The sequence below is a fragment of the Arvicanthis niloticus genome, chromosome 1, assembly GCF_011762505.2.
Source record: "Arvicanthis niloticus isolate mArvNil1 chromosome 1, mArvNil1.pat.X, whole genome shotgun sequence".
Taxonomy (NCBI): domain Eukaryota; kingdom Metazoa; phylum Chordata; class Mammalia; order Rodentia; family Muridae; genus Arvicanthis; species Arvicanthis niloticus.
In genome coordinates, this window is record NC_047658.1 from 143,067,557 (window position 1) to 143,199,532 (window position 131,976).

Sequence of the window (131,976 nt, forward strand, 5' to 3'; positions counted from 1 at the left end):
GATCCCAAGGTGTCAAAAACCATGCCTTATGGGTCCTGCAGGGTTTCAGAGTCCATCATTTTCATACTCATATAAGCCATTCTGAATCATTCTTTTCATGTGCCTACCATTTTTATGAAAATTAGGACAGACATTTCAGGAGTTCTGTCCAAGACAGAGCAGGCAAGTGCACTCTGCAGGGTTAAAGTCACACTGTCTCCACTCAAACAAACAGCTGACTTTCTTGTTTCTTGGATATATATATATATATATATATATATATATATATATGTATGTATGTATATGTGTATATATACACACATATATACACACATATATATGTGTGTATGTATATATATACATACATACATATATATATGTATATTATATATATATATATATATATATATATATATATATATATAGTCTTTGGGATGGGACTCCCAAACTCTGCATTTTGATTGATTGTGGTTTCTGTAAGGCTCTGTCTGCTACAAAGAGAAGCTTCCTGGACAAGGGATGAGATGACACTTATCCGTGGTCATAAGGACAAATACCTAGAATGTAGTTAGGGATTAGGCTGATTTAATAAACAAAAAAACTAATTTTTAAGTAAAAAATGAATGATAGAGGTAATTTCAAAATGTGGGTCCACCATCTTCATCATTTTCTGGCTGTATGGTTTGATCAAGTTGCTTAAATGTTTCTCCAAATGCCAGGTGTCATGTCGAGCACTAAGGGCTGGATTGGGAGGCCGCTAGCTTTGGGAATTTCTTTAAAAATAAACCTATAGTGGAAAGGCAGTACAGGTGGGAGCTAAACAAAACTTCCAGCTCTGGCTCAACTTCCCAGGCAATGTTCCTTAAGTTCCCCTCATTTCCCTATGTGTAAAGCAGAAACACTACAACACTTTATAAGACTATGGTGATGATTACGTGGAAAGTTACACATAAGCTATTAGCACATGTGGTCTACAGGACGCACTTAAGAAGAGCTAGTTGTCATTGTTGTAGTTAATTAACTTTTAAAAAAAAAAAGTCTGCAGTGAGCTAAAGAGATTGAGAACTGTGCATCACATGTGTGGGGCCAATCTTAAATAGCCTATGACTTCTCTGATGGAGAAATTCCAAGCCAGGAAATAATAGCATCTAAGTTCTAAAAAGATAACTGAGGAGAAGAGACACAGTCTCATTCATTGCACAGAAGAAGAAGGGGGAAAAAAAATCCTTGGGCCAAGTATCTTATCATCTGGAACAGTTAGTTTTAGAACAAACTGAGTATATGTGATTTGTCTAATCAAAATCTAAAAAATGACACTTCCCAAGATGGTTCTATATTACACAGATCCTTTGGAAACACAGTGAATAGATACTGACGTAAGGTCAAATGCGTTCATGTGATTGATGGCCACTAGCTCTCTGTCAGTACAGAATTAACAACAGAATGCCCAGAGACAAACCTTCACACAGTGTACCTCAACATTTATGTTCTTCCCACTTACAAACATGCAGGGTCCACATCAGTATTTTCAACATTGAGAATTCTTCCAGAAGCAAGGCAAATCAACCCTAAAACATGTGATTTTGTTTTGTTTGATATTTTCTAAACTATTTGATGAAAGAACCACTGCATCTTTTATACAATAACTGGTAAAATCTAGAAACACACTTCCTCAGGTTTTGAAGGGTTTCACGGTACTTATCTGTGCCTGTGCCTGCATTGGAGAGTCCAGATTTCCATCTGACGTCATTTTAAGTCATCATCATTGTGACCATAGATGGCAGTTACTAAATCCCCACTCCATGTCTCATAAAGAGCCCCAGTCTAGACTCACCATTCTGAAAACCTTGAAACTTGGAAATAGCCAGGATTATAAAAACAAAACAGCAGGAAAGGCCTGAGAACATAGAAATATGAGACCCTAACTCACCATCACGGCCATCAACACTGAGACTGTACTGAGCAGTAGACACTGAAGTGAGTACCACTGGGAAGGAAAGATGATCAAAGAGAGATACAGACCCAGTTCTTTATAACTCTTATCTGCTTGACCATGATTTTCTTTCCATTCTTGACATTCCTAGCCTCTGGAAATACATTTTTTAAAAAAGGCTAATATGAGAACTTAATCATTTGGGAGAAGATACTTGTAAATTCTAAGAACTAGTATTTTCAAGTGTCCTAGCCCAGTTCATAAGTAAGAAATGAAGGCTTTGCCTTTGGGTTGCCTCAGGCTTCTTCTTGCTATAGGTCATGTAGTATTTCATGTGGCTTCTCTGGGTCTTAGTTCCTCATATAAAAGGAATGTGTGAGCCTCTGTTATCTACCAAAGTCCTTCTGGCTTTAACATTTTATGATTCTAGGATCTATAAAAATCTCATTATTAGAAGGCCAAGGTCAATTTTTGCTATTAATCAAAAAGGCCAGATGTCCAAATATAAATGACCAGATGCTCGGGAGAACACACGCACGCGCGCGCGCGCGCGCGCACACACACACACACACACACACACACACACACACACACACACACACGCAAGAGAGTAGGGAAGGCACAGAAAGCTATGTACAGTGCAGAAATACAAGGCCAAAGAAGAATTTATGGACCATCTGAAAAGGACTGTAAGGCCAGCAATAGGATATTTTGTTCCTTTTTAGCATCATTAAAGGACAAAAGAAAATCAAGTGGGACCATTTGATGACTACAATGTACAACATACCCTAAAGTAATGAAAAAATTTCAAAGACCAAAGGAGTAATCTTCTGGGAAGCTACTGGGGGGATTCCATTTCCTAAATTATCTTCCAGAGTAGAAGAATGGAGTTAAACATGGAAAGTGTTCTGGCCCTAAAGGAAGTACCAGGAATAACCACAGAACAGAGACTACTGGGGAAGGCAGAATGAAGTAGGGGATCAGGGAAATGTGAGCGACCAGACAGCACAGGGTAACCATCCTTCGAACCCCTCTTTGAGAAGCAGGGACTGACTGCTGTGCTGAGTACACTTAACTGTGAAATATTCACCTCTCCTTGGAGTGGTGCTGAGACCCGATTTCAGGAAGCGGAAAGGAAAGCTGGAGAACTGTTTCCTTCTCTGTAAAGCATTACTAGTGATAATAAATAAAGAATATAAAAGAACTGCCATCTATAAGTTCTTTACAAGAATCAGACTGTAGGATGCCTGGATTGAAAGCCTAGTTCAGCCACCTCTTAGCTAGATGATCTTGGGCAAGTTTTATAATTATTCCAGGCCTGAGTTTTCTTATCCAATAACAGTGATGATATTTTTGTCATGAGCTTGATATAAGATTATTCATCTCAAGACTTCAAAATTTTTTATTGGACATTTTATTTATTTACATTTCAGATGCCTTCCACTTTCCCCATTTCCCCTCCCTAGAAACCCCCTATCCCATTCCCCCTCCTCTTTTTTGTTTGTATACCACTTTAATTACATGGAGGATTAAGGTCAGTTCTAGGTTGAGGAACTAGCAATACAATAGATGCAAATAGTCAAGGAACAAGCAAGACAATAAACACAAATAGTCAAAGAACAAGCAAGGCTTTAAACAAAATTCCATGAACACTCTCATGATCATTGTTTCTAGGGGCTTATCAGGATGACTAAACTATCTGAGCCTACTTCCTTGTCCTAGCCCAAAGTCATTTTCATGTCTGAAGCCTACTTCCTTGTTCTAGCCTAAGATTTAGATTCCTGCCTGAAATAACTTGTTATAGACTAATGTGAGATTTCTGCCTGAAGCCCACTTCTTTGTTCTTGACCAATGTCATATTCCTGCCAAGCAGCCCATTTCCTTGTCCTTGGCCCATGTCAGATTCTTGCCTAGCAAGCCCAAAAGCTCTCCTCCTCTCCCCTTTTTTATTTCATAAACAAGATTGAGCTTGTCTTGGGTTGTTCTGCCAAGAATGCCTTCCTTACCCATCATGGAATATGCATTATCAAAAGCAATGCATTTCTGTCTTAAGTTGGTAAGGCTCTGTGCAGAATCTTACCCATCCTTGGCTTGGCAGCCTGTTAATTTAATAACTCTGTCTGGGGGTCCATTTTCAGGTTCAAGCCATGTACTTTGGCTGCCAACATGTTGATGTGTTAAAGACAAACTTTAACATGATGGGCAGGAATAAAATTATTCCCAGGACAAAATGGGCTAACATGATCAAGCTGTATATGTCATTCTTGAAGCTTAACAAAAATAGAAATACTGACCTCAGGCCATGGGTAATTTTATCAGCAGTATCTGCCACATCAACACTCAGCAAAGCAGCATTCTTTAAATTCAGAATCACACTATGCAAAGTTAAAACATCCAGAGAGGTGTTAGAATTATGCCAAATACACTGCAAGTGTCTTTAAACTTTTTCCTAATTACAATGACTACCACTGTAAATTTTAGAACTAATATGTATTTGGCATGACACTTGAGATGGCTTCTTACTCTTAAACCCTGAACCTCCTTCCCATAATTTGAATAGGATAAAGAGCATCAACCCATTGTTCCAAATGCCTATCTAAATCCTCTTGTATATTCAACACATTAGTAACATTTTTTTTTGCTAAATGATTAACAAAAGCAGCTGTCTTAACTTCTTGTATCAAAGCAATTGCAGAAGCAGTGGTGCTAGCAATTAATGTAATTAATGTAATTAAAGCTGTTATACCAGCAATAATCAAACCAACCAACTACCCCCTTGCTTCTGCTTAATGCCTGACTTACATCTTTCAGTACTTGCAAGCTTTTTTTTCAAAATACCAAGGTTCTGTGATACTCAGGGCAACAAAGCAAAAGCTGGTTGATAGACCTTCGTAACTGACACGCCAGATTTCAACACACTAACACTATTAGAAAGTGTACAATCAATGCAACTTACATTAAATACTGTAGAAGAAATAAAAGTAATTTTAACTTGACAATTAAAAGAGCCTTAACACATGTACTAACACTTGTTTAAAATATAGATCCTGTCCCAACTTTATCTCTTGCTAACATAACATCATAGGGAACTGCAGCTAACTTCCAAATATGTCTCTGAAAATGTACAGAACCAGACTTCCAAATGAAGATTGTTATTTCCAGTATTGGATTGATTTTTAGACCAGTACATGATTGAGTCCAAATAACTGGCCACATTTAAGAAAAATACAAGAGTCATTATAACTTCTCTTTTTGATTCTCTGTTCCACAAGGTCTAAAAACTTGAGGCAAGGCAGCTTGTCCCATCAGGGGTATAGGTAAGCAAAGGTGGATCAAGAACGTATGTACAATACAGCTTCCCAGTCACCACTGTCAGGGCACTCAGGGAGCTCACAGGTCAGCATCATTCTTTGTCTGAGCATCAGCATGTCTCACCCATTGCTCTGGCAGCCACCATGCTCCTTCAGCATCCTACAAAACTGGGCATGTTAAAGCTCCTGGGAGTACATCCTCTTCTGGGTTTTAGGGGATTGGGTGCAGAGCTGGCTCCCTAGGACTGCTCAGTTCACTCACACAGACTGGAAGGGTCAACTTCAAATTCTTCAAAAGACCATAATAAATACCACTGGACTAGTGCAACTATTATTTCAAGCATTTTACATTCATTTTCCCATTATTTGATTCTCAAATAATCTTAAGATTATTTGTATATTAGTATATTAATATATACTTATATATATATTAATATCACCAGTCACCATCTAAAGATACTTCAGTTCATGGAAGTTAAATATGCCCAAGGTCACACATCTAGTTACTAATATATCTCAGGACTGGAATAGTTTAACAATCATAAATGCATATTTGATTGAAGGTAATAAATTCATGTTGAATTTTAGTTTATATGTAAAATATTGCTATTTTATTGTTAGTGTATAAGGCTGAGTTGCATTCAAATGGTTCTGCTAGACTCACTATGTAAGAGACAGGTAAGAGAAAGCAAAGCCATTACTATTGAACTAATATGACTATAAAGTGAAGAGGTCTTGAATTACAGGGTCTAGGTCAGACCAAAAGGGTAATAGCCGAGGGAGACAAACTGAAGTGGATGCACATGTATAAAGAGAAGGAGGAGTCAGAGATTGACCATTTTCATTCAAAAGTGCCCAGTGGGTTTGTAGTGACAGGGAGAAATGGGGGGTTGGGGGAATGTGGCTCATTACCAGGTATGTTTCAAAGAAAGTAGATGGAGCAGTGGATGTGTGCTTAGAGGATGCAAGATCTAGCCAGTTTGTTCTCTCTCTCTCTCTCTCTCTCTCTCTCTCTCTCTCTCTCTCTCTCTCTCTCTCTCTCTGCATATGGAAGTTAGCGGACCTCTTGTGGGAATTCTCTCCTTCCACACGGGGTTGAGCTGGGCTCGTCCTGCCTGTCGGGAAAGCATTTTTGCCCACTGAGCCCTCGTGCCACCATCATGTTGTTTCTCGGTTTCCTATCTAATGAAACAAAGAGTTGATCTAGAACTTTCTGCTTCCTTCTCACTTCCTAGAAAAGGCAAGTGAGTGAAGTGCAGAAATAGAAGGTAGATTTTAGAGATCGAGTATTGAATTATAAACTCGGCTTGAAGTAAGACGGAAAAGTGAAATAATTACTGACTTTTTAAGATTAAGGAAAAATGTGTCTTTTAAGAACTGACTTTGACAGGATAATATAGCCCACATCCTCCTGGAATTTCATAGTATGCCAGTGTAGCCAGGAAACAGACAGAAATTGAAACTAGAAAGACAACTAAGATTTTTCTTAGTCTTTTCCTTTTTGGGGGAGGTAGGGGTGCATCGACACAAGGTCTCACTACATAGCTCTAGCTGTACTGTAACTCATATGTAGACCAGATTTTTCTTGAACTGACAGCGATCCACCTGCCTCTTTCTGCCTTCCAAGCACTGGAACTAAAAGTGTGTGCCACCAAGCCTGACTGAGACTGTCTTTACACAGTAAATTACTGGAGTGCCATGTTCCCACAGGTGGCATCAAATGTATATACTACACTAGAACTGCACATATCAGGCATTCTCAATGAGGGTTTTAAAAGCTTGAGAGACTCATTATTCCGGCTCTGGGATCTTCTAGGTTGATGGCATGGGAAGGAAGCATGATCATATGTACCCATATTTGTTGAGTCCTACCTCTTTCCACTGCCAGGAGGCAAGGACTTGGCAGTTTGCACAGCTGAAAAGAAGAGTATTCTCATAGAACTCTGAACACATAAGCACCTGGTGCAGACTTCTGCCTCTAAAACGGGGAGGAAGAAATATTTGTTGTTTAAGCTCCTTGCTCTATGGTTGTCTATGTTGTCAAAACTGACTAGAGAGTATTTTATTTATACTAACTTTCACAAAAGCCACTGGAGTAGATGATATTATTTTTGCTGATATGTTGAAGAAGAAAGGATATGTTAGTTCAAGGTTATAACAACCCAACATTTGTCAAAGAAGGGATCTGAATATGGGTAGACTCTAATGGCCATGCTCAATCACCTCGGTGTCCAAGTACCCAAACCTTGCAGCCATGGATCTCTTACTTTAAAACATTTTGGGCTAGACAGTGTTAGCACTTCTTTGTGGCCATAAAACAAGATGGTTCAAATAATACGGACTCTATACATATTTAGGATTTAATACAGGTTTCTGAACACAGTGTTTCAGAGAAACGTGATGAAACATTCTCTAATTTGTTCTCTTCCCCTCGTATTTCAGCCGAGTTGGATCATATTATTTACTGTTCCACCAAAAATGCTCTCCATGATCAATTTCTGGCTTTTCAATCTTGCTCACCCTTCACAAAACTGATGAGATGCTCCCTCCGCCGGTTGGAGATATAAAATGATGAACTGGACTGTTGGAATTTGAGGTCTGGGGAGGCATTTCTGATAATGAGAAAGTATAGGATGAGAAAATGAGGAGGGAGCCCTAACTCGAAGACTTGGTGGATGTCAGCAGTGTCATCAGTGACCTGCAGAAGCAGAGTCTCCTTTGGGACAGACAATAGGCAAGCCACTAAATTATATCCAGTGGTCCTCAACCAGGGAGTGTATGGAGAAGACTGAAGGAGGTAACACACACAGCTGTCTAGCACTGTGTGCGGATGGGCCACAGCATGGTGACAGCATGGTGATGTCTAAACCTGAAGGCCTGGATGGGAAGGGGGGGGCTCTTCACACAAGTGCCTGCAGCTGACACAGGGGCGGTGTGACCAGAACCCAGAGAGGGAGAATCGGGAGGAGAGAAGAAGAAAGCACAAACAGAAAGGTGAGAAAGGGCAGCTTAAGGAGGAAGTCATAGAGGAAAAGAGAAGGAGAAAAAGCAGAGACGTGGGGAAGACAAGGTGCCAGAGCAGGGGAGGGGGAACTGGGCAGGGTGTTTGTCTACACTGAAGAAACTGACCTGGAGGACGAGTCTCAGAGGCAATCAGGTGCTACACCCAAGCCTGGGTCACCTGTCACTATGCTCTGGGCTGCATTCTCCTTTCCCTAACACCAGTCATGTGTTAGTCAGTACATGTGCGCTGGCTTCTCCTGCTGTTTCCATGTGCTGCTGACTAGGCGGTTGAGAAGGAAGGGTAGGAAGAAGGACCCATTTGCTTTGAAGGGATCTCCAGAAGCTCCACTCTGTGATATCTGCCCCACGGCTCTGGGTATCTCCTCCCCACAGCTCCCCTGCTCCCACCCCAAGCTGGAGTCTTGGGAAAGAGTTGCTTCTATTGGCAGCTAATCTTAGGATAGCCTTACCCTCCCCTGGTTGCAACTGCAGTTCCTTCCATGTGTTTGTAGCTTATTTTGAATTATCTGAGACAGAAACAGTTCATTTGATGCTCCTACAGAGTTCAGATGTTTTCCCAATGGGACTATATGAAAGAAATCCAGCCATCCCAGCAGTCATGAAGGACCAGGGTCCATCTCATGACAGATCAGAAGTAGTATTTGATCAGCACAGATGAATCCACCTATGCTATCAGGACTGACGGCTCTTAGTACCCTAATCATCTGTAAAATGACTGAGTTTGTGCCTGTTGCTTTATGACTTTCTTCATTCACTTAGCAGAAGTCAGTCACATTCCCTCTAGGGCTGATTGCCCATTTTGAGTACTGAGGCACATAGATGTAGGGATTGAAACAGAGACAGGGAATACGGAGGTCACACTTGGGTGTCAAAAGCGATCGCTTTTGACAAGATGGGGGTCTGTGCTCTCAGTTCTTCGGAGATTCAATGTTCCCTGGGCCCAGCAGAAGGTCAGACACTGAGACAACACAGGATTGTTTTCAGTTTCATTTCTCCCAGGCTCCCTGTTGAAACCTGGCCACTTTCTTTAAGAAATTTACTGAATGAGTGGGGAGGTATGTTCGGGATAGAGACTGTTTCCTAAGTCAGCCTGATGTCAGTCGTAAGGGAGTCCAGAAGACTACACACTACTATGGTAGGAGGAAGCTGAGACTGGGAGCTCATGAACAGGTAGAGGGAAACCCAGTGCTCTCTGGCAGAGAACAGGATCCAGTCCACGCAAATCTGCCAAAGCACTGAGGCGTGGTATTTAGCCTCAGGTTCGGAGGACAGACAGTTGGGCAGTAGAAAGAAGGCTGAAGATGTGGAAGTCCAGCTGTGAAGGAAGCTGAGACCATGGGAAGTCTCAGAGGACGCTCAGCATCAGGGCGAAGAGGTCACTTCTGGGAGGGACAACTTTCGAATGGCATGTGGAAGCCACGAGATTAAAAGCAGGGAAGCGGGGAGGCAGAGAAGTACTGTGAGCGCCCACGATCACCTTCGACAAGAAACCTCGACTTAACCAAAGGCATATTAATATTTGAGCTGTTTTTTCTGTCTGCTCAAGGCAAGCTTCCTGGTGGGGGTTGGGGTGGAGGGGATGGAGTGGGCTATCTAGTCAGCCCCTGGAGCATAGGTAGTCTCAAAGTCAGAGAAGTTTCAAGTTTCTCCTTGCCAAGGTCGCTCCACTACAGGTGGGCTGCTCCAAGCTCCAGGAGCCTGCTTAGCTCCACGCCCACCCTGCCGGCCACCCCTGCCATTCCCCTCCTAGCCCAGGCACCGCGGTGGGCTGTGACCGGCAGGCGCTCCGGGAGCTACGCAGCGGCGGCGGTGGCTGCTCCAGAAGGCCTGGCGGGCGGCGGCGAGAGGCTGTGCCCCAGTTTGTGTCCAATCAGGGAGTGCGGGCTGTGCCCCGAGCCGGGCAGCAATGCGTAAACAAACCCTCTGGCAACTCCTCCGCCCCCTTGGCGCGCTCGCCCCGCGCCCATCGCCGTCGCCTCCGCCGCCACCGTCACGGTCACCGCCGGCTCCGCTGCCGTCGCCCTTTCTCCCGCCCCCTCGCGGCCGGGCCACCCGGACCCCCCGCCCGCGCTGCTCGCGCTTCGCCACCCGGTCCTGCTCCGCCCCGCCCGCGCGGGCTGCTCACCTACCGCCCCACGCGCGCGCGCTCGTGCACCACGCGCCCCGTGCGGCCCGCCCGGAACGTGGCCTCCTGAGAGCTAGGTAAGAGCGATGCTCGGGGACCCGGGAGGCTTCCCGGCTTTGGGAAGTTTTTTTAGCGTGGCCGATCTTCCGCTGGGCCCCGGGCGAGATCCCCGCGGGCGCCGTGTGAGCTCGGCGGGTAGCAAGGGTCGCACGCAGCCGGGGGTCCCAAGTTGATCACGCTGGGGCACGGGTGCTGGCGGTGCGGCTGGGCCGGGCGGGCGACGGGAGGGTCCCCGGGAACTTTCTCCTCCCCCGAGGCGCGCTTGCCAGCGCGGCCCGCGGCCCCGGCCCGGCGGCGGCGGCGGCTCCCGGGCTGGAGGGAGACAGGGCACGGTGTTTGAAGAAGCTGACGCAGTTGGTGACGCTCGCGGCTTCCTGAAGGGGACCGGCCACGATCGAGCGCCTTCGCGAGGGAACGCGCGGGGCGGGCGCTCGGGGCCTTTCCCCTTCTCCTGGAAGCTGCGTGGGGAGCCCCTCGAGCTCCGGGAGTGAACACCTCTGCCTGGCGGCCCCGGCAGCGCGCTCCCCGCTTCCGTTTGGATCGGCTGGGGCTATTATATAAGATGCCTCGGAGAGCAGAGGGGCGATCGGGAGCGCGGCGGCGAGGGCGGCGGGGACCCACCTGTGCGCCACCACACGCCTCGGGGGGTCGGGTAGGAGCCAACCCTGCCCTCAGCGCCCCTGCCTGCCCCGGGACGCTCGCTCCCCGCCACCTCGCCTGGATCTCTGCGTCTCTCGCTGCAGGCGTCTGTACTTTGAAACATTTGTTTAATATTAAGGAAGCTGTGTGTGCGGCCGTCATAGTACGCCGGGAACGTGTGGCCGGGAGCTCCGGAGCGGTGAATGAATCATCGCCCCGGTGGACCGCACTCGGATGATTCACGCGGGCTCCACACGCGCGCGCGTACTCGCAGTGGGCCGCCCTTCTGCGAGGGATGACGCCCGGAGGGGCGGGGGGAGTTCATGCGAGAGGGCGGCGAGGGTTTTTTTGTTTGTTTGTTTGTTTTTTGTTTTTTAATTTAAACCTGCCACAGTAACTTAGGGCTAACCCACCTTCCCCAGCCTTGCTTTGGGTTTTCTGGAAGGGTAACTGATTCCACCTGGCTAGGTTAATGAGGCAGAGAAGGCGCTGATTCGCTGCAGGGCCGGGTCCAGTCCCATTCAGAATTTGAATGGTGTCAAGTGAGGGAGGTCTGTAGCTTGGTTGGAATTCTAGTAATTGCGTCTACTTCAGCAGTTGCCAAGTAATTAGCAGAATCCTTAAAAGTAAGTAGATCTTAAACAACTGGTCCCTCAAGCAGATGATAGAAAGATTGGCTTTTTTTTTCTTTAAGTTTTAAAAGGCCACCTTGTTTTTTTCATTCATGAATACAGAATGTTTCCTACTGTCGTTATTCTTGAAAGATAACTTGAAGTCCCCATCCCATCCCACACCTGAAGGACTACAGAGCAAAGTTTTCTCATCATCTGGGCCTCACATCCAGTGTCAGGGTCCCACAAATACTCTTGAGCACCGTACTTAGGTACTTAGTTCTTTGTCTTCCCCCCCCCCCAACTACTTTAGAGCACTCCTATTTTCTTAATAGCTCATAATCGCTAAGAATATTTTGTAGAGGCATTAGGTAAGTCCGCTCTCCCCCTAAAGAATGTAAATGTTATAGAGGAGAAAGTGGGAGACTTTGCCTGTTTAGTCATTTATACACTAGAATTGACAGAAGCCTCATATATATTTGGGGCACTCTATGTTTGTTGACATGCTGAATGAATAAATTCTTTCCCTCAGACTTGGCAGGGCCATCTTCAACAGTTGCAATTCATTGCCTTTGGTGAGCAAGTTACCAGTAGGGCACAGTTCTGGTTTTCTCTTTACTGGTGTAATTTTCTCTCGATCGTTTGATTTTCTCCTCTGTGCTATTAAGGGCACACGATGACAACCCTTTAAGCGTTCTGTTGTAAGATGCTTAGTATGAAGAAGGATGTGGAGCTTTGACGCCACGGTACATTACTGAGTAAATATTAAGGATATAGGTACTAGTTTAAAAGAGGACAAAAATGCTAAAGTGAAATCAGCGAAATGGAGTCGTCGCTGGCCTATGTGTTTCCATTCATTTGGATCACTGGTTTTTCTCCATTCCTCTTTCCTCTTACCTGTAAACCAAACTCATACTCACTGGTGGTGAAGACTGCCATAGTAATATGGTGTAGTATTAATTTAAACAAACCTGAAGCTTTCTTCCTCTGTCAGAGGCCCTAACGCTAATGTTAATCTTGGTAACAGAATAGTAACCAAAAGATGTTGCTTAAAATTATCCTTTGAACGTCTTGATTGAATAATACAAGGATTAAAGCCACAAGTCAGCAGTAGCATGGGAGGAGGATTTGGGTGTAGTACTCACTACTCAGAAGACTACCTCGATAAAGTACATTATTATGAAGAATAATCTTGGGGGCATATTACTCAGCCTCAGTCCCGTAGCAGCACTGTGTTCTACGGTCCGCTGCTGGATAGGAGTGGCCACCCTACTGTGTCCTAGTCATTTCTGGAGGTGTAACTTCAAGACCAAATTCAGAGAACACAGCATTTTAGAACTAGCTACAAGGGACCTTGAAGCTGCAGGCTGCATTCTTTCAGGACCCTCTCTGAAAAGACCAAGGCGGTAAAGAGATTCACTCAAGATTCAGAGCTGGGATTAGAACCAAGAATCTGGAGTTTGTATTGTTGTGGAAGCCCCTGCCTTAGTCCAAGTACCAAAGGTTGGGAGGAATTGCTCCTCCCACTAACAGGTTGTCTGCCTCTTGCTGGTGAACACTTTACAGGGGGTAAAAATCATGCCTTGCTTGGATTTGTACGCTCCCATGTCTCCCATCTGAGGGATTTGACAAATACTTGCTGAATATGGTTGGACAAATGGCCTTTCAGTTGAGAACATATTTAAGAAATAAAAAGTAGGAAAGGCGTTTTTCTCTCAAATAAGAACAGGGCTTTGCAGTTTTGTGGCGATAAAGATATCATATAATTTTAATGTCTCTAAGCTTTAATGAAAGTGCCCTGGAGCTTTTCATGTGCATTCCGTCTTAGTTGGCATAGTGGTATCTGGAGACACGGCGGAAGACAGAAGTTTGGCCATGTAGTTGGTCTTATGTCTGTAACAATAGTTAGTAGGAAAAAAAAAAGCCTGGACTTCAGTTCTGTGTCTAGCAGGAAACCCTCTCTATAATAAGATACTTGACTTTGGGAGAAATTCTATCTCTGTCGTTCAGGGGGGCTGCGGTGGCTTCGGTGGCAGCAGCATTGATTCTGTGTACACGGAAGGATTGTGTGATCCCGGCCTAATGTAGAAGGACCTAGTGTAGACAAGGCTCTTGAGTTCTGTCTAAAAGCTGGGTGTGGTTGCGCACACACCTGTAATCCCAGTACTTGGGAAGTTGAGGCAGGAGGATCGGGAGTTCAGGGTCATCCTGGGCTACCTAATGAGTTCAAAGCCAGCCTTTACTAGATGAAACCTGGTCTCAAAAGCAAACAAACAAATAAGAAATAGAGTAAATACTAAGTGTTCCACACTGCACACAAACACATCCATGGGGCTGACACAGGGGGATTAAATAACCCCCATAACCCCTGAGGTCTGGCCCAACTCTTTGGTTTTAGGAACTGGTTACATTTATACTGTTCTACATTTTTAACTAAAGTGATTCCTATATCTTAACTAAGAAATGCAAAAACAAAAAATGCTGAGTGTCTAGGCCTCCTAAGAATGTGTTTTAATAAACATGGATAAATTAACTGCATTTTTATTCTATACACTATGTAGATTAACTTGAACGTTCTTTCTTAGTTTACTCGGAAAGGCAGTATGATAAGTGTGTGGGATAATCAGAGGCTGTGAGAGCCTTACATGTTAGAGAGTATATGACAGATAACCAAAGGCTGTGTTACATGGAGCTGATAGAAAATCATAAAGAAAATACATGGCGATTTTAGAAAAAGAAAAGCAAATCTACTATTAGCCAGAAAATTAGGAAAAGAATTGAGGGATTTTTCCACAAGACTTTAAAATTTCCATAGGAGTAGAACTGGCAGAAATTTGGAGACCAGACTGCATTGAAACTTGAAGAAAAGAATATGCAACTGTATCGAGAAATGGAAGAAATGTTGAGTTGAAGGTTGAAGGGCTAGAAGAGAGTTTAATGGGAAAGGGGGATACATGGAAATATTAGGGTCACATTATAAAGCATCATCTATGCTGAGCTAAGGGGCCTGTTGGGTTTGTCGTGGCATCAAAGACATATGAAGTGTGGGATGATGTCATCAAATTTACATTTTAAGGCTAGACTACATGGGGAACAATGGTAGCTCCAGTAGGGGCAGAAGAGCAGCAATGCAAACCTGTGTCAGAGTGGGGGTGGGGGTGAGCTGCCTTAGAAGGACATGCAATGCCACTTCCTGTGTAATCAGATGAGGGAGATGGGAAGACAGAAGCAGGAGAATAACCTGATAGGAAGGGGAGGTATTAAAAACGCAGGAAGAGCGGCTGGCAGAGCATTTCCAGGTCGTGTGCAGTCCACCACTATGGGTCAGATGGATGGAGGATATCATTATGAGACGAAGTATATGCTTGAGAATGTTGGAGACAGTGGATGAAAAGTCCCTGGCAACAGAATCATGGGTTTGGGATTGCCGTAGCAGTAGGTGTTTGCTTACAGTGTCCAAGGCCCTGACTTCAGTCCATAGCACTGTTTCAAACAAGCAAACGTCAGAAGGATGGTGTCTGCCTGTCTGTGGGTGCAGCGGCTTCCGGTGAAGCAGGGAGTAGGAAGGTCATTAATGCACAGGACATTTCTCATGCTGAAGGGGCAGGAGCAGACAAAGGTAGCTACCTCAGGATCGACACTCGGCATGTACTTGTTATGCCGACTCATTTATGGGATAGTATTTGGACACATGAAGCCCGTTCTTTTATACATTTTAAATTCTATATTTATTTGTGTGTGTGTTTTGAGGGTGTGATACCTGTGTGCCATGGTTTGTGACTGAGGTCAGAGGAGAGCTCAGGAGTCTCTTCTACAATATGGATCCTAGGGATCAAACTTAAGGTTGTCCATCCGTAGGCACATTTACTGGCTGAGCTATATCTCCAGGACCCTTCTTGAAAAAAAAATTTTTTTTTTTTTTGGTTTTTTGGAGACAGGGTTTCTCTGTGTAGTTCTGGCTGTCCTGGAACTCACTCTGTAGACCAGGCTGGCCTTGAACTCAGAAATCCGCCTGCCTCTGCCTCTCAAGGGCTGGGATTAAAGGTGTGCGCCACCACTGCCCAGCCAAAAAATTTTTAAGTTAAATTTTTATTTATTTACATATGGGAGATGGCCGTTTCCATTCCAAAGGAAGTGCTCCCTTTCAGCAGTGAATTATATAATCACCTTGATTATGATGAAGTTACTTCTGGATAATCATGCCAATAAGGCAAGAACAAAAGTAAGTCAAAAGATATATTGGTTTTGAAGGAGGAAATAAAGCTGCCGTCGAAGGTAACAATTACCTGTATGAAAAATTAGAACGAATCAGAAGAAGATGGCCTGGAACTGACAAACAATGACAGCAGAATCCACGAAAGGTTAACATACAAACACTGATTTTCAGGAGGGTGGTTTGCACTGAAGAATACTGTCCTTAGCTAGGTTTCTGTTGCTGTGGTTAGACACCATGACTGAAAGCTACTTGAGACAAAAGGGTTCATTTCATCCTGCACTTCTAGATCACGCTCCATCACTGAAAGAACACTGGGCAGGAACTTGAGCAGGAATCTGGAGGCAGGAACTGAAGCAGAGGCCATAGAGGAATGCTGATTGCTGGCTTGCTCTCTGCAGTCTGCTCAGCTACCATTCTTATGTAGCCCAGGACTGCCTGCCCAAGGATGGCACCTCCTACAGTGGGTTAGGCTCCCCAAAGCCAATCATCAATCACGAAAATGTCCCACAGACATTTTCTGTGACATTCTGTGAATGTGTCAGACATTCCTGTCAGAATGGCTGACGGGCCATTCTGTTGGAAGAGTTTTCTCACCTGAAGTTCCTCTTTGCCAGATGACCCTAACTTGTTGATAAAACACTAACCAACACAAATGTGTTTCTATTTCCATTAGCACATCAAAAGGACCATTGAGTTCTGAGTCTAATGAAGTATGTGTAAGGTCTCCGTGATGACAGTATAAAATTGGAAGAAATCGAGGAAAAGTTAGGTAGAAATTCTGTGTTCGTGAGGAGAGAGAGTCAGTATTGTCAGGACTTCTGAATTTGATTGATGAATTCAATGGTGTCTCAGATCGAAATTCCATTAGTTATTTTATAGATACTGATAATTCAAATTTGCAGTTTATATAGGAAAGCAAGCACGATATTAAAGAATGGAGTTGCATTAAGTCTTCTAGAGAGAAGTAATGATCAAGTGTGGCCCTGGCAAGAGATTAGACAAGCAAGCAGGTTAGTGGAGCAGAACTGACATTAGGGGCTTCTGAGGTCCCACAGATTTGATCAACACATCTTTGACAAAGAGTAAGGGAAACGTGATGGGGTTTTTACCTTTTCGGCAAGTGATGTCAGGACAACTGGGCTCCATGTGAAAATTTAACAAGATAGAATGGTCCCTAAGCATGTATTTAATCTATAAAACTGTTAGAAAATAGTGCGGGAGAATGCAGATAACTTTAGGTTTGGACATATTTTACAAACAGGACAGCAGGCATAGTTCACAGAAGAAAGCTATCAGAAGTCATGCCTATCAAATTTTACTTTTTAAAACGCTCCTTGCAAAATGACAGTATCAAGAGAAAAAAAAAAGATGAGACACGAGCCAGGAGAAAATATTTTCAAAAGGTGTGTTTCAAATATGCAAAGAGCTCCTACAACTCAATAAAAACTCTTATGTTAAAAATGGGCTAAATCCCTTACAGTCACCTAAGAAACTAGGAAAATAGCAAGATAATTCTATGAATGGATGATGCACGTTAGAGACATCAGAAGAATGCAGATCAGAATAACAGATATCACTTAGCACTGCTTTGAATGGCCAGAATCCGTTACACAGAAAACACCAAGTGCTGGCCAGGATGTACGTCAACAGGAACCCTCATTCATTTGCCAGAAGGAGCAGCCATCTTGGAAAATGTAAAACCAAACACCTTTACCAGGCAGTGTAGCAGTTGCATTCCTTGGAGTTCCCCTTGAGGTAGCTGGTAATTTACATCCAAAAAAATCCCTCCATGGGGGTTCTTATGACCACTTTGTTTATAATTACCAAACTTGGAAGCAATAAAGATACCCTTTATTCTTCGGAATAAATGAAGAAGATTCTTAGGCAATGGAATGTTATTTTGCGATGAAAAGACGTGGATAGGACTAGGGAGACAATTGAGGTATTAAAGAGCCTTACAAGCAGGGAAATCTGAATCCAAACCTCAGAACCCACATTTAAAAAAAGAAAAACAAACAAAAACCCAGGTGAGCCACATTTGCTTATCGTCCCAGCTCCGACATAGCAGAAACAGGGGCTCTCTAAGCGCTCCAGACTAACATGTTTGGTGAGCCCTGGGCCATTGAGAGACCTTGTCTATTTAAAAAAAAAAAAAAGTAAAACAAATGAACGAAAATCCCAGGATGGACAATGGCTGAGGAGTGACACCTGAAGGTGTCCTCAAGGCCCTCCCACAAAAAGCTCGGGTAAGACTTCGGTACCCACATATTATTAGGTGAGGGAAGCTGAACTACATGGCTTTGATTAAATGTCATTCTGCCAAAGGAACCACCGTAGAGCCAAAATGGTACCTGGTTACCTGCACATACCAGGTATGTGCAAAAAAAATGTGCGTGGAGGGATGGTCTGGAACAACATAGAGGGTCTGAAGGCATTGGGAACATGCTATCATCTTACTATCATGATAGATACACACCATTATATTGTATAAAACTGTAGACTATATAAACTAAGAGATTAGAGAAAGGCAAAGATGAATTCTGAATTTTAGGGTGTTTTGTAGATGAAGTGAAATGGCTTGGCCGTCTTTGGTCGATCAGTTGAAAAGTGAAGAGAAGGGTGCGACACTGAGGTGGTGTAGACGATGTTTGGAAAGTTGGTGGCCTGCATCCACTGGAGATCCAAAGGCAACGAGAGCTAGGGAAGTCTCTCTCTTTGTGCTCCTGGAGGACACATCACTCCTGGATTGATGGCTTTCCCCAGGAGTGCCCAGAACACTAGAAGTAGAGATGGCTTGTGTCTCTCTAAAACTACCAACTCCATATGGGCAACTCAGTCCAGTAAAAAGACCAGTGTCGTGAAGATGGCTGAGAGAGAGAGCAGGTAACTGAACAGCTGCTTCAGCAGCAGTGAAGAGGTAGGAGAAAGGGAGAATCTGGAGGGGCAGATCATGAAAGGCACAAGGAACTTTCAGGTTTTTATAATGATGATGTGATCAGCTGTTAAGTTATGATTAAACACTCAGAAGTGAAGCCGAGCTACAGGATTGGGAAGGTATCTAGGCTGCTGGAAGTAGAAAGCCGGTAATCTTCGAGAACTGTGAGGTCAGAGTATCAACTCAATATCTATCAATGTAAATATCCCAGCAGGAGTGGAATATACGCAGAAAAACTGCTCTTAGCATTTAGCCCACAGGACGAGAAAGATAGGTAAGGAAGCGATAAGGACGTTATTATGGCAAGTTCTAAGGTCTTCTAAACACTTGTACAAACGTGAGTGTTACTCAGGATCCCAGGCATGCAGGGCCAGACTGGAACTGATACAAACCTGGGGCTTCTGAATCTCAGAATTGCTGGCAACGTAACAGATCCACTGGCAGAGTCTTAGAAAGCTCCCTCAACATGCAGCTCCGCTAGTGCTGTGGAAGAGAGGCTCTGGGCTGTAAGTCGGATGAGTGCACCAGCATCTGCTTAGCATTGGCGAATTGGTGAGGAAACAAAGCATGAGTCTTTACTAATAAAGGAGAAGTTGGGAAAGATGGCTCGGTGCCAAGCTGAGGGTGACTGTGCGTGCACAACTTTGCCTACTCTGGATTGTGGATAGAAAGCTTCACAGGAAAAAAAAAATGCTTACCCAAGTGTCTTCACTGCCTAGATAGAAATAAATACCACCCCCATCCCCCAAATCCTACTATCTGAGAACTGGGACCCACGGAAGTCACACACCAAATAAATTGTTGTACTTCCATGAGGAGGGATGTAATGTAGACGATAGAAGCTCCTGGAGTATATTGGGGGGTGCCTCTTATTTTGAAACCTTGCAGGGGAAAAAAGGGTATATTTTCATTTATCATTATTGTTGTATTTATGATTATTGACTGTTCATGCCTTACTTGCATCTGAGTTTGACCCCTGATGTAATATTGCTGTGTCAACTAGGTGAGAATGGAGTGATGAGATAGCCTGTGGGTCCTTGGTTATCACATCCATGGCCATACTTAGTGGATCTCATCTTGCTCTCCTCTCTGGGAATCTCAGGAAACTCAAAAAAATGTCTGGACCACCTTTGAAAGCCTGCGTTTGAAGTCAGAACTTCAGAAATGTAGAAAGTATCCCCGTAAAATGTTTAAGAAGCCCCTCACTTGCTTGCTCATGCGTGTGTGCATGTGTTCATGGCACCGCCCACCCTAACTAGCATCCTCTCTCCCGATTCTTTTAACTATTTGTAATCTTTGCCGCTGCCCACATGGGGCTCAAACCGAGGGCCTTTAGTGTAAGGGAAGACTCTTACATGAAGGTACACTGACAGCCCACTATTTCTAATTCCACAAACTGGTTATTAAGCTTTTCAGTTTCCTCACCAGTTTTCTCAAATGCTAACATTTGATGTATCGTCTATGGATGTGATGTCAAAACTCTTTGTAAAAATATGGTTATGCAGATGTCAAGGTATCAGTGTTACATAGGAAGTGCATGTCAACTGAGCCTAAGATCATTTTTTTTTTTCAGGCAGATATTTTGAACGAAACGACACGACACAGACAACTGTTGAAATTTGGCAGAGCGCTGGTTTAGACTTTTATGTTAGTCATGGCAGCTTTCCGCCCTTATTCATGCCAGACTGGCTCTGTGAGCCTGAAGCAGTCTATTTCCTGACAAGTGAAATTTCTGCCTTATGTATTCTTCTTTTGACTTCTCAAGATTTCTTTTTTTTTATTGTATAAAATGCAGTACATGTACAGAAACGTTTGAAGTGTAAATGTACACACTAACAAACTGTGAAAAGTGAGCAACCATGTAATTACCACCCAGCTTAAGAACTGGACTCATTTAATTTCTCCCACATGGGGGACCTTCTCTCCGGTTATGTGCTTGGTTTGTTGTTCTTTAAGGAAGTCACAAGGAAGAGCAGAAGGCAGAAGGAAGGTATCACGTTTTCTACAGGTCAGAATAGACCGATTTTGAGTAGACTCCAATCAAAGGTGTAATACTAGTGTTTTGCTCTCTAGTCATTCTTGGGCTTGGTTTGTCCAGGTAGCTGTGAACTTAGTGTTTAGGACAAGTGCTTGGATTGTATCCTTAAATATTGAAATCTTCAGGCTAAGTGTCTTCAGTTTGTGTTTGCTAGGTGAGCCTGGAAGTGTTGTAATCCTTTGGATGTGAGAAAGGCCCTCATGCTTGATTCTGTTTGAAAGTTCTCATCCTCCATCTTTTCCTCTCTCTAGAAGCAGTCAAGCAGAGATTTCAGAATTGACAGCTATTTGGAAAATACTCAACACTATCAAGGCAAGTGCCTTTCAGGTCAGGCTGTGTAGGGAGAGAAGGGCCCAACACAGAAGCTTTATTGCACAAAAAGCCACATACTATCTTTAATTATAACCTAGGGCCACAAATGCTCTGTCAGGGCATACTTTCTTAATTTTTAAATAATAAACTATTGTTTTTTTTTTTCAAGACAGGGTCTTTCTGCGTAGTTCTGGCTGTACTGGAACTCATTCTGTATACTAGGATGGCCTCAAAATCAGAGATTCGCCTGCCTCCGTGAACTGGGACTAAAGGCCTATCCTGCCATTCCCTCAGCTAGGGTATTTAAAAAAGATCTTGCAGATTCTTTGCATATATATTATGGCTTCCAGTTTAGTGTTTTTATGGGATTCCTGCTTGTATACGTGTGTGTGTCTCTGTGTCTGTACATGGTTCTTGTGCTTTCTGGTTGGCTCTTGTTTTGCTCTATTTCAGTTTGTTTGGTTTTGCTATCTTTTATTTTATTATTATTTTTGAGGTAACTTAAGTTTTCTAAGGACAGACAGAATGGTTGTGGATTCAGATTGAAGGGGATGTGGGAGGATCTGGGGGCAGTTGTGGGAGGAGAACTGTCATCAGAAAATATTATATGGAAAAATCTATCTCCAACACAAGAAAAATAGAGGACAAATGATTTTGTGTCTCTCTCAAGTCATATTATAAGAGTAAATAGATGGATTAACAGACTAAAAGTCTTTTTGCTATCTAGAAAAGAATTCTTAACTTGCTTCAGGCAACTACCTGCTGAAGCTGAAGCCCCACAGGCCTTCTTATATTTACCTTCCTCTTCCTCCAGTCCCCTGAGAGCTGGAATTACCGGTGTGAGCCACCGCGCCTGACTTAAGATTCACTTGAATACTCTGTGTGTGTGTGTGTGTGTGTGTGTGTGTGTGTGTGTGTGTGTGTGTGTGAGAGAGAGAGAGAGAGAGAGAGAGAGAGAGAGAGAGAGAGAGACCTTTTCTACATCTTAAAAAATAGTAAGATAACAGTCTATTAGCTAGTTGGATAGCCTACAAGTCAGGACAACTAGAAGAGTTGAAAAACAAAGAAAGATCCATTTTGGGGGCAATTCCTGTGTCTATGAAGTCGGGTTAGTGAGACATCATGTGAGAATTGTCCTGCCAGCCCTTCCTGAGATGCTCTGCTAGTTTTGTGCCCCTGTGATAACATACCTGAGATAAACCTAGAGAAAGAGAAGCTTCATTCGGCTCATCCTGTCGGAGGTTTCCATGCGTTTAGTCAGCCATGCTGCCTCTGGGCCTGGTTCAAGGCAGGACAACATGGCAGGCAGGGAACAGATCTGTCATGACCAACGGCATACCTAAAACAAAAACAAAAATAGGGCAGAAAAATTAGAATTAAAGTATTATTCAATATACATAATATACTAATAAGAATTCTAGAAAGACTATAGAGAAAAGTAAAGAGGAAGAAACTACCAAAGATATAATATAAGAAAACTTTCTAGAACTGGAAGAAATTCATTTTAGGATTATCTGGAGGAGTCAAATAATACCACACACACACACACTACCTAATACATAAATCATCACACTAAAATTTCACTATACTAAGAACATGAATATATAAATCATATACTGGAAACAGCTCCTGTGCAAAAGAACTGGAAATGGGATGGCATTCGATTTAACATCAACACTGGATTCCTACATACCTTTAGCGTTAGCAGTCAGGAGGCAGAGGCAGGCAGAAATCTATGAGTCTTGTGTAAGTAGTAAGTTCTAGGACCACCAGAGCTATACAATAGAGAAACACTGTCTCAAGATAAATAAACAAACAAATAAGACAAAAAAGAACTCTGGATTACTTCCTTAAAAATTCAGATAGATATTATTTTCAATCTAAAAATAAAAAAAAATCCATGCAAAATATGTATGAAGTAGACGAAAGAATTTAGACCATTTAATTGATATATATTACTGGGTGGTATTTTTATATTAAAATGTGTGAATAAGTCAAGGAAAAACAATATACGGGATTCCAGAAGCATGTAACTAAACAGAAGTAAAAGACCAAAGGAAACTTGAGAAAGAACAGTTTAAAAAGCAGTCTAGCAGCCTAGGAGCCAGTCCAGTCAGAGAAACAGCGGGGTGGCTTCAGGAAAGAAGCTTACATGAATTTCTAAATAAAAGCAAAACTGTTGTGCAATCTTACCCTTCAGACCTAGTGTAAAATGCTCTTCAGAGGGGCTTTCCAGGGCGTTATCAGTTAAGAAAAACTGTCAAATGGGGTTGGTGGAATGCCCTACCAGAAAGTCCCAATAGCTGGGCAAAGTGGTACACTGTGTTAATCCCAGCACTTGGAGGCAGAGTGAGGAGGAACTTGGATCTCTGAGTGCAGAGCAAGCCTGGTCCACACAGGGAGTTCCAGGACATCCAAGGCTATGTAGTAAGACCTTGTCTTAAACTAAAAGGAAAAAGTAAAATCTATACAGCTGTAATATAATAGAAACTTTCCAAATTGTAACTTAAAGGAGAACTTAGTCACTTTTTATTCCACGATCCAGTTCAGGGTGAGCATTTGAAGTGAATGATGTCACCACTCCCTCTCCTCACTATCCATGAAGGCTTGCCCTCAGCTCTAGAGTTAGAACCTGGTCAGTCCGTGTTATGCTCTTGATTGTAAGAACAAGGACATGTTTGGAAGTGCGTCACTTTCCCTTACATTCGGATAGCAAGTAATGAATCACGTGCTCATACCTACAGGCGATATTCAGAATATTTAACAACCAACTGGTAGCCAGGCCACTGACAAGTCAGAACAGGGAACTTCTGTGGAGTAAAGGCAAGTTTTGAATAATCTGTCGCTGCTGGAGCGGATGTTAACTCTTTATTTGCTGAATCGCTGGGAATACTGGATTGGAGGTCAAAACACCAGCTACCATCAGCTGTTATGGTAGTACGGTAATAACAATGGGCGCAGCTATATTAAGATACACTGACCAAACACCATCCCTGGACATACTTGACTGCAGAAAAGATTGACTATTATAGATGAACGGGGGGTGGGGGGCAAGCTAGTATGTAATGGGGTACCTGGAAATATATTAATAAAGGTCTAGAATTAATATATCAATAAATTTTAAACAACACATATTGTTTTATAATGTAAAATGAAATATTAGAAGAAGCAGGTAAAATGTTTATATCTGGTTTGCCTTTGGGAGCAAGTGGTAGCACACTTTAAATTTCTAAATAATTTCCATGGGCTAGTGTAGTGGAAAACTAAAATCAGTTAGAAAAAGGTAATGCAGTGTTCAGAAGGGGATTGGAGATTCACCTGGATCCAAAGCTCTAGAATTGTGTAGATTAAAAGACAAGACTCACGTTTGCGTTGAAGTTAGAATTCTCTGCGCAGCTCTGATTCCAGTGTGGCTCATTCCTGCTAAGAACCTTTTGGGTGAGGTTTTCAAATCTCAAACAATGTCCCCAGCTTCAAACTCTGATGTGTTTGGCTTTGAGCTGATACCAAGGAACCAGTTATTTTAAAAAGCTTCCCATTCCTCATTTGCTGGAAGCAACTAGTCTTTAAATATTTTTGCTTTCCACAACATCTGTACCTGGCCCTGCCTCTTCCCACTTTGAATATGCAGAGAGCCAATGGTCATTTGTGCAAAAGCTTCTTAATTTGACGGCCTTCTCTCAGAGTTTCTGTGGAGAGATTTTAGGACTCAAATTTAAATAGGTCTGATCTTACTGTAATTTCCTCATGTCTTAACCTTTGGTGCAGCCGCTTGGGAGTTCGTGGGCTGCACCTTCAGGTTTCCTTCCAGCTTTGTCTCCCTTGTGTGTCTGGGTCTCTCAGCTAAGGTCTACTAGGAATTCACCAAGAACAGCAATTTGAACTATAGCTGGTGTCACCAGAAACCGCCAAAGGAACCCTAAGAAAGATGATAAATATTCAAGAAAGGACATAAGAACTATGCTTTCCTAATGTTAGAGGCCTTGGCGCGTTAGACTCTTGGCTAAAGAAATTGTGAAAAAGAAGAAATTTTTGTGGAATAGGTAAATATTCTGAACATGAAAAAAACCTTTAGTGGCAAGTTATAGACAAAAGTTTTCTCCATGGATCCATTCAGTAAGACAAAGAGTCACCTCCTGAGACAGATGTGTAAGGGATCTATTGGGGCTTGCTTCTAATACTCTGTCCATGGTCAGGGAAAGTTCAGGCTGGTCGCTGGGATATTATTTTATGTTTATACATATTTAATATGAGTCGGCTGGTGTCATCTTGAAGCGGTGGTTCTTAACCTTCCTAACATTTAATAATACATATTATGGTGAACCACAACCATAAAGTTATTTCACTGCTACTTCATAACTAATCTTGCTACTGTTTTGAATCATAATGTAAATATCTGTGTGTTTTTCAATGGTCTTAGGCTACCCCTGTGAAAGGGTCATTGGATTCTGGCCACCAAGAGGTTGCAACCCACAGGTTGAGAAACACTGCTTTAATGACCCTGACATACACAGTTCAGTTTGCCCACTTGATACAAGAGATGTCTGGGCCAGTGCTTTTCACAGTTCATTGTGTTCCACAGTCATTACAATGGCAGAATATCTTGGAGAGGGGGGATTGACTATATTGATTAGTGTCTGATTCTTAGCCTTGCATTCACTTCAGGATCCTCTTGAGGGCTTTTGAAAATGCTGGTGCCTGGGCCTATCTATAGTGACTGTGATTGAATTGGGAAGGGCCAAGGCCTGAAGTGTGTGATAGATATGAGTCACCTATAGATGCCTCTGATTTATGCAACGAGGGTTACAAACCACTGCCACGAGATGGGCACGCTTTTACTCTGAGTCATGGCTAAAAATCTTCCTGTGTGGATTCTGTAGCAATCCAGGAGGTACCTTAGATAACCTTCTAAGAAGTAAACATAGTCACTTCATGGATGTCATGGATGTCGTCTGTGAAGAAGAGATTCTTCCTAGTAGGACACTGGAGATGAGATGAGTGTGGCTACCATGGGAACAAACCCAAGAAGAAAAATGGTCCTTTTTTTTTTTTTTTTTTTTTTTTTTTTTTTTCCCAGAGGATGCCTCATGATAGGAAGGAGATGTGAAGTGAGGAGTGAATATTAATTAGGCATCTCTCAGCTCAGGAGACCCTTGGTTCTCTGTGTTCTTGCACCATGAGATCAGGCAGACCATGAATTGTGAACACAACTTGGATGCTTTGAGGTTTCTTTAGAAATGCCTATGTTTCCATTGTTCTCTCTCTCTGTCTGCTCACATGGAAGTGTATGCAGTGCTGAAATTTGTATAGTGCTACAGTTCTAACATTCATATGCTTTCTTTGCCAAATACTTAGGAAGTTTTAGAATACTTTCTGTACATTTACTTGTCCCTCTTCCCCAAACTGAGTGAGTTAACATCCCGATAGGAGGACAGTTGTCAGTCTCAGGAACTTCCAGTGCTCCTGACGGAAGGCTGATTCAGCTTGCTCAAAACCATAGGCCTAGGTTCAAAAGTTAGCTATTCTGTTATCGTTGCAAAAACAGTCTTAGGAAAAGAGGAAACCATTAACATTATATTAATGACAACTTGTTGGATCTCTCAGCACCTCAAGGTTCATGAGTTAAAATTGAATATGGTTGTGCTGTTAATAAATTGGAATTTATTGAGGCCAGCAGTGTGGCTCGGCAAGTCAAGGTGCTTCGTCTAAGCATGATGGCCTGAGTTTGAGTCTCAGAACCCACATGATGGAAGGATAGAACCGACTTCCTTCTGACCTCAGCACACGAGTACACAAGCTTATGTGTGCATGCACACACATTTTCACCCCTCCCTCGTCTGTCTGTCTATTAAAGGCCTGATGACCTGGGGGACTGTGTAAAGTGAGACCCTTGAGCACATGGCCTCTGGGGTAGGAGTGCAGGGCGAGGGAACAGCACATTCCTTGCATTCTGTGACACCTGACTAAGCCATTCCATTTCTGGTGACTTTGTGCATACAGGAACCTCCCTGTGAAACCTATTATCTTTGCTTGCCAAAATTACTTTTTCATTTAAGACTTCGATTGACATTTCCCCTTATCCACCCGATACTTGGCCACCTCCCTTCATTCTTTTCCCACTATCAGTGCATTTACTGTGCCACAACTGTGGCCTGTTACAACACCTGTCTCTCCCATATCGTGCAGTCTGCAGTGGTTAAGTTTGTAACCTGTAGCCCAACACACAGCTATGTAGCGTGTGTAGTAAATGTCGGGTAAATGAGTAAGATTTCTCGATAGAGTGTTGAGAATCTGCACATGTCTGCTTGGGGTTTAAGATCAATTCCACTTAGAAATATATAGCTAAAGTTACATTGATTTAATTTTTATTCTGTCTTTTCCTACCAAGTACAAGTCAATAAAAATTTCTTCCGAAATATTTACAGATACACACACACACACACACACACACACACACCTCTTTAAACACTCAGGAGGCAGAGATGGACGCCTCTCTGAGTTTGAGACCACCCACTTCTACAAAGTGAATTTCAGGACAGCCAGGACTACACAGAGAAACCCTGTCTTAGGGGAAAAAAAGAAATTCAAAAATCTTCATAGAGGTCTGCATAGTCCACATGGTTTATCTGCTGTGTTTCATAAAGTCTGTTTGGTTAAAAACAAATAGTCTAAAGCCCTAGAGTCACATGAGGCAGTATGGAACCCACCTATATTCAGGTAACACTGAAATTTTAACTATAAAAAAATTAGTTTGAGAGGGGATTTTTCCTAATCGTGTGGAAACACATGAAAATTTTAACTACCTAAACAATTTTTTATAGTTTACAGATAAAATTGTAATTATTATGTACCTTTTTGCCTCTGCCATGATTTCTTAGCTCAATCAGGCTTCTGTAACAAAATGTCATAAGCTAGGTAGATTAACAAACAACAAAAGTTTATTCTCGTGGTGAGGAAGCTTAAATCAAGACAAGAGCAGATTGATACCTGGTTGGGGCAGAGATCCTGGTTTCTCTGCTGTGTGTCTCCTGGGAGGATGGACTAGTTTCTGGGCTCTCTTTGGTAAAGGTGTGAATTTCAGCCATAACCAATCTCATGGTCCTGATTTCATGATGTAACTGCCTTCAGAAGGCCTCATCTGCAGGGTCACCTTGGAGGTTACGATTCCAGTGTATGGGTTTTAGGGGTGCAGACATTGTAGTCATAAAGTGTACTGAGTCCACATTGGTCTTGGGAGTGAGGAGACTTAGCGTGCCCTTCCTCTTTATGCTTCAGGCTCTCTGAGTATAAAATAGGAGATTCGGTTCAAATTACTACCAAGGTCATTTTGACTCAAGTGTGATTCTGGACAGTTATGAAACACAGCCTGTAACCATGGTGAGGCTAGATGATTGGTGGATTCAAAAATACATATTTTTTTTTCTTCTAACAGTGATGCTTTCCCATTGAATAAGTCACTCATGTATATTCCCTTATTAAACCAATTTCTTGATTTTCTTTTTAAAAGAAAATACCAGCGGCTCAGTAGTGAATGAAAGGCTGTGGAGAAATACCAAACAAGCAGTCTCTGGCCTCTTGGATTAAGCAGAGATCAGCATTAGTATGCCGTTTCTCTTTCCTACCGTAGGAATCCAGAAAGCAGTGGATGATGGCTTGATAAATTTAGAAATTATTTCACAGCAATTCCCGTTGCCTTTTGTGTTTAGTTGAGAATCTCATTAAAGGTTTATTCTCTTAAAATGTGATTTCCTTCATCTTTGTCTTTCTATGGCCAGCAAGCTTGTGTCTATAAATTCAAGTTCTGTCAAGATCTTTGCATTGGTCATCTTTCCCCCCCCCCCGTTAGCGTCTAGATAATCTATTTAGACAATACCGAACTGGCCCTCTTGGCTTCCTGATGGGTGGTCACATCAGTTTGTGCCCTTGGGTCCTAAGCAACCCTCCAAGCGCCAATGTGATGTTGCAAGACTTATGGCCGTGCTCCTTGGAGACTGTCCCCTGTCAAGAGCACTGAAGTGAAACATCCTGACCGAGAGTCGGGACAAGTATGAGATTCTCAGACAGTGTCTCACTGTTTACTAACGTCTGGTTCAGATAGATGTAGCCCTCTAAAGTAGAGAATCAGATCTTTAAATGAACATTGCCAAAGGGGAGATAGCAGGAAGCCAGGTGTGGTGGTGCCCACCTGTAATCCTATCACTTGGGAGGTAGAGACGGAAGGGTCAAGAATTCCAGACCAAGCCTGGGCTGCATAAGACCCTGAGACAAAACTAACCAACCAAAACTATCAGTAACAACAAAACAACAAAGGGATAGAGATTAATTTTTCTCACTGTTTTATTCAGTAACAGCATGAATCTGACATGTCACATTCCAGCCAGCTGTGTGAGGTGAGGTGGCTATTCACCCTCTCTGAGCTTCAGTTCTTTGTTCTATAAAGTTTGGGTTTTATTTCTAAAACGCCTTTGGTTCTAAAATCCACCTGTGTTCATCTCATGTCTCTTTTCCCCCAACGCTCTCTCCCTCCCCATTCTCTCTAGTCTCATCAGCTCGCTGAGGGGGTGAGAGGCGAGGGAGGGGGATCTGTGCTTGAAGCTTAAGCAGATTTCCCTCCTTTCTCATGGCCCTTTAAATGAGTAAGGTTCAGGGGTTTTAAATGCATTTATTACTAATTTATAATAAATTACCATTTGTTTTCTAGAGACGTTGAGACACGATTAACTTGAGAACTCAATTTGTTTTGCTTTTGTATCTGGATAATGGTCTGAAAAGAAAACATTCTCTCTCTTTTTGTTAACTTATTCTCTCGTATGTTGCAACCAATCACAGTTTCCCCTCCCTTCCTCCACCCCATCTCCTCCATCCCCTGAAAGAAACCATTATTTTCAGAGAAATTATGATTAGCTATATTTCTCCCAGCAGGCATTTCTGTACACTTTTCTCCATGAGGGTCAAGCCTAGTAGATTGCCAATAGTTACAGGATATACGTAGAGGAAAAGTGTTTGCCCTTCACTCACCTTCCTCACCACCAGTGTCGAATCTGTTCTGCTTGGTGTTTCCAAACTGTTAAAACCAAGAGAAGCACTGACAACAGTAAAGCCCTATAGACACGGGATCAGAACTAGTCTAGGATAGGGACACCCCTTGAAGAACTAAGTATCGAGTTGTGTGATGGGTAGTCTTTGGCATACTGTCATGAACAACAGACACTCTTAATTGTATGGAACTTTCTCGGCCGGCAGAAAACAAGTCTCAGTAAGCAGAGTAAGTATTATTATGTTTTTCAAAAGGCGATAAAGGCTATGGAAATACGAGAACTGGAAAAGGAGGGATCCAAGGTAAATGAGGAGCAGAGAGCTAGGTGCAATCAAAATTATCTTAAAGTAGAAAAAAATCACACTGGTTAGTGTGTGGAAAGTGTCTAGAGGTTAGAGTGGTTCGATTCCAAATCAGAGTGAAGGGGTCCATGGAGAAGCATAAGAAGGACAGGGAACAACAGTCTTGAGGAAATGGATCAGCTTCCCACTCTCTGCCACCAGGGACCCAGCAGAGACTGTGTCCAGCCAAAAACCAGAGCAGCTGGAGGAAGACTCACCCACTGGGATTAAAAATGGTCCCACTTGAGAATGTAAGGAAAAGACCCACTGTGCATCAACACACAAACAAACAAACAAACAAACAAACAAAAAACAATCTCACTGGCTGTTCTGTAAATAGACTCCAGGGGAGAAGCAGGAAGAACAATTAGAAATGATTGCAGGATTCTCCTTGCAAGGCGACAGCGACTCGAACCAGTAGTAATAGAGATGCTCCAGTGTCCAGAGATGGTCTGTTCTTTGTGACTTGAATGTGGAATGTGTGTGTCTGGGAGAGAAGCTGAAGATGAGAGTACAGGTTCAGACCTGAACTCCTAGAGGATGGAGCTGGTATCAACCAAGATGAAGGAACAGGTGGTGCACACCCTTAATCCCAGTGGATCACTGAGTTCAAGGGTAGCCTGGTCTACAAAGCAAGTTCCAGGACACCCAGGGCTACACAGAAAAACTATCGAGAGGGGAGAGGGAAGGAGGAAGGAGGAGGAAGAGGGAGGAGGTGGTATGTTAAGGAGAGGAGTGAGGTCAATTTGGACATACTGAGTAAGAGAAGCCTGTCAACCATCCAGCAAGGGACACAGTGTGCTTCTCAAGTGTTTCTAATCCTAGTCTCGGTAACACGTGTCTGTGTCATTGCAGGTGGCGGGAGGGTCTTTGCAAATGTCAGTGAATTAACCTTGAAAGTTAACTTTCAAGGTTAACTGCTTGGCCTCTCCCATTTCCACCCGTTCCTGAAAGCTGAGAACTTTCCTGCAATGGTGAGACACTGAGTCAGCTATGGAAGAATGGCTGTCGCAGACTGAAGATGTGGGAAGGAGGGCCTGGGCCTGAGGGTGTGAGTGTCCTCCAGCAAAGAGACATGGCAAGGATCGGCCAACACCTGACCATAAAACTATAAAATAATAAAATTTAACTTGGGTAATTCATTACAGTAGCCAAAGAAAATCTGTAAACAGTTGGATACAAGAGTCTGTGAGAAGAGAAGGGTTTGAAAGCACAGAAGTGGAGCTGGAAGCCCTGACTGAAGGGGGCCACCGCAATGGTGGAGAGAAGATGGAGAGATATTCCTTATCTGTATACCTCTCTGCTCCTATTCCCTGCTGGCCCGGCGCTCCTTGTGAAGTCTTAAGTCTGTCGCAAGACCGCACATGTGACTGAATGGCTCAGTAGGCGTCTCCAGGTGATCCATGTGGTGGCTGAGTAAGACCGGCATGGACACTGAGGAGACAGGAAAGCTGAAGTGAGATACTGATCAAGGCTGGAACGGAACAGTGACCAGAGATTCAGGGGAGCGAAGAGTGTCCAGTGCAGAGATGCACTAATTCTAAAACCTTCTGCTGAACTCTGAACAAAACATAATCAGTCCTGCATTCAATATTTAAAGGTTTTTTTTTTTATTTTTATGTGTATCAGTGTTCTGCCTGCATGTCTTTTCACCATGCGCATGCCTGGTGACCCTGGGGGCAGAAGAAGATATCCAGGTTCCAGGAACTGGAGTTAAAGGTTGTCATGAGCCACTACTTGGTTGCTGGGAAGGAAGCCTAGGTCGTTTGCAAGAGCGAAAAGTGCTCTGAACCATTGAGCCATTGCCCCAGCCCCGAGTCGTGCACCCTGCATTATAAAGTTCAAGTTTTGGTATAGTCAGTTTTTTATGTTTGTTTTGATTGTGTGTGCGTGTTGGGTGTGTGTGTGTGTTGAGGATAAAACCTGGGACCTATAACTTGTTCAGCAAACTCTCTACCTCTGACCCGAACCCCAGGCTTGATAGCTTTGATTTTCTAAGCAATGTCCATGCATACTATGTATGTATGTATGTATGTATGTATGTATGTATGTATCAAAGGAGCTGAGCACCCATGACATGTGGAAACTCAGAGTAGAGTTCCATGTCTCCTCCCATCCAGGCCCTTCATGTTTATTGTGATATCTTATTTCTTGTTGTCTCGAATCTTTCCATGGCTTCAGTCATACAAAGTTTTAATAGAAGTGTTACGTCCTCAGAAAGACTTTCTATAGTGCCCTAACAGAATGTCACACAGTACTTTTGGCACATACAGTCACTCAGACCCAGCTCCTTCTCAGTGAAAACTGATTTATTGGCACTCCTATGTACTGAGTGTTTATCCCTTTCCCCAGCTACATCACACATTCGGACGAGTACTCACTCGTTCATTTCTCTCTCTCTCTCTCTCTCTCTCTCTCTCTCTCTCTCTCTCTCTCTCTGTCTATCTATCTCTCTGTGTCTCTGTCTCTGTCTGTCTCTGTCTCTCTCTCTCTCTCTGTCTCTCTCTCTCTCTGTGTGTGTGTGTGTGTATGGTGTATGTAGCTTGAAAATAGTATCTTCCTGCCCTCAAAACTTCCCCCATATGGAAGGAATCAACTCTATACTTGTTGATTACTTAGTTCTCATGATTATTATTTTTTCATCCTACCCCCAACCCCACCCCTCGGTCTGGTTTTGTCCCAGCTCATGAATTCACTTACAGGCTAAGGAATCACTGGGACTCCTGGAGGACAAGCTATGGTCCTTCCCTGAAGCTTCCACGCTCTTGCTTTCTGGTGCAGGATGAAGAGGAACTCACATCTTTCTGTCAGACAGGCTAAAAGCAAGATGTGCTTGCTAAGTAAGAAGTAGACAAGAGACTGGGTTAATAGCCACGGTGTTCTGGTTATCTGATGCTGTGCAGCAGACCGCCCCCAAATCGTGATGACTTCAAACAACCGTAATCACCTGTTATTTTCCACAGTTTCTTGTGTCTGGAATTTGGCTGTGTGGCCCATCCCTGTTCCACATGGTATTCACAGGGCTTGCAGCTGGAATCATCTACAGGGCTGTTGACATGTCGGGTGCCGGATCTGAGATACCCCGGTTCTTCAGGCATGTTCCTGTCTGTCAGTGTGACTTCTCTATGCCATATTATTTCCCAAGGGTGGCTGCACCGATGTATGGCTGTGGGGACTAAGATCTCCGCAGGCAGTGCTGGCCTCACAGCGAGCATTGACATTTATTGAGGGCTTGCTGCTGTCCAAGCATTGTGCTAAGTGTTACGTCTGTGTTACATTATTTAACCCCTGGCAGCTGCGATTTATAAGGCAGCCCACTTTTTACACTGAAGGGATAGAGGGTCAGTGAGGATAAATGGCAGTTTTAAGCTCACAATGGACTTGTGAATTTTGTGATGAAAGGGTTGACAGTGACAAGTCCATGGGAGCCTTGCTTCCAGAGAGAGCGGACCTTCAGCTTTGCCGATGCCTCTGTGGGCTGGTCCTGGGCTGTCACTCCACCCTCAAAACAAACACACACCCCTTCATTCCAGGATCAAAAGGATTCATTTTGTTCAATTGCATCTCAATAATCCTTTTCTTACTCCCATTTTTTTCATTAAAGGCATAAGTTCCTTTTGTTATAACTTGAGTTAGTCAATGAAGTATTATGAAAAGACACCCAAACCAAGAGTCAGCCACAGTGGCATGCACCTTAATCCCGGCACTCAGAAGCTCAGAAGGCAGAGGCAGGTTCTCTCTCTCTCTCTCTCTCTCTCTCTCTGAGCTTAAGGTCAGCCTGGTCTACATTGTGAAACCCTGTCTCAAACAAAAATGGGGGTGTCAAACTACTGGTGCATTACAAAAATTCATATATAGAGAAGACACATTAGTTTTTACTACTGAATTCCAAACAGTTTTGCAAACAGAGGCCATACCTGAACCTCACCTGGATCAGTGGGAGCCCTGGTACTGGTGGCAGAGCAAGTGCATAGTGGACCTTTGGTACTTACCCATAGCCGCCTTGCTGACTTGAGCAGGCTCTGCCCACCTCCTACCTCCCAAAAGTCTTGCCTTGATTCAGTCTCATGATTATAATAGCCTCTCTTGGACACGCTTGTTGAGCACATGACACGTGAATGAAACCCACACATTCAAACCTTCCCACACAGCTGCTGGGCCTGTGTCCATCCCTTAACTCTTGGCATCAGTCTTTAGAAATGAGAAAGATAATTTGGTTTGGGGGCATCATCTAAGTGTCCTAAAAAGATATGAATGTTTGTTGTTTTGTGGGTTGAACATACCTGTGTGTCTCTGGGTTCACACCGTAATTCATGAAAGGGAACGCAGGCTTTTCCCAAGATGTTGTGTTGTTGGTTCCTTGTGTTAATTACACATCATAAGTGAGACTTGGTGAATTACTCCACCAATGGGAAGACAAACAGTACCTTCTCTCACGGGTCTTAGGGTTGAGATACATCCTTAGGGTTGAGATACTGAGCTCACAGCATGCTTAGTCAGGTTGTGGGGAATATTTTGTAAGAAAGTGAATCCTGCAGAGGGCTTGTTAGTTCTCACTGCTGTGACAGAATGGTTGATAGAACATAGGGGAAGGTACTCTGGTTCAGCGTTCAAGAGCACGGCCTGTCATGGCAGGGGAGGCGTGGTGACACAATGGTGACAGGAGTGACTCCACTGTGGCAGCAGTCAGGAAGAGGCAGCCCCAAAGAGGGTGCTGCAACCTCAAGTCCCAAGCAAACCATTTCCTCCAGTTAGGCTTCAAAAAGTTCCCCGACGACGCCACCAGCTGTGGACCCAGTGTACAAATGTGAGCCTGGGGGGACATTTCACACGTAAAGAGTAACAGAGGGGTGCATGAATGTCCAATTATGTCAACTCTACCCAACTGTGTCCCACGGTTTGCCATCTTAAAGTTGAAGCCAGAGGGCCCAACCTGAGCTAGCCCCTCTGCTCGTTCTCAGCACCACCTTGGGCTGTGTGTTGTCCTTGCATCTGATACTTTTCTTTCTCTCTGTGGGGTCACCCTCCTTCAGATAAGACCAACTCCTTTGGCCCTTGTTGGACTCTGCCAAGACTTACCAACTTAAGCGTCAGCGAGTTCACTACCTCTAACCCGCCACGCATCGAACCTCTTGGTCACAGTGCAACAGAGGAGCTGATGCTTGGGCTATGACCAGCTTTCCCTCCAGAGAGCAAGTCTGACATCATCAGGAGCCCAGGCCCCTCTCTGCCCTTCAGCTGTCCGGAAGGTTCTCTGTAAAAGTCCTGTCTGGTGACAGGCACCCTGGGGATCCCCCCTGGGCTCCACAGTAGAGCCAGTTTCAACCCTGCACTTAACTGGGAATTTCCACATGACATTTGGCCTCTCATCTTGTGGCCTACCCTCTGTGGATCAGACAGAGTTTTCTGAAGTCCAGGGCCCTGCTTTAGCTGGGGGTGGTTCTACTCCAGGAATCTTGGCTGTGTGCATCCACTGTGTCTCCTGCCAGGGAGCGTAGTCTAGCTCTCCTCAGATGTTTCTCTTACATCATCGTCATCATCATCATCATCTCTGGCTGCCTCAGCTGTGTTCTCTGCTTTCAGTTTCACTGGCCCTACCGACCTTGTATGTTCAGAAACTGAAACTGCACCCCAAACCTAACAGGTTTGTGTCTCCCTCCCTTGTTCCATTCTGTTAAAACCCCTGCTGCCTTTCTCTTTCTCTACTTCTCACTTCTGGGTTCTAGGGCATCAAGAAAGGACAGCTCTGCCTCCGTGGGTAAAGTTCCACGTGGTACATATAAACTTTAAAGTTTTCTTCTCTCAGGTTTGGTTCTTGCAGATGAACGGTGGCATTCTTTGTATAAGAGAGACAGGAAGGGGGGACTGGGAAAATAACTCAGTGGGTTCTACTGCTTGCTATATACGGACGAAGAGCTGAGTTCAGATCTCGGTACCCATGGGAAAATCTGTATTTGGCTGTGTGTGTGTGTGTGTGTGTGTGTGTGTGTGTGTGTGTCTCCAGTCCTAAGGGGGTTGTGATTGTCTGGCCTTTATACCAGCCTCCCTCAGTCACTGCCTGTTGCTCACCTTGAGAAAGTGACCTGGGCACAGTCCGTCCTGCATCCTAAAGCACTATTTGAAAGCCCTGCTTCCAGGCCTCAGCTATACCCCTGAGCACCTGCCACATTACTGGAGGTGAAATGTGGCTTCATCTTTTAGATATGAGGCAGGATTTTTCATTGAGAACTAGTGACCTTGGAGGCTGGTGGGATGGCTCAGTGGTTAAGAGCTCTTACTGCCCTTCCCCAGGACCCATGTTTGATTCCCGGGACCCATATGGTGGCTCACAGTGACCCTTAACTCCAGTTCCAGGGGATCGTATAATCTAGTCTAGGTTCCTTGGGTACCAGGCAAACATGCGGTATGTAAAACAAACATGCATGCAGGCAAACACTCATACATGAAAAGTAAAAGTAAATGAAGGTTTGGGTTTTTTGTTTAGTTTTTTTTTTTTTTTTTTTTTAAGAAAAAAAGGTAAATTTTATGGTCAGTCTTAGTTTGCTACTGAAGTTTTGTGGATGTCATTGACGAAGCCTTAGAGATATTTCTGGAGCCCTCCTGTCTGGCAAATGAGGAAGTGGGGTGATAAGGTAATTAGTGTGGCTTTCCATAGCACAGACTTCCTTACCTGCTCCTGTCGTAAAAGCTTGAGAAGCACCCTGTCTTAGTGAGGGCTTCACTGCTGTGAACAGACACCATGACCAAGGAAACTCGTGTAAGGACATCATTTAATTGAGGCTGGCTTACAGGTTCAGAGGTTCAGTCCATTATCACCAAGGCAGGAACATGGCATGTCCAGGCAGTCATGATGCAGGCAGAGCTGAGAGTTCTACATCTTCATCTGAAGGCTGCTAGCGGAATACTGGCTTCCAGCAGCTAGGATGAGGATCTTAAAGCTCACACCCATAGTGACACACCTATTCCAACAGGGCCACACCTATGCCAGCAGAGCCATGCTTTCTAACAGAGCCACTCCCTAGGCCGAGCATATACAAACCATCACCCACTCACTGAAATACTACCAAGGCAAGTATGTAAGTGGGATGAAGAGAGAAAAGTCACTCAAGAAGGGTGAATTCCAGAAAGCATCTCTGCTGTGCGCCCTGGGAACCTAGTCCCTTCAGAGACAAGTCTCCATTCTCCAAAGTTCCCCCACTCATGTGGAAAGGAAACCAGGACATTTCGGTTTAGCTGCCCACCTATCCCTGCCTGAGACTGTGTCCTGAGGTCCATCAGCATTTCACTCAGTCTGCAGAGGAGACCTGCCAGTAAGGCTGTAGTGCTGCACTTACCTGGAGCGGTGCTGGACTATCTTTGTGCAAGGTCAACTTCTCAGGATAGCCTAGCCTGCTCCCGGAGCCAGAAAACTACTTCCAGGTGAGCCCTTGAGGAAGCTGGGGGACGGGGCAGTGACAGCACCTGTTTCAGTGGTTTGGTCAAAATTCGGATACCCCACTACCTACAAAGATTCTTCACGTTGATTATTAAACATCTTCCTGCTCTTCAGGAAGATGCTGTGCTGTGACAGGCACCACTGTGACAGGCACCGCTGTGACCAGGCAGTGCTCAGTGGTGTCCAGGTCTTGCTGGAAAAGCTGTTTGAGAGGCAAAGGTTCTTCCTGTTGCTCTTCTGTTCTCAACAGACTGAGTCTTGAACAAAGTCCCACTGGGAACTGCAACAGTACTGAAGTGGGTGAAGCCTGCTGGGTGGGGTAGCCTGTTGGTAAGGAGTCGGGGCCTCTGTAGTGAGCTGACAGGGTTTTCATTCTGTCTCCATTACCTTCCTAGTGAGAATTCATTGGACAGTAGGCAAATTAAGCCTTGGTTTCCTGCTCTGAAAATGGGATCGATGTAACAGAACTCAATTCCCTGGAGTGTTTACTCCACGATGTAACTGATATCTAACTAGAGCTTGGCACATGATAATCATTAGCTGTGATGCTCATGATGATTGACAGGAGGGAGTGGAATGGGAGGGGCCATTCCAGAGAATGGCCAGAGCATAGTCATGAGTAAACATGACAGGCAAGAAGCAAAACATGAAACGCTAAGGCGAAGCTGTGGGAAGGTGTCACAGCTGAGGAGGGCTGCCCGCTTAGAACAGAATCGCATCGCATAACACAAGGGGAAGCCCAGCATGTAAAATACGTCACGTCACCGGAGCCACTTATTTGAAAGTGAAGTCAGGGATCAACGTCCTCTCTTTTTATTTTTTTTCTCCTCCTCCAAATACCCACAGCCCCCAAGGGAATAATGAGAAACCCCGATGCTGCAAGAACAAAACCAGTTTCTATAGAAGGATTTGTAAGAAGCCACTCTACTAGCTCCTTGGTTCTGAGTTGACTGTTTTCCAGAAAAAAAAATCCTCTTTTAAAGCGTCATCTCAGATGAAACTTTGCTCAAGTGCCTTACTTTTTTGCCTTCTTAATCAAGGCTGAATGAAAACCTTCTAGTCTGTTCTAGGTGACTTTGGGTTAGTTCCAGCTCTGTGCTTTGAAGTGGCACTTTCCAGCCTCTGAGGTTCTGAAGCATAGATGCCCCAGGCTGCCTTGTGCTCTGGGGATTTCTGTGAGCAGCCTCTTGGAGTCAGGGCTTCTGGACTTGGGGACCAGGATGCCCAGACATGTTACATCCTTTTGTGCACCTCATTAGTACTGTGACCTTGAACAAGCGCTTGACCTCTGTCTCAGTTTCTTCTGCAAACTGTGAAGTAGTCACACTTACTCAGCTGGGTTGTGGTGAGAAGTACATTTTAAAATTGTTATGTGTTCAAAACAATGATTTATGTAAGGACGCTATGTAAGTGTGATTGTGTGGTGCTGGAGGAGGGGCAGGAGGTGGTAGTGATTTCTTTTTAATGTGATTTTCCTTCATCTCCTTTCTCATACTTTAGTGTTTAAGCCTGTGAATGCTAAAGATTTTAATATGGTGAATTTGAGTCCCACCAGCATTTTGACCTTAGGAAAGTTAACTTAATTTTGTGGCTCAGTTTATTCACCCAAAAAAGGAGGGCTAATAAACAAATTAGTTCATAGGATTTCTGAGATTAAAAAGGACAACGTTTTGTAAATCCCCTGTTAAGCACCTATTTAGCAAGCAGTGAGTGGTCCTTGTAGGGCATCCATCTTTCTTGTTAATTGAGAGTCTTGATACAATGTGTAATACTAGGCAGGGGTTGATATTTTTAACTCCAAAAAATATTGAGAAGATTTTTTTTTTACTTTGTTACTTAAGTTACTTCAGCTAAATAGAGGTTGTTAACTTACTGATCTTTGTGAGGTGCTTAATGCTGACACTAGGGTAGGTGGATGGAAAGATTCACCACGTACGTGTGTATATATAGTTTTACTATGGAAGTGACTTCGAAATGGCACGTTTTGTATGGAAGGATCGTGCTTTGCCACCAAGGTTGGTGCACTTCGTGTTCATACAGGGGATTTTGCCAAAGGAAGGAAAGCAGCAAGGAAATGTGTTGGTAGAAATGACTAGAAGCAGTGCAGGGCAAGCTGCAGGTTTTCTGATGTTGACATCTAGATGTTAAATATGTGGCAGAAAGCAAGAAAGAAAACAAACAAGCCAAAACAAACAGAGAAACAACAAACACTTTTACATCCCTTTAGTGCACCAGGGGAGATGTCCACCTCTGTGGGATTTTACTGGCGTTGTTGAGTTTCTAGAGCAGTGGTTCTCAACCAGTGGGTCCCAACCCCTTTAAGACCATCTCTAGTATCAGGTATTTACATTATGATTCATAACAGTAACAAAATTAAACGAAATAATGTTATGTTTGGGGGTCAGCACAGCATGAGATCCGGTATAAAGTTGGGAACGACTTCTCTAGAGTGTGCAGCTATCAAGATTAGCCCCATCTGGGAGAGTTTGGAGCAGCCAGGATTGTGTTGCATATTGATCCAGACCTCTAGAGAGGTGGGGTTGGGTGTGCTGTGGAGGTTGGATTGGGGTAGGGGGTGGCATGGCCTCTCTGTGCTATCCTGGAACAATTACATATGCCTAGGACATACTTAGGAAAATATACTTTTGTCTAAGTTTCTGTTGACCATTAAGTAGACCCCTGAATCTGCAAAATCAGATGTTATGTGTAGATTGGTGACCTACAGAAAGATTTCTGTGTGGTTCTGATCTTGTCCTGTTGTGTGAGAGACTTTCCCTATGGAGACAGGACACACAGATGTCTGTCTCCTCCATAAAGGATCCCACCAGGGTCCAACTTAGTGAACAGTGAGTTTTGTTGGGGTTACTTACAGAAGCAGGGGTGACTGAAAACAGCGGCATCATCAAAAAAAAAAAAAAAAAAAAAAAAAAAAAGCTACACACAGAGAAACCCTGTCTAATAATTTGATGTTTATTTTGCAAACATTTCTTGCCTATTTTTAAGCCCTATTTTTTTTAAGCAGTAGAGTCTAATCATGTAGTTCAGACAGGCCTTGAACTTATGATTCACTGCCTTTATCTCTGCGGTGTAGAAATTACAGGCATGCAGCCACCAAGCTAGCTGTCTGCTCTTTACTCTGTATATTCCAATAAGGCTCGCAGTGGGAAAGAGAGTAAGCCGTTAAGGTTACCACAGATCGATTTCAATACTGGTCGACATACTGAATTTACCCACTTTAACGTAGCTCAGACTGTTCAGACTTAAAGCTTTCATTTAAAAAAAGAAATTAGTAGTCTCATCTTTTGTTAGAAATTTTTACTCCAAGGCTGGCAGGAGAGCACAACAGGTAAAGGAACTTGCTATATGGATCCTACAACCTAAACTTGATCCCAGGAGCCATGATGGAGAGAGAAAATCAACTCTTGAGAGTTTTTCTTTAACTTGCAGACACACATCATGGTCAGGACACCTGCATCCATTAATAATAATAATAATAATCTGCATGCACACATAATAACAACAACAACAAAAAAATCATGAACAGCAACACCCTTTTAAAACAAGAAAGATGGAAGTTCGAGTTCCCTAATTTAGATTCCTTTACCTGGTATTTACTTAGCAGATATTAATTTAATTAATATTTAATTCTTCTTGAACATGAGCTCCTTGAAAACATGGGCTTGTTTATATGTTCACCGCTGTGCTCCAGGCACCTCACACAGTTGCTGCTAGATATGGTAGGCAGTCCTCTAAAGAGTCATGGGATGACTTGGTAACTCTCACTGCTTAAGGTGCGTCACAAAACAAGGAAGTGGTTACTAGATGATTCTAAATGCTTCAAGTGCTGAGCCGGATTAGTCCAGGGCCTTGCCACGCTTTTAGCATCCTAAAAGCTCAGTATATGTCTCTCATTGGTCATCGGTAGCAGATGTTTCCATTCTTTACAGCACTTTAAAAATTACCCTGCTTGAAAATTGCCAAAAAACGAGGAGCAATTGGGTGTGAAATAGCCGGTAGAAGCATTTCCCCAGGTACCGTTTGGTTCTCTGGAGTCTTGGATGACAAACACAGGAACCCAGATAGTGCTAAAGGGATAGCCCAGAGGATAAAACTCAGTGATACAGAATCCCCCCACTACTAGTTCACTGCTGCCATGCTGCCCCCTCCCTCCCTCTCCCTGCTTTCTCTTTCAAATTCCATACTGCTTCAACTGCCTCAGTTTCCTCTCTGGAACCAGTAGTGTACAGGCCAGCAAGTTCAAGGAATGTATTGAATGTTGTTATCTGAATACAGTGTTGCAAGTTTTCCTGGAGCTTCAGGTATTAAACTCTTCCATAAAATGTTAGAAATGGTGGTGTTCCTAAAATTCCAAACATGCGAACCACATAAAACAGAGAGCTCTGTGAACTATCTAGTAAATTTGTAACTGTGTTGCACACGCGACAATTTTTGTGATTAAACTAGGGTTTGTGCAGTCAGGTTATGATCAGAGCCCTTACTGTCCAGTGAGACTAGAGATACACAAGCTGTTTTTATAGCATCAAAACTATCCTCTCTGCCCTTACGAGAATCACTAAACTGGTCATAGTCTTGACTTCTTTGATCTTCCATACTATCCAGTCTTGAGCTCAGATATTTATGTACTGGTAATGCTGACAGTCTTCTAACTACTGGACATTTTAAACCTGTAATATGTTTAGTGCAACAAATAGAAAACAAATATATGCCGTCCTTCTACACATCAGCCATGCACTCTGGACCTGTCACGAATGATCTGTGAGCAAAATATACCCACAGTCACACATGCTAGTGTTCCAAATGGCAAGACTGTACGCCAAAGTTTATTGATAATTATTTGAGCCAAGCTCCAAACTCATTCTTTCTATAGAAATAATGTTGTAAGTCACTATTAGTAGTCTTTAACCGACAGTCCACACACCTATCTGGTGTTTGGCTGCCCATATCATGACCAAGATCCAAAAGAGTTTTAAGGATGTGCCGTGTCCCCCCACCCCCACCCCCGCACCAGACCTGAATCCCTAGTGGGGTGTTTATGCTTAACAGCAACTTGAGACAATGCCGTGCCAACACTTTGGCAACTCCTATTAGATTAATAAGAAGTTGGCTTTTTAATCCCTGGGGTATAAAACAGCTCCACTGATATCAAAGAATGGCTAGGTGTCTGCCTCTGTGTGACCATCACTACAGAGAGCAAACAGGACACTGTCTCTGGATATAAAGCTTAATTCAGTTCTAGAAGGTGCACACGTTGAATCCACAGAGAGTGGAGATGTGGGTGCCCATGTAGCATCCTGGAAGGAAAGTTGCTTCTATGAAAAGAGCCCTGGAGGTTGTGAATACACCACCAAGCTAACCAGCCTTGACTAGACACTTCTAGAACAAATGTAACTTTCAAAGAGAACCTTGGGGGGTGGGGATGGGGGTTGAAGGTTAAAAAAGTATCAGAGAAAAGGGGAGTGAGCTTATGAAGAAGGCATCTCCTGAGGTGACTGGTAGGTGAGGAGGGAAAGCATGGTAGAGGCTCACTCATGGACTGAGGGAAGCAAAGGAGGCTGGGCCCTTTCTTAGGGCTCTACTGTGCCAGCAGTCCAGAACAAGTGGGATGTGGGTAGATGGGAAGGGTGGGAAGCAGCAATCTAGGGGTCAGAACAAAGGACATTGTCTCCACAGGGAGCTAGGACTGGCCCTGTGACCTTTATCCCCTATTGTCTGTTTCAGCCAGAAGGAAGACTATCTTCAGCCCTTTGCTCAGGCCTTGCTCTGTGTTCTTTTCCTCCCCCAACCACCTACCTGGGCGCTGAGTACCTTAACTCCTTCATGTCATGCGCGCTCCGACTAGAGGCTTCTAACCCCTCCCCTTTAAAAAGAAATGTGGAATACTTTGAAAGTTTGTGTGTCGTTCTTGCACAAGGGCCGTGTGTCATCTTCTCTACGCTGTTCCAGTTTTAGTATTTGCGTGGCTGAAGAGAGTGGGCACTACTTCCCTTTTAAAAAAAAATCACTCCACGCAACTAACCATTGGACTGAACACGGGATGGGGGTGGCGGGCAATGGAAGAGTTCAAAGAGAAGACTGAAGGAGCTTCAAGGGGTTTGCAAACCCAGGGGAGAGCAGCAATACCAATCAACTAGAGCTCCCAGGGTCTAGACCACCAGCCTAGGAACACATGGCTCCAGCTGTACATGTATTGGAGGGTGGCCTTGTCGGGCATCAGAGGAAGTCCGTGGTCCCGAGAAGGCTGGACACCCCAGTGTGGGGGAATTCGAAGGCGGGGACTCGGGAGTGGATGGATGGGTGGGGGCACATCCTCATAGAAGCAGGAGGAGGGGAGATGGGATAGGGGATTTCTGGATGGGGAGGAAGTGGGGAAAGGGGATAACATCTGAAATGTAAATAAAATATCCCCCCCCAAAAAAAAAAATATCAGCCGAGCAGTGGTGGCGCACGCCTTTAATCCCAGCACTTGGGAGGCGGAGGCAGGCAGATTTCTGAGTTCGAGGCCAGCCTGGTCTACAGAGTGAGTTCCAGGACAACCAGGGCTACACAGAGAAACCTTGTCTCAAAAAACAAAACAAAACAAAACAAAACAAAACAAAACGGAAGAGGAGGAGGAGGAGGAGGAGGAGGAAGAGGAAGAAGAAGAGGAGAAGAAGGAAAAGGAGAAGAAGAAGAAGAAAGAAAGAAAGAAAGAAAGAAAGAAAGAAAGAAAGAAAGAAAAAAATGAAAAATATCATTCCTTTATATAAAGCGGCTATTGCTACCTGACTTTTATTCCTTATTTTCTGTCTTCTTCCACCACACTATAAATCCCACCAATCAGGGAGCCTAGTTCTCAGCTGTGTGTCCTGTGCTGCAGACAGAGCATTTGGCTGGAAAGAGCTTTTCCCCTTACAAAAGTATTTACAGGTGGGATCCTTTCTGTGGGCCTGTATCTTGTATTCAGTCAGAAGATCACATTAGTCAGGGCCAGTGAGGAGAGTGATTCAGTTAATGCTTAGATTTCTCTGTTAGAAGCCTGTGGGGATGGGCACCATTTGTCTCCCTTTTGGTGCTGAATCTTTCACTTCTCTTCCAAGTTTTATTTTTGACATGTTCAAAGCCCGTGGAAGAGTCACAAGAGCATTGCAAGAACAGTCCGAGTTTCCTGCTATTTGCCATTTGTCCCCACACCCGCTGTACCTCTCTGGTCTGTGTATCTCGTTATAATGTTTATAGCTGTTTATGTCACAGTTCTTCTAAGTTCTTCAATTTTATCACCCAAGAAGGAGACTGAGTGCCACTTTCAGGGATTGTAACGTGGACACAGCACAGCTCAGTGTGCACATCCTTCTAAGCTGTGCCCACGCTGTATAAACAGCAACAACAGTTGAAGTCCTGCCAGTGAGCTCACCCGCAGTTAACACATTGCACTTGGTTGTCACGTTCCTTTAAGCTTTCTAGTGTGTATTTGTTTTTTGTTGTTTTTCTAAAGCCTATGTCATTTGTTTCATTAAATGGCCCTTGCTGGGGCTTCTTTTTATATTTCCCTATTATTAAAGTCAAGATAGACTTTTGGCAGAAGATATCACACAGACAACAATGTATCTTTGTAAATACCTGAGCTTAGGAGCTATGTGATGTATTCTTAACTAGTGTTGTCAGCTGTGAGCCCTTGGCTTTAGGTAACCTTTGTCCTATTCCCTCACTAGCACACAGTACTACTGAATACTTTGTAACTCACAGCTTTGCAACATAAAATTTTGTTATAGAGTTATAGTATTTCATGGGACAAGTACTGTAAAACTACTTAAATATCCTGTCTCTCAACATCTCTTACCTGTTGTTTGTGATCCCTAGAAATTGTTGCCTGAAGCCATAGCATTGGTGCAAAAAAAAAAAAAGGCTATTTTTAATGACCTTTTGTGCCGTAGAGTAGTTGTCATAACAAAGAGCCCCCTCTTTCCCATCTTATTTGCTTGATTGCTTTTTATAAATATGATCTCAGGAATTATTTTTAGTGTGTTATTATGCATTAATGTCATTCCTTTTAATGTTCCGATCATCCTAGCATTAGCCGAAGTTCTAGCTTCTGGAGAGAGAAGCCACTAATTCAAGAAGAAATGAGTATTTTTAGTCCACTTAGCATGCTTCCCAAGTTGTGATTGCACAGGAAGCAGCCAGATTGGGCCCAGATTCATCATTCCTATCCCACTGCCTGGTAATGATGATGGTCAGTGGACTGTATTAAAGTAGCAAGACCCTATGAATCTGTAAGGAGCTGGCTTTTAAGAGTTAAAACATATTCTATTAAAAAGATTACCTTCTAGGGCTGGAGAGATGGCTCAGTGGTAAGGAGGGCTTGCCACTTTTGCAGAAGACCTGGATTTGGTGCCCAGCACCCACAAAGCAATTTAGAGCCACCTGTACCTCCTGTTCCAGGGGCTCTGACACCATCTTCTGCCTCTACAGTTCCTGCACATACAGGGTACAACTCAAAATGACACATAGGACATTTATGTATTTAAGGAATACATAAGAATGTAAAACTTGTCCGATTAGCATAGAAGAAATTGCTCTTTTAGGGACGCGTGCCCTCTGATAGACATAGTGGGAGAAGAGACACACTTCAGCCAAGTGCTGGAACCTGCTGGTGCAGAATGGTGTGCCCTACATTCACACGACCCCTTACCAGTCCTCTCCTTTCGAAGAGGTACTTCCAACCCCCGGCTTCAGTGACCGTGCAAAATAGCAGTAGTTTTGGCTGTGATGTTCATCAACTAAGGTTCTCCTTGGTCAAAGGAAACCTCATTGATATCCAACTACAAGTTAGATGGGTTGAGCTTTCCGCATCAAAAATGACCTGCAGCAGTGTGTTTTAGTCAAACCACTTCCTTAGTCCCCCTAGACGTCATTTCTACACAGGTTATTGTTAGCACTCTAGATATCTTGTGAATTTTACATTCATAAAAATCCCACACATACGTGGCATTTGTGTTGCTTAGTAACCTTACTTCTGCTTACCCTTACTTCATCCTATTAAGAACGAAGGAGATTTTTTTTTTTTTTTTTTTATAACGAGAACATCACAAGAACACTTGCACACTCATGGACATAGAATGAGAGACACATCACTCACTCCCTTCTGTGGAAGCCACGAAAGATGGACCAAAAAAAAAAAAAGGGCACCTGCTGGTTTAAACTCTGGGCCTTTAGGCACCACAGCCACAGATGGGCATCAGAGAGTGAGTGGAGTAGAATGGACAAGAATATCAACTCTGTGTCAACAGAGTCAGAAAGAGTTCCCAAATGGCTGCTCGCGATTTTGCATGTTTGTTTCTTTTATTTTGCACTGTCTGACATTTGGATAGATAATAAATTAGACCTCTCTATTTAAAAAGGCTCAGTCAACTTCCGAAATAAATGACCCCTGACTCCATGTGGCTGTCTGCTCTCAGCTATCCCTAACTGGTGTTAGACAACATTCTTCTTGTTGCAAAGAGTCTAGCTATTGCCAGAGTCCCCTTCCATACCAGAAGGTGATGTCTTGGTGATTTGCCCCCTGGTCTCGCCACATACCTACAAAATTGAACAGTGTCATCGGTGGGGTGCGGGGTATTTTCTTTTCCTCAGTAATGTTTAATGGAGTTTCTCTAAAACTAACCTGGAAACCATCTGCCACAGTGTTTGAGCCAGTGAGTATCTGTTAAGTCTTCTTGGTTGGAGGGTGGCACCTGAAGATTTTGAGGATCAAGCTGTGTATGTAGCCAGGTCTGGTGAGGGAGTATTGTCCCACAGAGGTCCTGTGTTCGCTATAGAAATACAGGCCGTGGAACTTGTGGTCTGTGCAAGCTACTGTCTAGGTATTTAAAGCTTGCCTGTGGCTGGATGCCAGGCCCTGTGGTGAACAGAAAGGCTACATCCGTGGCTCTAATGTGTGACACCTGCTACCAATTAGTTCACACCTGCCTTGTGCTGTCCTGCCCCCCCCATTCTCTATCCCATGAGCTATCCTTTAAAAAACACTGAGAATCAGAAGTGTTTCAGATTCTGACCTAGATCTCCAAGTAGCTTTATTATAGCTCTAAAAAAAATGTAGATGAATTCTCTGGATAATAAATAAGAGACCAACTTTTACCTATTCTCTCTAGTTAACTGTGAATAAATGTCATTTTTTTATACTGAAAATTTCTCAAATGTTTGATACACGGGGGGGGGGAGGGAGGAAGAGGAGGGGGAAGAAGAGGAAGAAAAGGAAGAGGAGGACCATGGCAGCATCCTTCATAATACCCAGTGTTTAAGATGCACATGGGTCTGCAAAGTACTTGTTGAACACATACTCAAACCTAGAAAGGATAGCAGATGAGTACATTTTATTTTCACTTCCAACCTCATGAGATTTTCCAATTGTGACTTAGATTCCAGCAGATGTATATGCCTTGCTATGTTCCAGAGTTGTTTGAGGGCTGGTTAGGCATTGATCCCTGACTATGCACACTAGTGTACACAACAGACCCACTAGGTCCAAATGCACAGGTGTGTCCTTAGTACATACAGTTAGTTAGAAGATTGATTGCTAGGTTGAAGGATACCCTGGAAAAGTAAGTGGTACCTATAATGTTTCCTGAAATACCGTGAGTTTGTCCCTTCGACTGTTACTTTATGACAGTGTACTGTGTTAGTTTAACTTACTCTATTGCCATAGGAATTACTGTAAACTTGGCCAGCATTTATTGAACGCCTGCAAAATTTTATGCACCAGCCTCTTCTTGATGTCCTGTTATTTACCACCTTCCCTGATCCCAATAAACAAGAACATCAATACTGATTCAAAAATCCCTCAAAGTGTGGAGTCTCTAGCAGTCCTTGAACGGGAGAACTCTGTGAGGTGGAGATATCAGAGGAGCTATTTTTGGATGATTCAGCTGGACTAAATGGGTGGGGGAAAGAAGGGTGGAGGAGAGAGGGGAGCAGGATGGGCAAAGGCTGGAATTTTACGCTCACAGTGTATTTGAGTCACAAGCAAGGTTTTTCATGGGGAAGAGTGGAGCTGAGGTCTGAGAGCTCCACCCTAGGGCAGAACGCAGTTGAACAGGGCAGTGAAACACCAGGAAGGGCCCACACCACCACCTTCATCCTTGATGCCATGGGAAGTCTCATTTACAGGATGAACGAAGCAATTGTGTTTATCTCATGGACTTCAAAAGTGATCAGAGAAATACAAGACAGAGGAAATGGTGGGCATGTTCATGCTTAGCTGCTGAGCAGGGAAAAAAGTGAAAACCGCTTGGGAAAGTTGGCCTTGACAGGCATCGGTTGACTGAAGTTTCCTGGGGTCGCTGTTCACCTATGTGGTATTAAAGATGAGGTTTGAGAGGTGTCACCCTGATTTCCAGCGAATTTCTGGACACAGGAAGGCACGGGGTAGTAGCTGTACTAGAGTACTGTGTTAGCAAGACCGTCCTGTTGCCTGTACACCTGCAGGTCACAGATTTGAGCAACAGTCAACATTTAAGTGATTTGACTGCGGCTGTGGGGAGGTGTTCAGTAGCCACAGAGAGCCCTGCTTCTGGTCAGCGGGAGGAAGTGAGTGGCATAGCTAGCACTACATGTTTGTTTATTTATTTATTTTTGTTAACAATATAAACATTTTATATTGCTTACCTGGAAGCTCCTGTACTGACAGGGATGAGATAGAGAATTTTTTCTGACTCAATCTAAATAGAAAATAACTGTGACTATCCCTAGAAGAGTGGCAGAGCCTAGTTTTAAGGACCAATGCATGCTAATTCTGGTTGGAGAGTAAATAAGTAAACGGGACATTGTTCCCTCTATGAAAACAATAGCTCAAGGTTTTCTTTTTTTTTAAATTATTTTTTTTAATTAGCATGCAAAGCAACAAGTTTTGTCATTGGTGTTTTTATACATATGTATCACACTCTGTTCTGGTCTGTACCTCTTCCCCCAGTGATCCTGGGTCCCCTTAACCACCCACTGGTCCCTTCTGTGTGTAGACTCTGCTTTTATGTTTATACTATCTATGTATGACATTATTCTCCCCTCCCCCATCCCTTTAAGTCTATTCCTCTTTTTTTTATAGTCCTTCTTCTGGTTTCATGGCCTATATAAGCATACAGTACAAACATATGAATATACACATATACACACATTTAAATTTAAGTTGTACATGTAAAAGAAAAGACATGGTATTTTCCTTTATGAGTTGGACTTAGTTCATTTAACATAATTTACAGCGTAGTTGATTTTCTCGGCTATCTTTGTCTTAGCGTTCTGCTGCTCAAGAGAACCCATGACCACAGCAAGCCTTCTAGAAGAAAGCATTTACCTGGGGCGGCTTTTCCCATCCTGGAGGCTGGATCTTCACTTTGATCATGGTTTCCTTTGCTGTGCAGAAGCCTCTTGATTTGATGCAATCCCATCTTGCAGTTCTTGGAATTATTTCCTGTGGCTTCAGAGTCCTCTTCAGAAAATCTTTACCTGTATCTGTGTCTTGGAGTGTTTTGCCTGTGTTTCCCCCAGGCAGTTCTGTTTGAGACATTATGTTAGGGTATTTGATCTGTTTTAAGCTGACTTGTATACATGGCTGTATTTTATTCTTTCACACGTGGGGTGGGAATCTAGTTTTGCCCCTATTATTTGTTTAAAAGTCTGTCTTCCATGTACATTTTGACACTTTTGTCAAAAATTAGATAACTGTAGGTGTGTGGATTTATTTCTCAGTCTTTTGTAATATTAGTGTAAGTGTCTGGTTTTTGTGTGACTTCATGCTGTTTGGTTAACTGTGCTTCTGTAATGTAATATGAGATTGGTCTTGTGATATTTTCAGCATTTCTTTTTTACTAAGGATTATTTTATGGGTTTTTTCTCCACTTAGGATTTTAGGATCATTTTTCTTTAGTTCTATGAAGAATGGCTGTAGGAGTTCAATGGGAACCACATTGAATCTGTAGATTATATACAGTAATACAACATTATAATAATATTAGTTCTGCCCATCCATGAGCATATGTGGTATCTCCATCTTCCAGTGTCCTCTTCCATGTTTCTTATCAGGGTTTTAAAATTTCCATCACAGATTTTTGTCACTTCCTTGGTGCCTTAGTTTGGGTTTTATTGTTGTGAAGAGACACCATGACCATGGCAACTCTTATAAAGGAAAACATTTAAAAGAATATGGCTACTTTTTGCCCTGTCTGAAGAGTCTGCCTGAGGCTAAGGTGAAGAGACTCAGATTAATTGCTTTGACAAGGAAAGTCTCAGAAACACTCATTATAGACTTTGTTCTCTGGTTAAGTTTCATGAAGAGCATTTTAATAAAGCATAGCAAGCTGAGAAAGGAAAAATATAAAATATATGGTTTGAAATTTAATGGGGCACCAGGAAGTGAAATGGAGCTGAACCCTGTGTTCAAGGATATTAAATTGAGTTAAGGGAGTGGTGACTTTGGAGCCGGATCCCACCCAGCTAAATTTAGGTCCGATCATGACAGTACAAGCCTTTAAATCCAGGAGGCAAAGACTAGCAGATCTCGGAGTTCAAGGCCAGCCTCGAACAGCACGTTCTAGGTGAAGAAAAATGTAAACTCCAGACTTGATGGATCACACCTTTAATCCCAGTGCTCAAAAGAAAGGCATACAGATCTCCGAGTTCAAAGTCAGTCTAGAAAGCAAGTTCCAGGACAGCCAAGCTAAACAGTGAAGGATTTGGAAAACAGAAAGCTGATGATGATGTGGCCTTGTTGGAGTAGATGCGTCACTGTGGGTGTGGGTTTTAAGACCTTCATCCTAGGTGCCTGAAGCCAGTATTCTGCTAGCTAGCTCCTCCTGCACCATGCCCCCCTGGATGCTGCCATGTTCCCACCTTGGTGATACCACACTTCCATATGGCTCCTGTCTCCTCCCTTTGTCCCACTTACATGCACCCTTAAGTAGAGATTTTTATCCCCTTATTTCTTTCTCAGAAGATCCACTCTTCTCAAATAATGAAGCTACTGCCTTTTACCTGTTAACTTTCTATTCTACTAATACATTCAACCAGTTCTAAGAGATTGCCAGTTGTCTTAGTTAGGGTTTTACTGCTGTGAATAGACACCATGACCAAGGCAGCTCTTATAAGAACAACATTTAATTGGAGCTTGCTTACAGGTTCAGAGGTTCAGTCCTTGATTATCATCAAGGTGGGAGCAAACATCCAGGCAGGCAGTGCTGAGAGTTCTACATCTTGATGTGAAGGCTGCTAGTGGAAGGCTTGATTTCCAGGCTGCTAGAGTGAGCCCATGCCCACAGTGGCAAACCTATTCAACAAGGCCAGAGCTTTTAATAGTGCCATTCCCTGGGCCAAGCATGTACAAACCATCACACTAGTAGAGTCTTCCAATCTTAGGATCAGGTCGTCTGCCTTATTTTGAGTCCCTTTGAATGTTCTAGCTAAGATTCAAGCAAGATTGGATAAGAGTGGTTAGAAGCTCTTGTCTCGTTCTAGATTTTAGAGGAAATGCTATCAGTTTTTCCATTTAGTATACTGTTGATTACAGGTTTGTCATATATTACGGTATGATGGCTATTCTTGGTTGTCACCTTGACTATATCTGGAATTAATAAACTTGAAAATGGAGGGAGACCTGTGAGGGATTTTTGCTTCATTTGAAGTGGGAAGATCCACTTCTAATCTATATCCTTTGACTTGGGGAAATCCCACCTCTAATCTGAGCCACACCTTCTGCTGGAAGCCTATCTAAGGATGTGGAAGAAGGAAGGTTTTGCTCTTTGCCTGCTTGCTCTCGCCTCTCTAGCAAGCCCATTCCTTCAGGATTCCAGTGTATACTGAAGACTGAGACATCTAGCCTCGTGTACTAACTACTGGAGTCTTGAACCTTCATAGTCAGCCATTGTTGGATTAGCTGGACTCTGTAAGTCATTCTAACAAACTCCCTTTCTATATGTATTTAGAGAGATTCATCCTATTCGTTCTGTCACACTAGAGAACTCTGAGCAATATGTATCATCTTTATTATGTTGGGATACGTTTCTTCTAATCTCAGTTTTTTTCAGGGCTTTTATTATGAACTGTTACTCAGATTTGACTAAGGCCATTTGCATCAATTGAAATGATCTTGTGATTTCTGTCCCTAAATCTATTTACATGCTGTTACCTTGATTGATTTTCAACTGTTGAACAGTCATTTCATCCCAGAAATAAACCCACCTTAGTTGTGACATATGATTTTTTAATGTATTACTGAGTTTTGTTTGTAAGAATTATATTGAGATTATTTTTTGGTACTAATATTAAGAGATATTGATGTGTATTTTTCTTTTTTTATTGTCGTGTGCTTATCCAGTTTTGGAATCAGGGTAATGTTGACTTTGTAGAATGAATTTTGTTAGTGTAAATGCCTTCCTTTCTGTTTTATGTGACTGTGAGAAACATTTGTGGAACCCTCAGTAATTATACCTTCTTTATTTAATTATGGTCATTCATATATGAACAGGAATTTATCTATTTCTAGGAAATTTCTAAAATCCCCAGGGTTTCTGAAGTACAAATTGTCAAAATATTGTCTCAAGACGATCTGGGTTTTGTTGGAATTTGCTACAATGCTCTCTTTTTCATCTTTAATGTAATGGGTTTCAGTCTCTTTATTTTGGTAGTTTAGTTAAAGGTTTGACATTCTTGTTTGTTTTAATTCTTTGATTTTTTTTGGTAGTATTCTCAGTTTCTACCCTGATCTATATTACTTTGTGCTGATGGGTGGAAGGAATATTCTGTAGATAACCTCGTAAGTACAGTTGATCTAATGCATAGCTTGACTCTGATGTTTCTTTGTTAATCTTTAGCTTTGATAACTAAAGATGGGAGTAAGTTATTGAAAATCACTATTTTAGTATCAGGGCCTACTTTACCTTTTATGTTTATTAATGTTTGTTTTATAAAATTGGGAGCTTCAAAGTTTGGTGCAAATGTAATTGTTATACTCTCCTTTGTGACTTTTCATTTATTAATGTGTGGTAAAGATATTTATATCTTCTGCTCAATTTTTGTTTAAAGCCTACTTTATCAAGTATCAGAATAGCCACTCCAGCTTAGCTTTTGGGGGCCGGCCTTCCATTCACTTGACAGAGTGGCTTTATCCTTAGACTCGGTGCATGGCTGTATTCACTAGTTAGATCTGTTTCTCAGAGACAATAGGAAGTTGAATCTAGTTTTCGTTTGTTCGGTTGATTTTGTTTGGTTTTGGTATTTCAAGACAGGATTTCTTTGTGTAGCCATGGCTCTCCTGGAATTATGTCTTTAGACCAAGCTGGCCTAGAACTCATAGAGATTCCCCTGCCCCTGCCTAAAGGCCTGACAAGCACTGCCCAGTGCATCTAGTTTTGTGTTTATTGTGCAGTTCTGCCTGTCCTGGAACTCTTATGTAGACAGGCCTAGAAGTCACAGGGATCCGCCTGCCTCTGCCTCCCTGGTGCTGGGATTAAAGGTGTGAGCCACCACACCCACCTCTAGTTGTTTACATCTAATCAGCCTGTCTGCCCTTCTTCATTAGTGATATGTGGGTATTAGTGATTAAATTATTATTAGATGATGTTTACTAATTGTTGAGAGTTTATTCTTTTTGGTAATGGTGATGGTGGTTGGTTACTGTTACTCCCTTCTCCGATGTAATATCAGGGATTTTTCTGCCTTCTGTATTGGGCATGATAGATTCCTTGTAGGACCCATTTCATCTATTTCTCTTGAAAGTTTATCATTTCCTGTGTTCTCTTCTTTGGTTATAGTATCCCTTTAAATATCTTGGTGATCGTGCACTGTCTTAGTTTGTGTTTATCTTGGAATATTATTCATCAATTTTAAAAGAAAGCTTTGCCGGCTATAATAGAGTTGTTTGCAGGTATTTATTTCCACAACTTAAAGTGTGTTGCTCTGTTTATTTCTGCTCTTTAGGGTTCCTCTCGTAAGGAACCCTGCGCTGTCACTCTGAAGTTTCTGCTTTTATAAATGAGTTGGGTTTTTTGTTTTGTTTTGTTTTGTTTTGCTGTTGTTTTGTTTTGTGTTTGAGACAGGGTCTCGATATAAAGCATGGCTAGCCTAGAGCTCACTGTTAGACCAAGCTGACCTTGAACTCTTGCCTTTGTCTTTCCTGGATGCTAGGATTAAAGGCAAGTGCCACCACACCTGGCTGCAGTGCACCCTTGGCATCTTAAATATAATGTGTCATGACAGGGTTCTCTTTGTCTTCTAAATGCCTCTTCTGCTGGGGCATTCATTTCTTTAGATTTTAGAAATTTTCTGTTGTACTTTTGTCAAATAGATTTTCCAAGTCTGTAGGGTTCGTTGCGGCTCTGTGCTGTACATTGTTAAGTCTGGTCTTTTGATTATATTCCAGAGTTCTTATACAGTGCAGGCTCACTCATTTATTATCGGCCTTATTAATGCTTCAATGTCATGTATTCATCGCTGATATTCACCCTTCTGTTTGGCTTATTGGGGATGTTTTCCGCCATATTTAATTTGATTTGTTGAGTTTTTTTTTGTAGCATTTCCTATTTGTTTCACCGTCTCCATACCCTCTACATTTGTCCTCCCTGTTTGTGACTTTCTTGTGACCCTGCCGCCTTCCCCATCCATTTTGCTCACATCTTCATTTGTGTTGTTACCTTTCCACCACGTGTTCTAGACTGAATTCATCCCATACATTTGTTCCTGTTCTTTTTCACATCACCGATCGTTTCTACAGTAAACTGGGAATTCTTTACCCAGAACTCTTCTTGTTTCAGTATGGGGTTGGGTTTAGTAGATGAGGAGTTGTGAACTTTTTTTTTTTTTTTTTTTTTTTTTTTTTTTTTTTTTTTTTTTTTTTTTTTTTTTGGTTTTTTTGAGACAGGGTTTCTCTGTAGCCCTGGCTGTCCTGGAACTCACTCAGTAGACCAGGCTGTCCTGGAACTCAGAATCTGCCTGTCTCTGCCTCCCAAGTGCTGGGATTAAAGGCGTTCGCCACCACTGCCTTTGCAGTGCGAGTTGTGAACTTCTGGAGAAGTCACATGGCCTTGCTTCCTACGTTTCCGAGTTGTGGTTTTACATCTGTTGGTTTGGATCACTTGAAGGCTGAATCTCCTATCCCATTCAGAACAGAGAACACAAACTGCTTTGGCAGCAACACCACCAAACTATACAAGGCAGAGAAATGCACTTTATGGTTCTGGGAGAGGCCTTGGAAAGTAAAATGCCTGCCTCCTAAGCGAGGGGACCTGAGGGCAGATCCCCAGACAGTGCTCACAGGTGCCTGTAATCCTGGGGTTGTTGAGGATGGGGTAATAGAGACAGCCTGTCTCGTGAGTTCCTGACCAGCCAGTCCAGTCAATAGATAAGCACTCTATGGGAGAGCCTGTCCCTAAAGATAAGGTAGAGAGTAAACAAAGAAGATACTCAGGTTTGACCTCTGGCCTCCAAACACATACCTATACCTTTATATGCACACATAAGCACACAAGCATGCACAAAGGAATATACTTAAAATTCCTCCCCAATGATCGTAAAAACAGAAAGTGGTTAGAACTACTGATACTATACAATTAAAAAGTTATTTAGAGAGGGCTGGAGAGATGGCTCAGTCATTAAGAGCACTGACTGCTCTTCCAGAGGACCCAATTTTGATTCCTCTCACACACATGACAGCTTACAACTGTTTGTAACTTCTCTTCCAGGTAATCTAATGCTCTTTTCTGGCCTCCAGAGGCACCAGGTACACATATGGTACACAGACATATGTGTAGGCAAAACCCTCATATACATACATAATACAATACAATAAAAATCTTTAGAGGAAGCATGAAAATAGTAAATTATTTTGAATATTAGATTTCATGTCTGGCATAAGGAGTTTCCTTCCTTAGAACTTAAGTGTTCTCAAGAGTCAAGACTCAACAGATTCTAGTAGGTTCTTTTATAGCCTTCCAAGTATGCCACTTATTTTCTGGTATCAGTGAAGCTGTTCATCTTGATAGTTCTGTACTGTGTAATGTAAAAATATGAGCCAGTTAAAAATGTGATTGTTGATGGTTGGTAGCTATATTATTGGTCCTTGAGAGCCAGAGGCAGGATGGTTGATAGTTTCAGGCTAGCCTTGGCTATGTAGTGAGTTTGTTCTCAGCATGGGCAACATGGTCAAACCTTGTCTCCAAAACAGAGAATGGAAAAAAAATGTCTCTGTAATGCTTGAGAAAGTATATCTATTTTTAAGGTGTTGTATTTAAACCATACTATGTGTGTATAAATATGTATGAAGCAATTGTAGTAACTATTTGGCTATCTGCAATGCAAATTAGTTCCATGCCAGATAGAAGTATTTGATTGATATGAACTAATCCAAAGGAATATCTGGAATCGACTGCAATAGAAAGTGATTTTACAGAAAATCAGTCTGGTTTATAGTCACTAATACAGAGACTCGGTAACACTTTGTTTCTCCTCCCTTTAATTAAGTAGGAAGACCTCTGGACCCATGTCCTCTTTTGTCTTCTCCAGATGTGGGCCATATGAAACTGCAGCCTTTAGTCTTCTGGCCAGCCAGTCCATTCTGACTTGTTATATCTTTAAAGAACTTATTTCTACCGAAAGTTAAGACTCGAAGCTTTTGAAATTGCTTTGGAGAGCAGATAGTTTCCCATAATTGACATTTGAAATAAATCTGTGTATGATATTTAACATATAATATTTAACATAATATTTAACACATGATAATGGCATAATAAAGTCATGTTACATATAAGTTAATAACTGCATATAAAGTTTATAAACCAAGAAGAAAAACATGGCATGTTTATATATGTGTCAAGTATGTGTATTACAAGTTCTACTTGCTTGGCTTGTTAATGACTAGCTGGTTGCTGGATGCTTCTTTTTTTTTTTTTAATTTATTTATGTATATGAGCATACTGTAGCTGTCTTCAGGCCCCAGAAGAGGGCATTGGATCCCATTACAGATGGTTGTGAGCCATCATGTGGTTGCTGGGAATTGAACTCAGGACCTCTGGAAGAACAGTCAGTGCCCTTAACCACTGAGCCATCTCTTCAGCCCTGCTGGATGCTTCTAATGTGAGCTGTCTTAGTTGACATAAAGGCTTCATGTTTGTAAACATCAGTATTTATGGACCTCATGTCTGTGCTTCTAAATTCTGTTTAGAATTACAGAAAGTTTTCCCTTCTAGTAGTGGAAATGAATTGTTTCACTTAAGACTTAAGCCTTCGCCGGGTGGTGGTGGCGCACGCCTTTAATCCCAGCACTTGGGAGGCAGAGGCAGGTGGATTTCTAAATTCGAGGCCAGCCTGGTCTACAGAGTGAGTTCCAGGACAGCCAGAGCTACACAGAGAAACCCTGTCTCAAAAAAACCAAAAAAAAAAAAATAAAAAAATAAAAACTTAAGCCTTCCTCTGTAAAGAGGACCAAAGAATTAAAGAGACACTCTAAGGGACGTGAAGACCTACCAACTTATAGTTACCAAGTACCCGTGACCTTCCCCTGCACCTACTGATGCCCAACATTTGTTTAGCATTCGAGGAAGTGACATTATTGTAACTGCAGCAGTTCCTAGCAACACTTGGCTTTTGAAAGGATAAGAGTATGTGCATTTACTTCTCTTTAAATTTGGGAGCATTTTCTAGATTAAAACGGCAGTATTGAAATGATCTGATAACAAAGCTTCTCATAACTCACCAGTGATAGAGGTAATAAATGGGCCTTCATCTTGGTGATTCTGTGCAGCGTGCCTTGAGGTTGCACGTCATAGTCATCGTCAAAAGCTAGGCGCCAGGAGTGCTATATCTGTCTAGAGCTGGAGTCTTGTTGAGTCACAGAATCTCAGAGCAGACCCTCTTAGCGCCAGCTAATCCAGGCAGATCTAGATCTGCAGCTGCAGTGTCCTTATTTTCAGAGGCGCCCTACCTGGTTGCAGCTGCTGTTTTTCAAAGGTGAAGAGATTGTGGGCTATCTCCCCCCATTGCCTCCGGGGTCTCTTCTCAGCTGGGTCTGGCTGCTGGAGCCAGCTGTCCTCAGGCTACAGCCACCACCAAAGGCACACCAGCTTGAGTAGACAGCTTACTGTTCTTTTAGGTCATCACCCAAGAATCTCAGACAAAATGGAGGAACGGATCCTTTAAACACCACTAGGGCTTCCGGGTATTTTGAAATGAGAGATGAGAGGTCAAGATCCTTTGGTGTTTTTTTTGTTTTGTTTTGTTGTTGTTGTTGTTTTGTTTGCTTGGGTTTTTTTTGTTGTTTTTTTGTTTTGTTTTTTGTTTTTGTTTTTTTTTGTTTGTTTGTTTTGTTTTTAGTTTTTAGAGACAGTTTCTCTGTGTAGTCCCTGGCTGCCCTGGAACTCACTCTGTAGACCAGGCTGGCCTCGAACTCAGAAATCCGCCTGCCTCTGCCTCCCAAGTGCTGGGATTAAAGGCATGCGCCACCACTGCCCAGCTGAGGTCAAGATCCTTAACAAAGAGGACAGAAAGTTTCTTCTGACTAACATTTATTGTCACTTTCTTGAAAGTTGGAGAAATAAAATCTTGAATCTGTGTGAAACTAGATGTATGTGTATATCCATTTCTTAATTTCACCTTGTAATAACCAGCTTAAGCCAAGAGTTATATTTCTTATTTGCCTTATAAATAGCAGTCTTAGCTTTAAATTCCTGGCGGGTGAACAGCAGACACCTTGCAGGGGAACTCATCAGCGACCTTTGCCTCCTGTTGTGTACTCAAAGGACGCAAAGTGCATGAAGAAATCTGTTTCTAAGCATTTGTTTGTGCAAGGGACTTTAACTAAATAAATGCCCCATTATTGTTGTATCTCCATAGCAAGGAAGAGTACAGATGTGGGAATTTTAAGTCAATCCGAAGCATGTTTTGTTGACCGTGTAGTCAGTGAAACCGTGGTGTGATTCCCACAGTGTCATTCAACGGATGAGAAAGCTGAGGTGTGGCTGGTTATTTGGCCTGGAACATAAACCCAGGAGCAACTGTGTCGTGATCTGAACATAGGCAGCCATGCCTGCAAAGGTGGACGCTGTTCCTGTCCTTGTTTGCTCAGGGATCCGTTCGGCAAACATTTAATAAGAATCTGTTGCATTTTAGGCTCCACCATAGGGATCCCTGGGGGTGGTGTATGTATGTGTCCATTTCTAGACAGATACAGCCCTGCCCTTTGGGAGCTTGGTATGCTCTGGTCACTGTCCATGTGGCCAACGTATATTTCCATGTGCTACTCACTCTTTCTTTTCTTTTCTTTTCTTTTCTTTTCTTTTCTTTTCTTTTCTTTTCTTTTCTTTTCTTTCTTTCTTTCTTTCTTTCTTTCTTTCTTTCTTTCTGTTTGGTTTTTGGTTTTTTGAGACAGGGTTTCTCTGTGTAGCCCTGGCTATCCTGGAACTCACTCTATAGACCAGGCTGGCCTCAAACTCAGAAATCCACCTGCCTCTGCCTCCCAAGTGCTGGGATTAAAGGCGTGTGCCACCACTGCCTGGCAGCTACCTTTCTGAAGATGCTTTGATGCTAGTGCTCCTTATTTGGCTTTTTGTCAAGAAGACATTATAGATTTTATATCTAGAGAGACTGTCTCTAGGTAGGTAAGATAATTCTTCACAACAGAGGTAACTAACTATTCAAGACAGATTGTCTTTCTCTCCTCTTGAGCTACAAAGAGGAAGTTACTGTGGTTCCAAAGGTTTGTGACTTCTGAAATCCAAGAGTTACTAGCCCATGTCTCCCTGTTTTAAATTAGATCCCATCTCTAGCATTCTAAAACCTAGACAGGAAGAAAGAAATGTCTAAGGTAGTCAGCCATTAAGTCCTTAAATACCTGAAAACCACACATAAACTATTTTTACCTCTAGGTTTTTTAAGAGTGATTTTATTTTCCCTCCCTCCTCCCCTCCATCTGAGTGAGCTTCTAGGTCCAAGATGGGATTGTGATAGGAGGGAGACGAGCTTCTACTCTTAGGGCTTTCCTGCTCCCCACCCCCACCCCTCTTCCTCTTTTTCCTCTTCCTCCTCTTCCTTTTCTTTCTCCTCCTCCTCTTCCTTCTTTTCTTCCTCCTCCTCTTACTCCTCTTCTTCCCAGTGCCCACCTCTTCCTCCTCGGCTGCTTGCCAGCCCGGCCAGTTAACACTGCTTGCCTAACAGTCCACTGCTAACTCCTCACTAAAGCCTTGTCTCCTTCTTGAGTCTTTCTTCCTTTGGACTTAGGAGTCTGCTGATCCCTGGCAGATGTGGGATAGATAGCTCAAGTGAAGGCTCATTAAGTCCCCAGATGGAGAATCTGTATCTTATTGGGGGAGGTGGGAACCAACTTCTGTTACTCCCTCAGTAGAGGGAAGTAAGTAAATTCTTAATGTGACCTAGTTCTTAAAACTTGTAGTTTCCTAGTGGAATCTTTAAGATTCTCTGTCTTAGTTTTAGTGCTTGCGTGTGCTGCAGAGCAGGAGGAAGGAGCACCTCCTGACCATTGCCTCCCTTCATGGACCATCTCAATCATATTAGTTATAATAACAACATGTGTGCCGCGCTGACCCTGACCAGCAGGAATTAAGACACGGAACAACCGGTTCCTTCTCACAGCAGTTTACTCAGGATGCTTAGCAGTTGGTAGTCAAGATGGCGAGCCAGCGATCCCTTCCCGGGCACAGCTTATAAACCCTGCCAGGAGCCCATGAACTCATGCCACGTATCATCTCTCCATAGGCTCGTGACGCTTGCATAAGATCAGGCCACCTTGAAGCACAGCCTTCAAACCTAATAAGGACTTGTTTTTCACTCGGCCCTCGGGTGGCCATCGCCATCTTGGGGCGAGGTTCTTATGGCGCCTAACAAACATGTAAAGAGAGCCTTGTGGTACATAATGTTTAAGACAATGATACAGCCTCAGAGTTTAGCTGGGGGTGTAGCTCAATGGCAGTACACTTGCCTAGTGTAATAAGCACCCCCCTCGGGAGGTTTAATCCCAAATGCTCCCCATTCACCAAAGGAAGACGTAATCTCCATTCTCATAGAAAGAAAACAAGCTAAGGGGATTGGCTTATCGTACCAAAACAGGGTTCTTGAGCCTGCAAGATGGCTCATCAAGAAAAAGTACTTGTCATGCAGGCTCTGTGGCCTGAGTTTGATTCCAGAACCTATGGTAAAAGGAGAGAACTGACTTCTAAAATTTGTCCTCTGACCTCCGCACTGTGGAGGTCACATATTGTAGGAGGTAGGTGTGTGAAGGCTCGCCACAGCACAGTTGCTCACACAGGCCGGTGTGTGCACTGAATAAACTTAAACGTTTTAAATAAAAACTAAACGAAAATAAAACTGGTCTCTTGGTACTAGATCTGCTGTTTAATTTTTATCCATAGCCATCGATTAAAAAACAAAAACAAAAACAAAAAAAACAAACAAACAAAAAAAAAACTTTCTGGAATTTATCTTTCTGGTATTTGGTTGTTGATGTCGCTTAGAATAAATACTCACTTAGAATAAATCCTCTGCCTGGGGATTTAAGGAATTATTCTTGCTTTTCACCTTCAACTTTCCTGCATTCACCACCCCAGGACTTCAGTCTAACCTCCTGCAGATTTGAAATGTCACAGTCCTGATGATTGCAAGAATTCAGTTTTCCTTATAGTTTGATAGTATTTCAATTGTATTCTTTGTGTGTGTGTGTGTTCATGTTTGTGAGGGGAGTGTTTCGTTTGTGTGTTTGTCTGTGCACCACATGCCTGCAGTGCCTGTGGAGGCAGGAAAAGGGTATAATATCCCCTAGGTCTAAAGTTAGTTGTGAGCCACTAATCGGAATTCAAACTGAATGGAACACAGGTCCTGTGGAAGAGCTCTCAGCCTCTGAGCTATCTCTCCAGCCCCTCAGTTCTGTTTGTCAGTCTTCAAGAATGACTGGAACTTGCTCCATCCAACCATCAACACCATGGTAAGGAAAATTAAGTTTGTCGTCCACATCCACCTCCACTCCCCAAAGAAGGGGGAAAAAGTTGACTTTTCATGTTAGCATAATACATTTAAAGGGCTTTAAAATATTGGGCTAAGGAGATGGCTCAGCAGTATCTGCCACAAAAGCATTGAGGACTTGAGTTTGGGTCACCAGCACCCATGTGACAGCTGAGTTTTGTCAGGGCACTGAGGATAGAGGTGGATCCCCAGAGCTCACTGGGTACCAACTGGTGTGATTCAGGTTCAGCAGTGTCTCAAAAGATAAGGTGAGGAAGCATGGAGACACAAAATGCCATCCTGTCTACACACTCACATCCATACACATACGAGCACAACAAAAAAGAAAGCATGCTTGCTGTTAGAGTCTTAGTCTTGTTCCTGTCTCTGGTATTCCCCTGCTAGGTTCTCTCTGGCTTTCCCATTTGTCCCTCAGATACAGACCCTTTGGGGCTGTACTTTGTGGCCTTTCTAAGAGGCAGGGTGGGCACATGGGACTGACCTCTTGACCCCTGCATACTGCTGCTGCTGTTACCTTCAGTTCCTGTCATTTGCTCACGTTGTCTTGATATATCTCTGTATACCCCTTTCCTGTGGCTAAGTCTCCACTCCCTGGTGTGATTTTAATTAACAGTCCTGGAAGGCAGGGATTATAACTCTATCACATTCTGTGAAGATTCACCCTAGGGAAAAAAAATCAAAGAAAAAATAAAATAGACGATTTGTCCTCAAATGTAACTATCCGGGTAGTTTGTTCATTTATTTGTTTCATAAGCATTTTTTTTTTTGAGTATTTGCTACACTGGGAATACATAGTCAGGGCAAATACTATGGACTCACATTCTACATCAGATTACTAAATAAATTGGGACACTCCAAGTCAGGGCGACAGGTGACTTGAAAGAATAAGATCCGTGTGATGAATCAACTGTGGCGCTTGGGGCTGAGGAGATGGCTCAGCAGGTAAAGCACTTGCCAAGCACTGTGAAGACCAGAGTTTGGATCCTGTATCTACATAAGTTCTGGGTAGGTATGTCAGCCCACCTGTAATCCCAATACTCGGGAGACCCAAACACATCCTGGAGCTCTCTGTATGAGCAAGCTCCAGATTCCATCAGAGACATGCCACAATGGATATGGTTGGAAGTGATCAAGGGACATACCTGACATCCGCCTTGGGCCTCCACATGCATGTACATACTTGTACACTTGCACCCACACAGGTGAAAACATCATGCACACAGACACATACAAAGAAATACGTTGTCGTGTATATGTGTGGTCTGTGTCTGTAGAGAAGGCTTGGAGCTTTGAGGTATCTAGAAGATGTCATTTGAAATCAGTGGATACCTAGAAAGTACATAAGGACTGTTCAGATTTAACAGGAGTAGGCAAGATTGAGAAGATTAGATTAGGGTGTCAGATTATAAGAAGACCAACCATTTAGCTAGCCAGAGGTCAAGGGGGTCCATTAAAGCTTGGATCTTGGAAGTCTTGAGGGGCTGTAGAGATGACAGGGATCTGGGGTGGCCTCTTATATCAACTGTTTTAGCATTCTCTTAAGAACAAAGGGCTTTTTAAAAACACGGGGCCACTGTAGTTAGGAGTCCCGTGACTCTGCTGGTGGGGACAGGGTGACAGCTCTGTGGGCAGGGCTTATTCATAGTCTACTGAGTATGGAGGGAAGAGATAATAGTGGTCCTAGCAAGCAGGGGTAGGGATTTGGGAGATGCTGGCAAACTCCCTGATGGTTACTTTTCTGTGGGTTTTATTATTGTTTTAATTATTTTCTCAAAGCACTGGGAATTGGACCTATAGTTTTATACCTGCTATGCAAGCAAACCAGTAGCTGTTTTTTTCTTTTTTTTACTTTTTTGGGGTAAGATAATAAGATGGTTGCTAAAGAGAGAGAAGAAATCACAAACTGGTGAATAAGAATGGCCCATTAGAGCCATATATTTGAATGCTTAGTCATTAAGCCCATCAGAGGTAGCCTTTCAGGTTTCAAAAGCACATGTCAAACCCAAGTCTCTCTCTTGGCCTGACATCAGGAAGTAGCTCTTAGCTACTTCTCCAGCCTGCTACTTCACACCTGCCTGCCACCATGTCCCCTCCCAGGATGGTAATGAGCTAGTCCCTGAGGCTGTTAGCAAGTCCCCAGTTAAATGCTTTTTCTTCTAGAAGAGTTACCCTGGTCTTGGTTTCTCTCCATAGCAATAAAACACTGACTAAAATACTGTTTGACTACAAATGTGTGTAGGGACACAAAACCTCCCTCCATTGCTTATGTATGTCCTCCTTGAGTCCAAGATCAAGATCATTTCTGAAAATACTGGCTAGCTCATTTATTGATCACCAATTGCATTCCTCTCAGAGTTCTCAAACTGTTACTCCTGGAAAAGATAATGTCAGACACAAACTAGAACAATATTAGGCCATTTTGTGTGTGCTACCGTGTATACAGCACAATCTTCTATTGCATATTTTAATAGAACTTAGTGTGCCATTTCATTGTGTATGTTAGATATATTAGAAATAGGTTGACCTTTCACATTAGGACATGTTCAGAATGAAGGACATGAGGCCTATCGTCACTTGACCTGACTTGTGTGCTTTTGCTTACTGTAATTGTTGTGTCTTGTAAGAAGTCATTCCGTCCTGAAATCAGTTTCAAAAGGGGGTTCTTAAGAAGATTATAATCACTTAAAACTCTATCATAAGATGTATTCTTCCTGTGGTGATATCCAAATGAGTTTATTTTACCTGCATCTAACTTACCTGTTCAGTTATAAAAATGGATGGTTTTAAAAGCTTCCTGTTCTGCTCCATGCATTTTAAATTTGAGGTATATCTCTGGACACCTGTGAGCCTGGATTGTTGTTTTGTCCTTGAGGTCACCTCCACAATCTGTCAGTAGCCAGAGGTTTTGCCTGTCTGGTGGAGATAAAGCAAATGCTCTGCATTCTCTCTGAATTCTTTAGCCACCTTTGCTATGGCTCTTACAAAAGAGATGCTGGAATTGCAGCCCTTATTTTCCTTCTGGTGTGCAAGATTGAAGGTTGCTTTGCAGTTGCCCTTTGGCGAATTCTCCTTTGATATTTATTTGGTCAGTAAGTGATGGCTACCTTGATTTGCCTAGGATCCTAGGAATCCTAGATTATAGTCTCTAAGAAGTGAAGCACTGGGTCTAAGTTATGCTTAGTAGGAATTTATGAGTTTGGGGAAAGCAGTAGGAGAGGAGACCAGGACACCTTTCAAGGAATCCTCCTTTTCTGTCAATGGATGGTGTCTTGGAAGTCTCAAAGTCCACTAGAAAGAGCACTGGGGGGTTTTGTTTGTTTTGAACCTTGCAAACAGCAATAAATTTTTACCACTTACGGTCCTCACTCTCTACAAAAATTTTCAGTTTACCTGTATTTGTCAGTGATGCTGATTGCTAGACCCACCGTATTGCAACAAGCTCAATAGTGATTTCTAAATAAGGGTCATTGCAAGACATGTCTTCATGTCTACTACAGCCCAGGTCCAGTATGAAGAACAATGCCTCCTATGAAACAGTTCTTCGATGTTTTAAATTATATTTATTTACATGGGTGCTCTTGTGACACCTTGTCCCCGTGGAGGTCAGAAGACAACTTGCAGGAGTCTTTCTGTCCATTCTCTCCTTCCGTTGAATCCTGAGGATTGATCAAGTCCTTAGGCGTGGCCTCAAATGTCTTTACCGGCTGAGCCATCTCACCGCCCCAAGGAGAAAATTTAGTGAGGTGACTCAGTTCTCAACTCTGACCACTGCTTTTGAACCGGCCAGGAAAAACATACTGGTCATTGTTAGACTGAAAACAACCCTCAGAAGGATGGCGAGGATAAGAACAGTGATAAAATTTGGCCACAGCTACGTGTCACACAGGAGCATCAAGGCTGAGGGGGCAGGGCACTCAGGGTGTCCCAGGCGCCTAGGAGGAGCACGAGTCTGGAGGCGTGGCCGGCGAGGAGGGGCGGGGCCCACGAGGAAAGGGCGTGGAATGGGGCGTGGCCGGTGAGAGGGGCGTGGCGTGCGGGCAGGCGGGCGGCTCTGGCGGTTGGAGGTGGGTGGAGCTGCCCTTGGAGGCGGCACCGGCCTGGCCCCGAGGCCCGCCGCGCCCTATCGCGCCAGAGCCGAGTGGCCCCGCGGAGCCCGCGCGCTCCCGCCTGCTGGGGGAGGGCAGACAGGGCGCGGGGGACCAGACAGGCCGCGGCGGGCGCTGTTTCTCTTTCGCTTTCCCGGGCTCGGAGGCGGGCGCGCCGGCGGGCTGAGGAGCGGCGGCGGCCGCTGGGTAGGTACCGCGCGGGGGCGGCCCGGCCGCGCGCCAAGTTTGCGCCGGCGACCGCGGCGCCCCAGACACCTGCCGCGCCGGGCGCTGGAGTCGGAGCCGCCGGGGGCGGGGCGGGCGCGCGGGGCTTCGGGGCTGCGCTCGGTGGCGGCGCGGCCGGCCCGCGGAGACCCGTCGGATCCCGCGGTTCCCGTGCGAGTGGCCCCGGCTCCTGAGCCGGGCACCTGCCGGGCGGTGAAGGGCCCGAACCTCCGGGACCCGCGCCGCCTGACGCGGAAAAGTTGCCTCCGGCCGCGCGACACCGCAAGCGCTCGCTTCCTTTCCGCGTCGGGGGTGACAGGGCTCTGGGCTTGGGATCCGGACTGCGTTTCCCGCTGGTTTGCCTCGAGCGCTCTAGTAAGTCCTGGGAGTAAGGAAAAGCGGAGAGAGGAGCGGAGACCCAGGCGAGGATACTAATGCTTTGCTGAAGGTCACGAAGGCCAGAACCCCGACATTGCAATTAATTAAATTACACTTTCTGTCATATCCTTAACACTTATTTCCCCACGGGGCAGACGCTCAGAGCCTATACCCTGAACGTTCACAGTGGGTGTGTTCTGATGGAATGATGCCTTCTAGACTTTTCCAGTGATTTTATACTCGCCTATGAGCTAACAGCCAAGATAGTGGAAAAGTTTCTGCCTAATAAGTGAGCTTAGTGTAGGATGGACTTGCTGAAATCGGCATCTTCGTTGATTTCTAAGGGTATCTTTCTTGTAGGGAATTTGCCAAACTTTTAAAAATAACCTCGTAAAATTGTAAGAAGAATTAATGGCATTTCTTCAGTTTTCACTGTGCACTATCTCACTTAATCATCACCTTTCTAGGTAGCCAGAGCTCTTAAATTTTTGTCTTACAAATAAAGCAACGAAATAGATCACTACTTGAGACTGTCTACTAACTGTGGCTGGTATCTGTTAAAACTTTATGTCTAGTAGAGGAGAAGAGTGACTGTTGGTAGAGTGCTTGCCTAGCATGCACCGTGACTGAGTTTGATCCCTGTCCCGGGTCACACCTGTAACCGCCAGCAAGCTAAAGGAGGAGGCAGAAGGATCAAAAATTGAAGGTCATCCTGTCTAAATCAGGAGTTCTATGCTAGCCTGGGCTATAAGAAACCCAGCCTCGGAAAACAAGAATGAGTGAATGAATGAATGAATGAATGAATACTAAATCAAAATGAAAGAAAGATGTAATTGGGGAGAGGTAAGCATTAACAAATAGGGATTACAGTGAGGACAGCATTGGAGAGGGAGTCACAGGGACAAGCAAGGTGCAGTTGTCAAGAGTAAAGGCATGTTGGACAGAAGATAGGAGCCTGCAGAGTCCATAGTGGAAGAGAAGTGATCCCGTCAGTGTACCTGAAGGAAAGGTTAGAGTCAGTTTGGAATTGAAACCAATTAGGAATGTGGTTTACATCCCATGGGACAGGCTAAAAAAAACTTACATTTTCTGTTTGCAAAGAGGAAACACTAACTTTTTTTTTTCTGTTTGGAAAGTACTAAATGTAAGGGTAGAATAAACTAGATAGCAGAATATAAGATGCCCTGCCTGGAAAGCAGCATCTGTTTGAGGAAAGAAAATGCACATCAAGTTGATTTGACTATTAACTGGATGGAGAGTTCAAAATGGAAATAGGGACACTTTGATAGGGGGGCTAATGACTTCAGTTGTGAGTCTTTGTCACTTGTATTGCCAGAGACTGGTAGAAAGTTGGCAGGTAGCAAAAGCCCAATACTGCCGAGGAACGATATTAACTAGATTCAGTAGCTTTGGGTGCCGTGAGTTGCAGTGATAGTTGAAGCTTCAGAACTGGGCGAGTTTTACTCTCAACTAAATTATAATAGATTTACAGGTTAATTGTACAATAAAGGTTGTGTCCTGCTCACCAAATTTCGACCCTGATGTACTGTTAATGATGGTAAATACAGTATAAGAAAGTTGATGCCTTCTCTCTGTAATTTTGGAAACAGGTATGCAAAAGCAGGACTGCCAAGAGGAGTAATGCCCACTGGCCTGTGCTCAGGCCCGATGCTCATGCCCATGCCTCAGGACACCTGCGAGGACATCGTGCCAGCTCCTGGGACCAGCTTTTTATCCCCTTAGTGCCCCTCTTTGCTTGAACTGCTAAAGCCAGCTGACCACGAATGGCTTCCCAAAGGAAACACTTGGTGAAAGATTTCAACCCTTACATCACCTGCTACATCTGTAAAGGATACCTGATCAAGCCCACCACAGTGACAGAATGCCTCCATACATGTACGTATTTCTGTATCTTCTGCTTTCTGTGTGAAACCAAATTTACCTCTGCCTTTGTTCCTTTAAAACTGTTGTACTCTGGTTTTGTCTGGATTTTTAAATTTTCCAAAGTAGTCTCAATTACTTTCAAGTTAATTTTCAGAATATTTGTCACTGGGATGTTAATGGCATGAGAATTTCCTATCAGGTGAATCCTAATACATGTTGACTTTTAAAACCAGATTGTAAAACATTCTAAAAAAAAAAAAAAAAAAAAGGATTTAATTGGTTATGAATTTGCAGAAAGTAAAATATTTCAGGCTTTTAGTAATTTCAAAAATGACCCTGAAGGAGTTGAATCATGCTTATTATCGATTCCTTCACCAGTCGGCATGCCCAGAGGAACTTGTAGAATGCATGCCTGCTTCCTGAGGGGTTCCTGTGCCAAGCATCTTTCTTTTGAGGGGTTGGCTTGGTAACTCTGAAGCATGCTCAAGTTTGAGAATGTTGTAATATTGCCATAGCCGAGGAATTGCTAAGATTTCACTGTCTCATGCCTTACAGAGGGAAAGATGTTTTTGTAACCACTTGTATGAGTATACATACTTTCTGTGCTTTCTGTTATTACAATTTTATACTCTCAGTTTGCTGTCTGTCATATGTTCTAAACTAGGTGCTGTATGTACTGAGGTCATTTTAGCTTTTCAGTAATCCTGAAGCAGTTTGCAGTGGTTATAGGGGAAAGAGTATTTAGATTGTCCTAATTTTACATGTGTGAAAAGTAAGTTTTTTTACTTACTATGTCTCATGGCTGCTGAGTGAATTTGAATTCAAATTCAAAGCTGGTCAGTTTCTCATGCAATAGCAATGCCTTTTTTTATAGCTTCCGTTGAGCCCCCCAACCCTCCCCCTGAATGGACAGATTTAATCACAGTTTTAAACACAATATTTTACTGAAAGCTGTTTGAAGATACTGACCTGAGGGTCTTGTGGCCAGGTCTGGTTACATGTACTGTGGAAAAGCTGTCTAGTGGTACTGACGGATACTCCTCTGGATGTTAACTGGTTAACTGTTCAATTAGCAGTTAGCTATGAAATGTTGTCGATGGTTAATTTGTCCTTGCCTTGTATTTAACTTGAAGAATTAATAATTATAATAATTAACTGTCATTGAAAACATGTATTGAATGCCTACTATGTGTCAAGTACAGTGCTCAGTACAGACGATACAAGAGTTCTCAAAATCATTCTCTGATCCTTTGGAGTTTACATTCTAGGAAGGGAAACTTAAATAAATTAAATATTTATTGGTGAGGAATGGCATGAAAAGGAGCAGATTGTAGGCAGGGACGGGGTTACTTTATATGGTATCTCTGTGTGTGTATTTCTGTTTTAACAGAAACCTTAGGCGATTGAGCTCTGTAGGAATACGGAAGAACTTTCTAGACAGAATAGCAAGTAAGTCCAGAGACTTTGACCCTGGAATATGCTTGGCAGAATCTAAGAACACCTGATCGGTTAGAAGGGTGTCCTACCATAGGTCTGCTGCGCGCGCACGCACACACGCACACACACACACACAGAGAGAGAGAGAGAGAGAGAGAGAGAGAGAGAGAGAGAGAGAGAGAGAGAGAGATCTCCACAAAAACCCAAAACCAGAAACCAAAACACATAAGCAAAAGTCCAATAAGACAAAAAAAATTTCTAAACAAAGCAATATTAGACAAAAAGTCTAGAAAAATACCATTGAATTTGTTTTATGTTATTCATCTGCAGAGCATGAGGCCTATTCTGGGTAATATACCCAGCGAGACTCCAGTGGAGGAGACTAATTTTCCCTTTGCCAGTGGGTGCCTGTTGTGGCTAGCTTCTTGGTTAGGGGTGGGAGCTTGTGTCTACTTAACTCCTCTTTTGAACCTGTACAGGCTCTGTGTATGCTTCCACAGTCCCTGCATTCAAATGTGCATCAGTCCTGTTGTGTCCACGGACAGTTTCCAGAGTCCTCATCATCTCTGGATGTCTTTTTTGCATAGGTCCCTGAGCCCTGAGGGGAGAGACTGGCAAAGGCTTCCCATTTAGGATTGAGTGCTCCAAAATTTCACTCTGCACACTGTCCAGATGTGGGTCTTTGCTAGTTCCCATTTACTGTAAGAAGCTTTTCTGATGATGACTAATTGAGGTGCTGATCTATTTGTATGACAATGCTCTCTGGAGTCATTTCAGTGCTCTGCTCCTTTAACAGAACAGGAGTTTCCCCCAGGCTCCTCTTCTCTATATTGAATGAGGTCTGTAAATACTGGCCTAAGCAATAGGGCCTTACTGTCAGTCCGTGGAGAGCAGCCGATAGCCCTAGCAGTAACCTGTTGAAATAGTAGTTGACAGCTTAAAGACGTAAATAACAAACTGTACAAATCATTCTGGTATAAACAGTTCTTTAGCAATGGCCTGGCCACTTTACTGAGAGTTGAAGTGATAGAATTTTGATGAAAATAAAAAGGTAACCCCAAATGTGGACTCTCTCATCCACAGAGAACCCTGAATGGTAAATGACAGAATCAGGTATTTGGCTTGGTGCCTGAGATCTGAGGATTCTGTAGCACATAGAGTGAAGGTTATTAACTCTTGGAGTTTTGGATTTCTCTGTCCTGAATATTTTTTATTGAGCCTTTAGGAGAAATAATCATATTTGCAAAGCATTCCCTTGTCTGCTTTGATAACATAAATAGTACCATAAAGTGGCATCACTAGACTTCCATGGGCTGTTTTGATGTGTAGTCATATCTGGGGTCTGTTTCTTCTGCTAGAGTTTTTCACATTTAATAAAACAGGACAGTACAGTTTTACAGTGATTTGGAATGGGGGTAAAATTGAGAAAAGCAGCCAAGTGGGAAAGGCAGAAATGGAGAACAATTAAGTGACATTGTGGTCCCTTGTGGTTTTAGATGTTGACTTAACTTTATATGAAGAGTTTATATGAGGTTATATCTGACTAAAACACCTGCACAAAAACTGCTGTGCAGTGATTCCTGAGTAAAGAGTGAGCACGGACTCATTCTTGCAGTGGGAGCTTAGACTGTGTCCCATTGGTCAATCAAGTGAGAAAAAAAAAGTAAAGTTATGTTATAAGCAAAACCAGACATAGAATCTGCCCCCACCAGCTTAGCTAGTCCCATTGGTGATTAGTGAGGGAGTAAAAAAAAAAATGTATGAAGTAAGTGCCATGAAGAAAATGGACACGAGAGAATCACAAGTGTGGGTCAGGATATGAGAGCAGAGTAGAATTAGAGAATTTCTGAGAGTCTTGAGGCCTTAGACCTTTCCAGGTTGGGCCAGATACCCTTGACCTGGCTGTAACAGAGGTGCTTTGACATGGACAAAGTTACCTCAGCCTTCTCTCAAATTACTATATATGTATATTTTACCTCCCCTTTCCTCATCTTCATTTTTTTAATGTTTTTAGTTGAAATAGAATTTTCCCCTTCCCTCCTCACAGCCCCTGCTAGGTACCCTCCCTCCCAACTCCTCCATGACCCTTCTCCCTCAGCTCTTTTTTGATTATTGTTATGTACATATGCACACATATGTATATGCAAATAAATAATACAACCTGCTGAATCCGCTATTGTTATTTGTGTGTATGAGGTTCCAGGGATGACCACTCTGCATTGGACAACCAATAAGAAGGCTCATCTCTGGGGGAGGCTAATTTTCCCAGCAGTCATTCCTTCTGTAGTTCTTTGTCTAGTGGTGGGAACCCATTGAAATATTCCTCCTTCCACTTTGATGTCCAGTGATACTCTCATCTTTCCAGTCATTCCTAGGAGAGATTGTTTCACAGTAGACTTCCTAGTGTTCTGGCTTTTCACAGTCTTTCCAATCTGCTTCCCCAGTGTTCCCCAAGCCACATATGCAGGAGTTGGGCCATAATTTACTGCTCTATGCATTGTGTCCATTTGTAGCTTTCTTGTGAGGGCTGATAGCTACAGTTATCTGTAGATCTAAGGATAAGATTTAGAATGAGTAAGGAATTACTATGCTGGTCTAGCAAAATGATTGTAGTTATCAGTGGCCATGAGCTCATTATTCCCAGGAAGCTGGGCAGGTGTTCACTACTAGGCATCCACCCCACCATTGTGTGGATCTTTGGTTCAGTTAGACAGCTGTTGATTGGTTCTCTTTACTCTCAACAAAACTGTGACAAAGTCCCAGTCCATTTAGCTCCAACCCCTGATACTCGACTCCCCTCTCCCACTGTCTCATTGAGACTTCCTTCTCACCAGACCCACTGTAGTACATTCTTAACCAGTATCAGGATGGTTAAGTGAAAGACATAATGTATTTGTCATTGTCACTTTTCATCCTGACCCAAAAAACAGTCTCAGTGGTGTGCTGCTGGCTCCAGGATACTTTACTTTAAAGCTGTTTACCTGTGGCTTGTTTGCCCTGCTTCTCCTTCTACCTCACACACAATGGGGAGACACTTGGTTCGGGTACTTAGACTCTCAGTGTGAATGTCTTGTGCTCTGTTCTCTGTCAGCAGTCATTGATGCTGTAATATTCATTCCCTTTAAGTTCTGTCTAAAGCATGACACACATGTAGGTTAAGTATCACCTTAGTCTCTGGTGTATGAGAAAAGTGCAAATGCACAGCTGATTGATCGCCATGGCTTTCCTTTCAGCAGTTCAAATGCAGTGCTAGCTAACTTGAAAGACATGCACAGTGTTGGCTAGGCATTATGAATTAGTTTTTTTAAAAACTATCTCCTAGAACCACCATCTGTGAATATTTAAGAAAGAGAGAGACTCAAGAGTAGGGACTGGTTTTTGGTAGCCAAGACCAGAAGCTTTCCTTTGTCTCATAATAGGTCCTCTGGAGTGTGTGGGAGCTATCTAGGGTGTGACATAACACCTGTGATTGTATATGTTGTAGATGTAACAGGCTTTTCACTTAAGTCAGGGACAAAGAAGCTTCATTCCAGCTCAGATGTGATAAATGCAGTGGTTCTTAACTCTTTTTAGATTTTAGATCGAGACTCCTGTGAGAATATCCTAGTTCTTCCGGAAAAAAAAAAATTGTGTTCATAGACATTAAATTCTGTGGTACAAGATTTTTTTCTTTCTACTCTTTCAGAAATTATGGCAGTAATAATCCCTTGGAACAAGACATACAAAGAAGACAGGTTCACTGATATAGTTGAGGTTACAATGAAGAACTTGGTGATTTTTGTCTCACAACATTAAAAATTGAGTTTATTCAGTGGGTTAATATGTCTGCCACCAAGCCTAAGTTCAATTACACACACACACACACATACACACACACACAGTCACTCACACAGAGACAGACAGACAGACAGACACAGAGAAAGAATGTAATAGAATGTAGGAGTGGCTTTTAATCACAGCAGATTTTAATTGCTAATTCATTGGTTTTTGTCTTAGAGAGTTATTTTTTAATTGTACATATGTGTTTGTGTGTTTGTGCACATGAGTGTAGGTATCCACACAGGGTGTCAGAGCCCTTGGAGCTGGAGTTTCAGATGGTTGTGAGCTGCCCAGTGTGGAAAGCAAAACCAAAAGGTCCAGTGCACCTGTGTAAGAGCAGCACACACTCGTAAGTGCTGAGCCAGCTCTCCAGCTCCAATTCATTGTTTTTGAACAAATATCATAATCTTATGACTACGGAGGGGCTGATATTTAATGCTAAAATCTTACGCCCCATACTCCTGCTCTTCAGAGTACAGTCTCCAGGCTAGCAGCATCCATGAGCAACAGTCACCTGGGAACTCATTAGCAGTGCAAATTCTTGAGCTTCACCGTAGACCTGCAGAATCAACCTCTGGGAATAAGGGTAGAAATCTGTATTAACAAGCTCTCTAGGTGATTCTGTATTATACTAGAGTCTGACAAGCACCACTCTAGGCTAGACCTTTGTCATCCTAGCATCCCTTAAATTAGACAGCTTACAGTTTAATCATACTATGATTACAATAAATGCAAAGAAAAATTGAAGTTGTAGCTATTGTTTATTGAATGTCATGGGGAATTGGAACTTTCTTTTCATTCATTGTCTTATTGAATCTAACCAAGACCCCTTGTATCTGGGCAGTATTATTTGATCACTCAACAAATATTTATTGGCACTTATATGTGCCAGGGATTATTCTTACCACAGGAAACAGACATGACAGGCCCAGCCCATGACCTCCTAGAACCTCGGCTCTGATAGGTAGACCAACAACAGGCAAGAAAAGAATGAAGTTTCAGGTTCTGTGTGTAACAAATGTTGTGGGGGAAACGAAGCAGAAAAAAAGGTCTTTCTTGGTAGTTGCTATTCAGCAGAGACCAAAGGATAGAAAGATACAGGCTTAGCGAAGTGTATTTCAGATCCTCATTCCAAATTCTCACAGATTAAGGACTGAGAAACACTAAAAATCACCCAGTAAGTACCAGAGCAGGGTCATCTGTTCTGCTCTTCAGCTTAGGTACATCTGCAGATGCACTGAGATGTTTCCCTAACTCTCTTCTTTCTTCATCCAGTTACCTTTATTTTTAATATTTCATTAAGTAACATTAATTACATGTGAGAGAAAAAACTGATTTCATGAGGTATAAGGAACTCAATAAGGATATGAATCTACTATTAGTTCTGAATTGAATAGCTATTCTGCTGAAAAAAGACATTATTTTTGATGAAATTTTTGATGTTTTCTTTATAAGGTGTTTAGTTTTGGAGTAAAAATCTGTTTTTAGAAAAACACAACATCCAGATTAAAACTGCATTACCATAAGTGTACATACAGTGTAATAGGTTGCAGTAGAAATGAAGTCCATCCTGACATTAAAGCTTCATTTTGATGAACATCGAAGTAAGAATAGTTGTTGATTTCAAATAGTCTAGGTACTAGCTGTTAAAATGTTAAAGATGGATTATGTTAATTAAGCGTTTGGATTTTTTAATTTGGAAACTATGAGATAGTGAGGAATAAACCAGTTAGCATGCGTTTCGTAGGAGACACAGCTTTATACATACTGATTTCAACAGTATTAAAAAGTGAGTAAACAAAACTTCATTAGAATACACAGTTGCTAATTAAGAAATGGTTTCTGTTGGAATGGGCATATTTTTATTGTTGCCGCTAAGCTCAGAGTTCCTTCCTTTGCCATGTAGGCTTCTTTCTGACTTGACTACAGTGATACAGTTGTAGGCCTAGAGTCTGGGCTCCCTTTAGTATCCTAACACCTATGGCTTCCTTTTGTCTGTACATATTTATGGAGCCTGTTATTGTTCAGATTCTGGCCCAGATACTTGGGGCGTAGTAGGCAGTAGAGTATACAATAAGTTAAGAAATAAGTGTATATTAGAAGATTGTCACTCTCTACTATAAATAAAGGGAAGGTCAGACTGGGCAAGGGGAATTGGACAGTCAAGAAGGTGCTACAGTTCATAAAAGTCTGTGTCCAGAAAAAGCTTCAAGTCAGCCACTTTTGAACTTGTGGTAGAAAAGCTATTCCATCAGATACCTGGAAAGCCTTCCAAGCAGAGGAAATAGCAAAATCAAAGATTTGAAGATGTGAGTGGTGGCTAGACAGCAGTGAGTGGGTGAAAGTCCAGAGGTGAGGTGGGGATGGCTGTGGGCCACAGGTTTTGCACATTTAAGGACTTGGTTGGCTTGTTTTTGTTTTTTTTTTTTGTTTGTTTTGTTTTTTTTGTTTGTTTGTTTTGTTTGTTTTGTTTTGTTTTGTTTTGTTTTATGAAGGCCCGTTTCACAGATGGATTTGAGTAAAGACTAATACAGACTGGATTGTAATTAAAAGAGTCACCGAACTATTGTAACGAAACTGGAAATGTTAAATCTTACTACAGTATTGCAGGAAAGAGATGGTGATGCCTGTACCAAGGTGGTGATGCTGGTAAAATGTCAGATTCTGAATACATTTTGAAGGTAGATCCACACTTGTTAATGAATTAAAGACCATCAGCATATAGAACATGCATAAACAATGAAACCATGAAGGAAATGAATGTGGATTGCAGAGTAGAATGCCGAGGGGCGCTCTACAGCTTTAACCCAGGAGGGTTACGAGGAGCCAAGGGATAGGAGGACTCTGGGTGTTAAGAACAGGGGGATTGGCTGAGCTTCATGTGTTTGGTAAGTTAGTAAGAACAGATTTCGCTGTAAAGATCCTTTTAAGAGCAGTCTAAGTGGAGGGGAGGAGAGAAAATATAAGTATTATCTGGGAAGACAGCAAGCCTTTAATTTTCTAGTTTGACTATGAATGACACATTTAACTCTTTTTTTTTTTTTTTTTTTTTTTTTTGGTTTGTTTGGTTTTTTGTTGTTGTTGTTGGTGGTGGTGTTTTTTTTTTTTGGTTTGTTTTGTTTGGTTTGGTTTTGTTTGGTTTTTCGAGACAGGGTTTCTCTGTATAGCCCTGGCTGTCCTGGAACTCACTCTGTAGACCAGGCTGGCCTCGAACTCAGAAATCCACCTGCCTCTGCCTCCCAAGTGCTGGGATTAAAGGAGCCGCCATCGCCTGGCCACATTAACTCTTGTGATACTGGAAATTGAACCCGAGGCCTCACAAAAGCTATGCACAAAATCTACCAATGAGATACATCTAAGCCCTGTACTTAACCTTAGTAAAGGCAAACAAGAAATGAAAAATAAGTTTTGAAAGAGAGAAAGAAAGAGAGTATATTGTTATCAATTTCCAGGTTTTTTGCAGAGGAGACCAAAGCAATGGAGCAATAGCTGGCGAGGGATATAGAGTCAACAAAAGTTCATTTTTGTGTAAGGAGATGGCATGCCTGTATGCTAGTAAGAATCTTTAGTAGGGATTTATATATCCTGTGACAAGTATTGGAGAAGTCAGCACATAGGGTTGAAATCACAGAGCTATGGTCATGAACGTTTGGGGAGCAGGTTAGAGTGGAGATGCTGGTGGAGGAGGACAGGTTCTCTTTGATTCCATTATTTTCTTCAGTAAACTAGGAAGTGAGGTATTCTGTGAGGAGTGGCGGTGGGGGGGCATTTGGTGGGGTTGGGAAGAGACTAGCAAGGAGCACAGTGGACTTGGGGACATTGAGTGTGACTGACTGGCAGATGAAAGCCCTACTTTGTAAGGTTCATGCTCATAATTGACAGTGAGATCCATCAGCATGGGTTCATGGCTTTCTTCCACAATGCCCAGCTATAATCTTATAGCATTAGAGTATGTGAATTTGAATATTATCAAGGTTCTAGTTTAATTGAGCTAGTGTAACCAGAGAGAGCATTTTTAGTCAGCCTAAGAGGTTTATTTAGCTCAACTTAAGAGGTTCAAAGTGAAAATCCAGGACCTATTTAGTGGAGCCTCTGGTCATTCTGCAGATGCCATCACACTGACTTAAGCATTTGCAGGAGCAAAAAGTCAGACCTCAAATCAGGAAGCAGAGGCTCAAAGCTGGCTCTTGTTTTATCAACTATCTCTAGTATAGAAACTCCTAATGAGTAGAGCTTCCTTCCCTTTCAAAGGCAGTGCCTCCAGCCATGCAGAGACCTTGCTCTAGGCCCCACCTTTAAAGGATGCATTACCTTACATCCTGTATCCCTGCATCATAACACAAGGGACCAAGGCTCTGCCATACAGATCCTTAAGGAGCAGACCTCATCCAAACCATAGCAGGGAGGCACAGGAGTTGGCATGTGAGGACTTGTATATGTAAGGACACATTTGATTGGTAAGGAAAGTGGTGACACTGCAGCTTCTGCTGAACTTTACCTGACTCTTCCCACTGAATCTACTCATTGTTGAAGCCACCTACGGAGGTGTCACCTTTTCTGCTTTCCTCAGCTTGAAGGGTCCCCTTCCTACTCAGTGCATAAAGTCTGCCCTGAGCTGTTCAAAACCTCTCCCTTGATACTTGTTCCTTTGTTCAGTGGGAAAGGGACATAGCTGTCTAGGACATAGGAAAAGCAAAAATGCTATTCTGATGTACGCCATGAAATTGTTCACTATAGGGTCTTGAGGCAAGCTCTATGTAGCAACATGGGAGAAAAAAAAAAACGAAGCTCATGGAAGCAAATTGTAGCTGTTAGAGAATTTTTAAATCAGTATTAGTTATGCATGTAGGAATGTGTTATGAGAAGCAGGAAACATACCTCTTCTGCATATAATTACAGTCTACTTACAACCTGTTAGCAGATAAAAGTCCTCAACACAAAAATGATGAAAAATGTTTCCCACAGTAACCTATAGAATTAAGATTCTAGTTCAGTGGTAGAAGGCTTGACCTTTAGCCTGCAAAAATAAAAAGAATGGCACAAAGCCAGACATTGTTGTATGGGTTTTAACCCCACACCTGGGAGACAAAGGCGGACCTCTGTAAGAGTTAGATAGAGACCAACCTCAGGCCATCCAGAACTGCAAATGGGGCTGTTTTTGTTTCTTTGATTTTGTTAGCTTTTTTTTTTTTTTTTTTTTTTAAAGAATGGCACATATAACGATACCCTTAAAGAAGGAAGGGAAATGTTTTGAAGTTGGCTAGTAAGACCAGTACACCTAGATGTTTCTAATGTCATCCCTTGGGCAGTTTAATAAATTGTTACTACTGGATGGCAATGTTAAAGATATGAGATAAAATTTGATTATTATTTTATGGGTAGTAATGTCAGAATTAATGCTCAGAAAGAGAAATCTGAGTTACTTTGTGCTATCAAAGTTGAGAAGCTTGGGCTCTGATAGGTAAGATGTGGGTAGACTGCATATCCAAGATAGGCCAGCAAATTGCTTTTTTCAGTAGATTCCCCCCAAAACCATGAAAATAAGGAAATGAGATAGCTCTTGAATAATTCAGCTGTGAAATCAATGTATAATAGTGTATCAGAGCAGTTTCTTCAGAATGATTGGGAAGAGACTGTGAGCTAACTTCTAGCCCAAGAGGCAATACTAGAATGTACTGAAATGAAGTTTAGGGGAAAGTGTCTAGTGGAGAAGTGTTGGGTAATATTGGACAAGAACCTACCCCACCCCATTTTGCCTCAGAAAAAAGAAGTATCCTACATGAGAAGATAGTTTTCATGGAGGTGAATCAACGTGTCTTAAATATCACATCTGAGTTACAAAGTAGAAATGGTTATAAGGTATTAACCACAAATTGATAGACATTCCAATTCTAGTGGCATGCCTACCTGTTATGGATATATCAAACCAGTCATGGTCTGATAGTATTCAGTGCTTTATGTTAATTACATTAATTCTGACAGTTTACTCACCCAGTAATCTAATTTATAGAAAGAGCTGACATTTAAGTTACCAGACACTATAAACAAGTAATTACATTTGGTCTCAATAAAAACCAACTAAGGTAGATACCTTTTTGAGTCTCCCTTATACACAGTTCCAAGTAAATAATTTACCTAATGGCAGGAGTGTGTGAAACTGAGGTGTGGGCAGTGTGGCAAGGTTACCTCAGTGACTGTGCTCCACTACTTTGTCTTCTCGACTTTGCACCTAACCCCATACTATTTGGTTATATCTTTTCCTGTGACAGTGATTTATCCTTGGGGTTAATGAAGTGCTTCTGATTATAGTTTAGCAGAGAGCCGAATCCTAGAATGGGGTAATCCAACAGATTCTAGAGAGGAAGATGTTTGTGACCAACTTCTCCCTACCATTCCTCATCGTGGCCAGGGTTTCCCAGTTACCGTCTGGCTGCCCTGGAGAGGGAGCTTCACCAAGTTAGAATCTTAGGGCAGTTGAGTTAGTCCAGAAGGGAATCTGCAGATGCTCTCTTTAAAAACTGTCTGCTCCAGTCTGTGCTGCCCATCTCAATTCAGAAAAACTATTAGATAGCATAATAGCAACTCCTGTAAATGTTTATATTTGGCCTTGTTCAAAAATTCAGTTATTACGTTTTTTTTCATTTTAATGATGTTTTTGTTGCTCTCATGATAAATTAAGGATACAAAATCTTACCTTCTGAACATTACTCAGAGACCAGTTGAGTTATCCAGGAAAACATGACCATTTACAGAGCTTGGAGTTAAATCTTTAAGGTTCCTTAAGGTATGCTTTATTGCTAGTCCATATCTCAGTTTATAAACTAAGTCACACAGGTAGTGTCCTAGTGATGATGTTTTTAACCACCAGAACCCAGTCCCCACCTCACTTCTTTCCATTGTCACTCAACTGCAGGCCTGGATTCCCTCAAGCTCTAATTTGTGTAATATACACATGGTGCTTATTTATTTAGCACCGTATAAAATCCAACAGAGAGGTGTATTTCCACCAAGAACATCGAGGATTATGGACATAAAAATGGGGTATTGTTCTACATCTTTTTAAAAAAGATTTATTTATGAGTACACTTTAGCTATCTTCAGACACACCAGAAGAGGGCATTAGATGGTTGTGAGCCACCATGTGGTTGCTGGAATTGAACTCAGGACCTCTGGAAGAGCAGTCAGTGCTCTTAACCACTGAGCCATCTCTCTAGCCCTGTTCTGCATCTTAAATTTTCTTTTTTTTAAAAAAAAAAAAAAAAACTTATTTTAAAATTTTAGTTAATGTTTAATGCTAGTTTTGAGCGTTAACCTCTAGAAAGAAACTTTCTAATTCATGTCTTAAAGCCTGCATTCCGTTGGTCATCAAAGCAGACCCACAGAAACTGCTTGTTTTTTCATTTGCAGAAATGAGTAAAGTACTGTACCTCAGATATCCCAATGGAAGAGAAACTCACTCCTTGATTGGTGCTCCTATCCATTTAGAGCAGTACTCTTTAGTAGACATGACTGTGATCCACAAGCAGGCATGGTGGCTCTTACCTGTAATTTCAGTCGTTCAGAGACTGAGGCAGGGGAATGATAAGTTTATAGTGTGCCTGAGCCATACAGCAACCCAAGATCACTCTGAGCTACTGAGACTCCGTCTCAAAACTAAACCTTTAAACAAGGCTAGGGATACAGTATACAGTACATACCTACCTTAAGCAAAGCCTCCCCCAAAGCAGCCCACATGCATAACTGGAGAGGCTGCTCTTCTGCTGGGGGGCGGGGGGGACCTAGATTCTATTGACAGTACTGACATGGTGGCTCACAGCCATCTATAACTCCAGTTCCAGGGCATCTCATGCCTTTCTCTAGCCTCTGAGGTGCACAGATACATGTAAATAGCACACCCGTCTACACAAAACAGTAAAAATTAGACAAAATATCTCATGGTCACATTTAAAAGGAACAACTTTAGTATTGAACCCAGTATATCTAAAATAACTGTCATTCCAATGTCATAAATATTATTGCTTATTTTTGTATTAAACGTTTTACATCTAAAGTGTATTTACAATTACAGCACATCTCAATTTAACCATGTTTCAAGTTCTTAGTAACAGCACATGGCCAGTCACTGTCATTTTGAACAATCCAGATCTAGACTTTAGATAAGTATTCCTCATCAGCATTCTGGTACTGCTGCTGCCTTGTGCTTTGTCCATAAACAACTCACACACCTTATTTTTAGAACTCTGTGTGCCTTTGGATGCATCAGCCTGACATGTCTTTGATCAGATAGCTTAGCTTGTCATTGGTGTCCCTGAAAGGGTAGGGTTGGGTCTAATCCTCAGAGTCTGCCCTAATGAGGATTTGCTGTGGGCATGCCATGTACCTGTTTGGTCAAGGCTGGTAGACACCATGGATTGCTGAGTTCATTGAGAGAACCACAAGAATACAAGCTCCAGGTTAGTATTAGCAGGATCAGGCTTTGCTAAAACCCTTTACTCCTGTTTCTTATCTGTCTTAAATTTCAGAGGTAGCTAGTGACTCTGGGGAAAGTGCACATACCAGGAATTTTCTAAAGGAATTCCATCTCTCTTGTTTTCTGCTTCAATGTGGCTTAACAGGGCAGCCCTCTCAGATTATGTTGACTTTTGAACAAATATTGAGAACCCTTTTGGAATCTGGGTGTGGCGCTTACCTGTAATCCCAGGTTCCTGAGAGTTGGAAACAGGAAGGTCAAAAATAGTGAATTAGGACCCAGCCTGGGCTACATGAGGCCCTACATCAAACAATTTTTAAAATAAACTCTTGAGGGGTCAGTATATCTTGAAGAACAAAACAGACAGTTCTGTAGTGTATATTGGACTAACTTGTATTATCTTAGTTTTAAAACATGCTTTCTGATGTTGTCTTTCATGAACTTAGATTTCAGGAGAATTAAAGTGAGTAGGTTATGGCTCTTAATGTTTGGACAAAAGAGAAATAGTCTGGGACTCACGTGCCCTCAGAGGGCACAGAAAGGCCTGTTGATTTCAGCTTCTTATGAATCTGATCATGGCATCTACATAGCTGCCATACACCAAAGCTCTGTCTCTACCTTCTTAAGGGGAGGGAAGACAAGGCTACCACTTATCATTAACTACAGTTTGCACGCTACTTTTTAAGGATGGGTTATTCCTGCATTGCCAGGTCCTAGTCTAGTGCCTATCATTGAGTAAATGAACAATTAAATAAAATACGTGATGTTAATTCCCAGATTTACCAAGGAATTTTAAACTGAAATGCCTGGCCATGTTCTGTTGTTGCTCTGGGCAGTATGCATGAGATGCTGCGTTTTCAGACCTAATCTCAATGGTAGGAATCTTATTGTTTGCTCTTGACCAGTCATTTAGATAAATGTTTACTTCTCTCAGAGCATGTGGGATATATAGAGAGGGAAGGGAGTGCAATTGTAAAATGAAGGGAAGCAGGTATATATCCAGAGAAAATGTGGAATTACATAAAGAAATACTATGGAAAGGGAAGTTACTGAGATAAGGATTGAATTGCAGTTTTATAGTTCAGGTGTTGAGGTGTTGTATAAGACACATTTGGGCAGAGCAGTTGGCTTACAAGATAACAGAGTTTAGGTAAGGATGAAAGGAATTGATGATCACAGAGGTTAGGATTTTTGAGAGGAATGTGGGCTGTGTTGCAGTATGGCTCTGAACTTGTCTTTATTTAGAGTCTTTAGTTAAGTTCTAATCACCCTTGCCAGTTCTCAGTCATCTCCAGTTCCCCTCTTGTGTCTTTGTGTCCATTTCCTATACACTGTGCTTTGTGACACTGTGACACCTGTGATCACAAATTCATCTTGTTCTTCAGGTCCAGAAATTCTGTGGTAACTGCTGCCTTGTCTTAGGAGCCACCCTGGTGGTATAAGAAATCCAAACACGTTGAAAGGTTTTGTCTCAGGCTGTATATTAAACACAGGGCCTCATAGACAATACACTTTATCAGTGAGCTACATGTGCAGTCCCTCAAGTTTTATTGAGAACTGTTTATATGGCATTCAAATAAACTATTAGTGAAGGAAATAAAGCAAAGTTAACAATTTTTACTTTTCTCTGTCCTGCTTTTTAAGTAAGAGACCCTTTTCTATATATAGAATACACTTTTATATGAGTAAAATATATTTAGTTTATAAATATATTAATAGAAACAATAAGTAAATTGGGATTTTCTTTTGATATTGTGGCAGTGGGCTTTGATTTTGGTGGTTTAATTCTAGAAGTTTGTAATTTTAACCTACTATCTTGTCTCTTCCTAGTCTGTAAGACCTGTATTGTCCAGCACTTTGAAGACAGCAATGATTGTCCAAGGTGTGGCAACCAAGTTCATGAAACAAATCCATTAGAAATGTTAAGGTAAAGAAATATATTTCCTATTTGTCTGATCTTAATTAATTGTATACATTTGAAATCTTTGTCATTTATTATGCTATTTGAACATATTTTAGGTCTTAGGCATTTACAGTCCTTTTAAAGCATTTTATCTCATTTTTAAATCTTTTAATAAAAGTTTTAAATAAGATTACATAATATTTAGGAAATATATCTGCAGTTAAAATGACAACTTTCTCTTGGGATTCTCAGAGTAACTTCAGTTATTTTCAGATGGAGGTGAACTAGATTATATAAATGTATTAAGATAAAATTATCAGGAAGGTAATAGTAGGAAAAAATGTGTGCTACAAAAAGAGATTGACAGGTGATGGGACAGAAGAAGGAAGGATGATGTGGGGTGATTAAGAAGGGAGAGATGGAAGACAGACTGAGAAGTTGCTTTCATAAGGCTGGTAAAAGGAGGAGTCAGTGCTTTCACTTTGAGCCTATTTGGGAGTGTTATAGTACCATCAAAACTTTAAGAAAGCGAAACAGCTGGGGTTTTCTGCACCACTCTGGAGGGATTAGTAAGACAGTCTTGACATAAATGGGCAAAAGGAGGTGGCTGAGTTGTTCAACATCTCTTGGAAATACAGAACTAGAGCTAAGGTGTGAGACAGAGCTAACTGCCCACATGCTGAGTTTCAAGCTACAAAACTAGATGAGGACCCTGGAAATAAGGCCCATGGAAAAATGAAAGAAGGTAGGGTAAGGAGAGCAACAGGAAGTATTCACCCCTCCACCCATGGACTCTGCTTCCAGTGGATATGGCCAACCATCCATCAGATACATTTGCAAGAAAAATTGCTTCTGTACTGAACATTTAATTGCCATTAGTCACCAAACAATAAAATACATTAACTGTTGCACTCACATTGGATTAGTATATGCAGACTACAGCTGGTCTGAAGCTGTGGAAAGATGTGTATTAGGTATGTAGTCATACAGTGAAGTTTCTATAAGGAACTTGACCATCCAGATTTGATATCTGTGAAAAAACCGGGAACCTGCTCCCCAACACTGGGATCTGAGTTTCGTTGGATAAAAAACTATTTAGTCACATAGACAGAGGGGAAAAATTCAAATAAAGGAGGGGAATCTCAGGACATTAGTGTTATACCATGTTGTCAGATTGCTGCTAAACTATACTGGTCCTAGGGACTAGTTAATAGGGAGTTCAGGAAGGTCAAAGCAGCAAGTACCAGTGTACAACAGAGTACAACAGAAATAATGAACTGTGCTCTTCAAAAATTTCAGGTTGAAAGAAGATTAAGAAATAGAAAGTGTCTGTGTATATGTGTGCCTGTGTGTGTGCGTGTATATGTGTGTGTGTCTACAACAGGTAAGTGCAGAATCCAGAAAAAGGCATTAGATCTGGAGCTAGACTTCTGGGCAGTTGTGAGCCATCCAGCTTGGGTGTTGGGAACTAATATCCAGTCTGCTGCAAGAGCAGCAAGTATTGTTGACTGCTGAGCCACTTCCCCACCTCCAGCAATAGCTTTACAAGACACTTAAGGAGAAGAGTTTGCCCATTTAGATGTTTGATGTCAAAGAGCAATGTTGTTAGCAGGATGAAGCAAGGTGTTGTAGAGAAGCAAAAGAATGAGCCGAGGAAACAAAGTGAGGAAAAGAATGTAAGAAAAATGCCAAGATGAATGTGCTTTTATTTATGGAGCTAGAATGGCCAAACTGACTATTTCTCGGAAAATGAAATAGCATTCGATTTTAGAAAAGAATACGAATTGTAGGGATTTGAAGAGTGGGACCATTAGCTGTTGCTGCGTGACAAGGCACTCCTGAGTTAACGCCTCATGGCAGGCACCCTCACTCTTCACATTGCTGTGTGTGAGTGAGCAGTCTGGCCTTAGCTCTGCTCACTCCTACAACTGAGTTAACTACTGTATTCTGCCATGTGCTGGGATGGACTGGCATTGCAGTGACCTAGGGCCACCTCAGGCAGTGGAGCTCTGCCCTAGCTGGTCTGCATGGAGCACAGAAATGCAGTGCCCTTAAGACCTAGGCTAGGTCCAAGCTCAATGTCATTTGTCCAACACTCTCCTTTGGTCTAAGCAGTTTTCCAGGGTAGTCCTTATTCTCGGGATTGGGAGTTCTCAGAGATCTGGGATTCACCTCTTAAGCAAGGGAAGGACGGGAAAGGCTGCGAGTGTGCATCTACAGAAGGCTGGGGACTTTGGGACTATTTTTCCCCATTATTGTATCACCAGAGGAAGACTTGTAGAAGTACGTGTGCTCTGTGCAGGCAACAGTGGTATAGTGAATACACTAACATCATCTGCCTGTGTTTCATAATATGTGTAAAAAATCTAGACCTGTTTGCATATTGGGTTTTGATATCTTCATTGTTTATTCCAACTGCCTAACCCCTGAAGGCTGGACAACACATTGGAGGAAATTATATTTAAGCTGGTGCCTGGGCTACGAGAACGTAAGTTCCCTTTGGGTTCTACAAACTTCTTGTTTGTTGTGTTTTGTATTTCCATTAAAGATTGCATGTTCCTATAGTTTTTATATTTTTTTTCCTTGAAATTAGAAGAACTTCAGCGTGAGTTGGAATTTTGGAAGAAAAATAAACCTCAAGAAAATGGGCAAGGTAACTCTATGTGTTTCTGACAGCTTCTCTCATTGTTCTGGTTTTTGTTATGTTGGTAGAGTAAAGTCTTTCCATGCTCACAGTTTTCCTGTGCAAGACTCATGCAACCCTACATGAGATTTTATCTATATCTGTGCAGAACTGCATGACTCCTCTTGAAAGTAATTGGACAGAGGAAATTGGACTTTGGGAAGAAAAGGAAAGAACAAACTGAATAGATAGTAATAGCAGTAGTTTCAGAACAGAAAGAAGTCTGAAGTAAGAAACAATCCTGGTGTGCACCTCGATTATGCGAGCATTTCAATTTTCCTTCCTTCTAACGGCACTTTAATAGGAGACAGAAGTGCATTGTGGCTGAGAGCCAAGTCAGGATGTGTTGCTCTCACACTCTGAAGGGAACACAGGTGGATGCCAATGGCTCAGGCTTAGGTCAGATCTGTCAGCAAGTGTCTCTGTGTACTCATCAAGAGGTTCCCATCACCAGGCCCAGTGTCCAGGTTTCTACCCGGGGACCCAGGTAATAATTAGTCATTTCAGCAGGGCTGGGAGGGAGGGAGGGAGGGAGACAGACATAGAGTGGGGAGAAAAAAGGGAGGAAAGAGAGAGAAAGCTCAAGTGCACATTGAGTAAAATGCTTAGCTCAAAAGCACAAGGACCTGAGTTTGATCCCCAGAAGTCACATAAAAAAGTGAGATATGGGCCAGCAAGATGCTCAGGGAGTAGAAGTGTTTGCAGACTCTTTGGTCCCACAGTCCCTCAAGATGACAAAAGAAAACTGACATCAGAGATTTGTCCTCTGACATTCACATGTGTACCTGCACACAGTTTTTATGTAAGCACTGGGAAGGCAGAGATAGGTTGATCTCTGGGGCATGCTGGACATATGTGCATATGTGAACTTAGTCTTTTAGACTTGATTTCTTTCATAAAGTCATGGAATTCTCATAAAGTCTCATAAAATCATTTAAGATGGATGAGGAAGTGCTGGGTCTCCTTTTTCTCATGTATATTGAGGATTAGTAGACTTGACTCATAGAAGGAAAAGCTTTTCATTGATCTAGGTGTTTGGTTCATAAAAGACAGTGTCTGTCCATGGGTTCTGTGTAAATGAGGGTGAGGAAAGGAGCCATTTGCCCACTTCTGTTAGGTATAGTGTAAGGCTTTCACTGTCTTGAACAAGGACTAGCCTTTGATTGGTAGGGGAACTTTATAATGGACGCCTTGGCTAGCTGATTGTCATATTTGGCTTAAGTAGATAGATTTCATGTGGAAACAGTCCTGAAGCTTACAGTCACATATTTCATTTACCCTTCATCCTATACTTTCCCTTTTTACCTTTTCCATAATGATGAGGATGGTAACTCTTTGTATTTGTTACTGTCTCATTTCTGTGTCAAAATACTTGACAAGAAGCAAACAGGAGGGGATGGAAAGGGAAGGAGAAAGGAAATCGATTACTCTGGCTGACAGTTCAGGGGCACTGCCATGGCAGGGAAGGCATGGGAGCAAGAGCAAGAGCCTCAATCACATTGAATCCATTGTCACAGAGACCAGGAAGTGGAGCTGAGCCATAAAACCTCAAGACCCACTCCCAGTGACCCACTTCCTCCAGCAAGGCTCTACCTCGTAAAGTCTTGTAACCTCCCAAACAGCACCACCATTGAAACCGGGGGTGGGGGGGTGGGGGTCCTGTTCAGTTTCCATGCCTTTAATTGTTATTGTTACCTCAGACTAAGCACACTGCATATCTAACACGTTGTTCAAGGTATTCCATAAATGCATCAATAAATATAGTTGTATTCATGTAACCTTTTAAATGAATTTTGTTATATGAAGTATATTCAAAATTTTTTAATGGAATTTTTAACATATTAAGTGGCTACAAAGCATTTTTTTAAAATCTAATTATTTTTCCTGTAGTTGGTTTTATAAATAATTTGAAATTCTGAGAACTTAGGATGCCAACTTGTTTTTAATTTGAACACATCTGTTATTGAATTAGGAAGAAGTTTGTATCCTATTTGCCTTCTAAAGTAGCCTAACCACTAATTGCGGTTTTTGTGACCAAATATAATTAATCCAAAATCTTTCTTAATCCAGAATCTTAGACTGTGCATTAACAATAGTGAGAAGATGGCTCTTTCTTTTCCCACAGTTACACCGAACCCATGTACAGGCACGGACTTTTATAAACCAAACGCCTAGCTCAATGAAACTCACCCCAAATTAAAGACCAAATCCAAAATACTTTGAAAGGATAAAATAGGAAAAAGAAGATACAATTCATAAACCAGGATATACAAAATGTCTATATAAGCCTAGAAATCTTACACTTTTTAAAATTTCTAATGGCCTTTGATTAATATTCCATCGTTGAGTTTGTTGGAGGGTTTCAAAAAGTATTGATATTTTTAGTCTTTAGAGAAGTTATGAAATATTTTAGGTTATTGTTTTGGGGAGTGCCATATTGTTGCTTGACTTTAAACTTTGGGTTACGTGAGTCTTGCTTCAATTATATAGATGACATTTCGAAGGTTGACAAATCTAAAGCAGATGAAGAAGGTGATGAAAACCAAGATGACAAGGACTATCATAGAAGTGACCCACAAATTGCTATCTGTCTGGACTGTTTACGAAATAATGGGCAGTCAGGGGACAATGTAGTGAAGGTGAGTGGGCAGAAGTCATTTCTTTCGCCGTTTTTTGTTTGTTAATGTAATGCAATTGAATATCATTCTCTAAAATTCCAAATCTGGGAATAACCAAACCCTTGATTTCCAAGTACCTTCGCCACCCACCCTAGCCATCCCAGGCCAATGCCACCATCTAGTGGCTAATTTTTAAAATGCAGCAGCCAAACCTGATTATTCTATTTAAGCAATGTCTCCAACCTTTTTATTAATTATCTTTAAATTTATTCTTTTTAAAGGTTAGTTTTATTTTATATGTGTAGGTGGTCTAGCTGCATGTATCCCTGTGCATCATGTGTATGCCTGATGCCAGCAGAAACCAGCAGAGAGTGTTGGAACAGGTGGTTGTGAGCCGCACTGTGGGTGCTGGGAATCAAATCTGAGTCTCTCTGGAAGAGCGCTGGTGCTTTTACCACTGAGACATCTCTCCAGTCCTAACCTAAATCATATTCTGCAGTCTTCTAATTTTGTTTAAAGTCTGAGGGTGTTAGTTTTCTCTGTACTTTGTTTTATGCACAAGTTTATATTTATTTTTTGTTTCTAATTTTCTTCATCTGTGCTAATCTATAGGCCTTTTGGGTTGAATTTCTTGGTAATTACTAATAATGGTACTTTATATTGGGGAATTAAAAACAAATAATTTTAGCTTCGATTTTCATTTTATCAGCATCTTGCAGAAATGAATATATTTGAGCATAGTAAGCAAATGAATTCATTATGTGGTAATGATATAATTAGTAAGAAAAGACCTGTCCTCTGAAACACATGAGCAGTTGCTAGGTGGGGCGTAGGAAAATGAAGTAACTGCTAGATGCTCATATGTAAAGGATTTCTTTGGAGGACAAGAAAAATTTTGGAATTGGATATTGTAATTGTTGAACAACTTTATAAAAACTACTAAATTGTTCATTTTAGACAGTGACTATGGTATTATATTTCAGTTTAATAAGTTAAAATTGTGCTTGTCAATTACTCTGATTGGTAAAAATTAAATCATAACACTAAATACAAAACTAAAGAATCATTGAGTTGTATCCTGGAACTGCAGGTCCCTCTGAGCTTACAAGAGAGACCACTGCAGATTTTGTATTTGATCTTTTAACTCTTCAGAACCAGAGGAAAACAGGATCGGGCTTTTATTTTATCCTCTGACAACTCTTGATCACTTCTGCCTCTCAAGTTGTGAGTTTGGGCGCCTCAGACACGCACTTTCACATCGTGGCCTCAGGCAAGCAGCTTAGGAAGGAGACATTTCTGAATTCTATAGCTTCTGACTTGGACAACAGGGCAGAGGCAGGGTATTGTGCTGTGGGAAGGGAAGGTAACATTCTGAAAGCCAAAGTCTTTTTTCCATACATTATTTCTTCAGATATGCAGATATACTAGACAGCTGAGTAAGGTAGGGTTAGATACAGACTCCCCCAGCCAGCCCTTGTGAGCCCCTGGTGTGCACCACAGTACTTCCATTTTCCATGTCATAATGAAAAGAAGCTCTGCTCCTACCTCCTCTCCACAGTCCTGTCTTCTGTCTAGCCCCCATCTGTCATCGCCCTCTGTCTAGCCAGCTGTATAGTAGTTCTCAGGTGCACACAGCCAGGAAGCAGAGCAAATTTCATTTGGTTTTATTATAAAGTATTCTGGGAGAAAGTGTTCATTTTTATATTCTAAGTATTTTCAAATCAACTTTTACATAATACAGATTGGAATTTTGTTAGATTTGTGTCAGACTATTGAATTATGAATTCTAGAAACACTCTTTTGTAGTGTCCTGAAAATGTTCCCTTAACTATTTTGACAACTCTGAATTATTAATAACTTGTGGAAGGCTGTGCAGGTCAGGGGGTGGGGAGGAGCTCTGTTCAAGCTTGAAGAGTGAATCATGGGACTAGAGAGATGGCTCAGAGCTTAAAAGCACTAACTTCCCAGAGGTCCTGAGTTCAATTCCCAGCAACCACATGGGGCTCAAAACCATCTATAATGAGATCTGGTGCCCTCTTCTGGTGTGCAGGCATACATGCATACAGAATATTATATACATAATAAATAAATCTTTTTAAAAAGTGAATCAGAAGCACTGTCTTTATGTAAAACAAGAGACACATCAAGGCATACAGAACTTAGTACAGTGACATGCAGTAACCTGTCCCTGGGGAATGCTTTTTCCTCAGCCCAGAGCCCACACTGCACAGCTTGCAAGTGCTAAGGTGGGCTGTAGTTGTGGATGGAGCAGATGCCTTTCTGCAGTGCCCAGAGCTCTCCCAAGTCTTATGTCACACTGCTACTATCTCTGAAGTCATTTATAGGTTCTCCATCATCCTTAACAAGTGCTTCTCCTGCTTTCAGAAGTAACATCATTTAATAAAATATTGATATTTTGTGTCCTTTTACTTAACTCTGCTTTCTTTATAGGAAAAAAAAAAAACATGTTAGAGAAAAGCAGATTTCTTGACAGGGTTTTGCTAAGTCGCACACTAGAATGACATTCTTGAAGAATGTCGTGTAAATAATAAGTGTAATTAAGTACATTTTTACTTATGAGAATTGAAAGGTTTTGTTTTACATTTAGAAAATACTCTATATAGTGAAAATGATGGTTGGCTTTGGTTTGATTTAGTTGGTTTGAATTTGGTTTGGTTTAGTTGGTTTGAATTTGGTTTAGTTTAGTTTATTTGGGGTGGGTTTGCCTTCATTTAGTTGGTTTGAGGTGGGTTTGCCTTAGTTTATTTGGTTTGGGGTGGTCTACTGAGACTGTCTTCACTTTGCAACCGAGGCAGAACCAAACTCAGGTTCTGCCTCCTCCTTCTGAATATTGGGAATACAAGTATATGCCTCCATGCCTGGAAGAACTGAAGGTCTTAGTAAAAAACAAATGAGAGTCTTTAACTTGTCAATTTGTTTCCTTTAGGGTCTCATGAAAAAATTCATTCGCTGTTCTACACGAGTTACTGTCGGAACTATTAAAAAGTTTCTAAGCTTAAAACTAAAACTTCCAAGTTCTTATGAGGTAAGTAAAATCAAATCTAATTGTGATTTTGATGATTCTGATTTGTAGCAAAATTCTAGCAAAAGAAGTAAAATAAGAATATATTTAAGCTAACTTTTATAGAAAATGTTTATTTTCATGTTTAAAATTAATTTTTAGAATGTAAAATTTATGTAACGTTTTGTAACAGGATATCCCATGTTCACATTGATGCATTTGTAACTAAAGGAGATATTTTTAAAAATTTGTTTTAATACTCAGGAAATACATCTAGCTAAGTGAGTTCTTTGTTTTTTACAATGTCAATATGCTTTAAGATGTGTCACTTCTTAAATGTTCGTTTTAATGTATAATGGATTTATATATTTATCCAGTGAGTTTGAGTTGCTTTCCCACCTGCTCCCTCTTGTCACCCCCTCTGGTTGGAATCCTTCTCAGTGCTTCTACCTTTAAACCTTTTCTTGTTTGTCATCCACTGAGTTTAGTAAGGGCTTCTTACCTGAGCCTGAATAAGAGATTATTTACTGGATCAAGGACTGCTTAACTTGACCTCAGCACCTCTTCCCCCAAACAGCCATTAATTGCTAATAGTCATCCAGCCTTTGATGGGGCCTCATGGACCCTCTCCCAGCTATGATGAAATTTTATTCTGCCCAGCCTTGTGCAAGTCTTGCATGGATAACTGCAGCTGCAGGAAGTGCATTAGTGTGGTGACTATGTCACATCCAGGCAATTTCTTTTTGCCGCCCACCGCCCGGCGTCCTCTGGTTCTTAAAGTCTTTCTGTCTACTTTTCTGTGATGTCCCCTGAGCCTTGGAAGATACAGCACAAATCTCAAGTGGCAAACAGGAGATGGATCCAAAGTATGGGCAGACTTCCATTTGCCCAGTGGTAAGCTGGAGCAATCGTCAAAGTACAGGCACACTCTGGAGATATGAGAGTCTATGTCTAGATAGATACAGATGTATTTAACACTCACTTTCCCCTCCACCCCTGAAATAAAATCTGAACCGGTTTCTTTTACTAGAAACTAGAGGACTGATTTATAGGGATCTTTGGTACAGCATTCTTTATGTATGCTTTGTTGCATTAGTGAACCACAGACAAAGTTTTTATGGCCTTTTGAAGCTTTTTTTTTTTTTTTGTTTGTTTGTTTGTTTGTTTCCTAAAGCCTAGAACAAAAGGGAGACTTTGCAGTACAGTTTATTTTGACATTTCATACAAGTATCCACGAGCACATGCGAGAAGCCAGCTAGCCCTGAACACATAGATCTGTGCCATAGTTCTAATGCCCTATTTCTTTGATCCCAAACTAAGGAGAAAGTAAAACTCTTTTTCATCTTGAACTTCAGAGGATTCTGAGATGTGGATTTAGAATGAGCTTCCTACACTTTCCTTCTCATTCAGTAAGAGTGGTCCCACATACGTCTAAAACCTGTAGTTGTAGAAACATGAATCAGGATAGTTAGCATTGCATTTATAAATTGTGCATTAACTTGAGATGCAGTTGTGTGGTACAAGATAAGTGCTATTTCGTGTTACATCTGAACTTCTGACAGTCTGTGACAAAATGGGTTTAATAAAAATATTCAGTTTTCTTATAAAATTGGTACTTTTCTATTGGATCTTTTAAAATTTGAAAATGTATAAAAATGTATAAGTTCAAATTTTCTCTGCATTAATATATTTTAATTATTTTTTTAAAGTTGGATGTGCTGTGCAATGGTGAAATTATGGGAAAGGATCATACTATGGAATTCATCTATATGACAAGATGGCGACTAAGAGGAGAAAATGTAAATCACTTTTATATTTACCTATGTGTATATTTAGTTATGGTTTATTATATAATTCAGATTGAACAATATTATTTAGGAGCATTAAAAAATTAGAAGCATTAGTTTGGGAAAGAGAAGAAACGAGCTCCTTTTTATTCTCTAGCACTTAAAAATCTACCCAAGTACAAGACCAATATCTGTGTTAACTATTTTGAAGGTGAGTTTCTAAGTCCAGCGGTAAGCATGTCCAGGATTCTGCTAGCCTGAGAGCAGAGGAGACGTGTGTACTTCAGGCTTAGTGTCTGCTACAGTCTGAAAATGGGAGTGGGGTCAGGAGATGCCATGCCGCCTGGAGAGTGGACAGCACCCACAGGGGTGCAGTAGGGGGGAGGACTGTTGGGTCAGGGAGGGATTGCATGATCCATCACTAAAAGGGTAATGTCAGGCTTGAGGGAAAGGGACATAGTGAGGGAGTCTCTGCTGCCATAAGTAGATTACTCTGCCTTAGGCTTTAGTGATGAGGGAGAAAATGTTTACAGGAGAAAACCTAAGATCAATACCCCCCCCCAAAAAAAAGGAATGTTAAATGTCTTTGCTTGAGTTAACTCTTAAGGGTTTTTTCTGTTTTTTGTTCTTTGTTTTTCGAGACAGGGTTTCTCTGTATAGCCCTGGCTGTCCTGTAGACCAGGCTGGCCTCGAACTCAGAAATACACCTACCTCTGCCTCCCAAGTGCTGGGATTAAAGGCATGCGCCACCACTCCCTGGCTTGGGTTAACTCTTAAGCTTAAGTCTACCTGAGCCAGGAATATTAGGAAGTTTGGGGCACCCTGTATACTGTGGTACAAGCCCATCTGGGAGTCAGAAGCACTGTGGTAATGCTACCAGCGTCTGTCTCCTGGTGCGCTTAGTGATAAATGCATGGAAGGCTGATTCCAGAGCTGTGGTAGTTAGCACTCATGCTCACCTAGAAGTTTAATGCTTGTAGTCAGTATATCATACATTAAACACTGATGTTTCTACCAGGTTTATCATATTTTCTTATGAAAATGTTAATTAATTATGAAATACATAACGTTGAGTTGTTACCTCACACAATTTGTTGAGTTGTTACCTCACACATTGTCTGTAGAATTTACAGATAACGAGGGTTGTCACGCTTCAGTAGTTCAGAGTATATTAATGTCCCATATAAGTAACATCTGTTGAACTGTTGGAAAACCTCCCAAAAGCCTCATGCTATATGGTGGCTAAGATATTTGTCTGTTTTTCAGAAGAAAATGTGATGATATAATAATAGTAAAACATCTGAGTTCTTAAATCAGAGGGGTTTTGTTGTTTTCCTATCTGGGTTTTTACATGGATAAAAATCTTCTCTTTGAGACACAGTACTCTAGCAACAAGCAAAAATATCTCAAGACCCAGGAGGGAAAATTACATTCTAGTGTCAATCACTTGCTAGTTGTGTGTCCTTGAAAAAAAAAAAAAAGAGAATGCGTGAGACTACATTTGGGTTCATCTTTTTTTTTTTAAATATAATTGTATTGCATAATAAAGTGCCTTGTTTATAGGCATTAAGGGCTATGTGTGTACGTACTGCCTTTATTTAACTTTTAAGCCTGAAATGTTTCATATGCCAGGTGCACACTCCAAAGGGTAAGTCTGCAGTTAGAAAGCAGATACTCTAATTCTACAGAAATAGTTTTGCAGTAAATGTAATTTTGTCTTTCTTTGCTAGTTCAGTGGGCATGTGAATGATGGACTCCTCATTTGTGGATAGACCAGCCTAAAGGTTTAAGATCATTCACTGGAAGCCTTCCCCCAGGGCACTGCCACGAGTGCTCCCCTGAACGCTAGCTACCCATGGTGTTCATTTGCATGGTCTGGATGGGGGAGTGTTTTAAAGGAAGATTTTAGTAATTAGCCCAAGCTGGGCTGGGCTCACTGTAGCACTGGCTAGCCTGAGACTAATATTCTCCTGCCTCTGCCTCATTAGAGGTATGGGCCAAGAAGCTTGATATTGCCAATTATTTTAATGTCAAAGCATGAAAGAGGTGATTTGTATAAGCTTTCTACTAACAGATTGCTAATTAAATCAGTCTTTATGCAGTTACATTTCTGAAGTTTCAGGTTTTAGGTTGAGATATACTTGTATTAAAGTTTTTTAAGATGGGCCTGAAGGTGGCTTATACTTCTCTAATCCTGTTTTTTTGCTAGTGTTCCCTGTCTGTAGCTTTGGGTTAGTCACCCCACCCACACCAGAGGGAGGCTAGGATGCCTACAGAGTCACTACGCTACTGCTGGTGTTGCTAACTCCTTATCCTTGAGATGGTCTCAGCTTGCTCCCACTCTGATAGTTACTGTATGTTCTCTTACTTGCTTCTAGTACTCTGTTACAGTCAGCATTATAGATGCATAAGTATATACATATATCTGTGGATGTTTCTGGACATGCTTTTTAACAGGTATTATTCTGAACTGTACATAATGCAACTTTTATAAAACTCCTGTGTAAAACCTTTCTTTCAATTGTCCATTTTCTTTGAAGTCCTAATATGTCTTCTATAAGGCCAATAGTTGGGCCTTCTAAATTGCTTTATAATGTATATTTGTATCAATGAGACAAAAAGTCTATTTTTAAATCACGTTGCATTGCTTCACCTTTCTCTCAGATGGGCTTCTGAATTAGTCTCTGATGGGTGCTGGGCTGTATTTCTGGGTTGCTTTGGCTGTACTTGGCAGCTTTGCAGATTTTTATTCTCATCAGTGTTGTAAGATGTCGGCTTATGAATCCTGCACTCAAGTCTGTGACTCTGAGTAGTTTCCATTACTTCCACCATGGAAGAATGGCAGTCCTGAATCTCCATCTGAGTCCATGGCCTCAGGCAAGGGCATTCCATGTGTGTGTCCCTCCCTCTTGCTGTTTGCCGGTCTTGGGGAAGAAAGTTTCTGTCTACTTCTGCAGTGCTGGAGTATCCCTCTGCACCAGCCAGCTTCTGTGGAAACGCTGCCCTTTTCCCAGGTCACTCCCCCTTAAACAAGGCGTCGCTTCTGCCCGTTCTAGACCTTGTCTCCATCATGATAAAATATTTTTAAATCTTTATCCTTATGAATTAAAGCAAACACATGGTCACACAGCTGCTGTACATTTTTGTAGTTCATAACAGTGTTTTGCTTGAAGATTGCTATACTGAATGTTGAAGTAGATCTGTTGTTCACGAGTAGTGGAAATATTAAACAGTAGTAATTCTTAAGTCTTAGTGCAGATACAAATGATCTAGGGATGGTGACAAAGTACAGTTGTACTCAGTTGGCTTGGGGCAGGCCTTGACTCATTTCTGAAACGCTCCATTCCTGTGTGAACACTTCTGATGTTTAAGGTTTTGGAAGATGTGATCTGTGACCAGGTTTCTTCAGTGACTTCTAAAAGTTCAGAGTGTGGAACTGATTCATGTTTCAGTCAGTGAGTAACTCAGTCATCTGATGTTAAGTCAGTCTAATATCTCTTCATAATGCCAAGCCAGTGGGCCTAGAAGTTTTCTGAGACATAGATGGAATCATATATACTGCTAACAACTTTGTTCTCATTTGGTAATATATATTATAAAAAGCAATTACATTTTAAAGTTATTATTCTTTTTAGTATATTGGTACAATTCAGTTTGTGTGGCTAGCATAATTTAATTAGCTATTTTGGTGGTCATTGAGGTTGTGTTTAATCTTTAACATTGCAAGCAGTCCTGTATCTATTCCAAGGCGTGGACTTTGCAGATGCACAGCATATCCAATGCCTAGATTGCTGGCTTTACAATGGACTGTTTTACACTGTGAGAGGTAGTCAATTGTCCTCAAAAAAAGGTTCATACTTTATAGTCATACCACACAAGAGGGCCCATTTTCTGACTTCTTGACATTTGTATTAACAATATAATATCTGTGTGTGTTCATATTCATTACCCTATTAATAATGAGTTTGTCTTTTCTTGTTGACTTCTAGAAAGTGCTCGTGTGTTCTGAACACTGCCATCTTGCTATATATGCTGTAGCTTTTTTTTCCCTCCCACCTGTGTTCTGCCTCCCTTTATTTTTCTTGTTTTGGGAATCCTTAAAATTGTGATAGTACTGTGTAGGAAAAATTAGCAAGGATTAGTATATAGCTAGAGTACTTAGCAGAATGTCTAACCTGACAAATGTAAGAAAGTACCAGTGTCTGTTAAACTGCATTGGGACCACAGTCCACTCACTCGCCCTTAGCACACTTAGCACACTGCTGTGAGCAGCTTTCTGCTCAGCCTCAGCCTTGTTCCCTGCCAGCCATGGTCTTCCTGCCCACCTCCTTATGGGTAGGTCAGATACCCTCAAGTCTAGTCTAGTCTGCCTTTTCCCGGTGCTCCTCGCTGCTTCCACCTCTTCCTCCAGCCTCAGCCACACTCCAGCACCCTTCTTGCCTCTCATTGCTTGATTTACAACCTCTGGCAGTCTTAGGGAAGCAAACAAACACATGTGTTTTGACTGGTACCAAAGAAACTAATAGAAAAAATTAATGAAATCACTTCTTTCCATCTTAAATCTGTATCTTTGTTAAATAATTTTTACAGATTGCATAATCAGACAAAGTGTGGCAGGTTAGAGCTTGGGGCTGCGTCTGAGTCAGTAAAGGACATCAGTGCTAGGCTGTCTGAGAGCATGGTGATGAACACTGTGCAAAATCAAGGACCAGCTTCCTGAGAGAAAACTCGTGAAGATTGGTAGCCGTCTAAAGTAGACCCTTAAAAAGTCTCCTTTGGGAAGTTAAAATTTTCCTGACTAATTGGTTTTGAGATTTTTTTTTAAACTGTTCTATCTGCATGTATGCCTGTGTACCAGAAGAGGGCATCAGAGCCCAGTGTAGATGGTTGTGAGCCACCATGTGGTTGCTTGGAATTGAATGCAGGAACTCTGAAGAGCAGTCAATGCTCTTAGCCATCTCTCCAGTCCTTCAATTTATATTTTTATGTATTTAATTTTTCACCTATTTATACATTTATTTTTTCCATTTGGAAGAGTATGCAGTGTTAAATATATGAATAACTTAAAGTATAAGTTGTATAGCTATTAAGACTGCAAACATGAGTATCAAACAGACTCAAGAAGCTCAGTAGTGCTATTAAAACAGGCGTGGAGACTTAAGAATCTAGCCTGACCAGTATGAGGTAAAAGAGCAGTGGATCAGTCCTTTAGGTTAATGAAGTTCTGCATCCACTCAGTGCTCTGATCTTAAATAACTCTCCTGTCAGAGTAGATGAATGGGAAAAACTGATCTGAGGAACAAGTAGGAGGAAGATGGTGCCTCCTCTGTACTGAGAGGAGAAAGATGATGAGACCTTCTATACAAAAAGATGAGGATTCCTCAGAAACTAGCATTCGGAAAAGAAATGAAAGGTAGGATACCATCTTGGTAGTTTTAGAATATTAAAAACAAAAAAATCTTCATAGATAAATGCTAAAGTTACTTAACACTAAAATTTACCAGTCACCAAGTTATTAAATATTTCCCCTCTAAAAAACCCTACCATTCCTTAGTGTTTATTTAAATTACTCATGTTGGCACTTCCATTTGAGTTAAACTACTTTAAATGTGTCCCGTTGTGGATGCCTCTTATCTGATGGGTTCATCTCCTCCGCAGTTTTGCTGTCTGAACTGTTCAGCCTCGCAAGTCTGCTCTCAGGATGGCACTTTGTACCAGGTAAGAGGCACTCATGACGGGACATAGGCCATCACAGTGCCCTATGCTGGCCACTCCCATTCCAAACTCAAGTTCTCAGACATGTCACTTTATAAAAACAATTTTTAAAATCTTTTAAACTTAAATAACAAAAGTTCCCCATTATTTTAGTTCTCCCAAGTTAACCATTTTACTGAACTAAAAATAAGATTATGTCTTATTATTTATGAATCCAGAATTTTAAATACTTATTCACTTTAGCCCTTGAGACGTCGCTAATCTTTAGCCTTGAGATGAAATGTCAACTTGAATTACTCTAAATGGGAGGTATCAAGCTGGCATCTGTGCCCGGCCAGCCCCAGCTGCTCCTCTGGGACACGGGAGTGACTGTGAGATCACTTAGTAACACAGGGAGCTTCGACTTGTGTCTAAGGAAGGCTTGTCTAATAAGAACACATTTTAGAAATGTGGAAAATGGGCTAGAGAGATGACTCTGCAGTCAAAAACTACTGTTCGAGTCCCAGCACCCACATCAGGTGGCTCCTAACTGCCTGTAACTCCAGTTCCAGGGCCCCACAGACACCCCACTAATGTGCGCATGCCCACACATGTTTAAAAATAAATATTTTTTTAAAAAATAACAGTCTGATGCAGTGTAGTAAAGCATTACTTTATTACTAAGTCCAGAGATAATATACCCAGTCTTAATCTCATAAATAAGTCATAGTAATTTCTAAAAAGTAATCTTTTTCCCAATAATTAAAATTACCCATCTACTTTCTAGTAGTAACTAATAAAATTCAGTATTCCAGTTTCCAGGTTAAGACAAATTAGTTTACATTATGTCTTAAAAGAATACTATAAAATTCTAATAACCAAAAATTCTAATGAGCGGGCTGGAGAGATGGCTCAGTGGTTAAGACCACTACTACTATGGGGAAAGGGGATGGCATCTGAAATGTAAATAAAATATCCAATAATAATTTAAAAAAAAAAAAAAAAAAAAAGAACACTACTACTCTTCCAGAAGTATTGAGTTCAATTCCTAGCAATCACATGGTGACTCTCAACCATCTGTAATGGGATCCGATACCCTCTTCTGGTGTGTCTGAGAATAGCAACAGTGTACTCATATACATAAAATAAATCTTTTTTAAAAAGAGTTAAAAGATTAAGACAGTATGTTGTAGCAAATATAACCTTAAATTTCTAAAAAAAGAAAATTCTAATGAGCAGTGTATCTGGAATGTTGCTTAGTCTTTTGATTACTACTGGATAGGGGAAATCTCAGTTCATCATTAAGATATGAACTTTTTGATGCATACTGTTTAAGTCCTACCTCCTTGGGAATGGAGTAACATAACATACATCTAGACAGGCAAAGAGAAAGGAAGGAAGGTGCTCTCCTTTCATTGTGCAGAGGAGGGTGAGGGCTGAGCAAATGGTTTAGTTGACTTAGTGATAAATTACAGTGAGGACCTTGTGCGTAGCTGTAACCCAGGATACATGGGCTTCCACTTTTTGTCTTTGTGTTGATGTCTGTTTACTGAGAGGTGAAGTTGTTCTTTAGCTCTGATCCTTAGTCATGAAGGACACTAGAATAAGACAAGTCTGCAACTGTACCCTCACTTCCTTTTCATTCTTCAACACTTTATTGTGGATAACAATATTGTAAGAATGTTAAAATTAAAGTTCTCCCCAAATCATTTCCCCATGGGAGCATCACTATGTCAGGAAAAGGTGACAAGAGGATTTATTAGACAGCTGGCATGAGGGGCAAGAGTGGTGGAGCAGCATTAAGTGTGTGTTCTTCCTGCAGAGGACCCGAGTCCAGTCCTAGCATCCTCATCAGGTGGCAGCATGGCATGGACACCCTCTTCTGGACAATGTGGGCACCTGTACTCACATGTCCACAAGCCCACACACAGGCGCGCGCGCGCACACACACATACACACACACACACACACACACAATTTTAAAATTAAAATCTTTTTTAAAAAACTAGAACCAAATTTCACTTTGAATATTTATACAAAAATATTAAATAACATACTAAATAATGTACTGAAAGATCATACCAAAAGGGAAATGTACCTGGTAGGATTTTTTATCAGAAATATAAGAATGATATAATATTGTAGGGGAGACAGACAGATAACAAACTAGTATTTTGTATGAAATTCTCTAAAATAAAAACACTATATATTGAAAAGGCATTTGATAAAATCTAGTGTTGGTACTAACTTTTCTACTAGCTTCTTAATTTGACATTTTAAAATTAAAAACTGAAGCAATTACCTAAAAGATCCTTTACCTAGATTTACCAATTAATATTTCACATTTTCTGTCTCCTCATTGTCTGTTTGTATGCATCTTAGTTTACTTTAAATAAATTGTTAAAAATAAATCATATAATGACAAGTGATCACTAATTTTTTAGTCAGTATATGTTTCCTCAGAACAAAGACCTATGTATGTATATCCAGAATTCTGTTTTCACAAAGTCTTTAGCATCTTAAAGAAATGTCAGACTCTGCAGTTTTAAATTATGAAGTTAAATGTACCTTTCCATACTTTTACAAGATTTTATTTAACCTAACAAAGTTAGCTAAACTGTTGTTAATCAGGAAGTAGGTGCTGCGGGTCAGTCAGATTTTCAGTGAGTAACAAATGAGACAGGATCACTGCAGCCCGCCTGCCCTTGACAGTGCATCTCGGAGCTAAGAGCTCCAATGGGTCAGTGCTCCAAGGGTTGAGGCAGAAAGGCTCCTTAACAAATACTGTTGAGCATGTTCAATATACATGGGGCACTCTTCTACCCTGAGGCTATGGAAGTAACATCGAACACAGCTTTTTTTCCTCAGAACTTGATATGCAAAAAACAAGGGAATTTTGGTGTCAAAAGGAAACTTAAAGTAGATAAATATAGTTTAGTTGGCTGGGTAGATGTCTTAGATGGTAATGTGCTTGTTCTGTAGGCATGAGAACCTGTATTCAATCCCAGAACCCATTTTTTAAAAAAGCTGGGCAGGTGTATATTTTATCCATGCTGGAGGCAGAGACAGGTGGATTCCTGAGGCTAGCTCCAGGTGAATGGGAATTCCTGTCTCAAAAATTAAAATGGACCATTCCAGAGGGGAGACACACACACACACACACACACACACACACACACACACACTGGGGAGGGGACAAGAGGAAAGGGACATGTACAACTGCAGCCCCCAAAGTCTGACTGGGCTTCAGACTTGCAAGTCTGAGACTTCTGTGCTTGCCCATTGGGTCCTCAGTGGCACCTTTTTAGTCTTCAGGTGACAATGAGGCCTAGTGTATTTTTCCCCACTCTCCTGTCCTAGCCGGAAGTTAGTACGTAGCAGCATCACGTCTTCTCAGTGTGTGACATGCATATGAGTGCTGAGAGTGTGTCTCAGGACTGGAGAATCTCAGTCTTTCTAATTAAAGAATATGTTCTCTGTACTGAAGGTTTCATACCCACCTACCCAGAGACAGGGAACATTGGTCAGTGGCCATCTCCACATTTTCTTGATCCCTTGATAGTTCGATCATTGGATTTCACTTTAAAAGTGGGAACATGTAGATTTTAGGACAGGAAAACTGTTGGTTCTATAGCCTGCTTTCTGATTATTTAGTTCTCTGGTAGTGAAGGTGAAGTTAAAGCAGATGGAGGAGTGTGGTGCCCACCTCCATGTGCAGGAGGCTCTTTCCTCCCTAGAGCTGTGGTAGGTGACTGGGTGCCAGAGGTGTTCTACATAGAAGAACACCAAGGCAATGGGAAGCTCTTGATTACGTCATGCGCTGACTGTGACACTGAATCCATATTGAAAGGAGGCAGTCGTCATTTCATGCAACCTCAGGTACATGTTTTAGTGCTTTTAAAGAGCATCTTAAACACTACAGGAAAGAATCAAATGTGTGAACAGGGTGTGGGAACTCCAGTTTCACTGACGTGCAGAATAAGACCTCTTACTCAGCCCCACAAAGCCGCTGGAGGCATGCAGTGTGTAGTCAGTCCTCCTTAGGCCCTTTCCAGGAAGGGAGGGGAGGGTAAGGACAGGAAGGAAGGGAGAGCTGTACTGGTAGTAGTTTGAATCTTGAATGACAACTTACATTTTAACTTTTGTAATCACTATTATCAGAGAATATTATAAATCTCCAATTCTTTAAGGCTTTCTGTAGAAATCATTGTTTTCATGTAAACACATATATATTCTTACTCATACCTTTGTTTTCTTTTACAGTCATACCCGATGGTATTGCAGTATCGACCGCGAATTGATTTTGGGTAGGCCCAGGCCCAGGCTGCACTGAATGAATCCTGCACTATTTGTTTACTCGTCGACAGATTGCACAGTGAATGATGTGTGGACTTGAGAGACACAATCTGATTTTCAGCATGCACATAAGGCCATTGTCTGTCTCTAAGTTGTCAGTGTCCTTCATGTTCTGTCTATTAGGAGCGATCCAAGTGCCCTTCTGCTACTGACCATCTGCATAAGATATCCGTGCCGTCTCAGTGTGCAAGGCTCGGCTGAAGTGAGTTAGGTATCCAGCCGTGACTCTGCTTTCTCAGTGTTTTGCTTGCCTGTTGCAAGATTGTTCTAATGTTAATTACACTAGTAAAATGGCTCAATCCTTGTGGTGTTGCAGTTTTCACATACTTAATACTTTTATTCTTACTAAAATAGAGTACTGTACAAGAACCTAGTATAATTATATCTTGAAATTATTTTGTATAAGAATATATTTAGAAAAGTGGTTTCTGAGCCACTGTCCTATTCTTGGTAAACTTTTACGTAAAAAAGAATAAACAACCAAAAAAAAAAAAAACAAAACCAAAATGCCAGCTTATTCTTGAGTGTGCAAGTCTTTTGTGAAGAATTCCAGTTATTTTTTGACCAGAGCACATTGCAATTATGGATGTCCTAAATATCTGGGTAGTCTGCCATTGCACGGGAAATCGTGTTAGGCCTTCATGTTGAAACATATGTGACTTGGACAACTGAAGTTTATAATGTTGGCAGCTGATCATTTTGACTTCTAATAAAATCAATGTGTAAGTACATTAGCGTCTGTTACTGTCTTAGGCAAGTGAGTGCTGTCTAGCCAATGTCATGTGTACGTCATTGTATCATTGATGCCATTTTATGAAAGCATTGCTTTTTAAGTTGGCCTTAGTTGTGTATTGTGGAATGCAGAGGTGATTTTAAATACTAGGATTTTTAGATCACATTCACCCTTTTATGGATTTCCAAACAATCTCAGATTTTTAGCTGCATATCACATTTCCAAACCATATGCACAAAACAAAATAAACACCATGTAGTAGATAAATATACTAACCAAAATTAGTGGTTTGGAAATACTGTTATTTTAAATACTGTAGCAACCAAGGGAGATAGGGTTATTGTTTTGACTGAGTGCATTAAAGATGAGTGGATTAGAAGTCAGAATTATGCTGATGTCCTTGATGTTGCAGTTGGGTTAAGTCTTCCATTCATTTTGAAATTAGCTGGCAAGTCAAACTTTAGATCTTCAGTCTAAAAACATAGTTGTTTCAAAACAGAAAAAGAAAACTGGAATGTGTCTGGTTGCTTAGAAACAAGCTAAGTCCTGAAAAGGAAGAGGGGAATTAGGACAAATGGCATGCTTTACACATCAGATAGGAGGGAGCATCGTGTGATCCACAGGTCATTGTCACACCGTGAACACAGGTGCTCGTGCTCTCCAGGAACTGTTTCACAGGTTAATGCCTTCCGAATTCCAGAGCCCGTCATAGAAGTGAACCTTGTACAGCTCTGAGAAACAAACTGCAGCTCCATCTTGGTTATTTCATAATATGAAAGACTGGAAATCTATTATTTTTTTTTTACATTTTTTCAAGTCAAAAAGTTTGTATTAAAGTTGTTGCATTAGAAGGCCACAGCAATTCCTTAACTTCATCTTGTTGGATTGGGTGTTTCTGGAAGAACTCATGAGCGGGATTTAAAAGACATTTAATTTACTCTAAAGTGTAGCTGAGACTATAATACTTGACCAAAAAACTGAATTTATTATCTAACTACAGAAATTATTTTACTGTTTTGCAAAACCTAATTCCTAGTTATCCATAAGAAAAATGTAAAGATCTTACAATTCATCACATTTAGATAAGTGTGTTTTCCATATGAAGGTTAATTTTAATTAAGTCAAAATCAGTTTTGAAAGCCACATGCTAAGAGTTGGCTATTTGGCTACTCAATCAAAATTTAAGGCCATGGGTGAATTTTATGTACAAGGTCTCTTTAAATTTTGCTTGTTGCCTGATCACATGTAGTGACTATTTTCCAAGGAACATGTAGGAAACGGTAACCAGAATGCAGTTTTATAACAATTCCAAAAATGTTGTTGCACTGACATTTTTACTGAGATGCAGTAGACTATGTGCCAAAGCATAGCGTTAAGGACGTCTGGCGTTGTAAGGGAATAGGAGTAATGTGTTGCCAGTGGGATCAGGCTTCTTTAGCCATCCTCGTCTGGTGTAGTGTGCAGAACTTTCTTGTCTGGTGTGACATGCACTGAACTCCACTCAGTTACCCTTGTCAGGAACCCACAAACAGGCACTGTAGCCAGCATTACATATACAGGGTTGCTAACAACCCCCAACCCCCTGAGTTTAAATAATCTCCAGGAATAACTGTCTGAATGTATAAATGCAAGAGTAAGTCAAAGTTATTCTTCAGCCTGTTGTTCCTTAAGCAATAAACTAAAGAACTCTACTCCAGAAAAGATTTTGTTACCTGTTTTACCTGCCTTAAAAGTCAGACAGAAAAGGGCCATGGAATCTTGGGTATAAAGAATGCCTGTGGTTGATAAGAATCCCTTTAAACTGCAGTAATGACATCTCTTGATAGATAAAAATGTCCCTTTCTCTTAGAAATAAACTAAAAGCACACTGATGAGATTATATTAAGTCTGAGGGTTGGGTGACTAGAATTATGGTTTTTGACAGCTTTTAAATATTCTTTATTCATTAGGCATATGCCCATACTAATATGCCACATTGTACAAATGTAGTGACTTAGCACAAATATTAATTTAAACTGAGTCCTTACAAAAAAAAACAAAGTGTGTTATTTAATATTGTGAACTGTTAAGCTTTACTGACTATATAAATGAAAGTGCCTCATTGCTGAAGTGCATTTCTGTTTTAAGTTTCCTGTATAAGTCTTCAGTTATCTGTACCTGTCTCATAAATGGTTTCATATTGAAATAGGCACTTACAAGCTAAAATAATCTTTTTTAAAAAGAGTTTTGTAGGAATATAGGTATCACCAAAGACATTTTACTGTTAGTAACCATGATAGAGACAGTTTGGACAGTCCAGAAGATGGAAACTGTTACATTGTATCCTGATTGTAAATAGGCAATAGTAACCTTGAGTGGTTACTAAACTATTACCAATGAAGACACTGCAGTGAGTTTTCTTGGTGGAACGTGTGTCTTGCTGCAGTGGGCATGTTTCCCTTCAGATCCGTTCACTGGTTTGGTTTTTGTTCATTTTCAGGTAGGTCTTAGAAAATCCTCAAATATGAGAAAAACAATGCAAATATCCTCCCCATGAAAAATGGGAGAAATACAAACTTATAAAAGAAAAATTGAAATTGAGATTTTAAATTTTAAAAAGCCTTTTATTTTTTGGAGGTGGTGTGAAGGAAATTCTGCCGGCTTAGCTCCAGTGAAGACAAGTCCTGACAGGCCTGCCTGTGTGGACCACTGTACAACAATCGGCTGGGTTTACAGATCATAGAAGTGCTGACAAGCCTGTGTAGAACACAGTACATTCTACTGTTTTACAGAAGTCCTTGTGTTGGTTTTAAAAGTGAAACTCTAAGGGCCTGTGATTTTCTCTTAAGTGTTTCTCAGCAGTCACTTCATTGTTACTAAACTTAGCCATGTGGCCAGGTTTTCACAAAATGGAGCACTGAAAAATATCCCAGTGTGCCATTCTTTGTTTTGGGTTGGCAGTCTGCTTTGCACTGCGCTGAGATTAAAATCAGCCTGAGGTATGCCTCTGCAGAGTTGACAAACAATCCCAACTGTCCTGTGTATGCAAGCACTGTACAACTGAGCCTCATCCCTCAGCCATTCCTCTGATTGGGTAGGAATTCTCTAGAAAACTAAGCTTTATACCAGTAGAATATTGGTATGAATTTGCCAAAACTTCTTTTCTGGATTAGAATCACAAAAACTTGAAACGTGACTACCATTGTTTCCAGCATGTGACTCCTGGAGAGCATAAAGGACATGTGTGCTAGGTCTGGTTCATGACACATGGAATAGTTGTCAAATGCACTACAGACTTAGACACAAAGATTATAGCTTCAAAGACCAGAATCACCAGTTGTCTGGATTTACTTGATATGCTTTGCTCAGTGTGTTTTAATTAAAAAAAAAAAACATGAAATTAAGATAAAAAACAAAATGTCTTTACACAGTAGGGACCTTATTGTTTTATGTTAGTGTTTCTCATGTCATTGGAAAGTCCTTCTCTTCTTGGAATATGATTTTCACAAGTAACACGTTTCCTGGCCATCGTATTTTCTAGTAGGACTAAAATGTTTGGGCATTTTTTCAGAAAATAATAAAAAGTTACACTTCAAAATAATCACTGTAAATTCTCATGCAAATGTATCTATCCCCAGGCCATTCTTTCATGATACAAAACAGCAGTTTTCCAGAGAGATGTTAAATTCTAGGTCTAGTTTTCTTCTGTTTTGTAGCACTTGCTAGAAAAAGAACCAACTGTAGCACAAAGGAAGACTAACCATTCTGGGGGCATCTATACAAAGTCTAGTGTATTGACAGAAGTCGGAGCTGGAGCTCTTTGTACACATTCACGTCGTCGTTGGAGGTCAGCCTGGCTCTGTTGGAGGCCATTTTTCTTTTGCAGTCTTTTTCAGAATGGGGTTGGGGGCCTAAGTGTCCTTATGAAGCTGTGGTCCAGGACAAGAGCGTGGGGGTGGGAGGGTATGTGTTCCTTCACTTTCCTGTGTCTGGCAACTCAACAGCGATCATTTCTTAGAATAGCCCTCACGGTTATTAAGTGTAGCACAGAATATATTGTAAAGTTACGTTGCTAATTTTATTTTGAAATATGAACTATTTTAAGCTTTTTGTCAAAAGTGGTTAACATCTTAATACAAATAAAAACCTTTTTGTGGTTGTAAGATTTAGCTTATGAATCATTCAAATTGAAGTGAAAGAATTACCAGGTCATTGTTAATGACTTAGTCTATTAAGAATCTATGTATTTTTGTAAAGGAAAAGCACTCATAGGTATTTAATCAGTACAAGGTCTATGTCTGTTTTGCCGGAAGAAAATGCTGCTTAGAGATTCTCTTTAAATATTTTTTTTTATTTTTGTGCTCATGTATTTTCTGTTGATCTTCTGAATGTTCTGTACAAAATGGTATGACTGTACTGTTGAGCTCAATACTTTTTTTTTTAACTCTGGGCTTAGCTGTGTATATTTGACCATGTTGAAAATAGTATCTTTGTTATTAAATTTTTGATTGCATATTTATTGTTGGCCTGTTAATGTTTACTTGATGTAGACCACGACCTCTGTTAAAAAGGTTTTAGTGCCATTTCCAAAGCCAGTTTTATTGAGATTAGAAATAAGACTTTAGATTAGTGTTACAGAGCTTTTCTGAAGATGAGTCTGCCCCTTTACTAATACTTAGGTGTCTACACACACACACACACACACACACACACACACACACACACACACACCAAATTATTCAAACCCAGGGGATCTTTAGAAAAAGTAATTATGCATCAAAGAGTCTCAAAACATTTGAAAGACTTCCTCTGCCAGTTAGAGAACTTGGCTTTGAGTTTTCCTGGGCTAGTTTCTTGGGTGGGTGGTTGGCTAGCTAGCTACCTGGTTGGTTGGAGGCAATTTTTTTTTTAATGTCTTAAAAGCAATGCTTAATGACCTAAGGGTTCTAATAGCTGGTGACACAAAGCTTGACTTGTATTTAGGGATTATACCTAACGTTTACCTTCCTTTGTCTGGTGACAACGCAAGGCTTACAAAAAGATAAGGATGACAATGGCAGCGAATGTTAAAATGGTTCTTGTGTGCTGTTGAAGTCTCTCATGTGTTAGCTCATTTTCGTTCTGGTAGAGCCCTCTGAGATATGTTCTGTGTCTGACTGAGGAACAGTGGGACTTGTGCTCAGTTGCCAATATTCAAGCCAGAGGATTCAGGCCTATGTGGTCTGACCTCCAGAGTCATTAGGGCCGACCTTTAGCTGTGTTTCGATGCACACTGCATGCCACTTGTTTCAGAGAATCATGTCCAACAAACACAAAGTAAGTTAGGATACAATGAGAGAAACTATCCTGTTCTTTCAAGCTACCCTCATTGGGAAGATCCACTGTTGGTATCCAGAGCCAGCTTGGTAAACCTGCTGCAAACTCAGGAATGCCACACGTAGGTGACATCTGTTGCCATGACAACCCTGCATACCTTCTTAGAGCCCACTCCTCATACTTACCCGAGAACAGCCTACATCACAGCCTTTTAAGGCAAACTTCTCTCCACCTTCAACCCTTTTCCCTTGTCTTTCTCTCCTCTTTGTCCCTGTTCTTTCCTAACAAAACCTCTGCCACGTGGAGCTGCTTTGGCCTGGTGTGGTCTATCCTGAGGCAAGCCGCCTTTACAACACAGCACCCCGCTCTTTGTACCAGGCTCTGCTTTTACAGGCCAGTTGGGGTTTCTCCTATTTCTTCAGACATCAAGCTCCTCCTTATAAGCCTGTCTTTCCTGCACAACCCTACACATTGTTTCAGCTCTTCCTCTCCCAGGTCTTCACCCTATAAAGAAGTCTTCAGATAGTGGCCTGTACCTCTTAACGGAACTTACTCCGCCCCAAACTCATAGCTCCAATTCACCTTACAACATAGTGAGAACAACTTGGCCTTGCTTCTCCCAAAGCCACAAACTTCCCTTAGAGTCCCGTCCCATCTCTCAGAACCCCACTTTTTATCCTGCTCACCCTGCAAACATCTATCCTGAACAAACCCCAGCCCATCCTCAAAGCCTCTGTGGAGATGACAGGGCCCTGCATCTACAACATCCTGCCTGAGCAAAGCTTGTTTCTTCCTTGAAGAAGATGGTTCTCATGAAGCCTGCTGTAACACTCTGCTGATCCTACAAGCCAGGCTCCTCTTTCCCACACTCTGTTACCTCACAAAATAACATAGCCCTCCTATAACGCCCTGCTTTTCTCCCTGATCTGTTCCTTCTTAAGTTGCCCTTTTCCACTGGGAAACCCACCTGTCTCCAGAAACCCTCATCCTTGTGAAGAGAAGACCCTGCTGTCTGCAGCCCTCACCCCAAGTCTTTGCTTCTCTACATCTATGCTTCAAGTAGCCCCTCCACACAAAGCTCAGTCCTCATACTGAGCCCTGCTCCGCACAAATGCTGGCCTTCCTGAGAAGTCATGCTCCTGGCTGAGCTGTGGGATCTGAAGGCCACTACCTGCCACCTCTTCTGGAGCAAACCAGGAGACAAAGGTAAATGCGAGTGAGTTTGTCCATGATTTGGGGCCAGAACTGGGAAGAGAAACTTTCTTAGTTTGTGTTAGCTACAGTAGTGTTTCCGCTTAGAGAAAAGATGTGAATAAAAAAGCCAGGAAATAAGTACATGTGCATTTAGTCATGTGTGAAGTCAGAACTGTCTATCCCGAAGGCTTCCAACATGTGCCCAGGCTGTAAGCTCACCTTGTCTGTGGGGCTTCCTGAACTTTTCTTCAGGTTGAAATTTTATAAAACCATACATTTTAAAGTTATACTTTGTCTACCCTTATGAAACTGCTGTCCCTTCTTCAAAGCCTCTGTGCTCCATATAATACCTGTCCTCATGTCTCTGTTCCTCCTATCCTCTACCTGACTTGCACAGAGTCTACAAAATCCCATGGCTCCTGTATGTCCTCCTAGGAAGCCCTGCTCACATGCATGGCCCAGGCCCGTCCTTACAAGCTCTGCTCGCTATACAAACCATGGCTGCTTCCTAGAAAGCCTTTGGTCCTTCTAGCAAGTTCTCACCTGCTACAAACTCCTGTACTTTCTACAAAGTTCTGCTCTTCATGAGCCCTGCCTCTCATGAGATCCAGTCCTCCACCAAAGCCTTGCCTCTCTAACTCCCCACCAAGCTCTGTTTCTCCCTACATGCCCCTGATCCTGTTGAAATACCTGGGCCTGAAGAAGCATGCCTGCAGCGACAACCACTTAGAAGCGTGAGGCAGAATGACTGATTGAGCCAGGAGTTTGAGACCAACATGGACAAACCCTGAATGAAAGAAAAAGACTAAAAACCTCTCTCCTCCCTAGAAGTCACTGCTTTTCCTACAAATCCCTGCACCTACTTACACTGCCCTGTTTCTCCTACAGCACAGCTTGTGTCCTGCCAAGCACACTTGGCCACACTTTGTCTTCCTCCCATAGCACCTCCCTCAAAACCACTGATTGCTTTTCAGTAGATTACGAGCCTAGACAGGTGTTGTTCATGTGACATATAGAACTGGTGTGCCATAACCGGAAGTAAGCAGTAGTGAGTGACGCTGATTTCAGGGTGAATAATGCCCACAGGAGTCTTCAGCACTGTCTGTTTGGCTCTTTTTTCTGACGTGGGCTCCATCTCTACTTGAGAATTTCTATGTGGTCTGTATGAAAGGTGCATGTGAGCATCTCTTCAGTTCCTTTAGGATATGATTTCTGTAAGTGGAGTGGAGGCAGGATCTGCCTTCCTGCTCCCACTGTTCTCCAAGCAGAAAGAGGGGGCTGGAAAGATGGCTCAGCCCTTAAAAACATGTGTTGCTCTTGCAGAGGACACAGGTATGATTTCCAGCACACACATGGCAGCTCATGGACTCCCATTTCTCCACTTCTAGCTGATCCAGGGCCCTCTTCTGACCATTCCAGCACCAGGAATGCCACGATGCACACTCCTAGTGGAGTACTCCAGCCTAGAAGACACAAAAGGGTTCAGGCAATGTCAGTGAGACCCAAGATGAATCAAAGTGTGGATGGAGGGAGGAGATTTCTTTGACAGCTCACAGGAACCACCAAAACCACAGTCATCACAAATACCACCTCCACACCACCCCCATCAAAATTGTCACCACAACTACCACCATCATACCACTCTGAACACTACCATCATCACACCAAGCCCCATCACCATCCCCTCCAGCCACCATCACCTCCACCACCATCACTATAACCATCACATCCACCACATCACCATTACCATGTTACTACTGTAACCATTTCCGACATCATTACAGCTATTATCACTACCACCATCATCCCAACCACCGCTATCAAACACCTCCATCACCATTTTCATTACTGCTACCTCTATCATGATCACTATACCACAACACCATGCAAATCATCTCCAGTGTAATCTAATTTACTAGGCTCCAGGTAAAGATTTAGATAGGAGGTAGGGAAGATTCAGACCAAGAAGGTGGGAAGGTGACATGAAACCTGAAAGGGGCAGCTACAGACACAGCCACATTACTGCTTTGGGAAGCCTGGAGGGGCAGGGAGCTGGGTTCTACATGAAGAAGATGGAAGAGAAGATCTTACAAAGCCTTCTCTAGCCTTGTCCAGAACCTGGTGTCCAGAGATCCCCACAACACCAAGGGTGTGGGGAGCCGACAGAAGGCGGCTATCATCCTTTCAGCCATCTTGAGCCATATACCCTGACAAGAGACTTAATTACAATAGCCTACAACAGCTGAGCACACTCTGATAACATCTTGTTTTAGATACCCAGGATTTTCCCTTGGGTGTGTGAGACTTATAGGTGTGTGACTTAAGAGTGTGACTTAGAGATCAGATTTAGAGACAAGACCTAAGGGCATGATTAAAGGCGTGACTTAGAGGCGTGGCTTAGAAGTGAGACATATAAAAGTTGAAAGGCAGACAGAAGAGTAACAGAGAATCAGACACTTCAGAGAGTACAACTTAAAACTAGGAATTAGGTTAGAGAGTACAACTTAGAGTACAACTTGGAGGAAGAACTTGGAGTTAGTTATTAGACATTAGGCACTTAGCACTTGGAAGAAGTAACTTGGAATTTAGAGGCACTAGGCACTAGGGACTAGGAACCAGGGACTAGGAACTCAAGACTAGGGACTTGGAGAGAAGAAGAGAGACTGAAGAATAAATGGGATTGAATCACACTCTGTCTGGTCTCCATTCCTCTTGTCCATCCTCATTCTCTCTCTTGCTGAACCCCGACCCTCGGACCAGAGCAGCTTGGGGAAGTGCGGGCTCTAACAACTTAGCCCCCAAGGCTTTTGGCAGTGCAGGTTCCAACATTGATAGAGCAGTCCCTGACATTCTAGCCCCCAAGTGTGGGGCAGAGTGGTTCTCAGCACTTTGGCCCCCTAACGTGGTGCAGCTCAGGCCGCAACACAAGGGCTCTGCCGAACACCTCCCCTGGCCCTGCTCTCAGGTAGCTCCCACCAGAGGCAACCCAGAGTTGTGGCTTGAAGCTTGTTATAGTAACAGAGCAGGGATTCTGGAGTCAGACCATGGATGGCTTTATTTTTCATGTGACCACTCCAACTGCATGGTCTCCAGTAGGTCACATCTCCTCTAGTCCTTTCTCGGCTTCTCCTGCTACATCCTTTCTGATAAACTGCTACAGTTGCCGTGTTCCTCCTGTCAGCCAGGATACACTGCAGTGTCTTTAGCACACAGCTAGTCTGTAATGTTTGGCTGTCAGTCCCAGCTAGAGCTTTGCCTACAGTGGTGCTCACCAAGAAAAAAAAAATCCTAAGCAAATACAAAGAGCAGTAACTCACTATGAACACATAGCATCACCTCCACCAAGGGGAGCCACTGACCTGTTCTGACCTGAGTCTGCTTGTGAAATTTTCTAAAGATGCCTGTCATGGGCACCATACCACCAGGGCATGTCTTCTCCTGTTTTTTTTTTTTTTTTTTAAACTCTTATAAGGACTAAAGAGATGGTTCGGTTGGCAAAGTGCTTGTCATGCAAGTATGATGACCCGTGTTCAGATCCCCTGTACCCATGTCAAATAAATCCTGACATGATGGTGCACATCTTTAAGCCAAGCACTAGGGGGCAGGGGACAGAGACAGGCAGGCTCTTTGGACAGGCAGTCTAACCTAAAAGGTGAGCTCTGTCTCAGAACACTAGATGCCAAGTGACTGAGGAAGACATCTAGTTTAGACATCTGTCTACAATACACATGCATGTACACACATATGCCACATACACAAACACACAAACTTTAACAAACAGTTGGATGAACATCAGAGGAAAGGCGAATGCCATACAATTAGGCTCCTCTGACCAGAGGTGGTTGTTGGGATGGGGATAGAAGCTTCCATTCTCTCATCTGAGAAGCTAGAGGATAAGGCAGTGCTTACCTACAGTCACACACCCAGAATCATCCCCAGTTCTCTCCCCTTGTGATCTGTAACAGTTGCCTTCCTCTTCGAGGCCAAAAACCCTTGATGGAAACAATTCAAAGAAGGAGACATTAATTTGGGCTCACAGCTTCAAAGGTTCAAAGCTTCAAAGCTTCACTGTCCATCATAGTGAAGAAGACATTGGGGATGAAGTGGATCCATAGTGACAGGAGCACACAACGGATGCTTCTCATTGATAGTCAGCCAGGAAGTAAAGGACATGGACAAGAACCAAGAGTGAGTGTAACTCTCAAATACCCCCCCCCCCCAGTGACTAGCTTATATCAGTTAGGCCCCATAGCATAACAGTTCCACAACTTCCTAAAACAACACTGTAGTCTAGGGACCCAGTGTTCAAACACATGACCCTGTGGGTCAGATTGGTGAGACGCTAACAAACTGCAATACATTCTGTAGACAGTCACATTCCTATCAGGCTGTTTGCGCTCTCCCCAAAAGGTCATTTTGCTGATACTTTCCTTTTATGAATCTTCAGCTCTGTGTCTTTCCTATGTGTCTGTCTCAGTCAGGGTTCTCTAGAGTCACAGAATTTATGGAATGTCTCTCAATATTGAGGGAATTTATTATGATGACCTACAGTCTGAAGTCCAACTCCCCAACAATGGGCAGCTGTGAATGGGAAGTCCAAGGGTCTAGTAGCTGCTCAGTCCCACGAGGCTTGTTGTTCCAGCTGGTCTTCTGTAGAAGTGGATTCCAACAGATGTGCTGGCAAGTAAGTGCAAGCAGGTGAAGAAGAGAGAATCTTTCTCCTTCCAAGGTTCTTATGTAGGTCTCCAGAGGAAGGTGTGGCCCAGATTAAAAGTGTATACCTGCATGCCTAGATCTGAGACTTGTGTTGTCCCAGGCTGACCTTGAACTCAGAGATCTCCTTGCCTTAGTCTCCTGGAGTGTACTACCTTGCCTGGGCCTACGCTTTTCATAGCCACTATGCCTCAGGATCTCCAGACCAAGATCCAAGTCAGAAAATTTCGTCTTCCAGCCTCAAGATCTGAATCGCAGGTGAGCCTTCCAATTCTGGATTGTAGTTCCTTCCAGATAAGGTCAAGTTGGCAACCAGGAATAGCCATTACAGTGTGCTACAAATTACTTCACTCTCAAATAAATATGATGTGCATGCTCTTGTATTGCGACATTTCAGCTGAAAAACTTTAGCTTACAGGAACACTACCACAATGGCAAGTATGTGATATAAATGTAATTCACAATGGCATTGTTTGTAATAGCAAAGAGAACAGAGACCCTGTAAACGCCCACCTGAAGAGAATTCATAAATTCACATTGTGGCATCTTAAAGAATGTCACCGATCTGTGTTCCTGTGAGGGAAACTGTACCTACTGTCTGGCTAAGACGAGGGAGCAGCTGCAGGGTTATGAATACATCACGATTCCTCTCAACCATAGCCTATTAGTACATGCTGGAGAGAATCCTTACAGTGTGAGAATGGTTGTCTTTGAGGAAGGAGTGCAGAGAGCTTACAAAAGTGATTTTCACCTTATAGTCAAAGGGCCTATGGTTTTTCAACCCCTTTATCTCAGAGCCATTATGTGGGTACATGGGTGGTGCTTATTTGGTATTCCTCTGGATTATCCAAGTTGAAGGTATGCAAAAGTGTGCCACATCTCTGACTTTAAATAGATGTGCAACAGGAATGGAAAGATGGCTCCAGAGTTGAGAGTGCATATTGCTCTTCCAGAGGTCCTGATTCTAGTTCTCAACATTCACCTTTCCTGGCTCACGACCACCTGAAACTCCAGCTTCAGAGGACCCAGCGATCTCTCCCAGACTCCATGGGTATTTCGCTTATATGCACAAATCCAAACTCAGGCACACACATACAATACACACATTATTATAAATAAGAATTTTCCATTAAAAACCACAACAGTGTAAATGAGATGTCTGCTTCTCTGTCTGGTTTCACTGGGATGTAAACTACATGTGAACAATGACCTTATCTCTTTTCACTGTCACAGAGGCTTGGATTAGAATAGTGACAGGCACACAGTGGCATTTAGTACATAGTTTTAGCCAAAAACAAAACAACATTTAAGTGGGGTTCTTGAGAACTTTATATAATATATTTAGATTATATTCACCCCAACTCTTCCCCTTGACTCCTCCCAGATCTCCTCACCTCCCTCTTTCTCCATTTCATATTGAGAATCTTTCTCTGTGTCTCTGTGTCTGTGTCTGTGTCTGTGTCTGTGTCTGTGTCTGTGTCTGTGTCTGTGTCTGTCTGTGTCTCTCTCTCTCTCTCTCTCTCTCTCTCTCTCTCCCTTCTTTGTTCCCTTCCTCTCCATTTTAATAACCCATTGATTCGAATTTGTTCTCCACATACTTCTTAGCGTGCTGCCATCCACTGGAGTGTGGTCCACCTACCTACCAGAGAAAGCGGTCTCTTCCTACCCCAGAACTCATCAGCCCTTGGTAGCTTCTCAGGGGTGGGGACTCATGAACTCCTTCCCAGTCAGAGCTGGAATGTTGACTGGCCTGATCTTGTACAGGTTTGTGAGTTTATATGAGCAGCCATCATCCTGTCATGTTGAGAAGACGCTGCTTTGCTCCAGTCCTCTGACAGATGGATGGTTAAAGAAAATTCTATTTTAACAAATCTATCATGCTTATTCCTCTTAACACTCCAAGGTCTTTATTGTTGAACTGAAATAAAAATAATCAAAATTACCAAACGAGAAAGCTTTATGTCACAAAGCAAGGGTTGTCTTAAGAAATCTGGATGTCAGTTTATAGTTAACTCACTCAAAATGTGAGCTGCCACAAAAGGACATTTGAACACGCTGAGGAGCCAATGAGGGGCGAAAGCTTGCAATGCATATAAAGCAAGCTCAGAACAGATAAAAATCTGTGTTTTCTCCTAGTGCAATCGTTAGCATTGCCCCAGAAGCCCCCGGGTTCCCTTTTCCTGGCTCTGACAGCCAGAGACTGTGTGTCTCTCTCTAACAGTTCCTCACAAAAGCACCCTGACAGGGTAACAACATCTCGGTTCTGAGCTATTGGACAAATGGAAAATATACAGGGAACAATGGCATCAGAGAACAAAAATCTAAACCATAAACAGGGCTGAACGACAGACTGGAAATATTGTCAGCATGAGAATGAACAGATGATTATAAAATTTCAAGCAATGTGTTGCTGTGTGAAGAAGCCAACATACAAAATAAACCAGGTATGTGTGAAATAGAACGTGGCCAGAGACCAGGGTGTACATCTTACTCTGCCATTGACTTTGGGCTTCTTATCTGCTTCTCACAGGCCCAGATTCCTCATTTATCAAATTGATAAGCCATAAGTACAGTGTTGATATGAAGAGTACATGAAAGTACTGAATTTAGAAATAGCTACCGTCTTTTAGTTTTTATGATATACATATGCTGTCTAGAGTAATAAGAAATTATGAAATAACATACAAATGTAAATTATTGATACTTATTTGACAAAGGTTCTGGGTTGTTTTGTATATTACTTAAGAAAAGTTCATAGTATGAATGATTCAAAATCAGAACGAATAATGGTTGGGCATTAAAACTAAATCATTTGCTGTGTGAATTTCCCCAAATGTGCAAGTGTGCGTCTCTTCCAAATGCCCATAACTCATAAGAGTTACTAACTCTTCTTGGTCAGAATTCTTCCATTTCTTGTAATTGAGTAGAGAAAAGTTGAAGGAGACCTCAAGCTTTCAGTGTCTCTAGTCATGGGAGTGAGGTGACGTAACTGTAGACGTTTTCCTGTGACTGTCCTAGCTCTAACACGTTAAAATCCAAGAACACCTTCAGTCCCATGCATGCTGGGGGTGGACAGCCCCTCTTCTGAGAATCCGGCTCCTTCTGTTGCCTGCACTCAACTCACTTTAAAGCCAGTGTCGATTCCTAACCTTGGTAGAGTTTGAAACTAGCATTTGACACTTGGGAGGGTTTTTTTTTTTTTTTTCAGATGTGATTAGAGAATAATACAGACAATGCAAATGGAAGAATAGGGAAATGGAATTATCATCACCCATAACTGAGCCAGACTTCAGGTGATGTAGGGACTAGCTTAAAAAGAAGGTTGTGCGTGCGTGCGTGTGTGTGTGTGTGTGTGTGTGTGTGTGTGTTGAGGGCTTTATTGTGCTCATAGGGAAGAGGGAGAGGGCAGAGGGAGAGAAGAGACTAGGAAAGAAACAGTATAGTCAAGAAATCTGATCTCAGCTGGAGTCCCAAGAAAATGCAGGAAAACTGGGAGGCAGCTATAGATGTGAAATTGCACCACACAGCTCCCCAACCCTGTCCTGCAGGGGGCGCAATCAACCCGCAATAGTTCTATTGCCTTTGGAGGGGAACAGGAAGAAGCAGATCTACCTTGAGGGTGTAAAATCAAGAGATGAGATACAGCTCTGGGAATAGGGTATGCAAGAATGAGGCATTTACACCTCAGAGGCCAGCCTGAAGGTCCTTGTAAACCCCAGCAGCTGTAAGCACCCCACCCTGCTCGGACTAAAGTGCTTCATCTCTTTTACTTTGCCAATCTCCTTTACCTTGGAAAGAAAAAGAGACATCATTCCGGCAATCAATCACTACCAGACCTGCGTCCTTGGGAGAAAGAACTCTGAAAAGCCTCGGAACGCGTGCAGTGCTGTGCCCAGGCCTCCATGAAACTCAATTGTGCCCCTGTCAAATGGCTGCATCCATGGGGGGTGCCTGGAGCCTCTGGGTCACCTGCTGGCATGAATGTGGAGCTGATTGCTGATTGCAATGCCATGCTGATTGATATGCATTTGTTCCATTTGGAACATTCTGCAAAAAGCACAGTTTCTAAAGGAGAGAACTTTGTGTGGGCACAGGAACATTGAGGGCAAGATTCCAAAACCCCCAGGTGGGTTAGCCTTCTTTCTCTGCAACAATGACCTACAGCAAGAAGAAGAATGATTTCCTGCAGCCCATGGTAATCTAGGAACACCCTTGGGGAAACTTCAGAGTTCTCCTTGTCTGTATATCTCTTCGGAGAATCAAACACTATAGAAACTGGCATCAGAGCCATAACCGATACTTACCAGTGCAGCCTCTGAACAATCTACATGAAATCTAGACCTTGGTTAGGTCAGTGTAGTTGTCAGATAGAGTTACAAGTTGTGAGCCGCCACCAGATACGTGTGCTGGGAACCAAACACTGGTCAACTGCCAGAGCAGCAAGTGTTCTTAACTGTTGAGCCACCTCTCCAGTGCTCTCCCATATCTTTTTTAACCATGTGAATTTTAGTAGATATTCTCAAAAGGTGAGCTTTATATTTCCTTTGTAGTTTGTTTTTATTAAACTAAAACTAGCGCACACAGAGACACACAGGCACACACACACACACACACACACACACACACCTAAAAATCATGACTATTTACGAAATGCACAGACCTGAGAGACAAACAGAGGGACCACAAATCAGAATGGGAGCAGAGCCCAGGCAGTGGCACTATCTGACGCGTTCTTCACAACTTAAAAGGAAGCATCATCCGTGGAGGAAAATAGCCACTGCAAGTTTGTACCACAACATAATAAAGGCTGTATCTGAAAAGCCCACAGCCAGTACCATACTGAATTGGGGGTGGTAGGTGGGCGGTGGTGTGAATGAACGTATTTCTTCTAAATTCAGGAACGAAACAGAATGTTCCTGGGTCAGCAATATTCACTACAGTAACTGAAGTTTTAGCCAGGATGAGACAATGTTCAAAGAATGCCAATAGAGGAGGAAGAAGTTACGTTATATTTGCAAATGACATGATTCTATAGTTAGAAACCCTTAAAGACGCTGCAGGCCTGGGGTGTGGCTTGGTGGTAGAGTGTTTGCCTGCATTCATGAGGCTCTGGGTTTCGCCTCTAAGACCAAAACAAACCCCACCAAAAGACTTTTAGAGCTGGTAGGCAGGAGATGAAGCCAACATGCCAACCTCAGGGGTTCCTTTCTATACCAGTAACATCCCTCCAAAACGAAAGTAGTCACATTAACGACACCCTCAAAAAGAAAAGGATACTTAGGGATGCACAGAGCCGCGGCAGTGACAACATCACCACAAAACACTGAAGAAAGAAACTGAAAAAGAAACCAGAAGATGGAAAGATGTCCTATGTTCACAGAACCGCCAGGTTTGCTATTGCGAAGGACCTACTGTGTCTTGTCTCCAGTGAGCTCTAGGTTTGGTGTAATCACCATCAAACTACCTATGACTTTCTTCCCAGAGACAGAAGAAACAATCCAAACATTTACACAAAAGTACAAAAGACCTTAAGTTTCTCAAACAATCCTACATTAAAAAAAGGAAGGGGGAGGGTGTGGCAACGTTTGAAGTATCACAAAACCCAATTACAAATTATACTGTAGAGCCACAATAACAAAACAGCCTGGTGTTGACTGAAATAAATGTGTGTGTGTGTGTGTGTGTGTGTGTGTGTGTGTGTGTGTGTGTACCGATGGAATGAACAGAGTGCTGTGAGGATTAATTTTCATTGTCAAGTTGACCAAACTTAGGAAACAAATCACTATGTCTGTGAGGTTGTTTAACTGACGTAGAAAGAGCATAAATATGGTGTCACTAGTCCATGGGCTAGAGTCAATAAAACCAACCAACCAACAAACCAATGATCAAAAAACAGGAAGTGAGAGCATTCCAACATTCCTGTTTTGCTCTGGCTGCTGAGATGGCTCAGGGGGTAGAGGCATTTTCCTCCAAGCATGAAGACCTGAGTGTCATCATCCTTGACCATATTGTGAATGAGAGAACTGGTTCCTGTAAGCTGTCTGCTGATCACCACACACATGTAACATGCACTCACACACATACACTCGCAAAAAAAAATAATAAAAGTGTTCTTGATACTTCATGATGGTCTCTTGGCTGGGATTTCAACATTGCCATGTCTTCCGGGTCATAATAAACTGTATACTTCAAACTATGAGTTCAAATAAAGCCCCCCTTTTTAAATAAAAAGATTTATTTGTTTATTTTATGAACATGAGTACAGTGTTGCTCTCCTCAGACACATCAGAAGAGGGCATCAGATCCCATTACAGATGGTTGTGAGCTACCATGAGGTTGCTGGGAATTGAACTCAAGACCTCTGGAAGAGCAGTCAGTGCTCTTAACTGATGAGCCATCTCTCCAGCTCCAAGTCTTTGGAGCTTTGCTGATGGGTCTTTGTCTTCTGAGCTTTAAGGGAGCTGATGTAGGATACCCGTTTTCTTGTGCGCCTGCCCTATTGTTGGTAAGATGCATCCTGGTGATGTCTGCAGCTCCTGCTCGTTCTCATTGCTCTGTGGGATCCCCAAGTGTGAATTTTTAATGTCATTTTTACTTACATAAAGTAGGATAGGGAGCTGGAAGACATAGCTATTTATTCTCCCAGTAACAATCAGTCCTCGTGGTAGAAGCTCTAACTCAGCCACGTTGCCTAGAGCCTTCCACTAGAGAGTACTTGGTCTTAGGAAGACTGAAGTTCTACCCAGATTATTTGTTGCTCGACTCAAGTGAAATTACGAGCGGCTTCCTCCTTCTGAAGGAAGAAAAACAACCAATGACCTCCTCCCTGGCCTCCTTCAAATGGAGTCTCTGAAAGAAAAACCTGGCACCGTTTTCCCTAAAATTGGCTCTCTCCAAAGCCTCATCAGGACACATATTGTTCATCTCAGCAAATGGCGTTCAGTGACTCTCAGGGCCAGTAACCCCTGGCTGCAATTTGTATCATAATACATAATACATAATGGGAGACAACATTCTAATTTTTATCAAACAATGAAACAGTAATGTATTCACAGGGCCAGCCTGACAAACCTTGCTTCACCAGCCCTGATAGTGACTCTTTCCACAGTCTCTCCCAACACCTACAGATGCTCTCAACAGCTGTTTAGGCAATATTTACCACCACAAAAAAAGTAAGAAAGCTGCTTCAACACTGCCTGACACCTGAGTTCTTCGTATCAGACTCAGCTCATAGCTGCAAGATCAATAAAGCCTTTCCAGTATTGGTGCGTACTGAAGGGTGATGTGAGGGTCAGATTTGCTCTCATCTCAGTATGGTCAGTCCTGACTCTCACTATATTCCCCTCTTATATTTACAAGTTGAGATACCTTTTTAAAATTTATATATATATATATATATAAAGCTAACTTTTTAAGCTTGAACACTTCCAAACTATGACCTTTAAATCACCATAAACTAAAGGTTTCAAGAAGAAAGAGTTCATATCGTCAAAACTCCATTTTCTTCTCATACTCCCCTGACTTGTCACTTAGACTAGCTGCCACCCAAGGCCTGTGACAAGCACATGACTATCTCTCTACCACCACTTCTCAGCCTCTGTGGACACAGGACCAAGATCCTTAGACTCAACGGACAGTAGCTGGACCGAAATATATCACTGATTCTGAGGTTTTGAGGCGTGGCTCACATAAAAACTGCATTTAAGGAGAAGTAGAGATCAGAGCTATCATTCCTCTTTAGGACTTTCTTCTCTTTTATACAGGAGGGGACTCCAGCTTCCACCGCTCACCTCTTCAGTGTTCAAGAGGAGATTTAGATACATGTTTTGAAAGCAACATGAGTCCAAAACAAACCGTGTAAAATGCATGTGTGAAAATAGGCCAAGTTTTATTCTTATAAAACGGGGACACAGTTCGATTAGAAGAAACAAAGAGAACGCAATATCAAGAGTTTCCTCATCCATTGGGGATTTTACCTTTTAGATAACAAGATATGAAGTTCTGCTCTGTGGGCAGTCCTTGTTCATGATGTTTTCAGGAGAAAAAAAAAAACCTGTCTTTATGTTTCATTGATAGTGATTATTTCCCATCACCCACCCCCCAAGTGAAATACAAGGAAGTGGACACCGTTGATATCTCTAATCTTCGAATTCCTACCCAAGATCAAAATTCTAACCTCAGCACATACTGGGTGCACCTGGAACCTCACAGAGCCAGGGAGCCCTGATGCTGTAAATGCTGCCACCAGCCTCCCAAGGCTGGCCTCTCAGTCCCTACCAAGTGTTTGACATTACTTAAGTCCTATCAATTTCTTTTCTTAACAATGCATGATGTGACTTGGGAGGCAGAGGCAGGCGGATCTCTGAGTTCGAGGCCAGCCTGGTCTACAGAGTGAGTTCCAGGACAGCCAGGGCTATACAGAGAAACCCTGTCTCGAAAAACCAAAAAAAAAAAAAGCATGATGTGGCTGGGCGGTGGTGGCGCATGCCTTTAATCCCAGCACTTGGGAGGCAGAGGCAGGCGGATTTCTGAGTTCGAGGCCAGCCTGATCTACAGAGTGAGTTCCAGGACAGCCAGGGCTACACAGAGAAACCTTGTCTCGAAAAACCAACAACAACAAAAAAAATGCATGATGTGGTATTGGTTAGATAATGCATGATGTGGTATTGGTTAGATGTAAGTCAATTCTCTTTACACATGCCCAGTATTTCTGAATATAACAGAGCCATAATTCTGAGGAAGGATGATCTAGCACAGTGTTAACCAGCCTGTCCTTTGTGGTTGGAGTGTTCCTGACACAGAAGGCTCTCAATAGTTACAGAAGAGAGAAACAGAAGAGGCATGCCCACTTAGCTGGCAGTCAGCCTGGACGTTGGACACTTCTCTAGTTCCCTTAAGTTGTTTGCAGTTTACTAACAATGTATACGGATGTGAGAGATGGCGGTGGGAAATTTGTTTATTTGAGGTAGTTTATAACTTTATTAAACTTTGCGTCTTGCTTTTCTTGTCCAATAACATCTGTCAACATCTGCTCCCTTCCAGGTAGAGTTCTAGACAAAATACAGAAAGTAAAAAAAAAGTGTGAATCAGTCAGTATGTTGACTTTTTTCCGCCCAGGGGTGTGCGAGAGTCATCCCAGAAACATCTTGATGGTCAACCCCAATGAGACTTATGAAGCTTTTCTTCTCCATGATCCTTCCTCAAGTCTCAGAAATTCCCAATTCTCCCTCCCCCCAAATTATTCGGTTTCCTAAATTTTATTTTTTTTTCTTGGTAACTTTGTACATAATTACAATGTAGTTAGATCAGATCTACATACACCTACCCTCAATGCTAAAGAAAACTGGCTCTCGCTCCCCGGTGGCCATCACCTCCAATGGCCAAGGAGCACATCCCTCAGCTGGAGATAGGACCTCATGAACCCCTTCCCAGATCAGACTGTAACGCTCACTGGCTTGATCTTGAGCATGTCTTGTATTACCAGTCACAGCTGTGGTGAGTCCATGAGTCCATGGTTCTGTCATATCCAGAAGACATTCTTTCAAAACATTTTTCCCCAGGACTCTGCCACTTGGAATCTTTCTGTCTCCTCTTCTACAAGCGACATTGTTTTTCCCACCAGCTTGGTCATTAGTGCTGCACATTTTATACGTTTGGACTAGACCATGGTTTCGTGACTCATGGAGCCCTAGAGGCTAGGACTACACACGTCACACACATGTCAACCCACAAGTAAACAGCTGAGATATATGTTTCTTTCTCTTTTTTGAATTTAGAATTTAAAGGTAAAGATGGGAAACCTGCAGAGAGTTTCTTCCCTTGGGACTAGACAGAGAAGACGAAAGCGGGAGAGAATTCAGCACTTTCTCACAAAATGGGTGGAAGAAGGAAGGGATAACCATCCTTCAGGAGAATGTGCCTAGCAAGTAGAAGCACCTGGAAACTTTTCCCAACAAGATGTGTTTAACTACATCTTGTCCCCTTGAATCTGGGCTTCTGTAAATGACTCAGCTGTAAGTAAATCAAGGTAGCAGAAGCCATGAGACGCAAGCTCTGGGACTGTCAGAACACGCAGCCTCCGCCATGTTCCCTCAGGTTACTTATTCTAGGAGAGCCTGGTCTTACTCCCATGCAAGAACCCTATTGACCCTGGGACTCCTGTGCCTCTGCCACAGGAATGGGCTTCTGGCCAACCGCTCAACTGAATTTCCAGTCAACAGCCGGTGCCAATTGCCAGCCACATACAGGAGCCAACTTGGATATCCAGTTCCATCAGCCCATCCGCCATGTGACTGCAGCCTCACAAGAGACACTAAGTTCTGCCAGACTGTTTCTAAATCTGACTCTCACAATGTAATAACTAATCTCAACCACTAAATCTGGGAAAGCTAACCTACAAATTAATCATAACGTGGTCCGTTACCTCTGCAGGTTATTATTCTACAAAGCCTATGAATTCTGCTTCTCTGTTCCCTAATCAGGGTATTGAGTCCTTTGTCACTTTTCATAGCCAAGGTACAGAGGGACCAAGTAGCACATCACCCCTCGGTGTTTAAGTCTGGAGCCTGCACATGCATAGCCCACCGCGAGGAAGGAGGCAGCCCCTGCTTAATGAAGGCAAGAAAGACAAAACCTGCCTAAATTAAGAGCTATAATTATCAGAGGCGTCCGAAAAGTGTTGTTTCCTAGTTACTGAACAAAGACTTGGTTACTAGAAAGGTGTTGAAATTCTTCTCCTCGGAAAGGAAATGAGGGGGGAAAAACCTTCACGGAAACATCTTGTGACTGACGGCAACTCCGCCCCCACACCGGTCTGCAATGCTGACTTCATCCCCTGCAACATCACAATGACTAATTTCTGACAATTACTCCAAACTTCTGAATATTCCCCCCAGCCAAGACAGCAGTAGGAAACCTTTCCATATGGCCAAATCTTTCCATAGTCGGTAGTGTTTACAGGATTCGTAAATTAGACCTTTCACTTGTATAAAGGGAGGGAATTGCGCATGGAACCGTTTGTCCTCCCTCACTTCGTTCCCTTCCATCTGAATCACGCTGCGTTCTTCGCGTGTGCCTGTCGTTGTCCAGCTGCAAAGTGGAGGCTTCTTGGGGTGTGCCCTTGTTGCAGACCCTGCTTTTTGCCATTCAATCATCGGCACTCTGGATTTGGTAGGAGCAGCTTGGACTGAGTGACACTGTTTAGAGATCTGTGCTATCATCACAGGTCATTTTTCTCCACAGCATGGCATCCTAGACCAGGGCACCCTGAAGCCAGGAGCTTCCATGACAAAGCTCTGATTCTCCGAGGGACTGCTAGTTGGCAGCTTCCTATGGCTATTCCTGAAACTCTGAACTGTACTTGGGCACCATCACCACCCCTACCCCAACCTGAGCAATCTTGTGGAGAAGATGTGTTGGAAACTCAGAGGCGACGGCTTGAAAACTGTAGTCAGAGAAGCCACAGAGACACACCTACAGGTTACCACAGAGAGTAAGAGTTGGGTATTGAAATGAGTGGCCCTTCAGCACACCCCTCCCACCCACACACCAACCAGAACACCTCAACTTTTTCTTGGTTTGCCTGTTTGGTATGAAATATTTCATTTCCAGATCCCCCCCCCCTAAAAACTGTTTGCAAACCCCTGCAGAGTAGAAAGAGGAGGAACTTTGGAATCAAGGGGCAGTGGTTCGAAACCCCACCCATTACTAAAATCTCACTGACTGTCTTCTCAGTCTGACTGATTCTTCTGTATCATGGAGGTAACGATGCCAACCAACTTCACAGGCACAGAGAAGATCAAATGAGATGTAACTGAACTGCTGAGTATGGTCTACTAGTTAGGAAATACTAAAATTCAGAGCTTTGAATGGGGCCAGTGTTTTGTTTCTTTGGAGGTAGGTTGTGTGCTGTCCATTCAGCTTGCTCCCATCGTCAGTGTTCCCCACCCCTCCCCAGCGCCCCCACCTCCCACCCCCACACCTTCCTCATTCCATGCTTCCTCTTGCCCATTCCCCCACTTCCAAAACATTCACTGACCTGACCTGCCCAGAGGACATGCACTTTCCATTATCCCCCTTCTTCCCTTGAAAACTAATCTTCCCGTCCTAGGCCCTTTTCTGTCTGTATGTCATAGATAGATAGATAGATAGATAGATAGATAGATAGATAGATAGATAGATAGATAGGTAGATAGATAGGTAGATAGGCAGGCAGACAGACAGACAGACAGACAGACAGACAGACAGACATGATGATTTAAACTGGATCCAAATTAAAGATCCAAACATCGGATCGTCAATCATATGGAGCCGGGAAAACCTTTTTCCCATTCTGTAGGCTGGCTCTCCATGCTATGGATGTTTCCTTTGTTGTCCAGGAGATTTTTGATTTCAAGTGATCTCATTTGTTAGTTCTTGGAACTACTTCCAGTTTGTTAGAATCCTTTTAGACAGTTGTTGCCTCTGCCTAAACCTTCAAGTGTTTCCCTCCTAGCAGTTTCAGGGTCTTGGGTCTATAGTAAGAGCTTTGATCCATTTTTCGTTTGATTTTATGTTGGGGAGGAGATAGAAATCTACTTTCACTTTTACGAATGTAGATTTCCCAGCACCATTTGCTGAAGAAGTCTTTTCCCAGTGCACAGTTTTAACATTTCTGTTAGCAGTTAGGGGGCTATAAGTATAGGAGGTTATTTTAGAGAACTTTCGTCTATTCTTTTGCTCTACATGTCTGTTTTTGTGCAAGTACTAGTCTGGTTTTTGCTACCACAGATCTACAGTATACTTTGAGATCAGGTACAGTGTGGTAGCTTCAAGAGTTCTCTTTCTGCTTAAGATGGCTTTGGGCATTTAGGCTCTTATGCGCTTACTCATAAATTTGAGGATTTTTTTCCTAGTTCTGTGAAAAAATATCACTGGAATTTTAGTAAGATTGCATCAAATCTGAAAACCACTTACATAAATATTGCTGGCTTCATGGTGTTAATTCTGCCAACCCATGAGCATGGGAGATCTTCCCATCTTCCAGTACCTTCTAGTGTCTTCTTCAGTGTCTTTCTTCGGTATTTTAAAGTTTTCATTGTAAAAGTCTTTTACCTGCTTGGTTAGATTTGTTCCTGGGCTGTTTGCTTGTACTGATATTGCGGATGGGATTCTTTTTTAATAATTTCTTCCTCAACATTTTCATTATTGATATATAGAGAAGTTACTGATTTTTGTGTGTTGATTTTGTATCCTGCTATTTTCTTGAAGTGCTTATCAGAACTAAAAGTGTTCTGGTGGAATCCTTAGGGCATTTTAACTGTAGGATCCTATCAGCTGAAAATTGAGATAATTTGACTTCTATTCCTACTTTTTTAGTTATATTTGTTAGTATTCTGTCTAAACTCCACCTCCACAGTTACCTGGCAACAGCCAGGTATGCTCCTCCCTACAGTTACCTGGCAACAGCCAGGTAGGCCTGGCCCACTATAAAAGGGGCTGCTTGCCCCCTCCTCTCTCTCATAATCTCTTACTCTCTTGATCTCTTGCCTCTAGCTCCTCTCTGTCCCCTCCCTCCTCCCCCCTTCCCTTTCCCCTCTCTCCACATGGTCATGACCGGCCTCTACTTTTCTTCTTCCTCTCTCTTCTTCCTCTATTCCATCTTCTTCCCCCCACCTTTGCCCTATCTCCTGAATAAACGCCCCGCCCCCTTGAACCATTTGGTCTGGAGTGGTCTGTTCTAAGCTGCACGCAGACGTCTAACACTGTCTAACAATATTCATACCTGGTTTTTGTATCAGGTGGTGCTGAGAATGGGTTTCTATTTTATGGAACACTTTGAGAAGTGTTAGCATTGAGTCTTCTTAGAGGGAAGGTCTGGTAAGACACAACAGTAAATTTGAGTCCTATGCTAGTTTTTGCTATTAGACTTCATTGCTGTTTCAATCTTGTTGCTTGTTTTGGATCTGTTTACTTGTTTACATCTTCTTGATTTAATTTAGCAGATTACATGTGTCTAGGAGTTCATCCATTTCTACTAAAAGTTCCAAATTATTTAGAATATGAATATTCAAAATATTTGCTAATCCCTCAGATTCCACTAGACTCTATTATAACATCCTTTTCATCTCCAATGTTATTGAGTTCTCACGCTCAGACTGGCTGAAGACTGATGCTATTTCTTTTTTTCAAAGCATCAGGTCTTGAATTACATCTCTGCAAAATTAACCAAGGGTCAGCATTATCCCTTTTCTTCTTCCCACATTCAAAATCCATTATTAGAAGGATTCAAAATGTCTAAAGATAAAATCCCCAAGGAGCTAGCTGTTTGCAGGATGAGATCTAGCTCTGTGCCAGCCAAAGGCTTTCAAATATTTTATTCCAGAGTTAAATCTGTCTGCCCACTATAGGAGGTAAAAAGTTACTGGCTTCCACCAGAGCAGGAGCTTCTTTGTAAAATGTATAACTCCTTTGCAGAAAAGAAAATCCTAAGTAGATATTTGTAAGGAAAGGGATGAATTATATATACACACTTCATGAAACTTGCTAAAATATAAGTTATTCATAACAGTTACAAGCCACCCAGAGCTGTCACATATTGATATGCATGTTCACTGCACAATTATAAGTGACACTACTTATTATGCATTTTTTAATTGCTTTCTTGTCAAGTCTGATTTGGCCATGTAAGGGACAGTATGACAT

At 42.1% G+C, this 131,976-nt stretch overlaps 1 protein-coding gene across 4 annotated transcripts; it reads left to right on the top strand.

Moving 5' to 3' along the window:
* Window positions 1-10,313: 10,313 nt before the first annotated feature.
* Window positions 10,314-106,088, top strand: Pcgf5 (polycomb group ring finger 5). 4 transcript variants are annotated; one of them, XM_034510972.2, is made up of 10 exons: window positions 67,042-67,290; window positions 69,297-69,582; window positions 85,127-85,223; window positions 87,632-87,687; window positions 87,793-87,852; window positions 90,373-90,521; window positions 93,448-93,546; window positions 95,232-95,321; window positions 100,968-101,027; window positions 105,267-106,088. In XM_034510972.2, exons 2-10 carry the CDS (start codon window positions 69,471-69,473, stop codon window positions 105,312-105,314), a joined length of 771 nt encoding a protein of 256 aa, XP_034366863.1. In that variant the 5' UTR covers window positions 67,042-67,290; window positions 69,297-69,470; the 3' UTR covers window positions 105,315-106,088. The 4 variants fall into 4 exon arrangements, with proteins under 4 accessions (XP_034366888.1, XP_034366863.1, XP_034366878.1 ...); XM_034510997.2 differs by lacking the exons at window positions 67,042-67,290; window positions 100,968-101,027 and adding an exon at window positions 10,314-10,449 and having other exon boundaries at window positions 105,267-105,866; XM_034510987.2 differs by lacking the exon at window positions 100,968-101,027 and having other exon boundaries at window positions 67,059-67,290.
* Window positions 106,089-131,976: the final 25,888 nt, after the last annotated feature.

What these genes read in the sequence shown, in the direction of transcription:
- Pcgf5 (XM_034510972.2), top strand. Translation starts at nt 69,471, where the DNA reads ATGGCTTCCCAAAGGAAACACTTGGTGAAAGATTTCAACCCTTACATC. An exon ending in GACAGAATGCCTCCATACAT is followed by an intron (nt 69,583 to 85,126) that starts GTACGTATTTCT and finishes GTCTCTTCCTAG; the next exon opens with TCTGTAAGACCTGTATTGTC. An exon ending in GGTGCCTGGGCTACGAGAAC is followed by an intron (nt 87,688 to 87,792) that starts GTAAGTTCCCTT and finishes CCTTGAAATTAG; the next exon opens with AAGAACTTCAGCGTGAGTTG.